At 46.3% G+C, this 108209-nt stretch overlaps 3 protein-coding genes and 2 pseudogenes across 7 annotated transcripts; 2 read left to right on the forward strand and 3 right to left on the reverse strand.

The window, feature by feature from the left end:
• The first annotated feature begins 3924 nt into the window (after positions 1-3924).
• On the forward strand, positions 3925-26099 carry LOC135536062 (cyclin-D-binding Myb-like transcription factor 1; annotated as a pseudogene).
• A 7259-nt stretch (positions 26100-33358) lies between these two features.
• tmem243b (transmembrane protein 243, mitochondrial b) lies at positions 33359-50733 on the reverse strand. The gene is made up of 5 exons (XM_064962454.1): positions 50599-50733; positions 43541-43741; positions 37636-37686; positions 35910-36014; positions 33359-33938 (listed from the first exon to the last, which is right to left on the reverse strand). Exons 2-5 carry the CDS (start codon positions 43631-43633, stop codon positions 33810-33812), a joined length of 378 nt encoding a protein of 125 aa, XP_064818526.1. The 5' UTR covers positions 43634-43741; positions 50599-50733; the 3' UTR covers positions 33359-33809.
• A 1266-nt stretch (positions 50734-51999) lies between these two features.
• On the reverse strand, positions 52000-53603 carry meig1 (meiosis/spermiogenesis associated 1). The gene is made up of 3 exons (XM_064962451.1): positions 53423-53603; positions 52375-52557; positions 52000-52269 (listed from the first exon to the last, which is right to left on the reverse strand). Exons 2-3 carry the CDS (start codon positions 52525-52527, stop codon positions 52141-52143), a joined length of 282 nt encoding a protein of 93 aa, XP_064818523.1. The 5' UTR covers positions 52528-52557; positions 53423-53603; the 3' UTR covers positions 52000-52140.
• Positions 53604-53770: 167 nt separating this feature from the next.
• dclre1c (DNA cross-link repair 1C, PSO2 homolog (S. cerevisiae)) lies at positions 53771-65606 on the forward strand. Of its 5 annotated transcripts, none has more exons than XM_064962440.1 (14): positions 53771-53963; positions 54106-54157; positions 54331-54415; positions 54511-54570; positions 54687-54742; positions 57797-57898; positions 59664-59736; positions 60325-60465; positions 61152-61253; positions 61719-61855; positions 61936-61990; positions 62070-62158; positions 64066-64160; positions 64258-65606. In XM_064962440.1, exons 1-14 carry the CDS (start codon positions 53855-53857, stop codon positions 64956-64958), a joined length of 1857 nt encoding a protein of 618 aa, XP_064818512.1. In that variant the 5' UTR covers positions 53771-53854; the 3' UTR covers positions 64959-65606. The 5 variants fall into 5 exon arrangements, with proteins under 5 accessions (XP_064818512.1, XP_064818514.1, XP_064818517.1 ...); XM_064962445.1 differs by having other exon boundaries at positions 53926-53963; positions 54368-54415; XM_064962441.1 differs by lacking the exon at positions 53771-53963 and having other exon boundaries at positions 53972-54157; positions 54296-54415.
• Positions 65602-94919, reverse strand: LOC135536056 (heat shock 70 kDa protein 14-like; annotated as a pseudogene).
• Positions 94920-108209: the final 13290 nt, after the last annotated feature.

Consider the following 108209-nt stretch of genomic DNA (forward strand, 5'->3'; position numbering starts at 1 on the left):
CAGCTACCCCACATGATATTCACAACAAGCTACATGATATTCACAGCTACCCCACATGATATTCACAACAAGCTACATGATATTCACAACAAGCTACATGATATTCACAGCTACCCTACATGATATTCACAGCTACCTACATGGTATTCACAGCTACCAACATGGTATTCACAGCTACCTACATGGTATTCACAGCTACCTACATGATATTCACAGCTACCAACATGGTATTCACAGCTACCTACATGGTATTCACAGCTACCTACATGGTATTCACAGCTACCTACATGATATTCACAGCTACCAACATGGTATTCACAGCTACCTACATGGTATTCACAGCTACCTACATGTTATTCACAGCTACCCTACATGGTATTCACAGCTACCAACATGGTATTCACAGCTACCTACATGGTATTCACAGCTACCCTACATGATATTCACAGCTACCTACATGGTATTCACAGCTACCAACATGGTATTCACAGCTACCTACATGGTATTCACAGCTACCCTACATGATATTCACAGCTACCTACATGGTATTTACAGCTACCTACATGGTATTCACAGCTACCTACATGATATTCACAGCTACCAACATGGTATTCACAGCTACCTACATGGTATTCACAGCTACCTACATGTTATTCACAGCTACCCTACATGGTATTCACAGCTACCTACATGGTATTCACAGCTTCCCTACATTGTATTCACAGCTACCCAACATGGTATTCACAGCTACACAACATGGTATTCACAGGCTCAGCTAGCTACATGGTATTCACAGGTACCTTCTCCACTATGCAATCTGCTTTTTGAGCTGGTCATGGGTGCACCTCAGCCACGCTCAAGGTCCTAAACGATATCATAACCGCCATCGATAACAGACAATAAATACTGTGCAGCTGTATTCACCGACCTGGCCAAGGCTTTCGATTCTGTCAATCACCACATTCTTATCGGCAGACTCAACAGCCTTGGTTTCTCAAATGACTGCCTCACCTGGTTCATCAACTACTTCTCAGACAGTTCAGTGTGTCAAATCGGAGGGCCTGTTGTCCGGATCTCTGGCAGTCTCTATTGGGGTGCCACAGGGTTCAATCCTCGGGGCGACTCTTTTCTCTGTATATATCAATGATGTCGCTCTTGCTGCTGGTGATTCTCTGATCCACCTCTACGCAGATGACGCCATTTTGTATACTTATGGCCCTTCTTTGGACACTGTGTTAACTAACCTCCAGACAAGCTTCAATGCCAACTCTCCTTCCGTGGCCACCAACTGCTCATAAATGCAAATAAAACTAAATGCATGCTCTTCAACCGATCGCTGCCCACACCTGCCCGCCCGTCCAGCATCACTACTCTGGACGGTTCGGACTTAGAATATGTGGACAACTACAAATACTTAGGTGTCTGGTTAGACTGGAAACTCTCCTTCCAGACTCACACCAAATCTCCAATCCAAAATTAAATCTAGAATTGGCTTCCTATTTCGCAACAAAGCATCCTTCACTCATGCTGCCAAACATAGTCTCGTAAAACTGACTATCCTACCGATCCTTGACTTTGAAGATGTCATTTACAACACTGCATCCAATTTGCTATCAGAGTGCCATCCGTTTTGTCACCAAAGCCCCATAAACTACCCACCACTGCGGCCTGTATGCTCTCGTTGGCTGGCCCTCACTTCATATTCGTCGCCAAACCCACTGGCTCCAGGTCATCTATAAGTCTTTGCTAGGTAAATCCCTGCCTTATCTCAGCTCACTGGTCACCAGAGCAGCACCCACCCGTAGCACGTGCTCCAGCAGGTATATTTCACTGGTCACCCCCAAAGCCAATTCCTCCTTCGGCCACCTTTAAAGTGTATAACTGCCTTAATGTTGCTGGACCTCAGGAAGAGTAGCTGCTGCCTTGGCAGGAACTAATGAGGATCCATAATAAACCCCAGGAAGAGTAGCTGCTGCCTTGGCAGGAACTAATGAGGATCCATAATAAACCCCAGGAAGAGTAGCTGCTGTCTTGGCAGGAACTAATGAGGATCCATAATAAACCTCAGGAAGTGCAGCTGCTGCCTTGGCAGGAACTAATGAGGATCCATAATAAACCCCAGGAAGAGTAGCTGCTGCCTTGGCAGGAACTAATGAGGATCCATAATAAACCCCAGGAAGAGTAGCTGCTGCCTTGGCAGGAACTAATGAGGATCCATAATAAACCCCAGGAAGAGTAGCTGCTGCCTTGGCAGGAACTAATGAAGATCCATAATAAACCCCAGGAAGAGTAGCTGCTGCCTTGGTAGGAACTAATGAGGATCCATAATAAACCCCAAGAAGAGTAGCTGCTGCCTTGGCAGGAACTAATGAGGATCCATAATTAATCCCAGGAAGAGTAGCTGCTGTCTTGGCAGGAACTCATGAGGATCCATAATAAACCTCAGGAAGTGTAGCTGCTGCCTTGGCAGGAACTAATGAGGATCCATAATAAACCCCAGGAAGAGTAGCTGCTGCCTTGGCAGGAACTAATGGAGATCCATAATAAACCTCAGGAAGTGTAGCTGATGCCTTGGCAGGAACTAATGAGGATCCATAATAAACCTCAGGAAGAGTAGCTGCTGCCTTGGCAGGAACTAATGAGGATCCATAATAAACCTCAGGAAGTGTAGCTGATGCCTTGGCAGGAACTAAATGGGATCCTTAATTATAACATGCACACGAGAGAACAAGAGATGGAAAATATAATAAATCATATTCATAGTTCAGTTTTTTCAGTGTATCTATCCTATCAAATCCTCTGTTAAAGCCTTATTACATTTACACAAATAAAATCTATTGAATTGTAATACTGTGTCCCTTGATGAATTTTCTCCAAGCTTTCCTTTCAATAAATCACAAGCAAATGCCTTATTCCACTTGGTATTTGATGGGATCAGGTGTGTGTCTGAGCTGATTGCCAGCTGCAAATGAATTAACACAGAATCCTCCATAATACAATATTTATTATTTATCAAATACGTGATTTCTATATACTTTCTCTCCGACATGTTGGAGCTCTTTCAAAAACCGTTTATAGCGAAAATGATTATAGTCCGATGACTGACAATAGAGCAATGTGAATGCTCCGGGTTGCCAGATAAGTGTATTTTTTGCAAATGTATAGGTTGTCCCACTACAAAATCATAAACAAATGTTCCATTTTATTTTGTTGATATCCTTTAACAGTTTGGAGACCTTTATTTAGTTTGTTGGACACCTTTAGATTTGAACCAAAGCAAAGTTTGTATTTTATATTGACAATATAGTCGATTGACTGCTCTTACAATGGAAATACATGTCCTAAAAGATGGAAGGCAGATGGGATGTGGCAAGATCAGTAGGACCATTATAGCCAATTAGAGGGCAAATACCGGTGAACAACAGGCCATAGAGAGATAGAGGACTCATCTTTGTATCTGTGCCATTGTAGCATCTGTGACAGCATGGGCATCGCCATTAAGGCCATCTCCATGTTAAAGTAATCAATGTTCTTCTTCATAGGCTGATTGCCTTCAACTAATAGAAATTGATTAATTTAAAATCCCTCAATGGCAATGTCATTTTTTAAAGTTGCTGAAATACGACACTTCCACCTATATCAGTGCATTCGTAACACGACCTAACCATTACGAAACTTATATTGAATCAAATAAGCCTCACATAGCAAATTAGCAATTACCTTTTTTGTTGACCAAATTTGACACTCATTGACCTCTATATGAACATTTCTCAATTCGTATTCTTATTTATCGTGGTCAGATTTCGGGCGAAGTAAAACGTCTCACTTTGCCTCTTCCTCTCTGACCAAAGCAACTGAAGAAACTTTGTTTTTTTGACCAAATCTGGCAACCCTCATGCCTTCTCTACCAGAGGGTATTCACTAGTTAACACAGCCACACTAGTTAACCCCCGCCTATTTCGACAAAATATATTCTTAAACTCTGATTTTAAAACTAACACTGCTAACCTTATACCTAGCCCTAACATGAAATGAAGACCTTTTTTTCATGATTTTTTACGATTTCGCCTTTGTGGCTGTGTTATCTAGCGGAAACCCCACCAGAGTGGTTCTCCATCCTGGCATTTGCCTCCATCCTGGTCTCTCCGAAGTGCCCGGACCAAAAACAGGAAGTAAGTAACAAAATCAAACGTATAATTCAGATTGTGCTTGGGGCTCGATGTGGTAAAAAAAGATAGAGCCAATGATGAAACGGGCTGCAACATAAACACAACACAATAACAACGCTGAAATGTCGACCCTGCGTAGACACCACAAGCTACAATTTCTGATCTAACATGGCGTCGGAGACTTTTCGCCTTCTTTCATTTAGCTGGCATGCTAGCTAGTTAGCATGATGTGCTATGGCTAACGACCAGCACAGGGCCTGGTTGTGTAATCATGTAGACGTTGCTGCTACTGTTTTATCTATCCTGTTGCCTAGTAACGTTACCCCTACCTGTATGTACATATCTACTTCAATAACCTCGTACCCCTCCCTGCTCATTAACTCGGTACCCTGTGTATATGGCCAAGTTATCGTTACTCATTGTCTATTTATTCCTCATTATTTTGTCACTGTTAGCCTACACCTGTTTACGAAGCATGTGACAAATACATTTTTATTTGATTTGGCCGTTGTTGTTTTGATTAAGACACAGCCGTAACTATAAAAGCCTTTGGCTAAAAGCCGTGTTTTAGCCAAAGTGCATTAGGTAGCTGGTACCACGACAACGACTGGGTGCATCTCATTCTTATTAGTTAGTTGGTGTCCTTCACTCGTCTCTTCTCCTGTCATGCACTGATCTGGGGCTAAACAAGCTACCCTTCATGGTATCCACAGGCTCAACGAGCTACATGATATGCACAGGCTCAGCGAGCTACATGATATGCACAGGCTCAGCTGGCTACATGATATGCACAGGCTCAGCTGGCTACATGATATGCACAGGCTCAGTTAGCTACATGATATGCACAGGCTCAGTTAGCTACATGATATGCGTAGGCTCAGCTAGCTACATGGTATTCACAGGCTCAGCTAGCTACATGATATATATATGCACAGGCTCAGTTAGCTACATGATATGCACAGGCTCAGTTAGCTACACTGTATTCACAGGCTCAGCTAGCTACACGATATTCACAGGCTCAGCTAGCTACATGGTATTCACAGGCTCAGCTAGCTACATGATATATATAGGCTCAGCTAGCTACATGGTATTCACAGGCTCAGCTAGCTACACTGTATTCACAGGCTCAGCTAGCTACACAATATTCACAGGCTCAGCTAGCTACACGGTATTCACAGGCTCAGCTAGCTACACGGTATTCACAGGCTCAGCTAGCTACATGGTATTCACAGGCTCAGCTAGCTACATGGTATTCACAGGCTCAGCTAGCTACACGGTATTCACAGGCTCAGCTAGCTACACTGTATTCAAAGGCTCAGCTAGCTACACAATATTCTCAGGCTTAGCTAGCTACATGGTATTCACAGGCTCACCAAGCTACATGGTATTCACAGTGGAGGTCGACAGATTATGATGTTTCAACGCCGATACCGATTATTGGAGGACCAAAAATGCTGATACCGATATTTTTTAAAATTTGTAATAATGACAATTACAACAATACTGAATTAACACTTATTTTAACTTAACATAAAACAAATAAAATCAATTTAGCCTCAAATAAATAATGAAACATGTTCAATTTGGTTTAAATAATGCAAAAACAAAGTGTTGGAGAAGAAAGTAATGTGTGCTATGTAAAATGTGTGCCATGTAAAATATGTGCCATGTAAAAAAGCGTTTAAGTTCCTTGCTCAGAACATAAGAACATATGAAAGTTGGTGGTTCCTTTTAACATGAGACTTCAATATTCCAAGGTAAGAGGTTTTAGGTTGTAGTTAATATTTTTATTTTACCTTTATTTAACCAGGAAAAAAGTTGAGAACAAGTTCTCATTTACAATTGCGACCTGGTCAAGATAAAGCAAAGCAGTTCGACACATACAACGACACAGAGTTACACATGGAGTAAAACAAACATACAGTCAATAATACAGTATAAACAAGTCTATATACGATGTGAGCAAATGAGGTGAGATAAGGGAGGTAAAGGCAAAAAAAGGCCATGGTGGCAAAGTAAATACAATATAGCAAGTAAAACACTGGAATGGTAGATTTGCAATGGAATAATGTGCAAAGTAGAAATAAAAATAATGGGGTGCAAAGGAGCTAAATAAATTAAATACAGTAAGGAAATAGGTAGTTGTTTGGGCTAAATTATAGGTGGGCTATGTACAGGTGCAGTAATCTGTGAGCTGCTCTGACAGTTGGTGCTTAAAGCTAGTGAGGGAGATAAGTGTTTCCAGTTTCAGAGATTTTTGTCGTTCATTCCAGTCATTGGCAGCAGAGAACTGGAAGGAGAGGCGGCCAAAGAAAGAATTGGTTTTGGGGGTGACTAGAGAGATATACCTGCTGGAGCGTGTGCTACAGGTGGGAGATGCTATGGTGACCAGCGAGCTGAGATAAAGGGGGACGTTACCAAGCAGGGTCTTGTAGATGACATGGAGCCAGTGGGTTTGGCGACGACTATGAAGCGAGGGCCAGCCAACGGGAGCGTACAGGTCGCAATGGTGGGTAGTATATGGGGCTTTGGTGACAAAACGGATTGCACTGTGATAGACTGCATCCAATTTGTTGAGTAGGGTATTGGAGGTTATTTTGTAAATTACATCGCCAAAGTCAAGGATTGGTAGGATGGCCAGTTTTACAAGGGTATGTTTGGCAGCATGAGTGAAGGATTTTAAGTCAGAAGCCAATTCTAGATTTAACTTTGGATTGGAGATGTTTGATATGGGTCTGGAAGGAGAGTTTACAGTCTAACAGACACCTAAGTATTCTAAGTCAGACAGTGATGTGCAGGTGCAGGTAGCGATCGGTTGAAGAGCATGCATTTAGTTTTACTTTTATTTAAGAGCAATTGGAGGCCACGGAAGGAGAGTTGTATGGCATTGAAGCTTGCCTGGAGGGTTGTTAACACAGTGTCCAAAGAAGGGCCAGAAGTATACAGAATGGTGTCGTCTGCGTAGAGGTGGATCAGAGGGCAACAGGGTAGTCTAGTGGTTAGAGCGTTGGACTAGTAACCGGAAGGTTGCGAGTTCAAACCCCCGAGCTGACAAGGTACAGGTCTGTCGTTCTGCCCCTGAACAGGCCTGGGAACAGTTCCCAGGCCGTCATTGAAAATAAGAATTTGTTCTTAACTGACTTGCCTGGTTAAATAAAGGTAAAAAATAAAAATAAATAAAAAAGAGACTCACCAGCAGCAAGAGCGACCTCATTGATGTATACAGAGAAGAGAGTCGGTCCAAGAATTGAACTCTGTGGCACCCCCATAGAGACTGCCAGAGGTCCGGACAGCAGACCCTCCGATTTGACACACTGAAATCTATCAGAGAAGTAGTTGGTGAACCAGGCGAGGCAATCATTTGAGAAACCGAGGCTGTCGAGTCTGCCGATGAGGATGTGGTGATTGACAGAGTCGAAAGCCTTGGCCAGATCAATGAATACAGCTGCACAATAATGTTTCTTATTGATGGCAGTTAATAAGATATCGTTTAGGACCTTGAGCGTGGCTGAGGTGCACCCATGACCAGCTCTGAAACCAGATTGCATAGCAGAGAAGGTATGGTGGGATTCGAAATGGTCGGTAATCTGTTTGTTGACTTGGCTTTCGAAGACCTTAGAAAGGCATGGTAGGATAGATATAGGTCTGTAGCAGTTTGGGTCAAGTGTGTCCCCCCCTTTGAAGAGGGGGATGACCGCAGCTGCTTTCCAATCTTTGGGAATCTCAGACGACACGAAAGAGAGGTTGAACAGGCTAGTAATAGGGGTGGCAACAATTTCGGCAGATCATTTTAGAAAGAAAGGGTCCAGATTGTCTAGCCCGGCTGATTTGTAGGGGTCCAGATTTTGCAGCTCTTTCAGAACATCAGCTGAACGGATTTGGGAGAAGGAGAAATGGGGAAGGCTTGGGCGAGTTGCTGTGGGGGGGTGCAGTGCTGATGACCGGGGTAGGAGTAGTCCGGTGGAAAGCATGGCCAGCCGTAGAAATATGCTTGTTGAAATTCTCAATTATGGTGGAGATATCAGTGGTGACAGTGTTTCCTATCTTCAGTGCAGTGGGCAGCTGGGAGGAGGTGTTCTTATTCTCCATGGACTTTACAGTGTCCCAGAACTCTTTTGAGTTAGTGTTGCAGGAAGCAAATTTCTGCTTGAAAAAGCTAGCCTTGGCTTTTCTAACTGCCTGTGTATAATGGTTTCTATATAATAAGGTATTTATAGGACTATTTCTCTCTATACCGTTTGTATTTCATATACCTTTGACTATTGGATGTTCTTATAGGCACTTTAGTATTGCCAAACAGTATAGCTTCCGTCCCTCTCCTCGCTCCTACCTGGGCTCGAACCAGCAACACATCGACAACAGCCACCCTCGAAGCATCGTTACCCATCGCTCCACAAAAGCCGCGGCCCTTGCAGCGCACGGGGAACAACTACTCCAAATCTAAACGCGAGTGACGTTTGAAACAGTATTAGCGCACACCCAGCTAACTAGCTAGCCATTTCACATTGGTTCCACCAGCCATTAGGCTGATAGGCTTGAAGTCATAAACAGCGCTGTGCTTGCGAAGAGCTGCTGGCAAAACGCACAAAAGTGCTGTTTGAATGAATGATTACGAGCCTGCTGCTGCTCAGTTAGACTGCTCTACCAAATCAGACTGAATTATAACATAATAACACACAGAAATACGAGCCTTTGGTCATTATTATGATCGAATCCGGAAACTATCATTTCGAAAACAAAACGTTTATTATTTCAGTGAAATACGGAACCGTTCGGTATTTTATCTAATGGGTGGCATCCCTAAGTCTAAATATTCTTGTTACATTGCACAACCTTCAATGTTATGTCATAATTACGTAAAATTCTGGCAAATTAGTTCGCAATGAGCCAGGCAGCCCAAACTGTTGCATATACCCTGACTCTGCGTGCAATGAACGCAAGAGAAATGACACAATTTCACCTGGTTAATATTGCCTGCAAAACTGGATCAGTAGTTATAACTAGTGATTATGATTGATTGTTTTTTTATAAGATAAGTTTAATGCTAGCTAGCAATTTACCTTGGCTTCTACTACATTCGCGTAACAGGCAGGCTACTCGTGGAGTGCAATGGTTAGAGCGTTGGACTAGTTAACTGTGGTTGCAAGATTGGACCCCTGAGCTGACAAGTTGAAAATCTGTCGTTCTGCCCCTGAACAAGGCAGTTAACCCACAGTTCCTAGGCAGTCATTGAAAATAAGAATGTGTTCTTAACTGACTTGCCTAGTTAAATAAAAGGTCTACCAAAAAATAAAATGTATGTATGTATATATATATATATCGGAAATCGGCGCCCAAAAATACAGATTTCCAAATTGTTAGGAAAACTTGAAATCAGCCCTAATTAATTGGCAATTCCGATTAATCAGTTGACCTCTAATTCAAAGCACACAGTTTGTTATATTTGACTCAGTTGAGAGAGATTCACTGATCCAGATCTGGGGCCTCCTTGTGTCCTAGTTCCTTGTTGTACTGCCCATCTAAATGTGGTCAACTATTATAAATGAATGGCATATCTTTCTTGACACGCATACTATCAGTGTAGTTGAAGTGTGTGTGTGTGTTTCAGTATGAGCACGGGGGAAGACGAGGACTCGGTGACCCTGGAGTCTGTCAACTCTGTCACTCTCACCCAGGACAGCGACGGCAGCATCATACTACACTGTCCTCCACATGGTAACACACACATTATCTTCCACACGGTAACACACATTATCTTCCACACGGTAACACGCACATTATCTTCCACACGGTAACACGCACATTATCTTCCACACGGTAACACGCACATTATCTACCACACGGTAACACGGTAACACACATTATCTTCCACACGGTAACACGCACATTATCTTCCACACGGTAACACACACATTATCTTCCACACGGTAACACGCACATTATCTTCCACACGGTAACACACACATTATCTTCCACACGGTAACACGCACATTATCTTCCACACGGTAACACGCACATTATCTTCCACACGGTAACACGCACATTATCTTCCACACGGTAACACACATTATCTTCCACACGGTAACACGCACATTGGCCTTGTTCGAGAGAATCAAAACCGTGATGTATTCTGGTCAATTTTGACTGACCTACAAATTATATTGTGTAGTTAGTTGTGATGCAGGGTAGTTAGTTATGGTGCAGGGTAGTTAGTTATGATGCAGGGTAGTTAGGTATGATGCAGGGTAGTTAGTTATGATGCAGGGTGGTTAGTTATGATGCAGGGTGGTTAGTTATGATGCAGTGTAGTTAGTTATGATGCAGGGTAGTTAGTTATGATGCAGGGTAGTTAGTTATGATGCAGGGCAGGGTGGTTAGTTATGATGCAGGGTAGTTAGTTATGATGCAGGGTAGTTAGTTATGATGCAGGGGTGTTAGTTATGATGCAGGGGTAGTTAGTTATGATGCAGGGGGTTAGTTATGATGCAGGGGGGTTAGTTATGATGCAGGGCAGGGTGGTTAGTTATGATGCAGGGTAGTTAGTTATGATGCAGGGGGTTAGTTATGATGCAGGGGGGTTAGTTATGATGCAGGGTAGTTAGTTATGATGCAGGGGGGTTAGTTATGATGCAGGGGGGTTAGTTATGAGGCAGGGCAGGGTGGTTAGTTATGATGCAGGGTAGTTAGTTATGATGCAGGGTGGTTAGTTATGATGCAGGGTAGTTAGTTATGATGCAGGGTAGTTAGTTATGATGCAGGGCAGTTAGTTATGATGCAGGGGGTTAGTTATGATGCAGGGGGGTTAGTTATGATGCAGGGGGTTAGTTATGATGCATGGCAGTTAGTTATGATGCAGGGGGTTAGTTATGATGCAGGGTGGTTAGTTATGATGCAGGGGGTTAGTTATGATGCAGGGGGGTTAGTTATGATGCAGGGGGGTTAGTTATGATGCAGGGGGGTTAGTAGATCAGTCTTGACTCCCCTATAAAGTCGACTTCAATGTTGAATGCGCTCATGATTTTCCACATGGGAACATGTAAGTTTCCTTCAACTATCAGTCTTTCAGATAGACGACGATGGTCAGACTTCTACCCATCTTAGTAACTGTTGTATCAATATGTTTTGACCATGACAGTTTACAATCCAGGGTTACTCCAAGCAGTTTAGTCTCCTCAATTTGCTCAATTTCCACATTATTCATTATGAGATGTAGTTGAGGTTTAGGGTTTAGTGAATGATTTGTCCCAAATACAGTGCTTTTAGTTTTTGAAATATTTAGGGCTAACTTATTCCTTGCCACCCACTCTGAAACTAACTGCAGCTCTTTGTGTTGCAGTCATTTCAGTCGCTGTAGTAGCAGACATGTACAGTGTTGAGTTATCCGAAAACATAGACACAGGCTTTACTCAGTCAATGGCGTGTCGTTAGTAAACATTGAAAACAGTAAGGTGCCTAAACAGCTGCCCTGGGGAATGCCTGATTCTTCCTGGATTATGTTGGAGAGGATTCCATTAAAGAACACCCTCTGTGTTCTGTTAGACATGTAATTCTTCATCCACATTATAGCAGGGGGTGTAAAGCCATAACACATATGTCTTTCCAGCAGAAGACTATGATCAATCATGTCCAAATCTGCACTGAAGTCTAACAAGACAACCCCCACAATCATTTTATCATCAATTTCTCTCAGCCAATCATCAGTCATATGTGTAAGTGCTGTGCTTGTTGAATGTCTTCTTCCACACTGACTTAACGGAATTCAAAAGTACAATTCTTGTCTTTCATAATTTGGTCTGATATACCTGGATGTGTAGTGTCAGCGTTTGTTGCTGGCATGTCATCCTTAAATTTGCTAATCTTGCCAATGATAAAGTCATTAAAGTAGTTGGCAATATCAGTGGGCTTTGTGATGAATGAGCCATCTGATTCAATGAATGATGGAGCCGAGTTGGCTTTTGTTCCCAAAATTTAATTTAAGATGCTCCAAAGCTTTTTACTATCATTCTTTATGTAAATACATTTTTGTTTCATAGTATAGTTTATTTTTATTTGGTTTAGTCACATGATTTCAATGTTTGCCAATCAGTTGTGCTGCCAGACTTATTTGCCATACCTTTTGCCTCATCCCTCTCAACCATACCATTTTTAAATTCCTCATCAATCCGCAGGGATTTAACAGTTTTTACAGTCATTTTCTTAATGGGTTCTGCTTATTAGTAACTAGAATAAGCAATTACATAAATGTGTCAAGTGCAGCGTCTGGTTGCTCCTCATTACACACCATAGACCAGCAGCGTCTGGTTGCTCCTCATTACACACCACAGACCAGCAGCGTCTGGTTGCTCCTCATTACACACCACAGACCAGCAGCGTCTGGTTGCTCCTCATTACACACCACAGACCAGCAGCGTCTGGTTGCTCCTCATTACACACCACAGACCAGCAAATAATCTTTACATCATCAACATATGAATCACTACAAAACTTCTTTTATGACCTCTTGAACCCTATATTAGGTCCAGTCTTTGGAACTTTGGTTTTCCAAGATATGGCTATTATATTGGGATCACTACATCCTATGGATTTGGATACTGCTTTAAAACAAGTTTCTGCAACATTAGTAAAGATATCATCAGTACATATTGATTATTTAATTCCTATGCTGTTTGTAAGTACCCTGGTGGGTTGACTGATAACTTGAGGCATTCAGGGCAATTAGGGGGACATAATTTAAGTTACTTACATTGTATCTGCCAATGCCCCTAGGACCATGTACATTTGATGCAGCATTATGATGACTCATTGTCACAATGATAGGGATGAACTGAGCTGGTCTTGGGTCATTGATAAGTCATTGTTTCAGTGTCAGAGGGAGACGAGAGCTTCGAGGTGACTATGACCGCCACCGACGACGGTGACATTACGGAAGAGGGTGTGGCCCAGATACAGGTACCTGACAAACCCCTCCCACGACCTCTTTCTCTCCTCTCATTCTCTCCTCTTCCTCTCTTCTCCTGATTCTCTCTCCTCTCCTCGTCTCCTCTGATTCTTCTCCTCTGATTCTCTCTCTCCCTCTCATTCTTCCCTCTCCTCCTTTCATTCTCTCTCCTCTCATTCTCTTCTCCTCTCCTCTTCTCCTCTCTCCTTTCATTCTCTCTCCTCTCCACTCCCGTCCTCTTAATTTTTCTTTACTGTGTGTGTGTGTGTGTGTGTGTGTGTGTGTGTGTGTGTGTGTGTGTGTGTGTGTGTGTGTGTGTGTAGATCTTGCAGAGTGAGGATCCTCAGAACAGTGAGGAGATATCTCCTGTCAGCCAGGCCTGGTTCACCACCAAGGAGGATAAAGACACACTGGTTAACAAAGGTGTACACATAATGCACATGGAGCTTGCTACATATATCTGTGGTTGTTCAGTGGGTTTACTCAGGCTGTGATTGGTCAGTGGGCTAACAGAGGCTGTGATTGGTTGTTTGTCTGCAGGTCATAAGTGGAAACAAGGCATGTGGTCTAAAGAGGAGATCGACCTCCTGATGAGCAACATCCAACAATATGTGAAGGTACACGCACGCACACACACACACACACACACACACACACACACACACACACACGGTAAGAGTTCCCACCAGGTGACTTGTGTTAGGGAGTCTGTAGTACTTTGTGTGTGTGTGCAGGGTCGGGGAATGGAGGACCCAGCTGAGATCATCTTTGAGATGTCTAAGGAGGAGCGTAAGGATTTCTACCGCAGCGTGGCCTGGGGTCTGAACCGCCCGCTGTTCGCCGTCTACCGACGAGTCCTCCGCATGTACGATAACCGCAACCATGTGGGCAAGTCAGTACCCCCCCCCCCACACACACACACACATCATCATACCCCCCCACATCATCATAGCCCCCCCCACATCATCATAGCAACCCCTCCCCCCACACACACACACCGTCATAGCAACCCCTCCCCACACACACACACTGTCATAGCAACCCCTCCCCCCACACACACACCGTCATAGCAACCCCTCCCCCCACACACACACACCGTCATAGCAACCACTCCCCACACACACACACTGTCATAGCAACCCCTCCCCCCACACACACACCGTCATAGCAACCCCTCCCCCCACACACACACCGTCATAGCAACCCCTCACCACACACACACACACCGTCATAGCAACCCCTCCCCCCCCACACACACACCGTCATAGCAACCCCTCCCCCCACACACACACCGTCATAGCAACCCCTCCCCCCACACACACACCGTCATAGCAACCCCTACCCCCCACACACACACCGTCATAGCAACCCCTCCCCCCACACACACACACATGATCATACCCCCCTCCCCCAGACACACAGAGTTTTGGTGGGTTGGTGTGTGTGAGCTGATGTTGTTGTTGCTGTTGTTGTTGTAAAGGTACTCTCCTGAGGAGATCAACAAGCTGAAAGAGTGAGTATGACATCACTTCCTCCTCTAAACGTGTCTCCAGTCCATATGTGCTGCAGTCTGAGGATGTGATGTGTTTAGGCTGAGACAGAAGCATGGTAATGACTGGGCCACCATAGGAGCCGCTCTGGGCCGCAGCGCCTCGTCTGTTAAAGACCGCTGCCGACTAATGAAGGACACCTGCAACACAGGTCAGATACTTTATCCTGGAGGGGTTATGCTTTAGGAAGCAGGTCAGATACTTTATCCTGGAGGGTTATGCTTTAGGAAGCAGGTCAGATACTTTATCCTGGAGGGGTTATGCTTTAGGAAGCAGGTCAGATAGTTTATCCTGGGGGGTTATGCTTTAGGAAGCAGGTCAGATACTTTATCCTGAAGGGTTTATGCTTTAGGAAGCAGGTCAGATACTTTATCCTGGAGGGGTTATGCTTTAGGAAGCAGGTCAGATACTTTATCCTGGAGGGTTTATGCTTTAGGAAGCAGGTCAGATACTTTATCCTGGAGGGGTTATGCTTTAGGAAGCAGGTCAGATACTTTATCCTGGAGGGTTTATGCTTTAGGAAGCAGGTCAGATACTTTATCCTGGAGGGTTTATGCTTTAGGAAGCAGGTCAGATACTTTATCCTGGAGGGTTTATGCTTTAGGAAGCAGGTCAGATACTTTATCCTGGAGGGGTTATGCTTTAGGAAGCAGGTCAGATACTTTATCCTGGAGGGTTTATGCTTTAGGAAGCAGGTCAGATACTTTATCCTGGAGGGGTTTATGCTTTAGGAAGCAGGTCAGATACTTTATCCTGGAGGGTTTATGCTTTAGGAAGCAGGTCAGATACTTTATCCTGGAGGGTTTATGCTTTAGGAAGCAGGTCAGATACTTTATCCTGGAGGGTTTATGCTTTAGGAAGCAGGTCAGATACTTTATCCTGGAGGGTTTATGCTTTAGGAAGCAGGTCAGATACTTTATCCTGGAGGGTTTATGCTTTAGGAAGCAGGTCAGATACTTTATCCTGGAGGGTTTATGCTTTAGGAAGCAGGTCAGATACTTTATCCTGGAGGGTTTATGCTTTAGGAAGCAGGTCAGATACTTTATCCTGGAGGGTTTATGCTTTAGGAAGCAGGTCAGATACTTTATCCTGGAGGGTTTATGCTTTAGGAAGCAGGTCAGATACTTTATCCTGGAGGGTTTATGCTTTAGGAAGCAGGTCAGATACTTTATCCTGGAGGGTTTATGCTTTAGGAAGCAGGTCAGATACTTTATCCTGGAGGGTTTATGCTTTAGGAAGCAGGTCAGATACTTTATCCTGGAGGGTTTATGCTTTAGGAAGCAGGTCAGATACTTTATCCTGGAGGGTTTATGCTTTAGGAAGCAGGTCAGATACTTTATCCTGGAGGGTTTATGCTTTAGGAAGCAGGTCAGATACTTTATCCTGGAGGGTTTATGCTTTAGGAAGCAGGTCAGATACTTTATCCTGGAGGGTTTATGCTTTAGGAAGCAGGTCAGATACTTTATCCTGGAGGGTTTATGCTTTAGGAAGCAGGTCAGATACTTTATCCTGGAGGGTTTATGCTTTAGGAAGCAGGTCAGATACTTTATCCTGGAGGGTTTATGCTTTAGGAAGCAGGTCAGATACTTTATCCTGGAGGGTTTATGCTTTAGGAAGCAGGTCAGATACTTTATCCTGGAGGGTTTATGCTTTAGGAAGCAGGTCAGATACTTTATCCTGGAGGGTTTATGCTTTAGGAAGCAGGTCAGATACTTTATCCTGGAGGGTTTATGCTTTAGGAAGCAGGTCAGATACTTTATCCTGGAGGGTTTATGCTTTAGGAAGCAGGTCAGATACTTTATCCTGGAGGGTTTATGCTTTAGGAAGCAGGTCAGATACTTTATCCTGGAGGGTTTATGCTTTAGGAAGCAGGTCAGATACTTTATCCTGGAGGGTTTATGCTTTAGGAAGCAGGTCAGATACTTTATCCTGGAGGGTTTATGCTTTAGGAAGCAGGTCAGATACTTTATCCTGGAGGGTTTATGCTTTAGGAAGCAGGTTAGATACTTTCTCCTGGAGGGTTTATGCTTTAGGAAGCAGGTTAGATACTTTCTCCTGGAGGGTTTATGCTTTAGGAAGCGGGACTTACAGTTGTCTGTGTGTGTAGGGAAGTGGTCTGGGAGGAGGGAGGGTCTGGACAGTGGTATGCCCTGGGGGTGTGTGTCGGGCCGTGCAGTGGGGCGGGGTGTCGTGGGCGGCTGTAGCTGATCTGGTGGGGGGTCTGGGAGAAACAGTGTCGCTCTAAATGGCTCAACTACCTCAACTGGAAACAGAGTGGAGGGACTGGAGTGGACCAAAGACCAGGATCTCAGCTTAGTACACAGGTAGGGAGTGGTCTGGGTGGTGGGGTTCTGGTGGGGTCTGGGTGGTGGGGGTCTGGGTGGAAGGGATCTGGGTGGTGGGGGTCTGGGTGGAAGGGATCTGGGTGGTGGGGTACTGGGTGGTGGGGGTTCTGGGTGGTGGGGGGTCTGGGTGGTGGGTATCTGGGTGGTGGGGGTCTGGGTGGTGGGGGTCTGGGTGGTGGGGGTCTGGGTGGTGGGGGTCTGGGCGGTGGGGGTCTGGGCGGTGGGGGTTCTGGGTGGTGGGGTTCTGGGCGGTGGGGTCTGGGTGGTGGGGGTTCTGGGTGGTGGGGGTCTGGGTGGTGGGTATCTGGGTGGTGGGGGTCTGGGTGGTGGGGGTCTGGGTGGTGGGGGTCTGGGTGGTGGGGGTCTGGGCGGTGGGGGTCTGGGTGGTGGGGTTCTGGGTGGTGGGGTTCTGGGTGGGTAATTACATTTAATAGAAAGCAGAATTCAAACCAGCTTTATTGATGAAAGTACCGTTATCTGGTGTCTACTTCTTCTGGCTTACTCTCTCTCTGTGTGTGTGTGTGTGTGTGTGTGTGTGTGTGTGTGTGTGTGTGTGTGTGTGTGTGTGTGTGTGTGTGTGTGTGTGTGTGTGTGTGTGCGCGCGCGCAGGATAGTGGAGTTGGATGTGGATGATGAGAATGAGTTAAAGTGGGAGGAGCTAGCGGGGGGGTGGAGCAGTGTTCGCTCTCCTCAGTGGCTCAGATCTAAGTGGTGGAGCATCAAGAGACAAGTAGCCAATCACAAGGAACTGCCCTTCCACGGTAACACCCCTGGGCCTCACCTCTGACCCTTACCTCATCACTTCTCACCTCTGACCCGACCCTTACCTTCCCTCACCTCTGACCCTTATCTCTCATCACTCCTCACCTCTAACCCCTTACTCTGACCTCTCCTCTGACCCCTGACCCTTACCTCTCCTCACCTCTGACCCTTACCTCTCCTCACCTCTGACCCTTACCTCTCCTGACCCTTAGATCTCACTTCTGACCCCTACCAACTCATCTGACCCTCTCCTGACCCCTACCTCTCACTCCTGACCTCTGATTCTTACTTCTCCCTCCTGTTCTCTGACCATTAACTCTCATCACTCCTCACCTCATCTGACCCTTACCTCTCCTCACCTCTGACCCCTGACCTCTCATATCCAGTATCAGCAACATGTTTAAATCATACATGTTAACAAACTAGTGATAGTTTTACTACTGCAGATAATACTGTGTTTGTGTGTAGTGTTACTGAAGGGTCTTCAGGAGTTGATGGAGACTCAGGTGCCGTTAGGGGCGGGCACTGGGCCAGGTAGCCCTTCCCTGCAGATCCGAGTCACGCGATTGGAGGAGTGCTGTAGCTCCCCCCCCCGGCCCGTCACAGCACTGCAGATCCCCCTGCAGATCACACACCTGGGTCAGTACAGGGGAGGGGAAGTAAGTGTGTGTGTGTGTGTGTGTGTGTGTGTGTGTGCTGGTGTGTGTGTGTGTGTGTGTGTGTGTGTGTGTGTGTGTGTGTGTGTGTACTGACTGGTGTCTCTATCAGCCTCAGACAGTGCTGGTGTGTGTGTGTGTGTGTGTGTGTGTGTGTGTGTGTGTGTGTGTGTGTGTGTGTGTGTGTGTGGGTACTGACTGGTGTCTCTATCAGCCTCAGACAGTGTGTGTGTGTGTGTGTGTGTACAGTGTGTGTGTGTGTGTGTGTGTGTGGGTGACTGGTGTCTCTATCAGCCTCAGTACTGACTGGTGTCTCTATCAGCCTATCACTGACCTTATCAGACAGTGCTGGTGTGTGTGTGTGTGTGTGTGTGTGTGTGTGGGTACTGACTGGTGTCTCTATCAGCCTCAGACAGTGCTGGTGTGTTTTGTGTGTGTGTGTGTGTGTGTGGGTACTGACTGGTGTCTCTATCAGCCTCAGACAGTGCTGGTGTGTGTGTGTGTGTGTGTGTGTGTGTGTGTGTGTGGGTACTGACTGGTGTCTCTATCAGCCTCAGACAGTGCTGGAGCCAGTGACACAGAGACCATCACCCTCAACACTGCTGCTCTGCAGACCTTACAGATCTTACCTGTGAGTTGGATTAGACCATAATATTACCTTTTAAATGTAGACACAATGTTGATGTAATCCTCTTTTAATCTCACTATCACAACAATCACTGTGTGTGTGTGTAGTCTTTCCACCTGCACCCTACAGGGACTCCAGGGACATACTTCCTTCAGACAGCAGCCAATCAGAGCCTGCCGCTCAGCCTTTCCAGCAATCCCACCGTCACACTGACGGCTAGCTCCTCCCCCTCGTCCCCAGAACACATCATCCTACACAGCCTCTCGGTGAGTCAGGGATGGAGCAACATTTACAGAATGGGTCAACTTTCAGTGGACATCCCCATGAGTGTCTTTCAGAACCCCTCCTAAAACCCCACCGGTTTAGTTTTGGTTGTCAGTGACATTTAGTTCATTCCCCTGTTTGTTTTTCTTGCTGGGGAACTTAACAGGAAGTAATCTAATAATTGATTAAGCTTTCTGTACAATGAAGATATTTAAACCCAGACAGCTTTTAGAGAAACACTTGTGACGATTATGATAAATGTTCAGTCTCTCAGTTATATGATGATAAATAACGTTCAGTCTCTCAGTTATATGATGATAAATTAGTCTCTGTTATATGATGATAAATAACGTTCAGTCTCTGTTATATGATGATAAATAACGTTCAGTCTCTGTTATATGATGATAAATAACGTTCAGTCTCTGTTATATGATGATAAATAACGTTCAGTCTCTGTTATATGATGATAAATAACGTTCAGTCTCTGTTATATGATGATAAATAACGCTCAGTCCTTGTTATATGATGATAATATACCCCTGGTGAACTAGTCCTTAGTTAGTAATATACCCCTGGTGAACTAGTCCTTAGTTATAATATACGTTCAGTCCTCTGTGAACTAGTCCTTAGTTAGTAATATGGTGAACTAGTCCTGTTATATATGGTGAACTAGTCCTTAGTTAGTAATATACCCCTGGTGAACTAGTTATATGATATGAACTCAGTCTCTGTTATATGATGATAAATAACTAGTCTCTCAGTTATATGATGATAAATACGTTAGTCCTCTGTTATATGATGATAAATAACCCTCAGTCTCTGTTATATGATGATAAATAACTAGTCCTGTTATATATATGTAATATACGTTCCCTCAGTTATATGATGGTGAACTAGTCCTTAGTTAGTAATAACCCTGGTGAACTAGTCCTAGTTAGTAATATATGGTGAACTAGTCCTTAGTTATAATATACCCCTCAGGTGAACTAGTTATTAGTTAGTAATATACCCCTGGTGAACTAGTCCTTAGTTAGTAATATACCCCTGGTGAACTAGTCCTTAGTTAGTAATATACCCCTGGTGAACTAGTCCTTATAGTAATATACCCCTGGTGAACTAGTCCTTAGTAATATACCCCTGGTGAACTAGTCCTTAGTAATATACCCCTGGTGAACTAGTCCTTAGTTAGTAATATACCCCTGGTGAACTAGTCCTTAGTTATATATATGTAATATACCCCTGGTGAACTAGTCCTTAGTTAGTAATATATGAACTAGTCCTTATAAATATGAACTAGTCCTTAGTTAGTAATATACCCCTGGTGAACTAGTCCTTAGTTAGTAATATACCCCTGGTGAACTAGTCCTTAGTTAGTAATATACCCCTGGTGAACTAGTCCTTAGTAATATACCCCTGGTGAACTAGTCCTTAGTGAAACTAGTCCTTAGTAATATACCCCTGGTGAACTAGTCCTTAGTTAGTAATATACCCCTGGTGAACTAGTCCTTAGTTAGTAATATACCCCTGGTGAACTAGTCCTTAGTTAGTAATATACCCCTGGTGAACTAGTCCTTAGTTAGTAATATACCCCTGGTGAACTAGTCCTTAGTTAGTAATATACCCCTGGTGAACTAGTCCTTAGTTAGTAATATACCCCTGGTGAACTAGTCCTTAGTTAGTAATATACCCCTGGTGAACTAGTCCTTAGTTAGTAATATACCCCTGGTGAACTAGTCCTTAGTTAGTAATATACCCCTGGTGAACTAGTCCTTAGTTAGTAATATACCCCTGGTGAACTAGTCCTTAGTTAGTAATATACCCCTGGTGAACTAGTCCTTAGTTAGTAATATACCCTGGTGGTGAACTAGTCCTTAGTTAGTAATATACCCCTGGTGAAACTATATCCTGGTGAACTAGTTAGTAATATACCCCTGGTGAACCCTTAGTTAGTAATATGGTGAACTAGTCCTTAGTTAGTAATATACCCCTGGTGAACTAGTCCTGAACTAGTAATATAGTGAACTATATACCCCTGGTGAACTAGTCCTTAGTTAGTAATATACCCCTGGTGAACTAGTCCTTAGTTAGTCCTGGTGAACTAGTCCTTAGTTAGTAATATACCCCTGGTGAACTAGTCCTTAGTTAGTAATATACCCCTGGTGAACTAGTCCTTAGTTAGTAATATACCCCTGGTGAACTAGTCTTAGTTAGTAATATACCCCTGGTGAACTAGTCCTTAGTTAGTAATATACCCCTGGTGAACTAGTCCTTAGTTAGTAATATACCCCTGGTGAACTAGTCCTTAGTTAGTAATATACCCCTGGTGAACTAGTCCTTAGTTAGTAATATACCCCTGGTGAACTAGTCCTTAGTTAGTAATATACCCCTGGTGAACTAGTCCTTAGTTAGTAATATACCCCTGGTGAACTAGTCCTTAGTTAGTAATATACCCCTGGTGAACTAGTCCTTAGTTAGTAATATACCCCTGGTGAACTAGTCCTTAGTAATATAGTGAACTAGTCCTTAGTTAGTAATATACCCCTGGTGAACTAGTCCTTAGTTAGTAATATATCCCTGGTGAACTAGTCCTGGTAATATACCCCTGGTGAACTAGTCCTTAGTTAGTAATATACCCCTGGTGAACTAGTCCTTAGTTAGTAATATACCCCTGGTGAACTAGTCCTTAGTTAGTAATATACCCCTGGTGAACTAGTCCTTAGTTAGTAATATACCCCTGGTGAACTAGTCCTTAGTTAGTAATATACCCCTGGTGAACTAGTCCTTAGTTAGTAATATACCCCTGGTGAACTAGTCCTTAGTTAGTAATATACCCCTGGTGAACTAGTCCTTAGTTAGTAATATACCCCTGGTGAACTAGTCCTTAGTTAGTAATATACCCCTGGTGAACTAGTCCTTAGTTAGTAATATACCCCTGGTGAACTAGTCCTTAGTTAGTAATATACCCCTGGTGAACTAGTCCTTAGTTAGTAATATACCCCTGGTGAACTAGTCCTTAGTTAGTAATATACCCTGGTGAACTAGGTTAGATACTGAACTAGTCCTTAGTTAGTAATATACCCCTGGTGAACTAGTCCTTAGTTAGTAATATACCACTGGTGAACTAGTCCTTAGTTAGTAATATACCCCTGGTGAACTAGTCCTTAGTTAGTAATATACCCCTGGTGAACTAGTCCTTAGTAATATACCCCTGGTGAACTAGTCCTTAGTTAGTAATATACCCCTGGTGAACTAGTCCTGTTAGTGAACTAGTCCTTAGTTAGTAATATACCCCTGGTGAACTAGTCCTTAGTTAGTAATATACCCTGGTGAACCCCTGGTGAACTAGTCCTTAGTTAGTAATATACCCCTGGTGAACTAGTCCTTAGTTAGTAATATACCCCTGGTGAACTAGTCATTAGTTAGTAATATACCCCTGGTGAACTAGTCCTTAGTTAGTAATATACCCCTGGTGAACTAGTCCTTAGTTAGTAATATACCCCTGGTGAACTAGTCCTTAGTTAGTAATATACCCCTGGTGAACTAGTCATTAGTTAGTAATATACCCCTGGTGAACTAGTCCTTAGTTAGTAATATACCCCTGGTGAACTAGTCCTTAGTTAGTAATATACCCCTGGTGAACTAGTCCTTAGTTAGTAATATACCCCTGGTGAACTAGTCCTTAGTTAGTAATATACCCCTGGTGAACTAGTCCTTAGTTAGTAATATACCCCTGGTGAACTAGTCCTTAGTTAGTAATATACCCCTGGTGAACTAGTCCTTAGTTAGTAATATACCCCTGGTGAACTAGTCCTTAGTTAGTAATATACCCCTGGTGAACTAGTCCTTAGTTAGTAATATACCCCTGGTGAACTAGTCCTTAGTTAGTAATATACCCCTGGTGAACTAGTCCTTAGTTAGTAATATACCCCTGGTGAACTAGTCCTTAGTTAGTAATATACCCCTGGTGAACTAGTCCTTAGTTAGTAATATACCCCTGGTGAACTAGTCCTTAGTTAGTAATATACCCCTGGTGAACTAGTCCTTAGTTAGTAATATACCCCTGGTGAACTAGTCCTTAGTTAGTAATATACCCCTGGTGAACTAGTCATTAGTTAGTAATATACCCCTGGTGAACTAGTCCTTAGTTAGTAATATACCCCTGGTGAACTAGTCCTTAGTTAGTAATATATCCCTGGTGAACTAGTCCTTAGTTAGTAATATACCCCTGGTGAACTAGTCCTTAGTTAGTGAACTAGTCCTTAGTTAGTAATATACCCCTGGTGAACTAGTCATTAGTTAGTGAACTATATACCCCTGGTGAACTAGTCCTTAGTTAGTAATATACCCCTGGTGAACTAGTCCTTAGTTAGTAATATACCCCTGGTGAACTAGTCCTTAGTTAGTAATATACCCCTGGTGAACTAGTCCTTAGTTAGTAATATACCCCTGGTGAACTAGTCCTTAGTTAGTAATATACCCCTGGTGAACTAGTCCTTAGTTAGTAATATACCCCTGGTGAACTAGTCCTTAGTTAGTAATATACCCCTGGTGAACTAGTAGTTAGTAATATACCCCTGGTGAACTAGTCCTTAGTTAGTAATATACCCCTGGTGAACTAGTCCTTAGTTAGTAATATACCCCTGGTGAACTAGTCCTTAGTTAGTAATATCCCTGGTGAACTAGTCCTTAGTTAGTAATATACCCCTGGTGAACTAGTCCTTAGTTAGTAATATACCCCTGGTGAACTAGTCCTTAGTTAGTAATATACCCCTGGTGAACTAGTCCTTAGTTAGTAATATACCCCCTAGTCCTTAGTTAGTGAACTAGTCCTTAGTTAGTAATATACCCCTGGTGAACTAGTCCTTAGTTAGTAATATACCCCTGGTGAACTAGTCCTTAGTTAGTAATATACCCCTGGTGAACTAGTCCTTAGTTAGTAATATACCCCTGGTGAACTAGTCCTTAGTTAGTAATATACCCCTGGTGAACTAGTCCTTAGTTAGTAATATACCCCTGGTGAACTAGTCCTTAGTTAGTAATATACCCCTGGTGAACTAGTCCTTAGTAATATACCCCTGGTGAACTAAGTTAGTAATATACCCCTGGTGAACTAGTCCTTAGTTAGTAATATACCCCTGGTGAACTAGTCCTTAGTTAGTAATATACCCCTGGTGAACTAGTCCTCAGTTAGTAATATACCCCTGGTGAACTAGTCCTTAGTTAGTAATATACCCCTGGTGAACTAGTCCTTAGTTAGTAATATACCCCTGGTGAACTCGTCCTTAGTTAGTAATATACCCCTGGTGAACTAGTCCTTAGTTAGTAATATATCCCTGGTGAACTAGTCCTTAGTTAGTAATATATCCCTGGTGAACTCGTCCTTAGTAATATTGTTAAATAATGTTCACTCCCATAGAAACTAATTATTATCTGACTTTAAGTGCAGCATGTTTTCTTGTTGTCAGACGGAGGGTCTTTGTTCCAATGACAGCGTCATCATTCAGACGGTCACCTCTGACCACAGCTCTCCAGAGCCTCTTTGCCAATCACAGCTGGTTGTGGAAATGCAGGGGGAGGAGCCAGAGCAGAACTTCCTGATTGGTTCATCAGAAGGCGGAGCCACCGAGACTCCGGAGCCAATGACAGACAGCTTTACTGCCAAGGTCCTGGACTCTCCCTCTCAGGAGCAGGCGGTGGATTCTGGGATAGCGAAGGGGGCGGTGCTTATCGTTTCTCCTACAAATGTCAGCAGCACACTAACAGGTACACTCACTCACTCACTCACTCACTCACTCACTCACTCACTCACTCACTCACTCACTCACTCACTCACTCACTCTCATCCTCCTCTTCTCTCCTTCAGATATGATCCTGGAGAACCAGGATGGCTCTGACTGAGCTGGATGACATCATCACTGATGGAGCCCATCAAACAGCAGAGTGGACATGTCATAATTTTGGACATTATTTCTGATTGGCTGAGTTGGCCATTAAGCCCCTCCCCTTTAAATGTTTTCTTGGGTATGGCAGTAATACTGGTATGTACACCGCCATCAAACCCCAACCAAGAAGAAGTTCTCTTGGGTCAGAGGTGAGACTATGATGTCATTGTGGGCTCCTGTGGGAGCCGGCCTGACCGTGTGTGTGAGAGCGAGAGAGAGTGAGTGTGTTGCAGAACGGCTTTTCCAAACTGTCCATTATAAAGACTGCAGCCAGAGCCACACTGAGTGGACAAAGAACTTACTAATATTGAGTTGCAACCCCATGTCAGAAGGCTAAAAAGTCCTTATTTAACCTGTCTCCTCTACTTCATCTACCCTGAAGTGGATTTAACCTGTCTCCTCTACCCTGAAGTGGATTTAATAAGGGATCATATCACCTGGATAGTGGGGCGGCAGGGTAGCCTAGTGGTTAGAGCGTTGGACTAGTAACCAAAAGGTTGCAAGTTCAAACCCCCGAGCTGAAAAGATACAAATCTGTCGTTCTGCCCCTGAACAGGCAGTTAACCCACTGTTCCTAGGCCGTCATTGAAAATAAGAATTTGTTCTTAACTGACTTGCCTAGTAAAATAAAGGTAAATAAAGTAGTGCTCTTAATGTTTTGTCCACTCAGTGTCGTTGTAGATTCTCTGGTTCTCCGCCTCAGAACAGCAGCCGACAGGTCCCAGTGTGTCTGTTGGAACCGTCTGCCTACTGACCACACAAAGAACAGGACAGATTCTCATTCATCTGACACTGAATTATATCTGCATTTACTTTATTTATGTGTAATAAAAACTCCCACAGTTGCTACTCTGGTGTGTTTTAGTACTGCCTGACGATCGTCCGACACTTTATCCCCGGTTATACCTGCTCCTTTGTCCTGATCTTGTCCACATTCTGATTTAACATTTTGAGACAGGTGTTGGCAGGTTTACATTGACCTGGGTTTACCAATATTGCAAAGGGTATTCCTACCCAGGCCTGCAACATTCAGGCCCTACCCTACCAAGGCCTGCAACATTCAGGCCCTACCCTACCAAGGCCTGCAACATTCAGGCCCTACCCTACCAAGGCCTGCAACATTCAGGCCCTACCCTACCCAGGCCTGCAGCATTCAGGCCCTACCCTACCAAGGCCTGCAACATTCAGGCCCTACCCAGGCCTGCAACATTCAGGCCCTACCCAGGCCTGCAACATTCAGGCCCTACCCTACCCAGGCCTGCAACATTCAGGCCCTACCCTAGGCCTGCCAAGGCCTGCAACATTCAGGCCAGGCCTACCCTACCCTAAGGCCTGCAACATTCAGGCCCTACCCTACCCAGGCCTGCAACATTCAGGCCCTACCCTACCAAGGCCTGCAACATTCAGGCCCTGCAACATTCCCTACCCACCCAGGCCTGCAACAATTGCTTCAGGCCCTGCCAAATGTCTGCCAAATGTAAAGATGGAAACCAGAAATAACTTCCACCGTTTAGTAAATCTATTAGCTGCTCCTCTGTCTGTCACTCACTCCCTCTGCATGCACTCTGCTCACGGTGGACCAGTCTGTGAGTGGCTGTGAGGTGGGATGGGCTGAGGGGTGGGATGGGCTGAGGGGTGGGATGGGCTGAGAGTGGCTGAGGGGTGGGATGGGCTGAGGGGGTGGGATGGGCTGAGAGTGGCTGAGAGGTGGGATGGGCTGAGGGGTGGGATGGGCTGAGGGGTGGGATGGGCTGAGGGGTGGGATGGGCTGAGGGGTGGGATGGGCTATTAGCTGAGAGTGGCTGAGGGGTGGGATGGGCTGAGGGGTGGGATGGGCTGAGAGGTGGGATGGGCTGAGAGGTGGGATGGGCTGAGAGGTGGGATGGGCTGAGGGGTGGGATGGGCTGAGAGTGGCTGAGGGGTGGGATGGGCTGAGAGTGGCTGAGAGGTGGGATGGGCTGAGGGGTGGGATGGGCTGAGGGGTGGGATGGGCTGAGGGGTGGGATGGGCTGAGAGTGGCTGAGAGGTGGGATGGGCTGAGAGTGGCTGAGGGGTGGGATGGGCTGAGAGTGGCTGAGAGGTGGGATGGGCTGAGGGGTGGGATGGGCTGAGGGGTGGGATGGGCTGAGGGGTGGGATGGGCTGAGGGGTGGGATGGGCTGAGAGTGGCTGAGGGGTGGGATGGGCTGAGAGTGGCTGAGGTGGGATGGGCTGAGGGGTGGGATGGGCTGAGAGTGGCTGAGGGTGGGATGGGCTGAGGGGGGTGGGATGGGCTGAGAGTGGCTGAGGGGTGGGATGGGCTGAGAGTGGCTGAGAGGTGGGATGGGCTGAGGGGTGGGATGGGCTGAGAGTGGCTGAGAGGTGGGATGGGCTGAGAGGTGGGATGGGCTGAGGGGTGGGATGGGCTGAGGGGTGGGATGGGCTGAGAGTGGCTGAGAGGTGGGATGGGCTGAGAGTGGCTGAGGGGTGGGATGGGCTGAGAGGTGGGATGGGCTGAGGGGTGGGATGGGCTGAGAGGTGGGATGGGCTGAGGGGTGGGATGGGCTGAGAGTGGCTGAGGGGTGGGATGGGCTGAGAGGTGGGATGGGCTGAGAGGTGGGATGGGCTGAGAGTGGCTGAGAGGTGGGATGGGCTGAGGGGTGGGATGGGCTGAGAGTGGCTGAGAGGTGGGATGGGCTGAGGGGTGGGATGGGCTGAGAGGTGATGTTTGGTAATTTATGTTGTGTGATTGCTTTATATAAAAGTACCAACAGCTAGCCAACCTCTACCGAATTGAACTCCAACTACCCGGTCAACATTCCGCGTCGCTCCACAGGTAGTATCACATTTTCATTTCACTTCATTACAGTACAACGGTTTGATTTGTTTGATCGTAGCTAGCCAGCTACATAGCCGTCTTTGTATCTAAGACAATTGTGTAGTCTAGAGCGATTTTCTGAGGGTTAGCTGGCCAGCTATTGTGGGATCTTCTAACGTAGATGCCAGCTAGCCCCGAATAGCAGCACTGTAGTAACTATTACAGTACAACGGTTTGTTTTGTTTGATCGTAGCTAGCTAGCTACATAGCCGTCTTTGTATCTAAGACAATTGTGTAGCCTAGAGCGATTTTCTAGGTTAGCTGGCCAGCTATTGTGGGATGGGCTTTTAACGTAGCTAGCCAGCTAGCCCCGAATAGCAGCACTGTAGTAACTATTACAGTACAACGGTTTGTTTTGTTTGATGGTAGCTGAGAGCTAGCTACATAGCCGTCTTTGTATCTAAGACAATTGTGTAGCCTAGAGCGATTTTCTAGGTTAGCTAGCCAGCTATTGTCGTTCTTTTAAAGTAACGTAACGCAATTAACCTGCTAGCTAGCCAGCTAGGATGGGCTGAATAGCAGCACTGTAGAAACTATTACACTGGGACGGAACGACTTGATTAGTGTAGTGTCAACATCGCAGCCACTACCAGCTAGCCTACTCCAGCAGTACTGTATCATTTCAATCATTTTAGTCAATAAGATTCTTGCTGACGGTTAATCTGAACATTCGAGACGTGTAGTCCACTTGTCATTCCAATCTCCTTTGCATTAGCGTAGCCTCTTCTGTACCCTGTTAACTATGTGTCTATCTATCCCTGTTCTCTCCTCTCTGCACAGACCATACAAGGGCTCCATGGGCGTGGGGGTGACCCTAATCTGGTGGTCCCAGGCGCACGACCCACGTGGAGTTCCTGGTCTCCGGTAGGGCTGGAACTGCCGATCTGCGGCCAACAAGGCAGAGTTCATCTCAGCCTATGCCTCCCTCCAGTCCCTGGGACTTCCTGGCACTGACGGAAACATGGATCACCACAGATAACACTGCTACTCCTACTGCTCTCTCTTCGTCCGCCCACGTGTTCTCGCACACCCCGAGAGCTTCTGGTCAGAGGGGTGGGTGGCAGGGATCCTCATCTCTCCCAAGTGGTCATTCTCTCTCTCCCCTTACCCATCTATCTATCGCCTCCTTTGAATTCCATGCTGTCACAGTTACCAGCCCTTTCAAGCTTAACATCCTTATCATTTATCGCCCTCCAGGTTCCCTCGGAGAGTTCATCAATGAGCTTGATGCCTTGATAAGCTCCTTTCCTGAGGACGGCTCACCTCTCACAGTCCTGGGAGGGGGACTTTAACCTCCCCACGTCTACCTTTGACTCATTCCTCTCTGCCTCCTTCTTTCCACTCCTCTCCTCTTTTTGACCTCACCCCTCACCTTCCCCCTACTCACAAGGCAGGCAATGACGGTGGGACCTCATCTTTACTAGATGCTGTTCTTCCACTAACCTCATTGCAACTCCTCCAAGGTGGGATGGACCACTACCTTGTATCCTTTTCCCTCTGGGCTCTCATCCCACACTGCCCCTAGAGGTGGGATGGTAGAGGTCCCAACCTTCGCTCTCTCTCCCCCGCTACTCTCTCCTCTTCCATCCTATCATCTCTTCCCTCTGCTCATACCTTCTCCAACCTTTCTCCTGATTCTGCCTCCTCAACCCTCCTCTCTTCCCTTTCTGCATCCTTTGACTCTCTATGTCCCCTATCCTCCAGGCCGTGCTCGGTCCTCCCCTCCCGCTCCGTGGCTCGATGACTCATTGCGAGCTCACAGAACAGAGCTCCGGGCAGCCGAGGGAAATGGAGGAAAACTCGCCTCCCTGCGGACCTGGCATCCTTTCACTCCCTCCTCTCTACATTTTCCTCCTCTGTCTCTGCTGCTAAAGCCACTTTCTACCACTCTAAATTCCAAGCATCTGCCTCTAACCCTAGGAAGCTCTTTGCCACCTTCTCCTCCCTCCTGAATCCTCCTCCCCCCTCCTCCCTCTCTGCAGATGACTGAGGGGTCAACCATTTTGAAAAGAAGGTCGACGACATCCGATCCTCGTTTGCTAAGTCAAACGACACCGCTGGTTCTGCTCACACTGCCCTACCCTGTGCTCTGACCTCTTTCTCCCCTCTCTCCAGATGAAATCTCGCTTCTTGTGACGGCCGGCCGCCCAACAACCTGCCCGCCGAGGGGTGGGATCCCTCCTCTCTTCTCCAGACCATTTCCGGGGACCTTCTCCCTTACCTCACCTCGCTCATCAACTCATCCCTGACCGCTGGGACGTCCCTTCCGTCTTCAAGAGAGCGAGAGTTGCACCCCTTCTGAAAAAACCTACACTCGATCCCTCCGATGTCAACAACTACAGACCAGTATCCCTTCTTTCTTTTCTCTCCAAAACTCTTGAACGTGGCCCTTGGCCAGCTCTCCCGCTATCTCTCTCAGAATGACCTTCTTGATCCAAATCAGTCAGGTTTCAAGACTAGTCATTCAACTGAGACTGGGATTCTCTGCATCACGGAGGGCTCCGCACTGGGAAAGCTAACTCTGAGGGGTCCTCTGCTCTCATCCTTCTAGACCTATCGGCTGCCTTCGATACTGTGAACCATCAGATCCTGGGCTCCACCCTCTCCGAGTTGGGCATCTCCGGCGCGGCCCACGCTGGATTGCGATCCTACCTGACAGGTCGCTCCTACCAGGTGGCGTGGCGAGAATCTGTCTCCTCGCCACGCGCTGGCTCACCACTGGTGTCCCCCAGGGCTCTGTTCTAGGCCCTCTCCTATTCTCGCTATACACCAAGTCACTTGGCTCTGTCATAACCTCACATGGTCTCTCCTATCATTGCTATGCAGAGACACACAATTAATCTTCTCCTTTCCCCTTCTGATGACCAGGTGGGATGCATCTCTGCATGTCTGGCAGACATATCAGTGTGGATGACGGATCACCACCTCAAGCTGAACCTCGGCAAGACGGAGCTGCTCTTCCTCCCGGGGAAGGACTGCCCGCTCCATGATCTCGCCATCACTGTTGACAACTCCATTGTGTCCTCCTCCCAGAGCGCTAAGAACCTTGGCGTGATCCTGGACAACACCCTGGGGTGGGGACCAACATCATGGCGGTGGCCCGTTCCTGTAGGTTCATGCTCTACAACATCCGCAGAGTACGACCCTGCCTCACACAGGAAGCGGCGCAGGTCCTAATCCAGGCACTTGTCATCTCCCGTCTGGATTACTGCAACTCGCTGTTGGTTGGGCTCCTGCCTGTGCCATTAAACCCCTACAACTCATCCAGAACGCCGCAGCCCGTCTGGTGTTCAACCTTCCCAAGATGGGCTCACGTCACCCCGCTCCTCCGCTCTCTCCACTGGCTCCAGTTGGGAAGCTGCATGGCTGAGGGGCTGGGACAAGACCATGGTGCTTGCCTACGGAGCTGAGGGTGGGATGGGCACCGCAGTACCTCCAGGCTCTGATCAGGCCCTACACCCAAGCAAGGGCACTGCGTTCATCCACCTCTGGCCTGCTCGCTCCCTACCATTGAGGGTACAGGCTGAGGGCTCAGCCCAGTCAAAATGGGCTGCTCTGGCCCCCAATGGTGGAACAAACTCCCTCACGACGCCAGGACAGCGGAGTCAATCACCACCTTGGGGAGACACCTGAAACCCCACCTCTTCAAGGAATACCTAGGATAGGATAAGTAATCCTTCTCACCACCCCCCTTAATGATTTAGATGCACTATTGTAAAATGTACGCTAAAGGTGTAAAAACACCATATATTTGTCCTCTGAAGAGGGGGGTGGGTCAACTATGTGGCATATCAAATAGCTGATTGAACAGCATGATCATTACACATGTGCACCTTGTGCTGGGGACAATAAAAGGCAACTCTAAAGTGTGCAGTTGTCACAACTCAATGCCACAGAGAGGTCTCAAGTTGAGGGAGTGTACAATTGGCATGCTGACTGCAAAAATGTCCACCAAAGCTATTGCCAGAAAATGTGATGTTAATTTCTTTACCATAAGTCATTGCAGAGAATTTGGCAGTCCATCCAACCGGCCTCAGAACCGCAGGTGTCGTGTGGTTTGCTGATGTCAACGTTGTGAACAGAGTGCCCCATGGTGGCAGTGGGGTTATGGTATGGGCAGGCATAAGCTACGGACAACGAACACCATCGCATTTTATTGATGGCAATTTGAATGAACAGAGATACCATGGGGAGATCCTGAGGCCCATTGTCGTGCCATTCATCCACCGTCATCGCCTCATGTTTCAGCATGATAAAGCACGGCCCCATGCTGCAAGGATCTGGACACAATTACTGGAAGCTGAAAATCTCCCCAGTTCTTCCATTCTCACCAGACACCCGTTGAGTATGTTTGGATGCTGTGGATCGACGTGTACGACGACGCGTTCCTGCCAATATCCAGGAACTTCACAGTCATTGAAGAGGAGTGGGACAACATTCCACAAGCAACAGCCTGATCAACTCTATGTGAAGGAGATGTGTCGCGCTGCTTGAGGCAAATGGTGGTCACACCAGATACTGACTGGTTCTCTGATCCACGCCCCTGTTTTTCTGTTTTGTTTTTGTAAGGTACCTGTGACCAACAGATGCATATCTGTATTCCCAGTCAAGTGAAATCCATAGATTAGGTCCTGATTAATTTATTTCCATTGACTGACTTTCTTAGAGTTCATATAACTAAATCTTTGAAATTGTTGCAAGTTACATGTAAGGAAGTTTCACAAGACCGTAGCGATAGCTTGGCACATGAATATTATTAGAATATGGCAAATTATTGCGTTTGATCCATGCGGGTTTTCACGGGCTACCAGAGGCATGAGTCATCGCTGGGAGGGCTACCTGAGGCATGAAACATCGCTGGGAGGGCTACCTGAGGCATGAAACATCGCTGGGAGGGCTACCTGAGGCATGAAACATCGCTGGGAGGGCTACCTGAGGCATGAAACATCGCTGGGAGGGCTACCTGAGGCATGAAACATCGCTGGGAGGGCTACCTGAGGCATGAAACATCACTGGGAGGGCTACCTGAGGCATGAGTCATCGCTGGGAGGGCTACTGACCTCCTCCGGAGGTAGTCAGGTGCCCAGGCAGCACAAGTCTCATCTTTTAACCAATCAGAGCAGCTCTTTTGCCAATACCCGGGTAAAACATCAGAATTAGGCTGACTAAACGCAGCCAAAGTAAAATAAATCATCTGTCAAATAACTTGCACACAAGGAGGGATCAGGAAATCTGGTCACAATGCGTAGACAGTGGATAAGAGACATTTTAATACCATGTGGAGACACTTTTCTGAAAATGTGGGACAATCAGAATGTGGCCAAGAAGAAGACACAGGAGATGCCAGATATCAACAAAGCTTATGACAGAGGTGCAGGACAACAACTCACAGGCCAGACAGGATATGAGTATTTATTGCATAAAATACTAAATAAAAAAGCAACAAATGGTCTGAATAATCCTAAAGTGAAGCTGTGCAGAGCTGAGTGGTCAGATCTGTGGAATAGAAACAGTCACTTGACTATGATTGGTGGACAGTCACTTGTCTGGAAACTGTCTGTCCTCCTTGTGCCTGTGTGGAATGTGGGCCCCCCCACCGGAACTGGTTCTGGGCAGGTCCATCTTCCTGGTAGAACTGGTTCCACTAGTCCAGTCAGGGACGGTGTGTGGCAGTAAGGGTGAGTAAGGCAAGTCCAGTCTCACGTCCCTCTGCCCACGTCGTGGTAGTACAGGTTAGCACAGAGACACAGCAGCATGATGGAGGCCAGCATGTAGTAGATTAACTTCCTGAACTTCGGATCCAAGTCCCCCTGCCGGTACCAGACAATCTACAGGAGGAAGACGACAGTCAGCCTAACCCCTGCCGGTACCAGACAATCTACAGGAGGAAGACGACAGTCAGCCTAACCCCTGCCGGTACCCGACCCCAAGTCCCCCTGCCGGTACCCGACCCCAAGTCCCCCCTGCCGGTACCCAAACCTGACCCCAAGTCCCCCCTGCCGGTACCCAAACCTAACCCCACGTCCCCCTGCCGGTACCAGACAAACTACAGGAGGAAGACGACAGTCAGCCTAACACCTACCGGTAGCCAACCCACGTACCCCTGCCGGTACCCAACCCCAAGTCCCCCTGCCGGTACCCAAACCCAACCCCAAGTCCCCCTGCCGGTATCCAAACCTAACCCCAAGTCCCCCTGCCGGTACCCGACCCCACCCCCTCCTGCCGGTACCCGACCCCACGTCCCCCTGCCGGTACCCGACCCCACGTCCCCCTGCCGGTACCCAACCCCACCCCAAGTCCAACAGCCGGTTCCCCACCCCAAGTCCCCCTGCCGGTACCCAACCCCACCCCAAGTCCCCCTGCCGGTACCCAACCCCACCCCAAGTCCCCCTGCCGGTACCCAACCCCAAGTCCCCCTGCCGGTACCCAACCCCACCCCAAGTCCCCCTGCCGGTTCCCAAACCCACCCCCACATCCCCCTGCCGGTTCCCGACCCCCCCACGTCCCCTTGCCAGTTCCCAACCCCAAGTCCCCCTGCCGGTACCCGACCCCACCCCAAGTCCCCCTGCCGGTACCCGACCCCACCCCAAGTCCCCCTGCCGGTACCCCACCCCAAGTCCCTCTGCCGGTACCCCACCCCAAGTCCCCCTGCCGGTACCCAACCCCAAGTCCCCCTGCCGGTACCCAACCCCAAGTCCCCCTGCCGGTACCCGACCCCACCCCAAGTCCCCCTGCCGGTACCCCACCCCACCCCAAGTCCCTCTGCCGGTACCCCACCCCACCCCAAGTCCCTCTGCCGGTACCCCACCCCAAGTCCCCCTGCCGGTACCCCACCCCAAGTCCCCCTGCCGGTACCCCACCCCAAGTCCCCCTGCCGGTACGGTACCCCACCCCAAGTCCCCCTGCCGGTACCCAACTCCACCCCAAGTCCCCCTGCCGGTACCCAACCCCACCCCAAGTCCCCCTGCCGGTACCCGACCCCACCCCAAGTCCCCCTGCCGGTACCCAACCCCACCCCAAGTCCCCCTGCCGGTACCCAACCCCACGTCCCCCTGCCGGTTCCCAACCCCAAGTCCCCCTGCCGGTTCCCGACCCCAAGTCCCCCTGCCGGTACCCGACCCAAAGTCGCCCTGCCGGTACCCGACCCCACCCCAAGTCGCCCTGCCGGTACCCCACCCCAAGTCCCCCTGCCGGTACCCAACCCCAAGTCCCCCTGCCGGTACCCCACCCCAAGTCCCCCTGCCGGTACCCCACCCCAAGTCCCCCTGCCGGTACCCAACCCCAAGTCCCCCTGCCGGTACCCAACCCCAAGTCCCCCTGCCGGTACCCAACCCCAAGTCCCCCTGCCGGTACCCAACCCAAGTCCCCCTGCCGGTACCCAACCCCACCCCAAGTCCCCCTGCCGGCTCCCCACGTCCCCCTGCCGGTTCCCCACGTCCCCCTGCCGGTTCCCAACCCCACCCCCACGTCCCCCTGCCGGTACCCAACCCCACGTCCCCCTGCCGGTACCCAACCCCACCCCCACGTCCCCCTGCCGGTACCCAACCCCACCCCCCCCTGCCGGTACCTAACCCACATCACCTTGCCGGTACCCAACCCACGTCCCCCTGCCAGTACCTAACCGTAACCCACATCACCTTGCCGGTACCCAACCCACGTCCCCCTGCCAGTACCTAACCGTAACCCACGTCCCCCTGCCGGTACCTAACCGTAACCCACGTCCCCCTGCCGGTACCAGAAGATCTACAGGAGGGAGATATTTATCCTCTTCAGACCCAAAGAAAGCAGTGTGTACTCACCAGCACCATGGCCGAGCCGCAGGTCAGCAGGATACAGAAAGCCAAGAAGACGTTGAGTGGCCAGGGAGGCAACGAGGGAAACAGGAATGAACTGATCACTGTTACCTAGGGAACACAATCACCACCTAACTGATCAAATTGAAACAACAAGACAAAAGGCCCTTCAAATCAGTGGGTGATCTGGTAAGTGGGTGATCTGGTCAGCATGAAACTACCAGGACCAGCAGAGACACACCTCTCACAGTATGGAACTACCAGGACTAGCACACTGTGGAAAACCTGAAACAATCACATCCTCACCCCTCATTGGAGGACCTGAAATATTTCAAGTATGTATTCACTCCACCCTTCATAAGGCCACAGATCACCCTTCAGACATCCACAGATCACCCTTCAGACATCCACAGATCACCCTTCAGACATCCACAGATCACCCTTCAGAAGGCCACAGATCACCCTTCAGAAGGCCACAGATCACCCTTCAGAAGGCCACAGATCACCCTTCAGAAGGCCACAGATCACCCTTCAGAAGGCCACAGATCACCCTTCAGAAGGCCACAGATCACCCTTCAGAAGGCCACAGATCACCCTTCAGAAGGCCACAGATCACCCTTCAGAAGGCCACAGATCACCCTTCAGAAGGCCACAGATCACCCTTCAGAAGGCCACAGATCACCCTTCATAAGGCCACAGATCACCCTTCATAAGGCCACAGATCACCCTTCATAAGGCCACAGATCACCCTTCAGAAGGCCACAGATCAACCCATCTTTCCCAGTATATTCTACCATTTCCTCTCCCAATTCCTTTTTTTACTAGGCAAGTTAAGAACAAATCCTTTTTTAAAAAAAAGCCTTTTTTCTTCCCAATTTCCTAATATCTAATTGGTAGTTACAGTCTTGTCTCATCGCTGCAACTCCCGTACGGACTCGGGAGAGGCGAAGGTCGAGAGCCATGCGTCCTCCGAAACACAACCCAACCAAGCCGCACTGCTTCTTGACACAATGCACATCCAACCCGGAAGCCTGCAACACCAATGTGTCGGAGGAAACACCATACACCTGACGACCTGGTCAGGGTGCACTGCACCCAGCCCGCCACAGGAGTCGCTAGTGCGCAATGAGACAAGGATGTCCCTCCCGGCCGACGCTGGGCCAATTGTGCATCGCTCCATGGACCTCCCGGTCATGGCCGGCTGCGACAGAGCCTGGGCTCGAACCCAGAATCTCTGGTGGCACAGTGAGCACTGCGATGCAGTGCCTTTGACCACTGCACCACCCGGGAGGAACCAAGAACACATTCTTATTTACAATGACAACCATTGAACAGTGGGTTAACTGCCTTGTTCAGGGGCAGAACAACAGATGTTTACCTTGTCAGCTCAGGGACTCAATCCAGCAACCTTTCGGTAACTAGCACAGCGCTCTAACCACTAGGCTAGTGTAGTCATTCATGTTTAACAGTATTACTGTGCAGAGTGAGTCCAACTTGTGTGACTTGTTAAGCACATTTTTACTCCTGAACTTATTTAGGCCATAACAAATGGGTAGAAAACGTACAAAACATTCCACATTCTCATTTTTTATTAAAATTTGTAAAAAATGTCTAAAAACACAATACCATTATGGGGTATTGTGTGTAGGTCAGTGACACAAAACATTTAATGTAATCCATTTTAAATTCAGGCTGTAACAACAACATGTGGAAACAGTCCAGGGGTACTTACTACAACGAGCAGGGATGTCAGTCCTCCGACCACCAGGTTGATGGCTCTGTCCTGCAAGGGAAAGAGGACATTACATGAGACCAGCCGATAACACACACTGTGGCGGTCATGACATTTTGTCAGCCAGTTAGTCATGCAAAAGACTGCTGGTCTCACGGTAATTGACATAAACATGTTTAGCATCTCCAGGCCTCCACACATACAAGCCGCTGATTGGAACATCTACATTTAGAAACTGTGATGTTCATGCCCATATTGTAAATCAGCGTCATTAAACCTCCTCGACCCTAAACCAGCATCACTACTCTGGACGGTTCTGACTTAGAATATGTGGACAACTACAAATACCTAGGTGTCTGGTTAGACTGTGAACTCTCCTTCCAGACTCACATGGACAAAGGGGGCGTTGTTGGGGCTGTGTTTCTGGACCTAAGGAAGGCTTTTGATACTGTTAACCATGAGATTCTCATCACAAAATTGTCAAAGTTCAACTTTTCCCCCGATGCCTTGAGATGGATGAAATCATACCTTGAAGGCAGAGCTCAGTGTGTCAGAGTGAGCAATGAGCTGTCGCCCTATCGTAGCTATGATGTGGGCGTGCCCCAAGGGTCAATACTGGGGCCCCTCCTGTTCAGCCTGTACATTAATGATCTGCCTTCTGTCTGTACTGGGTCTGAAGTTCAAATGTATGCAGATGACATAGTGATATATGTGCATGCAAAGAGCAACCAACAAGCTGCACAAGAACTCACTACTGTAATGGTCCAGGTTACAAAGTGGCTCAGTGACTCACTACTGTAATGGTCCAGGTTACAATGTGACTCAGTGACTCACTACTGTAATGGTCCAGGTTACAAAGTGACTCACTACTGTAATGGTCCAGGTTACAAAGTGGCTCAGTGACTCGTGTTTGCATGTTCTTCAAAGAGGGCAACAGATGTCTATGTGTCAGGGGAGAAGCTCCAGGTGGTTTCTGATTTTAAGTACCTTGGCATCATACTTGATTCCAACCTCTCTCTTAAAAATCATGTGAAAAGGTCATTCAAATAGCCAAATTCAACCTAGCTAATTTCCAATTTATATGAAATTGTTTGACTACAGAGGTAGCAAAACTGTACTTCAAATCTATGATTCTTCCCCACTTAACATACTGCTTGACTAGTTGGGCCCAAGCTTGCTGTATTAAAACCTATTCAGTCTGTCTACAAACAGGCTCTCAAAGTGCTTGATAGGAAGCCCAATAGCCATCATCACTGTTACATCCTCAAAAAGCATGAGCTTCTGAGTTGGGAAAAGCTTATGCAATACACTGACACATGTCTTGTTTTCAAGATCCTAAACGGCCTGGCTCCCCCTCCACTCAGTATTTATGTTAAACAGAAAACCCAAACATATGGCAGCAGATCCACAAGGTCTGCCATGAGAGGTGACTGTATAGTTCCCTTAAGGAAAAGCACCTTTAGTAAATCCGTTTTCTCTGTGAGAGCTTCCCATGTCTGGAATACACTGCCATCAGACACACAACTGCACCACATATCACACTTTCACAAGATGCATGAAGACATGACTAAAGGCCATTTTGTCTTGCTGCTTTTTGTGAACATAATCAGTGAACATAATCCCTAGCTGTGTGTTGCCGCTTTCCATGTTGTCTGTAGCTTGTGATGTGTGGAAACACTTAGTTGCTTTTATGAATTTTGTCTTGCTGCTTTTTGTTCTGTCTGTATGCTACGTCTTGCTTGCCCTATGTTGCTCTGTTTGTATGCTACGTCTTGCTTGCCCTATGTTGCTCTGCGTGTGCTCACTGCTCAAAGATTGTCTATTGTAATTGTTTTTAATAACCTGCCCAGGGACTGCGGTTGAAAATTAGCCGGCTGGCTAAAACCGTCACTTTTACTGAAATGTTGATTAATGTGCACTGTCCCTGTAAAAATAAAATAAACTCAAACATTAAGCATCTCCAATCCAAAATGAAATGAGCATCCTTCACTCATGCTGCCAAACATACCCTCGTAAAACTGACCATCCTTCCGATCCTCGACGATGTAATTTATAAAATAGCCTCCAACACTCTACTCAGCAAATTGGATGCAGTCTTACACAGTGCCATCCGTTTTGTCACCAAAGCCCCATATACTACCCACCACTGCGACCTGTATGCTCTCGTTGGCTGGCCCTCGCTTCATATTTGTCGCCAAACCCACTGTCTCCAGGTCATCTATAAGTCTTTGCTAGGTTAAGCCCCGCCTTATCTCAACTCACTGGTCACCATAGCAGCACCCACCCGTAGCACACGCTCCAGCAGGTATATTTCACTGTAGTTGGTGAACCAAGCGAAGCAGTCATTTGAGAAACCAAGGCTGTTAAGTCTGCTGATAAGAATGTGGTGATTGATGGAGTCAAACCTTGGCCAGGTCCTATGCCCTAGTTTCAGAGTTATTTGGAACAGGTCCTATGCCCTAGGTTCAGAGTTATTTGGAACAGGTCCTATGCCCTAGGTTCAGAGTTATTTGGAACAGGTCCTATGCCCTAGGTTCAGAGTTATTTGGAACAGGTCCTATGCCCTAGGTTCAGTTATTTGAAACAGGTCCTATGCCCTAGGGTCAGAGTTATTTGAAACAGGTCCTATGCCCTAGGTTGAGTTATTTGGAACAGGTCCTATGCCCTAGGTTGAGTTATTTGGAACAGGTCCTATGCCCTAGGTTCAGAGTTATTTGAAACAGGTCCTATGCCCTAGGGTCAGAGTTATTTGAAACAGGTCCTATGCCCTAGGTTCAGAGTTATTTGAAACAGGTCCTATGCCCTAGGTTCAGAGTTATTTGGAACAGGTCCTATGCCCTAGGTTCAGAGTTATTTGGAACAGGTCCTAGTTTCAGAGTTATTTGGAACAGGTCCTATGCCCTAGGTTCAGAGTTATTTGAAACAGGTCCTATGCCCTAGGTTCAGAGTTATTTGAAACAGGTCCTATGCCCTAGGTTCAGAGTTATTTGGAACAGGTCCTATGCCCTAGGTTCAGAGTTATTTGAAACAGGTCCTATGCCCTAGTTTCAGAGGTATTTGAAACAGGTCCTATGCCCAAGTTTGAGTTATTTGGAACAGGTCCTATGCCCTAGGTTCAGAGTTATTTGAAACAGGTCCTATGCCCTAGGTTCAGAGTTATTTGGAACAGGTCCTATGCCCTAGGTTCAGAGTTATTTGGAACAGGTCCTATGCCCTAGGTTCAGAGTTATTTGGAACAGGTCCTATGCCCTAGGTTCAGAGTTATTTGGAACAGGTCCTATGCCCTAGGTTCAGAGTTATTTGGAACAGGTCCTATGCCCTAGGTTCAGAGTTATTTGGAACAGGTCCTATGCCCTAGGTTCAGAGTTATTTGGAACAGGTCCTATGCCCTAGGTTCAGAGTTATTTGGAACAGGTCCTATGCCCTAGGTTCAGAGTTATTTGGAACAGGTCCTATGCCCTAGGTTCAGAGTTATTTGGAACAGGTCCTATGCCCTAGGTTCAGAGTTATTTGGAACAGGTCCTAGTTTCAGAGTTATTTGGAACAGGTCCTATGCCCTAGGTTCAGAGTTATTTGGAACAGGTCCTATGCCCTAGGTTCAGAGTTATTTGGAACAGGTCCTATGCCCTAGTTTCAGAGTTATTTGGAACAGGTCCTATGCCCTAGGTTCAGAGTTATTTGGAACAGGTCCTATGCCCTAGGTTGAGTTATTTGGAACAGGTCCTATGCCCTAGGTTCAGAGTTATTTGGAACAGGTCCTATGCCCTAGGTTCAGAGTTATTTGAAACAGGTCCTATGCCCTAGGTTCAGAGTTATTTGGCAACTGTAGTTTTGAATGATACAAACCTTAGAATGACCTAGAAAAACAACATATGGGCTGCTTGATGTGACTTGGCTATTGATAATTTGAGAACATTGCAGAGAAAGCTTGCCCTCTGTTCCTTGCCTAAGGCTGCACATGCGGTTCTCTCAACAACTGATCATATTGTCACCCATCTGACTATTCGCAATTTCATCTAGTCTTTATTAATACAGTGCATTTGGAAAGTGTTCAGACCCCTCAACTTTTCCCACATTGTTAGGTTACAGCCGTATTCTACAATTGTTTCAATAGTTTTTCCCCTTCAATCCACACACAATACCCTATGACGACAAAGCATAAAACAGGTTTAGATATATTTCCAATTCTGTTATTGTAGCAAATGTATAACATTTACATTAGTATTCAGACCCTTTACTCAGTACTTGGTTGAAGCACCTTTGGCAGCAATTACAGCCTCGAGTCTTCTCGGGTCTGACGCTACAAGCTTGGCATACCTGTATTTAGGGAGTTTCTCCCATTCTTCTTTGCAGATCCTCTCAATCTCTGTCAGATTGGATGGGGAGCGTTGCTGCACAGCTATTTTCTGGTCTCCCCAGAGATGTTCAAATTGGGTTCAAGTCCAGGCTCTGGCTGGGCCACTCATGGACATTGAGACTTGTCCAGAAGTTGCACCTTCGCCCCAGTCTGAGGTCCTGAGCAGGTTTTCCTCAAGGTACTTTCCTCCATTCATCTTTCCCTCAATCCTGACATCCCCACAGCATGATGCTGCCACCACCATGCTTCACAGTAGGTATGGTGACAGGTTTCCTCCAGACATGATGCTTGGCATTCAGGCCACAGAGTTCAATCTTGGTTTCATCAAACCAGAGAATCTTGTTTCTCATGGTCTGAGTCTTTAGGTGCCTTTTGCCAACTCCAAGCGGGCGGTCATGTGTGCCTTTTACTGAGGAGTGGCTTCCATCTGACCACCCTACCATAAAGGCCTGATTGGTGGAGTTCTGCAGAGAAGGTTGTCCATCTTGAAGGTTCTCCCATGTCCACAGAGGAACTATAGGTGATCTGTCAGTGACCATCTTGGTCACCTCCCTGACCAAGGCTCTTCTCTCTCGATTGCTCAGTTTGGCCAGGCGGCCAGCTCTAGGAAGAGTCTTTGTGGTTCCAAACTTCTTCCATTTAAGAATGATGGAGGCCACTGTGTTCTTGGAGCCTTCAGTGCTGCAGAAATGTTTGGGTACCCTTCCCCAGATCTGTGTCTCGACACAATCCTCTCTCTATGGACAATTCCTTCAACCTCATGGCTTGGGCTTTGCTCTGACATGCACTGTCAACTGTGGGACCGTTCTCTCCCAGACTCATGGATCGACATGTTGGAGTATAGGCTCGACCAGTTATGTACCAAAGACATCTTAAATCAGTTTTTTAAAATGTTTTTTTTCTGCCATGTGCAATATGCGATATGTATTGTATAACAGAACAATCATTATTTTAATACAGTTTTTTGGGGGGGTGGGGGCTCATATACAGGCCTATGAATGAGCTTTCAGATGGTCTATGGGTGTTCTGAATTAATCATCACCTTAGAAAGCACTGTCCATTTCATTGTGTTGGGCTTTGTGACAGCATCCACAACGACCATGTTATACACTGGTTCAACCTGCTGTTGAACTTCTTTCTTCGAATTGATCATCACAGTGAGGTGAGTTGTAAAAGCATGATACTGTTGTGATGATAAGTGTTTGATTGTCATTGATGTCAGAGTGGTTAGAGGGACATGGAGCCATTAGGACCCGATGGTTAGAGGGACATGGAGCCATTAGGAGCCGATGGTTAGAGGGACATGGAGCCATTAGGACCTGATGGTTAGAGGGACATGGAGCCATTAGGACCCGATGGTTAGAGGGACATGGAGCCATTAGGTCCTGATGGTTGTTAGTGAGTTAGGTACTACCAACACATGTCCAGAGTGCAGAAGAGGAGACTCAAGACTGTGGGTGTGGCGGTAATATGGTCACCGCAACAGCCGTACACACACACACACACACACACACACACACACACACACACACACACACACACACGTACCCGAGCAGAGGTTTCTCCAAACAGCAGTCTGTTGTCAAGGCCGCTGGTGCCATATGTTCTGGTGGTGAAATCATTGGTAGTGAAGTCATCCATGGCTCAGCAGCTCCACCCCATGGACACACAGAGGAACTGCATGCTAATGGCTCCACAGGGGCAGGCCTTACCGGACAGGAAGCAGGGCCAGCCAACCAGATGCCTGACCTGAAGGGTGGGAGGAATAGGAGAGGGAAGTTAATAGCCTGTCCCTCACCCCATAAAGGGACTGGCTAAAACACCCCCTCCCATACTTTCCTTTCTGATTCCCCCTATTCCTTTACCTCGTCTCTCTCCTTGATCCCCTCTCATCTCTGCCCCCAGCCCAATCTCAAATCCCCCCCTAGACGTTGTCATGTTTTCTTCTCTAGCCCAGCTCTACCCTAGCTCCAGTCCAGCTCTACCCTAGCTCTAGCCCAGCTCCAGCCCAGCTCTACCCTAGCTCCAGTCCAGCTCTACCCTAGCTCTACCCTAGCTCCAGTCCAGCTCTACCCTAGCTCTAGCCCAGCTCTACCCTAGCTCCTTCCTGTTTGGCCCTGTCCGGGGGTGTCCTCGGATGGGGCCACAGTATCTCCTGACCCCTCCTGTCTCAGCCTCCAGTATTTATGCTGCAGTAATTTATGTGTCGGGGGCTAGGGTCAGTTTGTTATATCTGGAGTACTTCTCCTGTCCAATTCGGTGTCCTGTGTGAATCTAAGTGTACGTTCTCTAATTCTCTCCTTCTCCCTTTCTTTCTCTCTTTCGGAGGACCTGAGCCCTAGGACCATGCCCCAGGACTACCTGACATGATGACTCCTTGCTGTCCCCAGTCCACCTGGCCGTGCTGCTGCTCCAGTTTCAACTGTTCTGCCTTATTATTCGACCATGCTGGTCATTTATGAACATTTGAACATCTTGGCCATGTTCTGTTATAATCTCCACCTGGCACAGCCAGAAGAGGACTGGCCACCCCACATAGCCTGGTTCCTCTCTAGGTTTCTTCCTAGGTTTTGGCCTTTCTAGGGAGTTTTTCCTAGCCACCGTGCTTCTACACCTGCATTGCTTGCTGTTTGGGGTTTTAGGCTGGGTTTCTGTACAGCACTTTGAGATATCAGCTGATGTACGAAGGGCTATATAAATAAATTTTATTTGATTTGATCTAGCCCAGCTCTACCCTAGCTCCAGTCCATCTCTTGCCCAGCTCTACCCTAACTCTAGCCCAGCTCTACCCTAGCTCCAGTCCAGCTCTACCCAAGCTCCAGTCCAGCTCTACCCAAGCTCCAGTCCAGCTCTACCCAAGCTCTAGCCCAGCCCCGCTCTAGCCCAGCTCAATCCCACCCCAGCTCTACCCCAGCTCTACCCCAGCCCAGCTCTACCCTAGCTCTAGCTCAGCCCTACCCTAGCTCGAGCCCAGCTCGAGCCCAGCTCTACCCTAGCTCTAGCCTAGCTCTAGCCCAGCCCTACCCCAGCAGTATGTTACTGCACGAACCAGAATACCATTCTAGGCCAGCTCTACCCTAAGCCCTAGCCCAGCTCTACCCTAGCTCTAACCCTATCCCAGCCCTACCCTAGCTCTAGCCTAAGCCCTAGCCCAGCTCTTCCCTAACCTACCCCAGCTCTACCCCGAGCCCAGCTCTAGCCCAGCAGTATGTTACTGCACGGTGCAGAAGACCATTCTAGGCCAGAGAGCAGAGACCATTTCCTGTTGCAACAACATTCTGGGTGAAAAGGCAGAATTCCTGAGGCAGCTTTGTGCTCCAAACCCACAAGAAACAAGAGGTCCATTATGACATGGGAACTAGCTGCTACTCTCTAGCCTCCAGCTCCATCCCAGCCTGGGCTACATAACACATGATAACCCTAAGAGCTGCTGCATGGGATCATGTGAACAGCTACACTGAAAACAACAGCAATCCGCCAACCGGAGTCTAAATGGCCTTGCTAGTTACAAACATTTTTATATATTTTTATATATATAGCCTGCCGGGCTATATATATATATATATTTAACTAGGCAAGTCAGTTAAATATTTTATTTGACAATGACGGCCTACCGGGGAACAGTGGGTTAACTGCCTTGTTCAGGGGCAGAACGACAGATACCTGCCTCCCCAACCTGCCGGACTACCTGCCGCCCCAACCTGCCGGACTACCTGCCTCCCCAACCTGCCGGGCTACCTGCCGGGCTACCTGCCGCCCCAACCTGCCGGGCTACCTGCCGCCCCAACCTGCCGCCCCAACCTGCAGGGCTACCTGCCTCCCCAACCTGCCGGGCTACCTGCCTCCTCAACCTGCCGGGCTACCTGCCGCCCCAACCTGCCGGGCTACCTGCCGCCCCAACCTGCCGGGCTACCTGCCGGGCTACCTGCCTTCCCAACCTGCCGGGCTACCTGCCTCCCCAACCTGCCGGGCTACCTGCCTCCCCAACCTGCCGGGCTACCTGCCGCCCCAACCTGCCGCCCCAACCTGCCGCCCCAACCTGCCGCCCCAACCTGCAGGGCTACCTGCCGCCCCAACCTGCAGGGCTACCTGCCGCCCCAACCTGCCGGGCTACCTGCCGCCCCAACCTGCCGCCCCTACCTGCCGCCCCAACCTGCAGGGCTACCTGCCGCCCCAACCTGCAGGGCTACCTGCCGCCCCAACCTGCCGGGCTACCTGCCTCCCCAACCTGCCGGGCTACCTGCCGCCCCAACCTGCCGCCCCTACCTGCCGCCCCAACCTGCAGGGCTACCTGCCTCCCCAACCTGCCGGGCTACCTGCCTCCCCAACCTGCCGGGCTACCTGCCTCCCCAACCTGCCGGGCTACCTGCCTCCCCAACCTGCCGGGCTACCTGCCTCCCCAACCTGCCGGGCTACCTGCCGCCCCAACCTGCCGCCCCAACCTGCCGCCCCAACCTGCAGGGCTACCTGCCGCCCCAACCTGCAGGGCTACCTGCCGCCCCAACCTGCAGGGCTACCTGCCGCCCCAACCTGCAGGGCTACCTGCCGCCCCAACCTGCAGGGCTACCTGCCGCCCCAACCTGCAGGGCTACCTGCCGCCCCAACCTGCAGGGCTACCTGCCGCCCCAACCTGCAGGGCTACCTGCCGCCCCAACCTGCAGGGCTACCTGCAGGGCCGCCCCAACCTGCAGGGCTACCTGCCGCCCCAACCTGCAGGGCTACCTGCCGCCCCAACCTGCAGGGCTACCTGCCGCCCCAACCTGCAGGGCTACCTGCCGCCCCAACCTGCCGGGCTACCTGCCGCCCCAACCTGCCGGGCTACCTGCCTCGCTACCTGCCGCCCCAACCTGCAGGGCTACCTGCCGCCCCAACCTGCCGGGCTACCTGCCGCCCCAACCTGCCGGGCTACCTGCCTCGCTACCTGCCGCCCCAACCTGCAGGGCTACCTGCCGCCCCAACCTGCCACCCCAACCTGCCACCCCAACCTGCCACCGCTACCTGCCGCCCCAAATCAAATCAAATTGTATTTGTCACATACACATGGTTAGCAGATGTTAATACGAGTGTAGCGAAATGCTTGTGCCTCTAGTTCCGACAATGCAGTAGTAACTAGAGGTCAACCGATTAATCGGAATGGCCGATTAATCAGGGCCGATTTCAAGTTTTCATAACAATCGGAAATCTGTATTTTTGGCCGCCGATTTGCTGATTTGAATTTTTTTTTAATATCTTTATTTAACTAGGCAAGTCAGTCAAAGAACACATTCTTATTTTCCCTGACGGCCTAGGAACGGTGGGTTAACTGTCTCGTTCAGGGGCAGAACGACAGATTTTCCCCTTGTCAGCTCGGGGGATCCAATCTTGCAACCTTTCATTTAACTAGTCCAACACAATAACGACCTGCCTCTCTCTAGTTGCACTCCACAAGGAGCCTGCCTGTTACGAGAATGCAGTAAGCCAAGGTAAGTTGCAAGCTAGCATTAAACTTCTTATAAAAAACAATCATAATCACTAGTTAACTACACATGGTTGATATTACTAGATATTATCTAGCGTGTCCTGCATTGCATATAATCTGACTGAGCATACAAGCATACAAGTATCTGACTGAGCGGTGGTAGGCAGAAGCAGGCGCGTAAACATTCATTCAAACAGCACTTTCATGAGTTTTGCCAGCAGCTCTTCGTTGTGAGTCAAGCCAATGAACTCCCGAGATGAGGCTGGTGTAACCGAAGTGAAATGGCTAGCTAGTTAGCGTGCGCTAAAACGTTTCAAACGTCACTTGCTCTGAGACTTCTAGTAGTTGTTCCAATGCTCTGCATGGGTAACGCTGCTTCGATGTGGTGGCTGTTGTCGTTGTGTTGCTGGTTCGAGCCCAGGGAGGAGCGAGGAGAGGGACGGAAGCTATACTGTTACACTGGCAATACTTTTTATTTTTTTATTTTACCTTTATTTAACCAGGCAAGTCAGTTAAGAACAAATTCTTATTTTCAATGACGGCCTAGGAACAGTGGGTTAACTGCCTGTTCAGGGGCAGAACGACAGATTTGTACCATGTCAGCTCGGGGATTCGTTACTAGTCCAACGCTCTAACCACTAGGCTACCCTGCCGCCCCAGCTACCCTACTAAAGTGCCTATAAGACATCCAATAGTCAAAGGTTAATGAAATTCAAATGGTATAGAGGGAAATAGTCCTATAACAACTACAACCTAAAACTTCTTACCTGGGAATATTGAAGACTCATGTTAAAAGGAACCACCAGCTTTCGTATGTTCTCATGTTCTGAGTGTAACGGATGTGAAACGGCTAGCTTAGTTAGCGGTGGTATGCGCTAAATAGCGTTTCAATCGGTGACGTCACTTGCTCTGAGACCTTGAAGTAGTGGTTCCCCTTGCTCTGCAAGGGCCGCGGCTTTTGTGGAGCGATGGGTAACGATGCTTCGTGGCAACACTTTGTTTTTGCATTATTTAAACTAAATTGAACATGTTTCATTATTTACTTGAGGCTAAATTGATTTTATTGATGTATTATATTAAGTTAAAATAAGTGTTCATTCAGTATTGGGAAACTAACCGGGCTAGGACATACGGGAAACCATACGGGAAACCAACGGGCTAGGACATACGGGAAACCAACCGGCTAGGACATACGGGAAACCAACCGGCTAGGACATACGGGAAACCAACCGGCTAGGACATACGGGAAACCAACTGGGCTAGGACATACGGGAAACCAACCGGCTAGGACATACGGGAAACCAACCGGGCTAGGACACCGGGCTAGGACATACGGACGGGAAACCATACATATGGGAAACCAATCGACTAGGACATACGGGAAACCAACCGGGCTAGGACATACGGGAAACCATACGGGAAACCAACCGGCTAGGACATACGGGAAACCAACCGGCTAGGACATACGGGAAACCAACCGACTAGGACATACGGGAAACCAACCGGCTAGGACATACGGGAAACCAACCGGCTAGGACATACGGGAAACCAACCGGGCTAGGACATACGGGAAACCATACGGGAAACCAACCGGCTAGGACATACGGGAAACCAACCGGCTAGGACATACGGGAAACCAACCGACTAGGACATACGGGAAACCAACCGACTAGGACATACGGGAAACCAACCGGCTAGGACATACGGGAAACCATACGGGAAACCAACCGGCTAGGACATACGGGAAACCAACCGGCTAGGACATACGGGAAACCAACCGGCTAGGACATACGGGAAACCAACCGGCTAGGACATACGGGAAACCAACCGGCTAGGACATACGGGAAACCAACCGACTAGGACATACGGGAAACCAACCGGGCTAGGACATACGGGAAACCAACCGGGCTAGGACATACGGGAAACCATACGGGAAACCAACCGGCTAGGACATACGGGAAACCAACCGGCTAGGACATACGGGAAACCAACCGGCTAGGACATACGGGAAACCAACCGGGCTAAGACATACGTGAAACCATACGGGAAACCAACCGGCTAGGACATACGGGAAACCAACCGGCTAGGACATACGGGAAACCAACCGACTAGGACATACGGGAAACCAACCGACTAGGACATACGGGAAACCAACCGGCTAGGACATACGGGAAACCAACCGGCTAGGACATACGGGAAACCAACCGGCTAGGACATACGGGAAACCAACCGGCTAGGACATACGGGAAACCAACCGGCTAGGACATACGGGAAACCAACCGGGCTAGGACATACGGGAAACCAACCGGGCTAGGACATACGGGAAACCAACCGGCTAGGACATACGGGAAACCAACCGGGCTAGGACATACGGGAACCCAACTGGGCTAGGACATACGGGAAACCAACCGGCTAGGACATACGGGAAACCATACGGGAAACCAACCGGGCTAGGACATATGGGAAACCAACGGGCTAGGACATACGGGAAACCAACCGGGCTAGGACATACGGGAAACCAACGGGCTAGGACATACGGGAAACCAACCGGGCTAGGACATACGGGAAACCAACCGGGCTAGGACATACGGGAAACCAACCGGGCTAGGACATACGGGAAACCAACCGGGCTAGGACATACGGGAAACCAACCAGCTAGGACATACGGGAAACCAACCAGCTAGGACATACGGGAAACCAACCAGCTAGGACATACGGGAAACCAACCAGCTAGGACATACGGGAAACCAACCGGGCTAGGACATACGGGAAACCAACCGGGCTAGGACATACGGGAAACCAACCGGGCTAGGACATACGGGAAACCAACCGGGCTAGCTAAATCACTTGTAAATAGTCAGCTAACAGCTGGTAGTCATTAGGCTTGCTAGCTAGTTTAGCTGTGTTGGGCGCTGACCTCGCAGATCTTAATTTAACATTCATTTTAAACACTCATCAAAGCTCACAAAACAGATCTACGAGTTTAACAGAAGACGGCTAGCTAGTAAGCCTGCTGGTTATCTAACGGCAGTTTGTTACTGATAGCATGTCCGCTAACAATAACACTACTAGGACAGCTCCAATCAGCTGCTCAAAACACCTATTTCAAAGGTTCAACCAAACGTCTACTTTGTTTCAGTGTACTTACGTGTCAGAGCATAATAAGAGGTAGTGTTTCAGATGAATATGTGTCAACTACTTGTCACTTATCCAGTGTCTCCAAAACTTCCAGGAGCAAAATGATTCTGATCGGCTCAACCAGAAATTACAGCCGGGCAGCTTAAAGGGAACGTGACAGTACTCTTAAAGGCAAAATATCTCATTACGCCGATAAACATTTCGGCAAAGAGTTGACATGATTCAATACAGTGTACTAACCTATTTCATTTGATGAGTGTAGATTAATACAAACCTTTTTTAGGGACAGCATTCTGCAGAAATGTTTGTAGAAATCCCAGTGGTGGAAAAAGTACCCAATTTGTCATACTTGAGTAAAAGTATAGATACCTTAATACCTTAAGTAAAAGTCACCCAGTAAAATACTACTTGAGTAAAAGTCTAAAAGTATTTGGTTTTAAATATACTAAAGTATCGCAAGTAAATTTCATTGCTAAAATATACTTAAATATCAAAAGTAAAAGTATAAATTGTTGTTTTGAAAATGTATGTATAGCCAGGGGCACACTCCAACACTCAGACATTATTTACAAAACATACATGTGTTTAGTGAGTCCGCCAGAACATACCCAGTAGGGCTGACCACGCATTCTCTTGATAAGTGTGTAAATTTCACAATTTTCCTGTTCTGCTAAGCATTCAAAATGTAGAGTGCTTTGGGTTGTCAGGGAAAATGTATGGAATAAAAAGTACAATATTATCTTTAGGAATGTAGTGAAGTAAAAGTTGTAAAACATATGAATAGTAAAGCACAGATACCCAGAAAAACTACTTAAGTAGAACTTTGTAGTAATTTTACTGAAATACTTTACACCAGTGGAAAATCCAGTTGTTATATTCATATCATATGAATGATCATTGTAGACTTGTAAGTATATTCATCAGGACCAATACTTAACCCAAATAGTTGTAGTGTTTTACCCACCTGCTAACTGTCATACCAGTTCAGTTCTCAGTCCACTCTAACTGGGCCCCATATCCCCCACAGGAGTACCCAGGAGGATGCAACTTTACACAACATTCATGTAGAAATGTATGTTTATAGAATAACCATGAATGTCATGCAGCAGAACATGTGCTCAGTAGCTCTATGTTGTATTTGGGAGTACTGGTATATGTGAATCATAGTTAGTGTACTGGTATGTGAATATCCCTGTTAGGGGGTCAGACTTTAGGTATTTTATTTAGTTGATGGTAATCCCAGTCCTCACACTAACGTCACAATATCACATGATGAGGGTGTGATAGCCCAGTCTATAATCCCCTCTCACACAGTTCAATAGTTCATCTGGATCCACAACAAAACATTCATCAAAAGGACCCTTATAACACAAACATACCTCCCCTCACAGGTTCACACACATCAGACAGCTTCAACCTCACACCCTTTATTCAGTGAACTGGTCTACATTCCACAGCTGGGATGGTGCTGCCTTCCTTCCTACAGATGTCTTCTTCAAAAACATGTCAAAAGATATTCAAAATGGAAAAGAGATTGCTGGACACTCCTGACTTAATATGCATAGACCTTCACTTTATGGACTTCCCGGTCTTCACATTCTCTTTTTCTGTTGTAGTAATAGAATGTGTTGTCTCGACGCTGAAGTTTCTTCACAAACCCAGTCTCAGGCCACCTGTCGATCTAAGACAAAGAAGCAATGCCACAGTGACACATTCATCTTGTAGTGAACCAACTGTCAGTGGCAATGCTTTTAGCCAGTGATAAGGATTCATTTAAGTTGTTTACCAAGTCAACTTGCTTTACTTGTTTGTATTCCAGTTCATCCCTGTAGCCTGCCTGTTGGAATCTGTATAAGTTCTCCACCTCGTCAGTCCATTGTTTGGCTCTGCTCATTGACTTTGGCGTTGCGTTGCCATCTAAGTAGGCTGCACAAGACATTATGCTGCAGAGAGGATGTCCACAGGCGACCTACAGGAGCAAATAGTGGGCTCAGTTAGACAAGTTCAAGTATCTCTATATACTGACATGACAGTCATGGACACTGAAATACATAAAGGAAAACTAAATAAACAATAAAACACAATTTTAAAAGAATGGAAATGACATAGTAGGTTATATGGGGAGGGGCATCCTGAATATGAATTAGGTGAGTAGGGTAAGGCAATACATAAAGGAAAACTAAATAAACAATAAAACACCATTTTAAAAGAATGGAAATGACATAGTAGGTTATATGGGGAGGGGCATCCTGAATATGAATTAGGTGAGTAGGGTAAGGCAATACATAAAGGAAAACTAAATAAACAATAAAACACCATTTTAAAAGAATGGAAATGACATAGTAGGTTATATGGGGAGGGGCATCCTGAATATGAATTAGGTGAGTAGGGTAAGGCTGATGTTCTATTTCTCCCCGTCCTCCTGTCCTGGGGGATAGAGAGCAGATGGTTGCAGCAGGTGGTTCTGCCTACCACTTGTCAGATAGCCAGTCTCGGTACAGGAAATAGTAGAGGGGAGAGCAGGCAGAACTGCTCTCTTAATTCTTACACACTAACCATCTTATTGCCGAAAACATTTTATCTATATATTTCTTTAGCTGATTTCAGTTTTAATATTCGTGTCCGAAACCAATCGAATTGAATTTGCACAGTAACGTTGCCAAACGTACAGTAGCTAACTAGCTAACGCCAATATTTGAATTAAACTTGCTAGCACTAGCTTCAGGCTATGATATAATATAGAAGTCACAGTTAGAAAATAGACTGAATCTGGCTAGCTAGCTATACATTTGTTTCTCAATTTGATTAAGTAGCTGATACCACATGTTACTTACAGCTGAACGGGGCAAAACTCAGAGATCCAAGAGATGATGACGAGCAGGCTTGTCTTTAGTTGCCTAGCAACCCAATATTCCTTCCTTCCTTCTTTCTTCTTCTTCTTTAACAATGTGTTGTTATGGTAATTGTCTACTGGTAGCACAGATATATGCTAGCAACCCAACCTTCCTTCCTTCCTTCCTTCCTTCCTTCCTTCCTTCTTTAACAACGTGTTATGGTAATACTGGTGGCAAAGATAAATGCTGGCAACGTAGTTATTGTGAGCAGGTTTAAATTCAGATACAATGCTGACAGTGGAAACGTTTTGACTCCCATCCACTAGGTGGCTTAGCTAACGGCAGATATTCAAGTATCCCGACCAAAATGCGCCGAAATGTCAGCTAGTGGGTTGAAGTTGAGGAAATTATTGGAGCTAATCTTCAGTCAAAATGAGTTCGTTCGCGGGTCGCATGAAGGAGTATCCCAACATGTCGCTGGACCGGTTTGACAGGGAGAATCTACATGCAAGGGCTTATTTTTTGTCTCACTGCCATAAAGGTAAAGAAAGACTCTTTGAGATACAGTGAGAGCCAAACAACAGTTAGCTAAAGATAACTAGCCAGTATGTGCTCTTAACTTGCACACAGTGGACATGTAACTAGCTAACTTTAGCTCTACTTACATCATGTATTTTCTGCAGATCACATGAAGGGACTGAAGGGGCCTCTATTGAAAAGAAAGTTGAAATGCAGGTGATATCACGTTTTATTTTGATGGTGTGAATGTTCAGTGAAACAAAGGATGGCTAACTGATGTTGAAGGTCTAACGTTACTGTCTGTGTTCATTTGTTCCACTCTGACAGTCAAACTGTACTGTTGATTTGTTCCAGTCTGACAGTCAAACTATACTGTTCATTTGTTCCAGTCTGACAGTCAAACTATACTGTTCATTTGTAACTAAGGAGCTGTTGCTGAGCAATCCAAAATATGCCTTCTGGGAAGATCACATAGTAAGTAGTTAATTAATTGTCAAAAATCTTAGTTATGGACATATTGCTAGGCAAAATTTGTTTTGTGTAATTTCGATGTGCTTCTGTTTGTCTAGGTTGCTTTGGAACTGGAGAGTCCCACACTAATCACTTTAATAGATGATGCTTCAGGAGAGGTACGACACCGGTTCATCATTACAACACATATAGGGTCATAAGGGCTGATCGCTGTTAGTTTGCTATATGACTGACACTTTGATGACTGATATTGTGTGTGGGTGTGTGTCCACAGAGAGAAGAACTTGTGGTGACTCTGCTTCCTGCAGGTCACTGTCCAGGCTCGGTCATGTGAGTATTGTGTGTGCGTGCATGTATGTGTGCTTATGTGGTATCACCTAGCGTGTGTGTGTTTGTGGTAATATGACGTATCACCTAGCTTGTGTGGTTGATATACAGCTACTGAGTTCTGGGTTATTTAGAAATAGCGACAGTGATATTTTGGGGGGTGAGGGCCCTCTAATGCTCTGAGCCTCGCAGGGGTGCATGCTTCTTGGTTACAGCAAACACAATGTCTGGATCAATGCTGGGTAATATTTGTTTCGTGCAGCAAACTGTGAGTAGCCTGTTGAGATGGTTGTATAACTTTTATGAGCTGGGTTGTCTGTCCTTGCACTTTGTGTGCTTGTTAGCATTTAACTAGTGTCCACTATGGGAAGTCACTAGTAATTTGTAAGCATTTGTTGGGACTCCAACCGAAAACATTAGGAACACCTGCTCTTTCCATGACAGACTGACCAGGTGAATCCAGGTGAAAGCTATGATCCCTTATTGATGCCAGTTGTTAAATCCACTTCATATCAGTGTAGATGAAGGGGAGGAGATGGGTTGAAGAAGGATTTTTAAGCCTTGAGACAAATGAGACATGGATTGTGTATGTGTGCCATTCAGAGGGTGAATTTACAAGACAACATGCTGAAGTGCCTTTGAATAAGGTATGGTAGTAGGTGCCATGAGAACCGGTTTGTCAAGAACTGCAGTGCTGCTGGGACATCCAGCCATCTTGACACAACTGGGGGGGGCGGCGGCAACTACTCAATATTACAAAGGTGAGTGTACAAACAATAAGAACACCTTCCTAATATTTAGTTCCCCCTCAATGTGTTGGGGTGTGGACACTACAAGATGTCAAAAGCTTTCCACAGGGAAGCTGACCCAATGATTCCCACAGTTGTGTCAAGTTGGCTGGATGTCCTTTTGGGTGGTGGACCATTCTTGATACACAAAGGAAACTGTTGTGTGAGAAACAGCTCACAGATTACTGCACCTGTACATAGCCCACCTATATTTTAGCCCAAACAACTACCTCTTTCCCTACTGTATTTAATTTATTTATTTTGCTCCTTTGCACCCCATTATTTTTATTTCTACTTTGCACATTCTTCCATTGCAAATCTACCATTCCAGTGTTTTACTTGCTATATTGTATTTACTTTGCCACCATGGCCTTTTTTTGCCTTTACCTCCCTTATGTCACCTCATTTGCTCACATCGTATATAGACTTGTTTATACTGTATTATTGACTGTATGTTTGTTTTGCTCCATGTGTAACTCTGTGTCGTTGTATGTGTCGAACTGCTTTGCTTTATCTTGGCCAGGTCGCAATTGTAAATGAGAACTTGTTCTCAACTTGCCTACCTGGTTAAATAAAGGTGGAAAAAAAAAAAAACAGCAACGTTGCAGTTCTTGACTCAAATTGCTGCGCCTGGCACCTACTACCATATGCCATTCAAAGGCACTTAAATCTCTTGTCTTGCCCATTCACCCTCTGAATGGCACGCATACACAATCCATGTCTCATTTATCTCAAGGCTTAAAAATCCTTCTTTAACCCGTCTCCTCCCCTTCATCTACACTAATTGAAGTGGATTTAACAAAGTGACAGTAATATGGGATTGAGGTCTGTTGATTGTGGAGGCCAGGTCATCTGATGCAGCACTCAATCACTCTCCTTCTTGGTCAAATAGCCCAAATAGCCCTGGAGGTGTTTTGGGTCATTGTCCTGTTAAAAAACAAATGATATTCCCCTAAGTGCAGACCAGATGGGATGGCGTATATCATTGCAGAATGCTGTGGTAGCCATGCTGGTTAAGTGTGCCTTGAATTCTAAATAAATCACAGACTGTCACCAGCAAAGCACCATCACACCACCTCCTCCATGCTTCACGGTGGGAACCACACATGCAGAGATCATCCGTTCACCTACTCAGCGTATCACAAAGACACGGCGGTTGGAACCAAAAATACTAAATTTGGACTCATCAGGCCAAAGGACAGATTTCCACCAGTCTAATGTCCGTTTCTTGGCCCAAGCAAGTCTCTTCTTATTATTGGTGTCATTTAGTAGTGGTTTCTTTGCAGAAATTCGACCATGAAGGCCTGATTCGGGGCGGCAGGTAGCCTAGTGGTTAGAGTGTTGGGCCATTAACCGAAAGGTTGGTGGATTGAATCACCAAGCTGACAAGGTAAAAATCTGTCGTTCTGCCCCTGAACAAGGAAGTTAACCCACTGTTCCCCGATAGGCCGTCATTGTAAATAAGAAGTTGTTCTTAACTGACTTGCCTAGTTAAATAAAAATGAAAAAAATCACGTAGTCTCCTCTGAACAGTTGATGTTGAGATGTCTGTTACTTGAACTCTGAAGCATTTATATGGGCTGGTAACTATAATGAACTTATCCTCTGCAGCAGAGGTAACTCTGGGTCTTCCTTTCCTGTGGTGGTCCTCATGAGAGCCAGTTTCATCGTTGCGCTTGATGGTTTTTGCGACTGCACTTAAAAATGTTCAAAGTACTTTACATTTTCTGGATTGACTGACCTTCATGTCTTAAAGTAATGTCGATCCTTTCTCTTTGCTCATTTGAAATGTTCAAAATATACTCTTACCAAATAGGGCTATGTTCTGTATACCACCCTACCTTTTCACAACACAACATTGGCTCAAATGCATTAACACTTAACGAGGCACACCTGTTGATTTAAATGCATTCCAGGTGACTACCTCATGAAGCTGGTTGAGAAAATGCCAAGAGTGTGCAATGCTGTCATCAAGGCAAAGGGTGGCTACTTTGAAGAATCTCAAATATAATTTAACACTTTTTTGGTTTCTACATGATTCCATATGTGTTATTTTATAGTTTTGATGTCTTCACTGTTATTCTACAATGTAGAAAATAGGAAAAATAAAGAAAAACCCTGGAATGAGTAGGTTTGTCCAAACTTTTTACTGGCACTGAGATATATATTCATTCTTTCATTCGTACCGTATACCCCGTTATGGCACAGGAACGATATGAAGGTATGAAAATCTGTTTATCTCCCAACCCTAGTTTGTGTGTGTTTGTAGGTTCTTGGTAGAGGGGGCCCAGGGTACGGTGTTGTACACAGGAGACTTCCGACTGGCGAAGGGAGACGCCTCCCGCATAGAACTCCTCCACTCTGGGAGCAGGTACACACACACACACACATATATATATATATATATATATTACACTACTTACAGTATAACTACCAAATACTACTTATCATAGTACAACACATAGAAATCCTCCACTCTGGGAGAAGGTACACACATATACTACTTACAGTATATACAGACAGAATGACTACCAAATACTACATAGAAGTTTATCATATCAGAGCTGTGAAGTGGAGCAGAGCATGTTGGGTGATCTCCAACTCAGAGAAGATCAGCTGAGAGGAGTCTAGTGACAAAGTTCCATCCATCCTGTGTTTTCCCACCAGTTAGCTCTCGTTGTGTTAACCAATGCCAGTGTGCCTCCTTGCTGATTCCATCCATCCTGTGTTTATGCACTTGCCCACGTGATTGTCATATTTTGTGGTTCTGCTAATGAAGTGTTTACCACAAGCTGCCGTGAGCTAGCTACTGCAGGCTTGCTAGATCAGTTTTCAGTGTCATATTATTTTAACATTTAGCCCTGTGTTTGTATAGGATAATGTCCCTCAGTACTTTGTTTATATACCCTGTAATTATATAATGTACTTTATATGGGCGGCAGGGTAGCCTCGTGGTTAGAGCGTTGGACTAGTAACCGGAAGGTTGCAAGTTCAAATCCCCGAGCTGACAAGGTACAAATCTGTCGTTCTGCCCCTGAACAGGCAGCTAACCCACTGTTCCTGGGCCGTCATTGAACATAAGAATTTGTTCTTAACTGACTTGCCTAGTTAAATAAAGGTAAAAAAAAAAGATATTTCATTCCAAACTGTTTAGAAGTTTACATTTCAAGATCATTCAGTTGTGTGAGGCTCCCCTTTAATTAGTCACGTTGTATAGCCTAGTGTTGTATTGTCTTGTAGAGCATTACAGCCATGCTATTGAAGTCACGTTGTTGAATATTAAGCTGTTACAGCCATGCTATTGAAGTCACGTTGTAGAGCATTAAGCTATTACAGCCATGCTATTGAAGTCACGTTGTAGAGCATTAAGCTGTTACAGCCATGCTATTGAAGTCACGTTGTAGAGCATTAAGCTATTACAGCCATGCTATTGAAGTCACGTTGTAGAGCATTAAGCTGTTACAGCCATGCTATTGAAGTCACGTTGTAGAGCATTCAGCTATTACAGCCATGCTATTGAAGTCACGTTGTAGAGCATTAAGCTATTACAGCCATGCTATTGAAGTCACGTTGTAGAGCATTAAGCTATTACAGCCATGTTAAAGCCCCATATACTACCAACCACTGCGACCTGTATGCTGTCTTTGGCTGGCCCTCGCTTCATATTTGGCTCCAGGTCATCTATAAGTCTTTGCTAGGTTAAGCCCCGCCTCATCTCAACTCACTGGTCACCATAGCAGCACCCACCCATAGCACGGCCCAGGTGACAAGACAGTGGATTATAGTGGAGATGGTTTGATGATGCTGAAGATTCACAATATGTGCCCATATAGGGCTGTGGCGGTCATGACAGCGTCCCATGGTAATTGACCGTTAATTAACAAACATGTTTAGCATCTCCAGGCCTCCACACATACAAGCCGCTGATTGGAACATCTACATTTAGAAAAGTTGACCATAATCCACTGTGATGTTCATGCCCATATTGTAAATCAGAGTCATTAAACCTCCTCGACCCTAAAACTGTCTTGTCATCCGAGCCCTAACCAGCACACAGGAGAGAACACACCAAGTAAAACCTAGACAATATACAGTGGTCCTCAGTTCCAATGCCAGAGTGTGCTGTGTTGTTTCAGGGTGAAAGACATCAAGAGTGTGTATCTGGACTCCACCTTTTACGACCCTCGCTTCTACCAGATCCCCAGCAGGGTGAGTGTGTGGGATTCTGCGAGCGCTACACAGAGAGAGAGAGAGCTACACAGAGAGAGAGAGAGCTACACAGAGAGAGAGAGAGCTACACAGAGAGAGAGAGAGCTACACAGAGAGAGAGAGAGCTACAGAGAGAGAGAGAGCTACAGAGAGAGAGAGAGCTACAGAGAGAGAGAGAGCTACACAGAGAGAGAGAGAGCTACACAGAGAGAGAGAGAGCTACACAGAGAGAGAGAGAGCTACACAGAGAGAGAGAGCGCTACACAGAGAGAGAGAGAGCTACACAGAGAGAGAGAGAGCTACACAGAGAGCTACACAGACAGAGCTACACAGAGAGAGAGAGCTACACAGACAGAGAGAGCTACACAGAGAGAGAGAGAGCTACACAGACACAGAGAGAGAGCTACACAGAGAGAGAGAGAGCTACACACAGAGAGAGAGAGAGAGCGAGCTACACAGAGATCTATAGAGCGAGAGGGGAGAGTGTGGGGAGGGGAGAGTGTGTGTCTGTAGGAGACGTGTCTACATGAAGTGTCTTCATGCTATCCGGGGGCTGGTACAGGACTGTGTGTGTGTGTGTGTGTGTAGGAGACGTGTCTACATGCTATCCGGGGGCTGGTACAGGACTGGGTCAGTAGGAGTGTGTACCATACAGTGTGGCTGAATTGTAAAGCTGCATATGGATATGAATACCTCTTCACTAACCTGGGGGACGAGTTTCACACACAGGTAGGTAACCAACACTTAAAACCTCTAAGGATCCGCCCCCTTTTTCAATTTCCACCTAAAATGACATACCCAAATTTAACTGCCTGTAGCTCAGGAAGCAAGGATATGCATATTCTTAGTACCATTTGAAAGGAAACACTTTGAAGTTTGTGGAAATGTGAAATGAATGTAGGAGAATAACACATTAGATCTGGTTAAAGATAATACAAAGAAGAAAAAAACTTTTTTTGTTCCATTCTTTAAAATGCAAGAGAAAGGCCATAATGTATTATTCCAGCCCAGGTGACATTTAGATTTTGGCCACTAGATGGCAGCAGGGCATGTGCACATTTTTAGACTGATCCAATGAACCATTGCATTTCTTTAAAAAAAATGTATCAAGACTGCCCAAATGTGCCTAATTTGTTTATTATTAACTTTAAGTTCATTACGGTGCACTCTAACAATAGCATGATATTCTTTCACTGTAATAGCTACTGTACATTGGACAGTACAGTTAGATTAACAAGAATTTAAGCTTTCTGACATCATCAGATATGACTATGTTCTTGTTACTTACAACCTCATACTAATCACATTGGCCTACGTTAGCTCAACTGTCCCATGGATGGGACACCGATACCAAATAAGATTTATTTTAAACACACTTTGTTAAGTATGACAAATAATGACATGGTGTGTTGTAGATTCATGTCAAAAGCCTGGACATGTTTAAGAAGATGCCAGAGATTCTGAGTCATGTGACCACGGATCGAGCCACTCAGATCCATGCCTGCCGTCACCCCAAGGTAACGCTGCTACACGCCCCTTTCTCTTAGAAACCCCTAACCAATAGAAACGTGTTGTTGTGTAGGATGAGGAGCCCTAACCAATAGAAACATGTCGTTGTGTAGGATGAGGTGCCCTAACCAATAGAAACATGTCGTTGTGTAGGATGAGGAGCCCTAACCAATAGAAACATGTCGTTGTGTAGGATGAGGTGCCCTAACCAATAGAAACATGTCGTTGTGTAGGATGAGGAGCCCTAACCAATAGAAACATGTCGTTGTGTAGGATGAGGAGCCCTAACCAATAGAAACATGTCGTTGTGTAGGATGAGGAGCCCTAACCAATAGAAGCATGTCGTTGTGTAGGTTGAGGAGCCCTAACCAATAGAAGCATGTCGTTGTGTAGGATGAGGAGCCCTAACCAATAGAAACATGTCGTTGTGTAGGATGAGGAGCCCTAACCAATAGAAACATGTCGTTGTGTAGGATGAGGAGTTTGTTCCTGCCAGCAGGCTGCCGTGTGGCTCCTCGGCATCAGATGGAACTCCTCTAAACATCATCAGTATCAAACCCTCCACTATGTGGTTTGGAGAGAGAACACAGAGGACCAAGGTTATCGTCAGGTACACACACTCTGAGAAACACACCCACTCACCCACAGAGAAACACATTATCTTACACAGATGTGTAATGTTGTTTTCAGGACAGGTGCCAGTTCCTACAGAGCCTGCTTTTCCTTCCACTCATCCTACTCTGAGGTGAGACACCTGCCTGCCTCTCTCTGTCTGTGCCTGTCTGCCTCTGTGTGTGATACTCTTCTCTTCTTCCTGTTTTCAGATAAAAGACTTCCTGTCTTATCTCCAGCCAATCAACATCTACCCCAGTGTCATTCCTATTGGACGAACTCACGCTGATGTCACGGAGCTGTGAGCCAGTCATTCTCTATACACTGAATGTCTTCTCTACACCCCGATCCCCTTACCCCCTAATACCCATAACCCCTTATGCCCCTACCCCCTAATACCCATACCCCCTAATTACCCCTTATGCCCCTACCCCCTAATACCCATACCCTCTAATTACCCCTTATGCCCCAACCCCCTAATACCCATACCCCCACCCCCTAATACCCCTTACACTACGAAACAAAGTTAAATGACATAAAGAATGATAGTAAAAAGCTTTGGGGAACCTTAAATGAGGTCAGGTACCACAAAGAAGGACTTAGGAAAATTGCAATTGTCTCAGAACAGGGAAGCATGGCTGGCCCTTGATGTTCACATGTTTGTTCAGTATGAACTCTACCGTACTGTTTCGGCTGGGAAGCATGCGGATGTCTTAACCCTTAGACCCAATGCTGTTGAATCCATGACAGGACTGTGGAGAATTAGGCCTGTGTGTGTGTGCACAGTGCATTGGGAAAGTATTCAGACCCCTTCACCTTTTCCACAGCCTTATTCTAAAATTGATTTTTTTTAAATTATCATACCCCCATAATAACAGAGCAAAAACAGATTAAGACATTTTTGCAAATGTATCAAATATTTAAAAAATCACATTTATATGTATTCAGACCCTTTACTCAATACTTTGCCAAAGGTGCTTCAGAGTTTATAGCCTCAAGTCTTCTTTGGTATGATGCTACAAATTTGTCACACCTGTATTTGTGGAGTTTCTCCCATTCTTCTCTGCAGATCCTCTTAAGCTCTGTCAGGTTGGATGGGGAACGTCGCTGCGCAGCTATTTTCAGGTCTCTCCAGAGCTGTTGGATTGGGTTCATGTCCGGGCTCTGCCTGGGCCACTCGAGGACATTCAGAGAATTGTCCCGAAGCCTCTCCTGCGTTGTCTTGGCTGTGTGTTTAGGGCCGTTGTCCTGTTGAAAGGTGAACCTTCGCCCCAGTCTGAGGTCCTGAGCACTCTGGAGCAGGTTTTCATCAAGGATCTCCCTGTACTTTGCTCTGTTCATCTCTCCCTAGATCCTGACTAGTGTCCCAGTCCCTGCCGCTGAAAAACACCCCCATAGCATGATGCTGCCACCACCATGCTTCACCCTAGGGATGGTATTGTCCAGGTGATGAGCGGCGCCTGGTTTTCTCCAGACGTGACACTTGGCATTCAGGCCAAAGAGTTCAATCTTGTTTCTCATGGTCTGAGAATCCTTTAGCTGCCTTTTGGCAAACTTCAAGCCTGCTGTTGTGCCTTTAACAGAGGAGTGGCTTCTGTCTGGCCACTCTACCATAAAGGCCTGATTGGTGGAGTAATGCAGATATGGTTGTCCTTCTGGAAGGTTAACCCATCTCCACAGAGGGACCATCGGGTTCTTGGTCACCTCCCTGACTGGGCGACCAGCTCTAGGAAGAGTCTTGGTGGTTCCAAACTTCTTCCATTTAAGAATGATGGAGACCACTGTGTTCTTGGGGTTCTTCAATACTGCAGATTTGTTTTGGTACCTTTCCCCAGATCTGTGCCTCAACACAATCCTGTCTCGGAGCTCTACGGAGGATTCCTTCAACCTCGTGGCTTGGGTTTTGCTCTACCTGTCAAGTGCGTAAACTTATAGACAGGTGTGAGCCTTTCCAAATCATTTACCACAGGTGGACTCCAAGTTGTAGAAACATCGATGATGAATGGAAACAGGATGCACCTGAGCTCAATTTGGAGTCTCAGAATACTAATCAGGTCTGACCCTGATGTGAATCAGCTTTCTGTGTAGATGGATTGAATAATTGTTTTCCTCCATTGTAGAATAAGTCTGTAACCTACCAATATGTGGAACAAGGAAGGGGTCTGAATACTTTCCAAATGCACTGCATTTGTTACCGTATGTCTCCAGGTTGAAGTCTATGTGTAGGGACGTGTCCTCTTCAGCTGTGATCTACAGACCTCTGGGAACACTGAAACGCACCAGACCAGAGCAGCACACCCACGGTGAGACTCTCTCTCCTGACCACAGCCAGCTATCCCTTCCAACCATCCTTTCTACATTATTTCACTGCTTTGTGATTGGCTCTGTTCTTTATACCAGATGTGGACTGTGCTGATTGGCTGTTTGAGGGGGCGGACCTGGCCCCTGTCAGGAAGAGGGTGATGATGCAGGAGGCCACACCCACAACGCTCCCTAACCCCCCCGACGAACCTCTACCCCTAACACACACACCTCTCATCACAGGAGACTACATGGACTGTACCGAATCTAATGATGATGATGAGGAGGAGAGAGACCTGGAGGAAGAAGAGAGAGGTGGGGAGAGAGACGAGGGGTCTGTGTCTAATTCTGGCACCCCTCCTCGCTGGGAGGAGTTTTTCACCACGGAGATACTGACGGACAGCCAGACCAGCCAACCACACTCCTGCTCTCACACAAGCCCCTCTCACTCCACACTCACAGGCTCACAGACCCCAGAGCTGTTTGTTGATGACTCTGCCAAACTCCCCTCGCTGTCAATTCCTCTCTCGAGTGGACGAGGCCCAAGTCAGGCTGAAAGCATGCTCATCCAATCAGAAGACTGGTGTCAGGGAGATGCATTGACCTATCTGGATGCTGGGGAGGAGTGTGGCAGCCACACTCACCAATCAGAGCCAACGGAGTCTCAGGTGTCATCGGACTTTGACATCCCGTCTACGCCGGATTCACACGCACCTGGACCAGACGACCTCAGCGATCTGTACAGGAGACTGGCCGCTGGAGAGGAAGTGGTCACCAGGACAGGAAGTCAGTCCCTCTGACCCTGTCTACCTCTTTGTATATAGACAGAGGGAAGAGGAAGCGAGCCATTCCACCCACTAGTTTCTTCTGATTCATATACAGTCAATGAGCTGAACAGACCAAACCCAGCTGCTAATGCATTGGTGCCTATGGGAGAGCAATCACCTTAAGCAGACCTGAACTTTGTGGCCATGATATACAGTAGCTTAGTAATGTCCGAACCTTAACTCTGATCATTCCATCCAGGTGACTACTATAAAAATGTCCAGGTTATATGTCCGTCTCTGTTATAGAGTTAATGGTTTTTCAATGGATGATTGTCAAGACCCCACAATGTCTTCCTCACCCGAAAATAATTGATTAATGCATATATACGATTTCATGTGTGGGGCCATAGCATTATTTACAGACCATACCCTACTTTGTCATAGAGACACCATAGTCATGCCCTATATACACATGTGCCTGCTGCACACCTGGCCTATCAGGGCCAAGAGAAACCACAGCTACTCCTCGACCACCCTGTGAAATGTTCAGTAGGGAACACAACTGGAGTCTGCTCCTGCCAGGCTGAGAGACCACAGAAAGACTAACGCAGTTCTGAACTGTAGAGAATAAAGTATGTTGTAGCTGTTCTGAACTGTAGAGAATAAAGGAACTAAGTTAAACCATAATGTCTTTATTTAAACTTTAAAAGGAACTTCAACACGTATAGTGACATTAACTTGGAGCTCGTGGTGAAATCAGGAGGCTGCTGATATACTGATGGCTTCAGTCTTCCCACTGTTCTGCTCCACACAGCTCACATGGAGAGACCCGTCCCTGAAACACACACAGGTTACATGGAGAGACCCGTCCCTGAAACACACACAGGTTACATGGAGAGACCCGTCCCTGAAACACACACACAGCTCACATGGAGAGACCCGTCCCTGAAACACACACAGCTCACATGGAGAGACCCGTCCCTGAAACACACACAGGTTACATGGAGAGACCCGTCCCTGAAACACACACAGGTTACATGGAGAGACCCGTCCCTGAAACACACACAGGTTACATGGAGAGACCCGTCCCTGAAACACACACAGGTTACATGGAGAGACCCGTCCCTGAAACACACACAGGTTACATGGAGAGACCCGTCCCTGAAACACACACAGGTTACATGGAGAGACCCGTCCCTGAAACACACACAGGTTACATGGAGAGACCCGTCCCTGAAACACACACAGCTCACATGGAGAGACCCGTCCCTGAAACACACACAGGTCACATGGAGAGACCCGTCCCTGAAACACACACAGCTCACATGGAGAGACCCGTCCCTGAAACACACACAGCTCACATGGAGAGACCCGTCCCTGAAACACACACAGCTCACATGGAGAGACCCGTCCCTGAAACACACACAGGTTACATGGAGACCCGTCCCTGAAACACACACAGCTCACATGGAGAGACCCGTCCCTGAAACACACACACAGCTCACATGGAGAGACCCGTCCCTGAAACACACACACAGCTCACATGGAGAGACCCGTCCCTGAAACACACACACAGCTCACATGGAGAGACCCGTCCCTGAAACACACACACAGCTCACATGGAGAGACCCGTCCCTGAAAACACACACAGCTCACATGGAGAGACCCGTCCCTGAAACACACACACAGCTCACATGGAGAGACCCGTCCCTGAAACACACACACACTCAGCTCACATGGAGAGACCCGTCCCTGAAACACACACACAGCTCACATGGAGAGACCCGTCCCTGAAACACACACAGGTTACACACACACAGCTCACATGGAGAGACCCGTCCCTGAAACACACAGGTTACACACACACACACACACAGGTTACACACACACACACACACACACACACACAGGTTACACACACACAGGTTACACACACACGTTACACACACACACAGGTTACACACACACAGGTTACACACACACACACGTTACACACAGGTTACACACACACACGTTACACACACACACACACACAGGTTACACACACACACACACACACACACAGGTTACACACACACACGTTACACACACACACACACACACACACAGGTTACACACACACACACACACAGGTTACACACACACACACAGGTTACACACACACACACACGTTACACACACACACACACGTTACACACACACACACACACACAGGTTACACACACACACACACACACAGGTTACACACACAGGTTACACACACAGGTTACACACAGGTTACACACACAGGTTACACACACACACACAGGTTACACACACACACACAGGTTACACACACACACACACGTTACACACACACACACGTTACACACACACACACGTTACACACAGGTTACACACACAGGTTACACACACACACAGGTTACACACACAGGTTACACACACACAGGTTACACACACACACACAGGTTACACACACACACACAGGTTACACACACACACACAGGTTACACACACACACACACAGGTTACACACACACAGGTTACACACACACACACACAACAGTCCAAATACAAGGTCCAGTCCACAGCTGAAACACAGGTTACACACACACACAGACAGGTTACACACACACAGGTTACACACACACACAGGTTACACACACACAGGTTACACACACACAGGTTACACACACACAGGTTACACACACACACACACACACACACACACACACAGGTTACACACACACACAGGTTACACACACACACACACACACACACACAGGTTACACACACACACACACACACACACAGGTTACACACACACAGGTTACACACACACACACACACAGGTTACACACACACACACAGGTTACACACACACACACAGGTTACACACACACACACAGGTTACACACACACACACACACACACAGGTTACACACACACACACACACAGGTTACACACACAGGTTACACACACAGGTTACACACACACAACGGTCCAAATACAAGGTCCAGTCCACAGCTGCTGCTGGGTGTTACCTCTTCATGGTCACCACGGCATCAATGTCATGGTTGTCCTCTTTGGTCTCCAGGTCTCTCAGAACAATCTGCAGGTAAGAGAGATCTGTTGGTTCTCTGGTGAAGGGGGTGTGTGTATTTACGCACCTTGGCCAGTCTCGGTGGTTCTCTGGTGGAGGGGTTGTGTGTGTTTACGTACCTTGGCCAGTCTCTCTGGCTGCTCTGTGGTTTTCTGGTAAAGCTCCAGACAGAGGGATGCCAGGCGGCCAGGACCAGACAGGATGTGATGTCGCCGAGCAGGAAGGGGCGTGCCCGAGGGGAGGAGCACAGAGAACACTTCAGCCCCTGTTTCATCCACCTCCTGTCAATCACACAGATTAGACAATCAGAGGCTGCTCTATTAGTCACTGACCTCTGTGTGTGTGTGTGTGTGTGTGTGTGTGTGTGTGTGTGTGTGTGTGTGTGTGTACCTTGAGCAGAATGTCTGAGACACAGGCTTCCACGGTAACAGACTCTGGGGAGGAGCCAATCTCCCGCCCGACTAGAAGGCCCGCCTCCATCGCTGCGCCGACCGCTATGACCTCATCAGGAGGGGCGGAGCTGAGCAGCTCCACGTCAGCGAACAGATCTTTGATCATCTGCTGCAGCCGAGGAATCCTCGCAGAGCCCCCGCAGAGAACCACCTGGAACATACAGTGTTAAACCCTCCGCAGAGAACCACCTGGAACAGTGTTAAACCCCCGCAGAGAACCACCTGGAACATAGTGTTAAACCCCCCGCAGAGAACCACATGGATCACATTGTTAAACCCCCCGCAGAGAACGACCTGGAACACATTGTTAAACCCCCGCAGAGAACGACCTGGAACACATTGTTAAACCCCCGCAGAGAACCACCTGGAACATAGTGTTAAACCCCCGCAGAGAACCACCTGGAACACAGTGTTAAACCCCCCACAGAGAACCACCTGGAACACAGTGTTAAACCCCCCGCAGAGAACCACCTGGAACAGTGTTAAACCCCCGCAGAGAACCACCTGGAACAGTGTTAAACCCCCGCAGAGAACCACCTGGAACAGTGTTAAACCCCCGCAGAGAACCACCTGGAACAGTGTTAAACCCCCACAGAGAACCACCTGGAACACAGTGTTAAACCCCCCACAGAGAACCACCTGGAACACATTGTTAAAATGGAGAGGGGGAGATCTGTGCAGGGTGGGCATATGAGAATATGGTCATCCCTACTGCATCCCTACTGCATCCCTACTCCATGCCCCGGGCTATCTGTAAAGACGTCTGAGTGTTGGAGCGTGCCCCTGGCTATCTGTAATGATGTCTGAGTGTTGGAGCGTGCCCCTGGCTATCTGTAATGATGTCTGAGTGTTGGAGCGTGCCCCTGGCTATCTGTAATGATGTCTGAGTGTTGGAGCGTGCCCCTGGCTATCTGTAATGATGTCTGAGTGTTGGAGCGTGCCCCTGGCTATCTGTAATGATGTCTGAGTGTTGGAGCGTGTCCCAGTCTATCTGTAAAGATGTCTGAGTGTTGGAGCGTGCCCCTGGCTATCTGTAATGATGTCGGAGTGTTGGAGCGTGCCCCTGGCTATCTGTAATGATGTCTGAGTGTTGGAGCGTGTCCCAGTCTATCTGTAAAGATGTCTGAGTGTTGGAGCGTGCCCCTGGCTATCTGTAATGATGTCTGAGTGTTGGAGCGTGTCCCTGGCTATCTGTAATGATGTCTGAGTGTTGGAGCGTGACCCTGGCTATCTGTAATGATGTCTGAGTGTTGGAGCGTGTCCCTGGCTATCTGTAATGATGTCTGAGTGTTGGAGTGTGCCCGGTGCTATCTGTAATGATGTCTGAGTGTTGGAGCGTGTCCCTGGCTATCTGTAATGATGTCTGAGTGTTGGAGCGTGCCCCTGGCTATCTGTAATGATGTCTGAGTGTTGGAGCGTGCCCCTGGCTATCTGTAATGATGTCTGAGTGTTGGAGTGTGTCCCTGGCTATCTGTAATGATGTCTGAGTGTTGGAGTGTGCCCCTGGCTATCTGTAATGATGTCTGAGTGTTGGAGCGTGCCCCTGGCTATCTGTAATGATGTCTGAGTGTTGGAGCGTGTCCCTGGCTATCTGTAATGATGTCTGAGTGTTGGAGCGTGTCCCTGGCTATCTGTAATGATGTCTGAGTGTTGGAGCGTGTCCCGGTGCTATCTGTAATGATGTCTGAGTGTTGGAGCGTGTCCCTGGCTATCTGTAATGATGTCTGAGTGTTGGAGCGTGCCCCTGGCTATCTGTAATGATGTCTGAGTGTTGGAGCGTGCCCCTGGCTATCTGTAATGATGTCTGAGTGTTGGAGCGTGCCCCTGGCTATCTGTAATGATGTCTGAGTGTTGGAGCGTGCCCGGTGCTATCTGTAATGATGTCTGAGTGTTGGAGCGTGTCCCTGGCTATCTGTAATGATGTCTGAGTGTTGGAGCGTGTCCCTGGCTATCTGTAATGATGTCTGAGTGTTGGAGCGTGTCCCTGGCTATCTGTAATGATGTCTGAGTGTTGGAGCGTGTCCCTGGTTATCTGTAATGATGTCTGAGTGTTGGAGCGTGCCCCTGGCTATCTGTAATGATGTCTGAGTGTTGGAGCGTGTCCCTGGCTATCTGTAATGATGTCTGAGTGTTGGAGCGTGTCCCTGGCTATCTGTAATGATGTCTGAGTGTTGGAGCGTGTCCCTGGCTATCTGTAATGATGTCTGAGTGTTGGAGCGTGTCCCTGGCTATCTGTAATGATGTCTGAGTGTTGGATGCGTGCCCCTGGCTATCTGTAATGATGTCTGAGTGTTGGAGTGTGCCCCTGGCTATCTGTAATGATGTCTGAGTGTTGGAGCGTGTCCCTGGCTATCTGTAATGATGTCTGAGTGTTGGAGTGTGCCCGGTGCTATCTGTAATGATGTCTGAGTGTTGGAGTGTGTCCCTGGCTATCTGTAATGATGTCTGAGTGTTGGAGTGTGTCCCTGGCTATCTGTAATGATGTCTGAGTGTTGGAGCGTGTCCCTGGCTATCTGTAATGATGTCTGAGTGTTGGAGTGTGTCCCTGGCTATCTGTAATGATGTCTGAGTGTTGGAGCGTGTCCCTGGCTATCTGTAATGATGTCTGAGTGTTGGAGCGTGCCCGGTGCTATCTGTAATGATGTCTGTGTGTTGGAGCGTGTCCCTGGCTATCTGTAATGATGTCTGAGTGTTGGAGCGTGCCCCCCTGGCTATCTGTAATGATGTCTGAGTGTTGGAGCGTGCCCCTGGCTATCTGTAATGATGTCTGAGTGTTGGAGCGTGCCCGGTGCTATCTGTAATGATGTCGGAGTGTTGGAGCGTGTCCCTGGCTATCTGTAATGATGTCTGAGTGTTGGAGCGTGTCCCTGGCTATCTGTAATGATGTCTGAGTGTTGGAGCGTGTCCCTGGCTATCTGTAATGATGTCTGAGTGTTGGAGCGTGCCCTGGCTATCTGTAATGATGTCTGAGTGTTGGAGCGTGCCCGGTGCTATCTGTAATGATGTCTGTGTGTTGGATGCGTGTCCCTGGCTATCTGTAATGATGTCTGAGTGTTGGAGCGTGCCCCTGGCTATCTGTAATGATGTCTGAGTGTTGGAGCGTGCCCCTGGCTATCTGTAATGATGTCTGAGTGTTGGAGCGTGCCCGGTGCTATCTGTAATGATGTCGGAGTGTTGGAGCGTGTCCCTGGCTATCTGTAATGATGTCTGAGTGTTGGAGCGTGCCCTGGCTATCTGTAAAGATGTCTGAGTGTTGGAGCGTGTCCCTGGCTATCTGTAATGATGTCTGAGTCTTGGAGCGTGCCCCTGGCTAGTCATCAATAAAAAAAAAAACTCATTGCTATTCGAACTTCCGCGATGCATATAAGGCCCTGCCCTCGGAAAAGCTGACCACGACTCCATTTTGTTGCTCCCTGCCTACAGACAGAAACTAAAACAAGAAGCTCCCACGCTGAGGTCTGTCCAACGCTGGTCCAACCAATCTGATTCCACAATCCAAGACTGCTTCCATCAGGTGGACTGGGATATGTTTCGTATTGCGTCAGACAACAACATTGACGAATACGCTGATTCGGTGAGCGAGTTCATTAGAACGTGCGTTGAAGAAGTCGTTCCCAAAGCAACGATTAAAACATTCCCAAACCAGAAACCGTGGATTGATGGCAGCATTAGCGTGAAACTGAAACCGCGAACCACTGCTTTTAAATCAGGTAAGCATGACCAAATACAAACAGTGTAGCTATTCCCTCCGCAAAGCAATCAAACAAGCTAAGCGTCAGTATAGAGACAAAGTAGAATCTCAATTCAACGGTTCAGACACAAGAGGTATGTGGCAGGGTCTACAGTCAATCACGGATTACAAAAAGAAATCCAGCCCAGTCACGGACAGGATGCCTTGCTCCCAGGCAGACAAAATAACTTTTTGCCCACTTTGAGGACAATACAGTGCCAATGACACGGCCCGCAACCAAAACATGCAGACTCTCCTTCACTGCGGCCGAGGTGAGTAAAACATTTAAATGTGTTAACCTCGCAAGGCTGCAGGCCCAGACGGCATCCCCAGCTGCACCCTCAGAGCATGTGCAGACCAGCTGGCTGGTGTGTTTACAGACATATTCAATCAATCCCAGTCTGCTGTTCCCACATGCTTCAAGAGGGCCACCATTGTTCCTGTTCCCAAGAAAGCTAAGGTAACCGAGCTAAACGACTACCGCCCCGTAGCACTCACTTCCGTCATCATGAAGTGCTTTGAGAGACTAGTCAAGGACCATATCACCTCCACCCTACCTGACACCCTAGACCCACTCCAATTTGCTTACCGCCCAAATAGGTCCACAGACGATGCAATCTCAACCACACTGCCCTAACCCATCTGGACAAGAGGAATAACTATGTGAGAATGCTGTTCATCGACAACAGCTCAGCATTTAACACCATAGTACCCTCCAAGTTCGTCATCAAGCTCGAGACACTGGGTCTCGACCCCGCCCCTGTGCAACTGGGTACTGGACTTCCTGACGGGCCGCCCCCAGGTGGTGAGGGTAGGTAACAACATCTCCACCCCGCTGATCCTCAACACTGGGGCCCCACAAGGGTGCGTTCTGAGCCCTCTCCTGTACTCCCTGTTCACCCATGACTGCGTGGCCACGCACGCTCCAACTCAATCATCAAGTTTGCGGACGACACAAGTGGTAGGCTTGATTACCAACAACGACGACGGCCTACAGGGAGGAGGTGAGGGCCCTCGTAGTGTGGTGTCAAGAAAATAACCTCACACTCAACGTCAACAAAACTAAGGAGATGATTGTGGACTTCAGGAAACAGAAGGAACACCCCCCCTATCCACATCGATGGAACAGTAGTGGAGAGGGTAGTAAGTTACGTTCCTCGGCATACACATCACAGACAAACTGAATTGGCCCACCCACACAGACAGCATCGTGAAGAAGGCGCAGCAGCGCCTCTTCAACCTCAGTTGGCTGGAGAAATTTGGCTTGTCACCAAAAGCACTCAAACTTCTACAGATGCACAATCGAGAGCATCCTGGCGGGCTGTATCACCGCCTGGTACGGCAACTGCTCCGCCCACAACCTTAAGGCTCCAGAGGGTAGTGAGGTCTGCACAACGCATCACCGGGGGCAAACTACCTGCCCTCCAGGACACCTACACCACCCGGTGTCACAGGAAGGCCATAAAGATCATCAAGGACATCAACCACCCGAGCCACTGCCTGTTCACCCCTCCATCATCCAGAAGGTGAGGTCAGTACAGGTGCATCAAAGCTGGGACCGAGAGACTGAAAAACAGCTTCTATCTCAAGGCCATCAGGCTGTTAAACAGCCACCACTAACATTGAGTGGCTGCTACCAACACACTGACTCAACTCCAGACACTTTAATAATGGGAATTGATGTAAAATATATCACTAGCCACTTTAAACAATGCTACTTAATATAATGTTTACATACCCTACATTATTCATCTCATATGTATACGTATATACTGTACTCGATCATCTACTGCATCCTTATGTAATACATGTATCACTAGCCACTTTAACTATGCCACTTTGTTTACATATTCATCTCACATGTGCTGCTCTCTACCATCACTCACTCATATATCCTTATGTACATATTCTTTATCCCCTTACACTGTGTATAAAACAGTAGATTAGGAATTGTTAGTTAGATTACTTGTTGGTTATTACTGCATTGTCGGAACTAGAAGCACAAGCATTTCGCTACACTCACATTAACATCTGCTAACCATGTGTATGTGACAAATAAAATTTTATTGAACACCACATATAGGCTACTGGAGGCCATCATTGAACACCACATATAGGCTACTGGAGGCCATCATTGAACACCACATATAGGCTACTGGAGGCCATCATTGAACACCACATATAGGCTACTGGAGGCCTTCATTGAACACCACATATAGGCTACTGGAGGCCTTCATTGAACACCACATATAGGCTACTGGAGGCCATCATTGAACACCACATATAGGCTACTGGAGGCCATCATTGAACACCACATATAGGCTACTGGAGGCCTTCATTGAACACCACATATAGGCTACTGGAGGCCTTCATTGAACACCACATAGGCTACTGGAGGCCTTCATTGAACACCACATATAGGCTACTGGAGGCCTTCATTGAACACCACATATAGGCTACTGGAGGCCTTCATTGAACACCACATATAGGCTACTGGAGGCCTTCATTGAACACCACATATAGGCTACTGGAGGCCTTCATTGAACACCACATATAGGCTACTGGAGGCCTTCATTGAACACCACATATAGGCTACTGGAGGCCTTCATTGCCTACTGGAGGCCTTCATTGAACACCACATATAGGCTACTGGAGGCCTTCATTGAACACCACATATAGGCTACTGGAGGCCTTCATTGAACACCACATATAGGCTACTGGAGGCCTTCATTGAACACGACACATGATAAAACATGCCAGTGTTTGACAGCATCTCATATGGTCCCATGATAAAACATGCCAGTGTTTGACAGCATCTCATATGGTCCCATGATAAAACATGCCAGTGTTTGACAGCATCTCATATGGTCCCATGATAAAACATGCCAGTGTTTGACAGCATCTCATATGGTCCCATGATAAAACATGCAGGGTTTGACAGCATCTCATATGGTCCCATGATAAAACATGCCAGTGTTTGACAGCATCTCATATGGTCCCATGATAAAACATGCCAGTGTTTGACAGCATCTCATATGGTCCCATGATAAAACATGCCAGTGTTTGACAGCATCTCATATGGTCCCATGATAAAACATGCCAGTGTTTGACAGCATCTCATATGGTCCCATGATAAAACATGCCAGTGTTTGACAGCATCTCATATGGTCCCATGATAAAACATGCCAGTGTTTGACAGCATCTCATACGGTCCCATGATAAAACATGCCAGTGTTTGACAGCATCTCATACGGTCCCATGATAAAACATGCCAGGGTTTGACAGCATCTCATATGGTCCCATGATAAAACATGCCAGTGTTTGACAGCATCTCATACGGTCCCATGATAAAACATGCCAGTGTTTGACAGCATCTCATATGGTCCCATGATAAAACATGCCAGTGTTCGACAGCATCTCATATGGTCCCATGATAAAACATGCCAGTGTTTGACAGCATCTCATATGGTCCCATGATAAAACATGCCAGTGTTTGACAGCATCTCATATGGTCCCATGATAAAACATGCCAGTGTTTGACAGCATCTCATACGGTCCCATGATAAAACATGCCAGTGTTTGACAGCATCTCATATGGTCCCATGATAAAACATGCCAGTGTTTGACAGCATCTCATATGGTCCCATGATAAAACATGCCAGTGTTTGACAGCATCTCCCACTGAGAGTTCAGTCTGTGGTGGTGAACATTCCAGAGTGTTCTTTACCTCGTGGGTATTGTTCATCTGTTTTCCACTATGCCACATTAAGAGCTTCTTCCACACATTGTGGAGAACAGCCTCTTAGAAACCTGCTGTCCATCTCCACTGCTTTGTCTAGATTGTCGTATACGCCACTCAGAGGACTCAGTCTGAAAAACTGGCCTCTTGGAAGTCCTCCTTTAATGGCTCAGGATGTCCCCCTGTAATATAGTATTTCTGTCTGTTTCTTTTCTGTACAAAGTTGTAAACAGGGTTCCATTTGATTTCTCATGTCGGGGTTATTTATTTTATTGAACTAGGCAAGTCGGTTAAGAACAAGTTCTTATTTCACCTTTATTTAACCAGGTCGGCCAGTTGAGAACAAGTTCAGCGACCTGGCCAAGATAAAACAAAGCAGTGCTACAACAGAGTAACACATGGAATAAACAAACATACAGTCAATAACAATAGAAACATCTAGATACAGTGTGTGCAAATGTAGTAAGGAGGAAAGGCAATAAATAGGCCCTCGAGGTGAAAATAATTACAATTTAGCATTAATACTGGAGTGATAGATGTGCAAGTAGAGATACCCCTTGCTCTTTTGCACCCCAGTAAGTAATAATATGGGGATGAGGTAGCCTGTGCTATTTACAGATTCACTGTACACGGCCATCGGTAAGCTGCTAAGACAGCTGAAGCTTAAAGTTTGAGGGGGAGAGACCCCAGCTTCAGTGATTTTTGCGATTCGATCCAGTCATTGGCAGCAGAGAACTGGAAGGAATGGCAGCCAAAGGAGGAATTGGCTTTGGGGGTGACCAGTGAAATATACCTGCTGGAGCACATGCTGCTATGGTGACCAGTGAGCAGAGATAAAGTATTTGCTAGGTAAAGCCCTGCCTTATTTACTTATCGATGACCTGGAGCCAGTAGAGGACAACAAATTCAAGGTATTGGGGTGGCCATCACAAAGCCCTGACCTCAATCCTATAGAAAATTTGTGGACAGAACTGAAAAAGTGTGTGCAAGCAAGGAGACCTGCAAACCTGACTCAGTTACACCAGCTCTGTCTGGAGGAATGGGCCAAAATTCACCCAACTTATTGTGGGAAGCTTGTGGAAGGCTACCAGAAACATTTGACCCAAGATAAACAATTTAAAGGCAATGCTACCAAATTCTAATTGAGTGAATATAAACTTCTGACCCACTGGGAATGTGATGGAAAAAAATAATTCTCTACAATTATTTTGACATTTCACATTCTTAAAATAAAGTGATCTTAACTCGCCTAAGATGGGGAATTTTTACTTGGTCAAGACTTGTGAAAAACTGAGTTTAAATGTATTTGGCTAATGTGTATGTAAACTTCCGACTTCAACTGTATGTAAATGTGATGAGTAATGTATGTAGACATTATTAAAGTGCCATTATTTAGAGTGGCAATGTTTAATGTGACCAGTGATTCATTTATTAAAGTGGCCAGTGATTGGGCATCAATGTAGGCAGCAGGCACTCTGAGTTAGTGGTGGCTGTTTAGCAGTCTGATGGCCTTGAGATAGAAGCTGTTTTTCAGTTTCTCGGTCCCAGCTTTGATGCACCTGTGCTGACCTCGCCTTCTGGCTGATAGGGGGTGAACAGGCAGTGGCTCGGGCGGTTAATAATATATATCCTCTTAAAGAGCGTGTGAATTTTCTCAGCTTTTTGTTAAAAATCGTATGTGTGGATAGAAAACACTCTGAAGTTTCTAAAACTGGTTAAATCATGTCTGTGACTATAACAGAACGTGTGTAACAGGCAAAACCCCAAGGAAAAACTGTTCACAAAAAAAACATCCCTCCGCCAGTTCTCTGTATTGTCTATGGCAAGAGAAAATAGATAGCGCCCAGTTTACAGTTCCTACAGCTTCCGCACGATGTCGCCAGTGTTGGGAATTGGGTTGAAGTTAATCCTTGGTGAAATGAGAAATAGGCACTTCCTGTCATCGAGTACACAAGAGAAAGTTATGGAAGAGACAAAATCGTCCATGATTTGTTGACTTGCTGCTATTGAATACAGATCGCTCCGTGATCAATTTGATCGATTATTAACGTTTACTAATACCTAAAGTTGGATTACAAAAGTAGTTTGAAGTGTTTTGTCAAAGTTTAAAGGCAACTTTTTTAATTTTAAAAAACGTTGCGTTTTGAAAACTGAGTTTTTTCCTGGATCAGACGGTCTTCATAAATGGACATTTTGGGTATACAAGGACCGATTTAATCGAAGAAAAAGACCCAATTGTGATGTTTATGGGACATATTGGAGTGCCAACAAAGAAGCTCGTCAAAGGTAATGAATGTTTTATATTTTATTTCTGCGTTTTGTGTAGCGCTGGCTACGCAAATTATTTTGTTTACGTCCCCTTCGTGTATTTCGGGGTTGCATGCTATCAGATAGCTTCTCATGCTTTCGCCGAAAAGCATTTTAAAAATCTGACATGTTGGCTAGATTCACAACAAGTGTAGCTTTAATTGAGTACCCTGCATGGGTGTTTTAATGAAAGTTTGAGTTTTATCGAGTACTATTACTTGTCACTCTGACATTTCCCTGATGTTGATCCCTGTACAGGGGCAGCAGCCATAAAAAGGTATTAATGTAATTGATGATCTTTATGGCCTTCCTGTGACATCGGGTGGTGTAGGTGTCTTGGAGGGCAGGTAGTTTGCCCCCGGTGATGCGTTGTGCAGACCTCACAACCCTCTGGAGAGCCTTGCAGTTGAGGGTGGTGCAGTTGCTGTACCAGGCTGTGATACAACCCGACATGATGCTCTCAATTGTGCCTCTGTAAAAGTTTGTCAGGGTTTTGGGTGACAAGCCACATTTCTTCAGTCTCCTGAGGTTGAAGAGGTGCTGCTGCGCCTTCTTCACCAGACGGTCTGTGTGGGTGGACCATTTCAGTTTGTTTATTTTATTAAAAGTAATTACAATTTGGCAATTAAACACTGGAGAGATAGATGTGCCGAAGATGAATGTGCAAGTAGAGATACTGGGGTGCAAAGGTGCAAGATAAATAAATAAATACAGTATGGGGATGAGGTAGTTGGATGGGCTATGTACAGGTGCAGTGATCTGTGAGCTGCTCTGACAGCTGGTGCTGAACATTCGTGAGGGAGAGTCTCCTGCTTTGTTTTATCTTGGCCAGTTGTAAATGAGTATTTGCGTTGTGCAGACTGCACTACCCTCTGGAGAGCCTTGCGGTTGAGGGAGGTGCATAGACAGGGCTCGAACTCCCCTAGCGCCACAATGAGAGCCAGCCTGAAAGCTTAGTGGAGTCTGCCACTAGCACAGTCAGTGTAGTCAGCTCAGCTATCCCCATTGAGACTGTCTGTGCCTCGACCTAGGTTGGGCAAAACTAAACATGGCGGTGTTCGCCTCAGCAATCTCACTAGAATAAAGACCTCCTCCATTCCTGCCATTATTGAAAGAGATTGTAATACCTCACATCTCAAAATAGGGCTACTTAATGTTAGATCCCTCACTTCCAAGGCAGTTATAGTCAATGAACTAATTATAATCTTGATGTGATTGGCCTGCCTGAAACATGGCTTAAGCCTGATGAATTTACTGTGTTAAATGAGGCCTCACCTCCTGGTTATACTAGTGACCAAATCCCCCGTGCATCCCGCAAATGCGGAGGTGTTTCTAACATTTACGATAGCAAATTTCAATTTACAAAAAAAAAAAAAAAAAAAAAAAAAGTTATCATCTTTTGAGCTTCTAGTCATGAAATCTATGCAACCTACTCAATCACTTTGTATAGCTACTGTTTGCAGGCCTCCTGGGCAGCATTCCTCACTGAGTTCCCTGAATTCCTAGCAGACCTTGTAGTCATAGCAGATATTCAAATTTTGGGAATTTTAATATTCACATGAAAAAGTCCACAGACCCACTCCAAAAGGCTTTCGGAACCATCACCGACTCAGTGCGTTTTGTCCAACATGTCTCTGGACCTACTCACAGTCACACTCTGGACCTAGTTTTGTCTCGTGGAATAAATGTTGTGGATCTTAATGTCTTTCCTCATAATCCTGGACTATCGGACCACCATTTTATTATGTTTTGTAATCGCAACAAATAATCTGCTCAGACCCCAATCAAGGAGCATCAAAAGTCATGCTATAAATTCTCAGACAACAGATTCCTCGATGCCCTTACAGACTCCCTCTGCCTACCCAAGGACGTCAGAGGGAAAAAAATCAGTTAACCACCTAACTGAGGAACTAAATTTAACCTTGCGCAATACCCTAGACGCAGTTGCACCCCTAAAAACATTTGTCATAAGAAACTAGCTCCCTGGTATACAGAAAATACCCGAGCTCTGAAGCAAGCTTCCAGAAAATTGGAACGGAAATGGCGCCACACCAAACTGGAAGTCTCCTGACTAACTTGGAAAGACAGTACCGTGCAGTATCGAAGAGCCCTTACTGCTGCTCGATCATCCTATTTTTCCAGCTTAATTGAGGAAAATAAGAACAATCCTAAATTTATTTTTAAAAACTAAAAAGCAGCATTCCCCAAGTGAGGATGGCTTTCACTTCAGCAGTGATAAATTCATGAACTTCTTTGAGGAAAAGATCATGAACCTTAGAAAGCAAATTACAGACTCCTCTTTAAATCTGCATATTCCTCCAAAGCTCAGTTGTCCTGAGTCTGCACAACTCTAGGATCAGGAGCACGCCCAATTTTTCAGTTTTTTGATTTGTTAAAAAAGTTTGAAATATCCAATAAATGTCATTCCACTTCATGATTGTGTCCCACTTGTTGATTCTTCACAAAAAAATACAGTTTTATATCTTTATGTTTGAAGCCTGAAATGTGGCAAAAGTTCAAAGTTCAAGGGGACCGAATACTTTCGCAAGGCACTGTATATCTCGACATATTGATGAAAATAATCATGGCCTCTAAACCTTCAAGCTGCATACTGGACCCTATTCCAACTAAACTAATGAAAGAGCTGCTTCCTGTGCTTGGCCCTCCTATGTTGAACATAATAAACGTCTCTATCCACCGGATGTGTACCAAACTCACTAAAAGTGGCAGTAATAAATTCTCTTTAAAAAGCCAAACCTTGACCCAGAAAATATTTTTTTAACTAATCGGCCTATATCGAATCTCCTATTCCCCTCAAAAACAAATTGAAAAAGCTGTTGAGAAGCAATTCACTGCCCTCCTGAAGACAAACAATGTATACAAAACGCTTCAGTCTGGTTTCAGACCCCATCATAGCACTGAGACTGTACTTGTGAAGGTGGTAAATTACCTTTTAATGGCGTCAGACTGACACTCTGCATTTGTCCTCGTGCTCCTAGACCTTAGTGCTGCTTTTGATACCATCGATCACCGCATTCTTGGAGAGATTGGAAACCCAAATTGGTTTACACGGACAAGTTCTGGCCTGGTTTAAATCTTATCTATCGGACATATATCCGTTTGTCTGTGGATGGTTTGTCCTCTGACAAATCAACTGTAAATGTCGGTGTTCCTCAAGGCTTTGTTTTAGGACCACTATTGTTTTCTCTATTTTACCTCTTGGTGATGTCATTCAGAAACCTAATGTTAACTTTCACTGCTATGCGGATGACACACAGCTGTACATTTCGATGAAACATGGTGAAGCCCCAAAATTGCCCTCTTGGAAGCCTGTGTTTCAGACATAAGGAAGTGGATGGCTGCAAATGTTCTACTGTTAAACGCGGACAAAACAGAGATGCTTGTTCTAGGTACCAAGAACCAAAGAGATCTTCTGTTGGATCTGACAATTAATCTTAATGGTTGTACAGTCGTCTCAAATAAAACTGAAGGACCTCAGCGTTACTCTGGACCCTGATCTCTCTTGACGAACATATCAAGACTGTTTCAAGGACAGCTTTTTTCCATCTACGTAACATTGCAAAAATCAGAAACTTTCTGTCCAAAAATGATGAAAAATGAATCCATGCTTTTGTTACTTCTAGGTTAGACTACTGCAATGCTCTACTTTCCGGCAACCCGGATAAAGCACTAAATAAACTTCAGTTAGTGCTAAATACGGCTGCTAGAATCCTGACTAGAACCAAAATAAATTGATCATATTACTCCAGTGCTAGCCTCCCTACACTGGCTTCCTGTCAAAACAAGGGCTGATTTCAAGGTTTTACTGCTAACCGACAAAGCATTACATGGGCTTGCTCCTACCCATCTCTCTGATTTGGTCCTACCGTACATACCTACACGTACGCTACGGTCACAAGACGCAGGCCTCCTAATTGTCCCTAGAATTGCTTAGCAAACAGCTGGAGGCAGGGCTTTCTCCTTTTGACCTCCATTTTTATGGAATGGTCTGCCTTCTCCCTTTCCTTCTCTCTCTCTCTCAGGGACCTGAGTCCTAGGACCATGCCTCAGGACTACCTGGCATGATGACTCCTTGCTGTCCCAAGTCCACCTGGCCGTGCTGCCTCTCCAGTTTCAACTGTTCTGCCTGCGGCTATGGAACCCTGACCTGTTCACCGGACGTGCTACCTGTCCCAGACCTGCTGTTTTCAACTCTATAGAGACAGCAGGAGCGGTAGAGATACTCTGAATGATCGGCTATGAAAAGCCAACTGACATTTACTCCTAAGGTGCTGACCTGTTGCACCCTCTACAACCACTGATTATTATTATTTGACCATGCTGAACATCTTGGCCATGTTCTGTTATAATCTCTACCCGGCACAGCCAGAAGAGGACTGGCCACCCCTCATAGCCTGGTTCCTCTAGGTTTCTTCCTCGGTTCCGGCCTTTCCAGGGAGTTTTTCCTAGCCACCGTGCTTCTACACCTGCATTGCTTGGTGTTTTAGGCTGGGTTTCTGTACAGCACTGTGACATCAGCTGATGTTATAAGGGCTTTATAAACACATTTCATTGATTTCTGGGTTCCTGTAAGGACTGTTCTGCCCAAGCTGCAGCCTGTGGATGCTTTTTGAGGCCCACCAAGGAGAGCATTGCAGTAATCTAGTCGGAAGGTGACCTCTCAGGTTTAGAGAGAGCAGGAGTCAGGTGATGTTTCTCAGGTGAAATAATGATTTGTTTTGCCAAACATTCTGTTGTCGGAGAAAGCCAAACTAGCGAGGGATAAAGTCAAACAAGTTGACACGTAACCCCCCCCCAAAAAAATACATACTTTATACTACCTTATACATTTTTTTTTAACTATATGTCCAGTATTTACAGAGCACTGTGCCATGGCATCTTCCAAACCCATGTTGGGTAGGTCAGGGTTACCTTGTTGATGTCGCTAGTAGAGAGCCCAGTCGTCTCCAGCAGGCTTCTGATTGGTTGGACACTCTTGTTGAACAGGGAAGAACACAGCAGCTCAAAACGGGCCCTGAGAGGAAAAAAAAAAAAAAAGTGTGACTTTCCTGTGGCATTGTATTTTTTTTAATTATTATTATTTTTTTAACCTTTATTTAACTAGGCAAGTCAGTTAAGAACAAATTCTTATTTTCAATGACGGCCTAGGAACAGTGGGTTAACTGCCTGTTCAGGGGCAGAACGACATATTTGTACCTTGTTAGCTCGGGGGTTTAAACTTGCAACCTTCCGATTACTAGGCCAACGCTCTAACCACGAGGCTACGCTGCCACCCCATGAAGAGGGGGATTGTGCATCGCAGTACGAGAGGCGTCATTACAGACCCGGGTTCCATTCAGGGCTCACAACCGGCCGCGATCGGAAGTCCCATAAGGCGGCGCATAATTGGCCCAGAGTTATTCGGGTTCGGCAGTCATTGGAAATGAGAATGTTCTTAACCGACTTAGCTAGTTAAATAAATAAAAATACACATTGCGGTGGGTAAGAGAGCAGGGGTTTGTGGGTAGTGTAGTCACCTGGAGATGTTGCAGTCGAAGTCCATGCCGTCGTGTAGCGAGTCAACAAAGCAATTAGCAGAACCCAGCGTGGAGAGAGAATGTTTGGCCATGTCTGCTCCGTTCATCAGCTTCAACATGGCCCGCGCGTTACTACTAACATCCTGTTTAAACGACCTGCAGACAGACAGACACCTTTAAAACCAGGGGATCAGATGTAGGGGAATACCTTCTCCCATGTCACCCCGCTGGCTTCCAGTTGAAGCTCGCATCCACTACAAGACTGTGGCCGGGGGGAGCCCACAGGCCGGGGGGAGCCCACAGGCCGGGGGGAGCCCACAGGCCGGGGGGAGCCCACAGGCCGGGGGGAGCCCACAGGCCGGGCATCAGCATGCTTCAGTTCAGCTGGCCAAATAGCAAACCAAACGAGTGTGCTAGCATACTGAACTTCACTTGAAAATGAAGGAGACGCCAATATAGGCTTCCTTAATTAACTTGACATTTTTCAGAGGAGATCTTAGTTGCGCAATTTGACATCTAACTAATAGTTTGGTAAAGTTTTTATCAATGAAAACAAGTCATCCGTCGTTGAATGACAACAAAGACTTTAATGAAGAATCCCTCTACTGTTGACCAATCACCGACGATGGACCGTAGACATCGGCTCACCTCTAGAAAACCCTCACCGAAGTCCAAAACGTCACCAAATGTGGTCATAATATAATAACCCTATGGAAGAGTTTCAGCTGGGAGGCACGCGGACGTCATCCCTACCTTCTATGAAAGTGTGAAAATGGGAGTGCCCCCATCCAAATGGTCACTGGTCAGAATATGTACAAACTAAAAACAACTCATTCATCCAGGGGTCTATGAACAGATTGTTATACCATTTCATGTTGATAAAATGCTGTCAGTTCCACTTGAACTCTGCACCAGGTGTGTGTGTGTTACCGTTTGAACTCTGCACCAGGTGTGTGTGTGTTACCGTTTGAACTCTGCACCAGGTGTGTGTGTTACCGTTTGAACTCTGCAGCCAGGTGCTGTGCCAGGGCGCTTGTGAAGCTCTCTCCTCCGATGCTGTGGTCTGTGTGGGTGTTCAGAACCCGGAACATTCCACCATTCACCTGCAGCACCGTCACACTCAGAGACGTCCCACCTAGTTTATACACCAGGACATGGCTACACACACACACACACCAGTTTATACATACACCAGTTCACACCACTATAGGTTGACGGATTAATATCATTAAAAATCCATCTTAACATAACCCTAGTTAGCTACACATGGTTGATGATATTACAAGGTTAAACAGCTTGTCCTGCGTTGCATATAATCAATGCCGTGCCTTTTAATTTATCATCGAATCACCAAACGGGTGATGATTTAACAAAAGTGCATTGCCGAAAAAAAGCAATCTTTGCACAAATGTACCGAACCATAAACATCAATTCCTTCCTTAAAATCAACACACAGAAGTATATATTTTTTAAACCTGCATATTTAGTTAAACGAAATTCATGTTCGCAGGCAATATTAACTAAGGACGGTTCCGCATTTCACTGAAAGAATAAACGTTTTGTTTTCGAAATGATAGTTCAGATTTTACCATATTAATGACCAAAGCTACATATTTCTGTGTGTTTATTATGATTAAGTCTATGATTTGATGAAGCGGTCTGAGTGGTGGTAGGCAGCAGCAGGCTCATAAGCATTCATTCAAACAGCACTTTACTGCGTTTGCCAGCAGCTCTTAGCATGCTTGAAGCACAGCGCTGTTTATGACTTCAAGCCTATCAACTCCTGAGATTAGGCTGGCAATACTCGTGCCTATATAAACATCCAATAGTCAAAAGGTGAAATACAAATGGTAGAGAGAAAATGTCAACGCAATTCCTATAATAACTACAACCTAAAACTTCTTATCTGGGAATATTGAACCACCAGCTTTCATATGTTCTCAGCAAGGAACTTAAACGTTAGCTTTTTTACATGGCACATATTGCACTTTCTCCTCAAACACTGCATTTTTACATTATTTAAACCAAATTGAACATATAATTATTTATAAGACTTAAATAGATGTATTAAGTTAAAATAAGTGTTCATTCAGTATTGTTGTAATTGTCATTATTACAAACATACATATAAAAATCAGCCGATTAATTCAGTATGGGCTTTTTTGTTTGTCCAATATATCGGTCGACCTGTAGTTCATACACAAGAAGGAGTAGTGTGTACCTCTTCCCAGAGGGGCAGTCCTGTCCGATTCCGTAGGCCAGTAGAGCAGCAGCTGGCTCGTGGATCAGCCTCAACACACGGAACCCTGCGGCCTCCGCAGCCGCCCTCAACGCAGACTTCTGAGCATGTGCGAACTCAAAGGGGACAGTGATGACAGCCTCTGTGACATCAGCGCCCAAGGCCGACTGAGCCGTCTCTATGGAAACAACAATAGATGGGAGGGTGGCCCAGTTCCAAGTGGACCTGTAGTACTACACCCTCCCCCCGCTGGAGAGCTGACATGTTTTCACATGTGGAAGTAGTTTGACAATAGTTTTAAGTTGCTCCCTGATAGGCTACCATATTGCTTAGGCCCATTCAATCATCTGGGATCTCCACTAGTGCATAGCGTCAGGGGGAAAATTGGGACTGTGTGCTAACCTTTCATCTTGTGTAGGATCAGCTTGGCAACATCTTGGGGAGCCACATGTCTGGTCATCTCTCCAGTCATCTCATACACTGGCTTCTCCCTTGTTGACAACCTGAGACACATCAGCTTCTCTATTACACAATATCACTCATAACGTGGTGTTAGGTAGTCAGACATGTTAATCACTGAGAACAGTGTTAGGTAGTCAAATAGAGCCAGGTATACCAGGTTAATCACTGAGAGTCTAATAGAGCCAGGTATACCAGGTTGATCACTGAGTCTAATAGGGGGTAGAGGGTTAATCACTGAGTCTAATAGAGCCAGGTATACCAGGTTGATCACTGAGAGTCTAATAGGGGGTAAAGGGTTAATCACTGAGTCTAATAGAGACGGGTATACCAGGTTAATCACTGAGAGTCTAATAGGGGGTAGAGGGTTAATCACTGAGAGTCTAATAGGGGGTAAAGGGTTAATCACTGAGAGTCTAATAGAGCCAGGTATACCAGGTTAATCACTGAGAGTCTAATAGAGCCAGGTATACCAGGTTAATCACTGAGTCTAATAGAGCCAGGTATACCAGGTTAATCACTGAGAGTCTAATAGGGGGTAGAGGGTTGATCACTGAGAGTCTAATAGAGCCAGGTATACCAGGTTAATCACTGAGAGTCTAATAGAGCCAGGTATACCAGGTTAATCACTGAGAGTCTAATAGGGGTAAAGGGTTAATCACTGAGAGTCTAATAGGGGGTAGAGGGTTAATCACTGAGAGTCTAATAGGGGTAGAGGGTTAATCACTGAGAGTCTAATAGGGGGTAAAGGGTTAATGACTGAGAGTCTAATAGGGGTAGAGGGTTAATGACTGAGAGTCTAATAGAGCCAGGTATACCAGGTTAATCACTGAGAGTCTAATAGAGCCAGGTATACCAGGTTAATCACTGAGAGTCTAATAGAGCCAGGTATACCAGGTTAATCACTGAGAGTCTAATAGGGGGTAGAGGGTTAATCACTGAGAGTCTAATAGAGCCAGGTATACCAGGTTAATCACTGAGAGTCTAATAGAGCCAGGTATACCAGGTTAATCACTGAGAGTCTAATAGAGCCAGGTATACCAGGTTAATCACTGAGAGTCTAATAGGGGTAGAGGGTTAATCACTGAGAGTCTAATAGAGCCAGGTATACCAGGTTAATCACTGAGAGTCTAATAGAGCCAGGTATACCAGGTTAATCACTGAGAGTCTAATAGAGCCAGGTATACCAGGTTAATCACTGAGAGTCTAATAGAGGGTAAAGGGTTAATCACTGAGAGTCTAATAGGGGGTAGAGGGTTAATCACTGAGAGTCTAATAGAGCCAGGTATACCAGGTTAATCACTGAGAGTCTAATAGGGGGTAGAGGGTTAATCACTGAGAGTCTAATAGAGCCAGGTATACCAGGTTAATCACTGAGAGTCTAATAGAGCCAGGTATACCAGGTTGATCACTGAGAGTCTAATAGAGCCAGGTATACCAGGTTGATCACTGAGAGTCTAATAGAGCCAGGTATACCAGGTTAATCACTGAGAGTCTAATAGAGCCAGGTATACCAGGTTAATCACTGAGAGTCTAATAGAGCCAGGTATACCAGGTTAATCACTGAGTCTAATAGGGGGTAGAGGGTTAATCACTGAGAGTCTAATAGAGCCAGGTATACAAGGTTAATCACTGAGAGTCTAATAGAGCCAGGTATACCAGGTTAATCACTGAGAGTCTAATAGGGGGTAGAGGGTTAATCACTGAGAGTCTAATAGAGCCAGGTATACCAGGTTAATCACTGAGAGTCTAATAGGGGGTAGAGGGTTGAAAACTCACAGGACATTTACTCTCAGCTTTATGCGTCTGCACCTCAGGATCCTCAAAACTGCCGACAGGAGGAGAGGAAAAGAGGGAAGAAGCAACAACATGAGTTCATTCTCCCTAACCCAACAACATGAGTTCATTCTCCCTAACCCAACAACATGAGTTCATTCTCCCTAACCCAACAACATGAGTTCATTCTCCCTAACCCAACAACATGAGTTCATTCTCCCTAACCCAACAACATGAGTTCATTCTCCCTAACCCAACAACATGAGTTCATTCTCCTAACCCAACAACATGAGTTCATTCTCCCTAACCCAACAACATGAGTTCATTCTCCCTAACCCAACAACATGAGTTCATTCTCCCTAACCCAACAACATGAGTTCATTCTCCCTAACCCAACAACATGAGTTCATTCTCCCTAACCCAACAACATGAGTTCATTCTCCCTAACCCAACAACATGAGTTCATTCTCCCTAACCCAACAACATGAGTTCATTCTCCCTAACCCAACAACATGAGTTCATTCTCCCTAACCCAACAACATGTGGTGAGTTCATTCTCCCTAACCCAACAACATGTGGTGAGTTCATTCTCCCTAACCCAACAACATGAGTTCATTCTCCCTAACCCAACAACATGTGGTGAGTTCATTCTCCCTAACCCAACAACATGAGTTCATTCTCCCTAACCCAACAACATGAGTTCATTCTCCCTAACCCAACAACATGAGGTGAGTTCATTCTCCCTAACCCAACAACATGAGGTGAGTTCATTCTCCCTAACCCAACAACATGAGTTCATTCTCCCTAACCCAACAACATGAGTTCATTCTCCCTAACCCAACAACATGAGTTCATTCTCCCTAACCCAACAACATGAGTTCATTCTCCCTAACCCAACAACATGAGTTCATTCTCCCTAACCCAACAACATGAGTTCATTCTCCCTAACCCAACAACATGAGTTCATTCTCCCTAACCCAACAACATGAGTTCATTCTCCCTAACACAACATGTGGTGAGTTCATTCTCTAGAACATTGGGAACATACAGTTGAAGTCAGAAGCTAACATACACTTTAGCCAAATACATTTTAACTCAGTTTCACTATTCCTGACATTTAATCCTAGTAAAAATTCCCTGTCTTAGGTCAGTTAGTATCACTACTTTATTTTAAGAATGTGAAATGTCAGAATAATAGTAGAGAGAATGATTTATTTCAGCTTTAATTTCAGCACATTCCCAGTGGGTCAGAAGTTTACATACAACTCAATTAGTATTTGGCAGCATCGCCCTTTTAAATTGTTTAACTTGGGTCAAACGTGTCGGGTAGACTTCCACAAGCTTCCCACAATAAGTTGGGTGAATTTTGGTCCATTCCTCCTGACAGAGCTGCTGTAACCGAGTCAGGTTTGTAGACCCATTCCTCCTGACAGAGCTACTGTAACTGAGTCAGGTTTGTAGGCTTCCTTGCTCACACGCGCTTTTTCCAGTTCTGCCCACAAATTTTCCTTAGGATTGAGGTCAGGGCTTTGTGATGGCCACTAATACCTTGACTTTGTTGCCCTTAAGCCATTTGGCACAACTTTGGAAGTATGCTTGGAGTCATTGTCCATTTGCGACCAAGTTTTAACTTCCTGACTGACGTCTTGAGATGTTGCTTCAATATAATAATCCACATAATTTTCCTGCCTCATGATACCTATTTTGTGAAGTGCACCAGTCCCATCTACTCCAAAGCACCCCCACAACATGATGCTGCCACCCCTGTGCTTCACGTTCGGGATGGTATTCTTTGGCTTGCAGGCCTCCCCAGTTTCCCTCCAAACATAACGATTGTCATTATGGCCAAACAGTTCTATTTCTGTTTCATCAGACCAGAGGACATTTCTCCAAAAGTACCATCTTTATCCCCATGTGACGTTGCAAACCGTAGTCTGGCTTTTATGGCGGTATTGGAGCCGTGGCTTCTTCCTTGCTGACCTTTCAGGTTATGTCAATATAAGACTTGTTTTACTGTGGATATATACTTTTGTACCCGTTTCCCCCAGCATCATCACAAGGTCCTTTGCTGTTGTTCTGGGATTGATCTACACTTTTTTCTAGGAGACCGAACGCGTCTCCTTCCTGAGCGGTATGACGGCTGCGTGGCCCCGTGGTGTTAATACTTGTGTACTATTGTTTGTACAGATGAACGCGGTACCTTCAGGCGTTTGGAAATTGCTCCCAAGGATCAACCAGACTTGTGGAGGTCTACATTTTTTTCTGAGGTCTTGGCTGATTTGTTTTGATTTTCCCATGATGTCAACAAAGAGGCACTTAGGATTGAAGGTCAGCCTTGAAATACATCCACAGGTAAACCTCCAATTGACTCAAATGATGTCAATTAGCCTATCAGAAGCTTCTAAAGCCATCATTTCTGGAATGTTCCAAGCTGTTTAAAGGCACAGTCAACTTAGTGAATGTAAACTTCTGACCCACTGGAATTGTGATACAGTGAATGAATCTGTCTGTAAACATGTGTTGGAAAAATGACTTGTAATGCACAAAGTAGATGTCCTAACCGACTTGCCAAAACTATAGTTTGTTAACAAGAAAATTGTGGAGTGGTTGAAAAACTAGTTTTAATGACTCCAACTTAAGTGTTTGTAAACTTCCGACTTCAACTGTAATACAGACACTCACCTCCTCCCCAGCACCTGTTTGACTTTAACCACAGTGTTGGCTGCCAAACGGACACGACCCTGCTTAGCCGCAATCCCTACTATCTGCAGAGAGCGGCGATGAGAGGGAGGCAGATGGAGGATAGGACAGACGGGATTGAACAGGGAGGTGAAGGGAGGGTTACAGTGTGAGATGACAGAGGACATCATGACGACAGACGGATTGAACAGGGAGGCGAAGGGAGGGTTACAGTGTGAGATGACAGAGGACATCATGACGACAGACGGATTGAACAGGGAGGCGAAGGGGAGGGTTACAGTGTGAGATGACAGAGGACATCATGACGACAGACGGATTGAACAGGGAGGTGAAGGGAGGGTTACAGTGTGAGATGACAGAGGACATCATGACTGACAGACGGATTGAACAGGGAGGTGAAGGGAGGGTTACAGTGTGAGATGACAGAGGACATCATGACGACAGACGGATTGAACAGGGAGGTGAAGGGAGGGTTACAGTGTGAGATGACAGAGGACATCATGACGACAGACGGATTGAACAGGGAGGCGAAGGGAGGGTTACAGTGTGAGATGACAGAGGGAGGACATCATGACGACAGACGGATTGAACAGGGAGGCGAAGGAGGGTTACAGTGTGAGATGACAGAGGGAGGACATCCATGACGACAGACGGATTGAACAGGGAGGTGAAGGGAGGGTTACAGTGTGAGATGACAGAGGACATCATGACGACAGACGGATTGAACAGGGAGGCGAAGGGAGGGTTACAGTGTGAGATGACAGAGGGAGGACATCATGACGACAGACGGATTGAACAGGGAGGCGAAGGGAGGGTTACAGTGTGAGATGACAGAGGGAGGACATCATGACGACAGACGGATTGAACAGGGAGGCGAAGGAGGTTACAGTGTGAGATGACAGAGGACATCATGACGACAGACGGATTGAACAGGGAGGCGAAGGGAGGGTTACAGTGTGAGATGACAGAGGACATCATGACGACAGACGGATTGAACAGGGAGGTGAAGGGAGGGTTACAGTGTGAGATGACAGGAGGACATCATGACGACAGACGGATTGAACAGGGAGGTGAAGGGAGGGTTACAGTGTGAGATGACAGAGGGGAGGACATCATGACGACAGACGGATTGAACAGGGAGGCGAAGGGAGGGTTACAGTGTGAGATGACAGAGGACATCATGACGACAGACGGATTGAACAGGGAGGCGAAGGGAGGGTTACAGTGTGAGATGACAGAGGAGGACATCATGACGACAGACGGATTGAACAGGGAGGTGAAGGGAGGGTTACAGTGTGAGATGACAGAGGGAGGACATCATGACGACAGACGGATTGAACAGGGAGGTGAAGGGAGGGTTACAGTGTGAGATGACAGAGGACATCATGACGACAGACGGATTGAACAGGGAGGTGAAGGGAGGGTTACAGTGTGAGATGACAGAGGGAGGACATCATGACGACAGACGGATTGAACAGGGAGGTGAAGGGAGGGTTACAGTGTGAGATGACAGAGGGAGGACATCATGACAGGAGATATGATCCTACATGCTCTGTACACCACCACAGTAATAACAGGTTTCTCTATCGTTTGAGGTAAATCATATTAATTATACTTAAAAATATAAAATGTAACATGCAACAATTTTACTGAGATATGGTTCATACAAGGAAATTAGTCAACCACTGAGAGGCCAGGCCCAGCCAATCAGAATGAGTTTTCCCCCAGAGGTTTTATTACAGACTGAAAAAAAGCTCACTAACAGGGATGTAAACATCATTTGTGCACAAAATTTGAGATAGGCATAAGCTACGGACAAACACAATTGCCGACCAAGGCGAGACCCAAAAACGCGCTCCCAGCAAAAGCCCAGTAAGCAGAATTACATTGAAAAGACGTGTAAAATAAGTATTTTCCAGGCGTTGAAGTTAGATTCAATTAAGGCTCCGAATTAAAAGGTGAAAAGACATTTTCCGTACCTTTAAAATACATTTTCTAGGACGTTGAAAAATGTTTCAACATCGGGGGGGGGGGGCTCATTTTTGGTCTTGAATGAAAGTTGAAAACATGTAATTTATAGACATCTATGTTTTGGCCAAATCAATGCTGGTCCATACTGGACAAAATCTGAACCAAACAAAGACAGTGATTGGTTCAAATTTGGTCCACACTGGACCAAAAACCAGACATTATGATTGGTTCTGTGGAACAATGGAACAGGCAAGTCCAGACTACACCAAAAAAAGAAAAGACATCACTACCTGTCCATGCTTACTGAGGTGTAGTCTATAGTGTTCCCTGAAATATGATTTTATGAATGCCCATCTGTGGTAAGCCTACCACCTGTAAAACACCACCAAAAGAGGTGTTTGGAAAGGACCCCAAAAAAGACGTTGCCTCGTGCTTCCTGGGGTGTAGATCCACCCCATTACCCTTTTAAAAACAAGGTAACTTAACAGATGCATATCTGTATTCCCAGTCATGTGAAAGCCATAGATTGGGGCCTAATGAATTTATTTCCTTATATGAACTGTAACTCAGTAAAATCTTTGAAATTGTTGCATTTATATTTTTGAAAAGCTAGTCTGGTAAAGAGCTACTTTTGTCTTAAAGGGGCATTGTCCGATTTCTAAACAGGCTTGAAGGTGTAAGGTAGAATACATGTTTGTATGGTAATAATAATGAAATTCATTTGTAAAGTGGTTTCTTGCATTATATAATACAATTTCAGTTACCTATTTGGCCAATTATGTTAGATAATTCATGTTAGATAAGTGATTTGAGCTTTCGGACAAGTAAAACACCAGTCTTAAAATGGTGAATGTCTGTGAAAGCTATCAGAGCATGAACCATTTTGAACATTGACTAAAAGCGTTCAGAATGAACACAGAGTACTACCGCCTTCGCTGTACTTAATTGTGAACAGCCAGAGTGAACCGCCGCTGTGAACAGCGTTCAGAGTGACTATCGCTGTGAACATTAAAGCGTGAACAGCGTTCAGAGTGACTACCGCCTTCGCTGTGAACAGCGTTCAGAGTGACTACCGCCTTCGCTGTGAACAGCGTTCAGAGTGACTACCGCCTTCGCTGTGAACACCTGAAACCTGCACCCTGGCAAAAGACAGGGATTTCACAGGTGTTCTGCGCATGCTCGATAGTTATTTAGCACAGGTCTATAGTCTTCCATCTGTTGGACATGGAGATATGTCCGTGTGAGAGCACTAACCTTATCATGGTGTGTATTAGCTTAACCTGAATTATTTATCGCTGATATGAAAGACAAGGTCCTTGTAATTGCAAAACCCTTACCGCAAGAGACGCATTGTTAATGTTCAGACCCGAGCAACAAAAACCTACAGAAGACTCCTTCCTTCGATGACTGACAAAACCGCCTCCGCGAATGTTTATTTTGTTTATCCCGACCAAATTGTATTGGTCCCATACAAATATTTAGCAGATGTAATAGTTGAGGTAACTAAAACCGTATGTTAGAGTTGTGTGATACCTGTTCCGTGTCTCGGTAAGCCACCACGGCAGGAGTGACTCGGTCTCCGGCGTCATTGGCGACCACCTCCGCTCGGCCATCCTGAAAAACACAATACTGTCAAAATCCTCCCACCCTGGCTTGACCGGTAAACAATCATCTCTAAAGCCAAGCAAATTATTTTAGCGTTAGTTTACTAGATGGCTAACACCGGTAGCCAACTCATTCACTCCATGCTAACATTGTCTAGCGTTACCGGTAACTAACTCATTGTCAAACATGTCTAACCGGATCTTTCCGGACCTCCTAAATATATCGCTTCATAACTGAAAACAGAGACTAATCCCACCACCAAAAACGTTACTACAGGCAGAAACAATACCTTAAAAATAGCTACACAGGCACATGTGTAGCCAAAATGTACTCCTATAGCCGCCATGCTTGTTGAAAAATCACTACGAAGCTGAACCACGAAGGTTAAAGTTCATTTGACTTTAAACCAATCAGAGTAAAACGTTGCAGGAACTGACTCAATATTCAGCCAATCGGAGATGTTTACTGAAACCAATCAGAAGAGGTCTAGCGTCAGCTGTAGTAGTTTGCAGCAGGTACCGGAGAGTTGCTGCTGTTTTTATTTTATTGAACTCGGCAAGTCAGTTAAGGTCCTTGTGTAATTGTAATGTGATATTGTACCCCCTAGCCCCGCCCCTAGCTCAATTGTCCATAGTTTGTAATCTATGAATGCTTGTGTTCCCTCATGTGCTTTGATTTGTTGTTAATAAAAATAAATAATAAAAAAATCAATTACAACACAAACATCCGTTCAGTACACGTTCAAAGAATTAGAAATATTTCTGAAACAAGACCACTATTGAAACAGTCAAATACCTTGTTCTCTTTCCAGCGAGGTGCTGAGGTTGATGTTGTTGACTGGATGCTTAAACAACCTTAAAACGAAAAAGTTATTTTTTCTTTTTCCTCTCGCTCCCGTTTCCCATATGCCCTTTGCTGGTAAAAACAGGGGAGGCAAAACAAACAAAAAGTCACACTAAACTGTCAAATATAGAGTGAGGATTGAAAGCTTGTAAAATAAAAGTCCAAATATAGAGCACAGTGTGATTCAAGGGGTTGGTTTACAAGTAGTGCAGAGTAAAGGTAGGAGAATGAAAGGTGTATATTTGTATTTCTTCTATATCAATGTCGAGTTAATGTAAACCGTGATCGGCCACACACTCCAGCACAGTAGGGGGCGACATTGCACCTCAAAGCGACAATCAGCAGTGGAAAAAATAACACAGTGTCCTCCCCATGATGTGAGGCTGGAGTAATGTAATCACTAACAAATTCATAGGCATAGTGGGTATTAATATTGTCTTGTGTATTTCACCTAAGCCCTTTCATTAGTTTTAGTTATTTTTTCCATATCCATAGTGTGAGTATCGACTGCTCTGTCATGTATTGCTCTAGCCTGGCTGCAGTACCTTCAAGTCAGCAGCGGGAGTTTCCAGGTATGTGTTCCCTGGTGGGGAAATGTACATATGGTATAAACGTTTAGAACAAGTACAACTTCATGTACTTTTATAGTGTATTCAAACATCGTGTTGCTAGCGAGCCTTTTTTGATGGAAATATTATTCAGCTGAAAGAGTTTATCTACCGAGTGGTGCAATGTTAGGCTATCTAGCTACAGTACATACCAGCAGGTTACACTACTTTCCTTCACGTTAGGTGTGTTTTGTGCTACATCTAGAAGTTCACCATTCATTGTATTCACCGCGGCATTTTCTGAGCTTAACTGACCAAGACGCACCTCCAAATGCCCAAAACCAGTGACAGTTTCGTTCAACCAGTGACATATTGGCTTTTTAGGTGAGCGTTGATACCGCTTTGTGATGAGTAATGTCCACTCCCAGCGCTCCTCTCCAGAGTATTGTTGGAGACGTAACGCTGCCGCGCTCCTATTATTGGAGAAGAAACGCTAAATAGGCTCAAGATAGCTCCTGATAAAGTTGGGTAGTTGATATTCAGAGCATAAATAGCCATGTTGATTCTTCCCTGTTTTACAAATGGTGGCCTACCACATGGATGGGCATTCATAAAATGGCTTTTTTTAATTTTACCTTTATTTAACTAGGCAAGTCAGTTTAAGAACAAATTCTTATTTTCAATGACGACCTAGGAACAGTTGGTGTTCAGGGGCAGAACGACAGATTTGTACCTTGTCAGCTCGGGGGTTTTTGGTCCTGTCCAGACCTCTATTTTTGTTGCTGGTGTTTTACAGGCGGTAGGCTTACAACAGATATGCATTTATAAAATGACATGTAAGGCTACACCTCAGTAAGCATGGACATACTCCAATGTCTTTTTGATGTCTTTTTTGGTGTAGTCTGGACCTGCTTTAAGATCCACAGACATTGGTTTTTGCTCCAGTCTGGACAAAAATCTGAACCAATCATAGATGTCTGTTTGGTTCAGATTTGTGCAGTCTGGATAATCCCTGATTTGGCACAAACAAATTTTGAAAATGTCATTTATAGACATTCAGAACTGAAAATGAACCTGATTTCAACATCTGGAAAAGAGTCCTTTTCAATGTCCTGTAAATTATGTCTTCACCTTTTATTCAGAGCCTAAACTTTAACATCTGGAAAATATATTTTTGTCATGTCAATGTCATTTGGTTCCTGGGACTATTATAGTTTTGCAGTGAGCACATTTTGTTGCCAGTTTAGTCCCTCCTAGGTCGGCAGAACGGCATAGACCGGCCCTGATTAGATTGCGTGTATTTCATCCACTCAGGTTATGGACACTGAACAACAATATACAGTGGGGCAAAAAGTATTTAGTCGGCCACCAATTGTGCAAGTTCTCCCACTTAAAAATAAAAAAAAAAAAATCATATATACAGGAGGCTATATACCGGTACAGAGTCAATGTGGAGGCTATATACAGGGGGTACCGGTACAGAGTCAATGTGGAGGCTATATACAGGGGGTACTGGTACAGAGTCAATGTGGAGGCTATATACAGGGGGTACCGGTACAGAGTCAATATGGAGGCTATATACAGGGGTAGCATAACCGGTACAGAGTCAATGTGGAGGCTATATACAGGGGTACCGGCACAGCTAATATGGAGGCTATATACAGGGTACAGAGTCAATGTGGAGGCTATATACAGGGGGTACCGGTACAGAGTCAATGTGGAGGCTATATACAGGGGTGGTACCGGTACAGAGTCAATATGGAGGCTATATACAGGGGGTACCGGTACAGAGTCAATATGGAGGCTATATACAGGGGGTACCCCGGTACAGAGTCAATGTGGAGGCTATATACAGGGGTACCGGTACAGAGTCAATGTGGAGGCTATATACAGGGGTACCGGTACAGAGTCAATCCTGGAGGCTATATACAGGGGTACCAGGTATGGAAACAATGTCAATCCTGGAGGCTATATACAGGGGGTACTGGACAGTCAATATGGAGGCTATATACAGAGTCCAATAGTCAATATGGAGGTATACATGCGGGGACCGGTACAGAGTCAATGTGGAGGCTATATACAGGGGGACTGGTACAGAGTCAATGTGGAGGCAAATCCAGGGTATTACGGTACAGACAATGTGGAGGAAACAGGGGTCAAGGCTATATACGGTGAGGTACCAATATGGAGGCTATATACAGAGAGTCAATGTGGAGCTATATACAGGGGGTGCCGGTACAGGACTGGAGGCTATATACGGGGTGTTACATAGGGGTACAGAGTCAGGGGTACCGGTACAGAGTCAATGTGGAGGCTATATACAGTATGAGCGGTGGACTGGAGGAAACAAGTCAATCCTAGAGTATGAGCGGTGGACTGGAGGAAACAAGTCAATCCTAGAGTATGAGCGGTGGACTGGAGGAAACAGGTCAATCCTAGAGTATGAGCGGTTAGCCAGAAACAAGCCAGAACCACTGGTTATGAAACAAGAACCAGTAGGGGTTAGCCAGAACCACCTTAGGGGTTAGCAAGAACCACCTTAGGGGTTAGCAAGAACCACCTTAGGGGTTAGCCAGAAACCAAGAACCAGGTGTAGGGGTTGGCCAGAACCAAGCCAGAACCACCGTAGGGGTTAGCCAGAACCACCTTAGGGTTAGCCAGAACCAAGCCAGAACCAAGCCAGAACCGTAGAGTGTGATGGGTTAGCCAGAACCTGAGAACACAGTAGAGGTTAGCTTAGAACCACAGTAGAGGTTAGCCAGAACCAAGCCAGAACCACAGTAGAGGTTAGCCAGAACCAGAACCAGCGTATGGGTTAGCCAGAACCACCGTATGGGTTAGCCAGAACCACCCGCATGGGTTAGCCAGAACCACCGATGGGTTGTCTAGAACCAGCGTATGCTGTGAACCAAGCCAGAACCACTGTATGGGTTAGAGAACCCTCGTATGGGTTAGCCAGAACCACCGTATGGGTTAGCCAGTAACACAGTAGAGGTTAGCCAGAACCACCGTAGAGAACCACCGATGGGTAGCCAGAACCACCGTATGAGGTTAGCCAGAACCACCAGTAGAGGTTAGCCAGAACCACCGTAGAGGTTAGTATAGTTAATATTATGGTATTTTTCAGATGCATATTGGGATGCCTTGAATGTACACTGTCTGTGTTTTGATTCTGAGGAGGGAGTGTGCACTGTCCAGCATTGAGAAGCTCACGTTCAATGTATTGATTTAATGGATATGATATAAACATCTACCACTCTGACCCTCACACAACCCCCCACACAACAACAACCCTCACACAACCCTAAGTACAGATCAGAGATGCCGTCTAACGTGGAGATCAAGGCGAGGGTGAGCAATGCGACACGATTGGCGGAGAGAGCCAGCCAGCTTAGCCAATCGGAGGGAACAGTAATCCGCCAGCAGGACACGTTCTTCAACTGCAGCACCGGACGCTAAAACTACGTAACCTGATGGTACACACACACACACCACACCACACCAACACACGCACACTCAACACAGCACACCACACCACACACACACCAAACCACACCACACCGCACACCACCACACACACACACTCAACACAGCACACCACACACACTCAACTCAGCACACCACACCACACACACACCATACCAAACCACACCACACACACACCACCCACAAACCACACCACACACACAACACAGCACACCACACACCACACCACACACACTCAACACAGCACACAACACCACACCACAACACACACCACACACAAACCCACACACACCACACACACTCAACACAGCACACACACACACCCCACACACACACACATAAACACCCCCTAACCCACACACACCCCACCCCACACACCCCACCCCACACACACAAACCCACCCCACAATAACCCCACCCCCCCCCCCACACACACATGTAAACACCCCCCCACACACACACACATAAACACCCCGCACACACAAACATCCCCCACACACACATAAACACCCCGCGCACACACATAAACACACACACATAAACACCCCCCCCCCACACACACACGTAAACACACACCCCACACACACAAATACCCCGCACACACACACAAACACCACCCCCCACCCACACACACGTAAACACACACACATGCTTTGACTGAAGTTGTATTTGTCCAGCAGGATGGGAGTGGCCAGCTGATCTTCTATGAGAGACCAGATTGTGACGGGCCCAAGGTGTCCAACTACTCTCTCTCTACTACACAGGACCCAGTGGGGCTCAGAGGAGTAGCTACTACAATCCTACTGTACCTACTACAACACTACTGTACCTACTACACAGTGAGTAGCTACTACAACACTACTGTACCTACTACAACACTACTGTACCTACTACAACACTACTGTACCTACTACACAGTGAGTAGCTACTACACTACTGTATCTACTACAACACTACTGTACCCACTACAACACTACTGTACCCACTACAACACTACTGTACCCACTACAACACTACTGTACCTACTACACAGTGACTAGCTACTACAACACTACTGTACCTACTACAACACTACTGTACCTACTACACAGTGAGTAGCTACTACAACACTACTGTACCCACTACAACACTACTGTATCTACTACAACACTACTGTACCTACTACACAGTGAGTAGCTACTACAACACTACTGTACCTACTACAACACTACTGTACCCACTACAACACTACTGTACCTACTCCAACACTACTGTACCTACTACAACACTACTACCTACTACACAGTGAGTAGCTACTACAACACTACTGTACCCACTACAACACTACTGTACCTACTACAACACTACTGTACCTACTACAACACTACTGTACCCACTACAACACTACTGTACCTACTACACAGTGAGTAGCTACTACAACACTACTGTATCTACTACAACACTACTGTACCTACTACAACACTACTGTACCTACTACAACACTACTGTACCTACTACAACACTACTGTACCTACTCCACAGTGAGTAGCTACTACAGCACTACTGTACCTACTACAACACTACTGTACCTACTACAACACTACTGTACCCACTACAACACTACTGTACCTACTACAACACTACTGTACCTACTACAACTCTACTGTACCTACTACAACACTACTGTACCTACTACAACACTAGTACCCACTCCAACACTACTGTACCTACTACAACACTACTGTACCTACTACAGCACTACTGTACCTACTACAACACTACTGTACCTACTACAACACTACTGTACCCACTACAACACTACTGTACCCACTACAACACTACTGTATCTACTACAACACTACTGTACCCACTACAACACTACTGTACCTACTCCAACACTACTGTACCTACTCCAACACTACTGTATCTACTCCAACACTACTGTATCTACTCCAACACTACTGTACCTACTACAACACTACTGTCCCCACTACAACACTACTGTACCTACTACAACACTACTGTACCTACTACAACACTAGTATCTACTACAACACTACTGTACCTACTCCAACACTACTGTATCTACTCCAACACTACTGTATCTACTCCAACACTACTGTACCTACTACAACACTACTGTCCCCACTACAACACTACTGTCCCCACTACAACACTACTGTACCCACTACAACACTACTGTCCCCACTACAACACTACTGTACCTACTACAACACTACTGTACCTACTACAACACTACTGTATCTACTACAACACTACTGTACCTACTACAACACTACTGTATCTACTACAACACTACTGTATCTACTACAACACTACTGTATCTACTACAACACTACTGTATCTACTACAACACTACTGTACCCACTACAACACTAGTACCCACTACAACAATACTGTACCTACTACAACACTACTGTACCTACTACAACACTACTGTACCTACTACAACACTACAACTCTACTGTACCTACTACACAGTGAGTACCTACTACAACACTACTGTACCTACTACACAGTGAGTACCTACTACAACACTACTGTACCTACTACAACACTACTGTCCCTACTAAACAGTGAGTAGCTACTACAACACTACTGTACCTACTACACAGTGAGTACCTACTACAACACTACTGTACCCACTACAACACTACTGTACCTACTACAACACTACTGTACCTACTACACAGTGAGTAGCTACTACAACACTACTGTACCTACTACACAGTGAGTACCTACTCCAACTCTACTGTACCTACTACAACTCTACTGTACCTACTACAACACTACTGTACCTACTACACAGTGAGTAGCTACTCCAACACTACTGTACCTACTCCAACACTACTGTACCTACTCCAACACTACTGTACCTACTCCAACACTACTGTACCTACTACACAGTGAGTACCTACTACACAGTGAGTAGCTACTCCAACACTACTGTACCTACTACAACACTAATGTACCTACTACACAGTGAGTACCTACTCCAACACTACTGTACCTACTCCAACACTACTGTACCTACTACAGTGAGTAGCTACTCCAACACTACTGTACCTACTACAGTGAGTAGTTACAACACTACTGTACCTACTACAACACAACTGTACCTACTACAACACTACTGTACCTACTACACAGTGAGTACCTACTACACAGTGAGTAGCTACTACAACACTACTGTACCTACTACAACACTACTGTACCTACTACACAGTGAGTAGCTACTACAACACTACTGTACCTACTACACAGTGAGTACCTACTCCAACACTACTGTCCCTACTAACACTACTGTACCTACTCCAACACTACTGTACCTACTACAACACTACTGCACCCACTACACATTGAGTACTCCAACACTACTGTACCTACTACAACACTACTGTACCCACTACAACACTACTGTACCTACTACAACACTACTGTACCTACTACGGTGAGTACTACTCCAACACTACTGTACCTAATCCAACACTACTGTACCAACAAGTCTACTGTACCCACTACAACTCTACTGTACCTACTACACAGTGAGTAGCTACTACAACACTACTGTACCTACTACAACACTACTGTATCTACTACACAGTGAGTAGCTACTCCAACACTACTGTACCTACTCCAACACTACTGTACCTACTACAACACTACTGTACCTACTACACAGTGAGCTACTCCAACACTACTGTACCCACTACAACTCTACTGTACCTACTCCAACACTACTGTACCTACTCCAACACTACTGTAGCTACTCCAACACTACTGTACCTACTCCAACACTACTGTACCTACTACAACACTACTGTTCCTACTACACAGTGAGTAGTTACTCCAACACTACTGTACTCCAACACTACTGTACCTACTACAACACTACTGTACCTACTACACAGTGAGTAGCTACTACAACACTACTGTACCTACTACACAGTGAGTACCTACTACACAGTGAGTACCTACTCCAACACTACTGTACCTACTACAACACTACTGTACCTACTACACAGTGAGTACCTACTACAACACTACTGTACCTACTACAACACTACTGTCCCTAATACACAGTGAGTAGCTACTACAACACTACTGTACCTACTACACAGTGAGTAGCTACTACAACACTACTGTATCTACTCCAACACTACTGTACCTACTCCAACACTACTGTACCTACTCCAACACTACTGTACCTACTACAGTGACTAGCTACTCCAACACTACTGTACCTACTCCAACACTACTGTACCTACTCCAACACTACTGTACCTACTCCAACACTACTGTACCTACTACAACACTACTGTACCTACTACACAGTGAGTAGCTACTACAACAACACTACTGTATCTACTACAACACTACTGTACCTACTCCAACACTACTGTACCTACTACAGTGAGTAGCTACTACAAACACTACTGTACCTACTACACAGTGAGTAGCTACTACAACATTACTGTACCTACTACAACACTACTGTACCTACTACACAGTGAGTAATGACTACAACACTACTGTACCTACTACATAGTGAGTAGCTACTACAACACTACTGTACCCTTACTACAACACTACTGTACCTACTACATAGTGAGTAGCTACTACAACACTACTGTCCCTACTACAACACTACTGTGCCCTACTACATAGTGAGTAGCTACTACAACACTACTGTCCCTACTACAACACTACTGTACCTACTACAACACTACTGTACCTACTACACAGTGAGTAACTACTACAACACTATCAAAACCTACTGCAACACTACTGTACCTACTACATAGTGAGTAGCCAGCTACAACACTACTGTCCCTACTACACAGTGAGTAGCTACTCCAACACTACTGTTCCTACTCCAACACTACTGTTCCGACTCCAACACTACTGTTCCGACTCCAACACTACTGTTCCACTCCAACACTACTGTACTTACTACAACACTACTGTACCTACTACAACACTACTGTGCCTACAACATTACTGTACCTACTACACAGTGAGTAGCTACTCCAACACTACTGTACCTACTACAGCACTACTGTCCCTATTACAACACTACTGTACCTACTACAACACTACTGTACCTACTACACAGTGAGTAACTACTACAACACTACTGTACCTACTACAACACTACTGTCTGTACCTACTACACAGTGAGTAGCTACTACACCACTACTGTACCTACTACACAGTGAGTACCTACTCCAACACTACTGTACCTACTCCAACACTACTGTACCTACTCCAACACTACTGTACCTACTACACAGTGAGTAGCTACTCCAACACTACTGTTCCTACTCAACACTACTGTACCTACTACAACACTACTGTCCCTACTACACAGAGTAGCTACTACAACACTACTGTACCTACTACATAGTGAGTAGCCACTACAACACTACTGTCCCTACTACAGTGAGTAGCTACTACACTACTGTACCTACTACAACTCTACTGTACCTACTACTACACAGTGAGTAGCTACTACAGCACTACTGTACCTACTACAGCACTACTGTCCCTATTACAACACTACTGTACCTACTACACAGTGTTTCGTATTACGTCAGGCAACAGCATTGACGAATACGCTGATTCGGTGCGAGTTCATTAGAACGCGTTGAAGATGTCGTTCCCATAGCAGCAATTAAAACATTCCCTAACCAGAAACCGTGGATTGATGGCAGCATTCGCGTGAAACTGAAAGCGTGAACCACTGCTTTTAATCAGAGCAAGGTGACTGGTAACATGACCGAATACAAAACAGTGCAGCTATTCCTCCGTAAGGCTATCAAACAAGCTAAGCGTCAGTACAGAGACAAAGTAGAATCTCAATTCAACGGCTCAGACACAAGAGGTATGTGGCAGGGTCTACAGTCAATCACGGACTACAGGAATAAATCCAGCTCAGTCATGGACCAGGATGTCTTGCTCCCAGGCAGACTAAATCCTTTTTGCCCGCTTTGAGGACAATACAGTGCCACTGACACGCCTGCAACGGAAACATGCGGTCTCTCCTTCACTGCAGCCGAGGTGAGTAAAACATTTAAACGTGCTAACCCGCAAGGCTGCAGGCCCAGACGGCATCCCCAGCCGCGCCCTCCAGAGCATGCGCAGACCAACTGGCTGGTGTGTTTACGGACATATTCAATCAATCCCTATACCAGTCTGCTGTTCCCATGCTTCAAGAGGGCCACCATTGTTTCCTGTTCCCAAGAAAGCTAAGGTAACTGAGCTAAACGACTACCGCCCCGTAGCACTCACTTCCGTCATCATGAAGTGCTTTGAGACTAGTCAAGGACCATATCAACTCCACCCTACCTGACACCCTAGACCCACTCCAATTTGCTTTCCGCTTAAATAGGTCCACAGACGACGCAATCAACCACACTGCACACTGCCCTAACCCATCTGGACAAAGAGGAATACCTATGTGAGAATGCTCGGCATTTAACACCATAGTACCCTCCAAGCTCGTCATCGCTCGAGACCCTGGGTCTCGGCCCGCCCTGTGCAACTGGGTACTGGACTTCCTGACGGGCCGCCCCCAGGTGGTGAGGGGGTAGGCAACAACATCTCCACCCCGCTGATCCTCAACACTGGGGCCCCACAAGGGTGCTCTGAGCCCTCTCCTGTACTCCCTGTTCACCCACGACTGCGCGGCAACGCACGCTCCAACTCAATCATCAAGTTTGGTGACGACACAACAGTGATAGGCTTGATTGCCACAACAACGACGAGACGGCCTACAGGGAGGAGGTGAGGGCCCTCGGAGTGTGGTGTCAGGAAAATAACCTCACACTCAATGTCAACAAAACTAAGGAGATGATTGTGGACTTCAGGAAACAGCAGAGGGAACACCCTCTATCCACATCGATGGAACAGTAGTGGAGAGGGTAGTAAGTTAAGTTCCTCGGCATACACATCACAGACAAACTAAATTGGTCCACCACACACAGACAGCATCGTGAAGAAGGTGCAGCAGCGCCTCTTCAACCTCAGGAGGCTGAAGAAATTCGGCTTGTCGCCAAAAACACTCACAAACTTCTACAGATGCACAATCGAGAGCATCCTGGTGGGCTGTATCACCGCCTGGTACGGCAACTGCTCCGCCCACAACCGTAAGGCTCTCCAGAGGGTAGTGAGGTCTGCACAACGCATCACCGGGGGCAAACTACCTGCCCTCCAGGACACCTACACCACCCGACGTTACAGGAAGGCCATAAAGATCATCAAGGACAACAACCACCCGAGCCACTGCCTGTTCACCCCGCTATCATCCAGAAGGCGAGGTCAGTACAGGTGCAATTAAGCTGGGACCGAGAGACTGAAAAACAGCTTCTATCTCAAGCCATCAGACTGTTAAACAGCAACCACTAACATTGAGTGGCTGCTGCCAACACACTGACTCAACTCCAGCCACTTTAATAATGGGAATTGATGGGAAAGGATGTAAAATATATCACTAGCCACTTTAAACAATGCTACCTAATATAATGTTTACATACCCTACATTATTCATCTCATATGTATACGTATATACTGTACTCTATCATCTACTGCATCCTTATGTAATACATGTATCACTAGCCACTTTAACTATGCCACTTTGTTTACATACTCATCTCATATGTATATACTGTACTCGATACCATCTACTGTATCTTGCCTATGCCGCTCTGTACCATCACTCATTCATATCTTTATGTACATGTTCTTTATCCCCTTACACTGTGTATAAGATATTAGTTTTGGAATTGTTAGTTAGATTACTTGTTGGTTATTACTGCATTGTCGGAACTGGAAGCACAAGCATTTCGCTACACTCGCATTAACATCTGCTAACCATGTGTATGTGACAAATAAAATTTGATTTGAGTACCTACTACACAGTGAGTAGCTACTACAACACTCCTGTACCTACTACAACACTACTGTACCTACTACACAGTGAGTAGCTACTACAACACTACTGTACCTACTACAACACTACTGTACCTACTACACAGTGAGTAGCTACTCCAACACTACTGTACCTACTACACAGTGAGTACCTACTCCAACACTACTGTACCTACTCCAACACTACTCTCTCTACCACACCACTACTCTCTCTACCACACAAGACCCTGAGGGAATAATTAGTGACTAGTTTAGAGTGGGCTCGAGGTGAGGTGGTGTATATTAATGTGTGTGTGTGTGTGTGTGTAGACTGTGCTGGCTGATTCTCTAGGGGTGAAGGGTGAGGTGAGGAAGGAGAGGAGGCTGTTCCTGGTTGGTCAGACGAGGGTTCACTTGGACTCAGTGGAGGGCCTGGGACACTACATGGAGCTAGAGGTAGGTTCACCTGGCTGGGACACTAGACACTACATAGATCTAGAGGTAGGTTCACCTGGCTGGGACACTACATGGAGCTAGAGGTAGGTTCACCTGGCTGGGACACTACATAGATCTAGAGGTAGGTTCACCTGGCTGGGACACTACATAGATCTAGAGGTAGGTTCACCTGGCTGGGACACTAGACACTACCTTCTGGAGACACCTGAAACCCCAACTCTTCAAGGAATACCTAGGATAGGATAAAGTAATCCTTCTCACCCCCCCCCCCCCCCCTTAAATGATTTAGACTATTGTAAAGTGGCTGTTCCACTGGATGTCAGAAGGTGAATTCACCAATTTGTAAGTCGCTCTGGATAAGAGCGTCTGCTAAATGACTTAAATGTAAATGTAATAGATCAAGAGGTAGGTTCACCTGGCTGGG

The sequence above is a fragment of the Oncorhynchus masou genome, unplaced genomic scaffold (assembly GCF_036934945.1).
Source record: "Oncorhynchus masou masou isolate Uvic2021 unplaced genomic scaffold, UVic_Omas_1.1 unplaced_scaffold_551, whole genome shotgun sequence".
Classification (NCBI taxonomy): domain Eukaryota; kingdom Metazoa; phylum Chordata; class Actinopteri; order Salmoniformes; family Salmonidae; genus Oncorhynchus; species Oncorhynchus masou.

Excerpts from the sequence above, each read along its gene's own strand:
- tmem243b (XM_064962454.1), bottom strand. The coding sequence starts at position 43,633 with ATGGATGACTTCACTACCAATGATTTCACCACCAGAACATATGGCACC. Across the intron at positions 37,687-43,540 it reads TTGGAGAAACCTCTGCTCGG|GACAGAGCCATCAACCTGGT; the intron begins GTACGTGTGTGT and ends TTTCCCTTGCAG. Across the intron at positions 36,015-37,635 it reads TGACATCCCTGCTCGTTGTA|GTAACAGTGATCAGTTCATT; the intron begins GTAAGTACCCCT and ends TGTGTTCCCTAG.
- meig1 (XM_064962451.1), bottom strand. The coding sequence starts at position 52,527 with ATGTCTTGTGCAGCCTACTTAGATGGCAACGCAACGCCAAAGTCAATG. Across the intron at positions 52,270-52,374 it reads AAGTAAAGCAAGTTGACTTG|ATCGACAGGTGGCCTGAGAC; the intron begins GTAAACAACTTA and ends TCTTTGTCTTAG.
- dclre1c (XM_064962440.1), top strand. The coding sequence starts at position 53,855 with ATGAGTTCGTTCGCGGGTCGCATGAAGGAGTATCCCAACATGTCGCTG. Across the intron at positions 53,964-54,105 it reads TTTGTCTCACTGCCATAAAG|ATCACATGAAGGGACTGAAG; the intron begins GTAAAGAAAGAC and ends TATTTTCTGCAG. Across the intron at positions 61,254-61,718 it reads ATGCCTGCCGTCACCCCAAG|GATGAGGAGTTTGTTCCTGC; the intron begins GTAACGCTGCTA and ends GTCGTTGTGTAG.